Source organism: Pleurodeles waltl, chromosome 8, assembly GCF_031143425.1.
Source record: "Pleurodeles waltl isolate 20211129_DDA chromosome 8, aPleWal1.hap1.20221129, whole genome shotgun sequence".
NCBI lineage: Eukaryota > Metazoa > Chordata > Amphibia > Caudata > Salamandridae > Pleurodeles > Pleurodeles waltl.
Window position 1 is genome coordinate 558,967,822 of NC_090447.1, and position 144,179 is coordinate 559,112,000.

Sequence of the window (144,179 nt, forward strand, 5' to 3'; positions counted from 1 at the left end):
GAGAAGAGCTGATAGCTGAGGAAGAAGTGCTGCCCTGCCTGTGACTGTGCTTTGTGGAGCTTTCCTGCAGTGCTGCTTCTGCCAGAGTAAGAGGGCAAAGACTGGACTTTGTGTGCCTTCCATCTTGTGAAGAAATCTCCAAGGGCTTGATTTAGAGCTTGCCTCCTGTTGTTTGAAGTCTCAGGGACAGCACAGACTTCTGTCTGCCAGCACCTGGAGTCTCTGGAGAGACTCCTGCTCTGACAAGTGGTGCCCTATCCAGTCCCTGGGCCCTTGAAAGGAAAGCTGGTGGAAACCCAAGGAAATCGACTTCGGACGACTCCGGACCGCCGCCGCTGCTGAATCCGGAAACGCCACCTGCACCCGACGCCGTGACCTTCGCTGGAACGTGACACTCTTCACAGGCCCGATGCCGCTGCAGCCCCGCTGAAGTCCGCGACTCCGTGGAAGTCACCGCACCACGTCGTGACCGACACCGCTCGAAGTACGTGGACTCAACGTTTCGCACAGATGCCGCGATCCCCGACTTCGCGCCTCGGCTTGTTTTCACTCTTCACCAAAGGTACTGTACTTGTGGTCTACACTGTGCTTGTGGTCTCCGTGTCCGGCGCCGCTGGTGTCGGCTTGTTGGGAACGTCTCCGTCATGACGCTGTGCTAACATCTCATCGAAGCATTTTTGTTTCTAAGCGCTATTTTTTAGTTTAATCTCTAAAAATTCATATCTTGACTTGTGTATGTCGGATTTTTGTTGTTTTGGTCTTGTTTTGTTTAGATAAATATTTCCTATGTTTCTAAACGGGTGTTGTGTCATTTTGTAGTGTTTTCATTAAGTTACTGTGTGTGTTGGTACAAATACTTTACACCTTGCGCTCTGAAGTTAAGCCTACTGCTCTGCCAAGCTACCAAGGGGGTAAGCAGGGGTTAGCTGAGGGTGATTCTCTTTTACCCTGACTAGAGTGAGGGTCCTTGCTTGAACAGAGGGTAACCTGACTGTCAACCAAAGACCCCATTTCTAACAGCTGTAATCAGGTGTCGAAGCATACCCGATGACAAAGCATGCCACCAACTTGGTTGGTGGGTGAGGGGTCTTTTTAACATACCCTAAGTGTGTTTCTGTTCACAGTTTTAGTGTTTGGAACATCACAGAAGGATGTGGACACATCAAAATGATCTATAACAAAACTACCTGCTTCTCCGGGGGGGGCACCTGCATTTTTGGTTACAGGTGCAGTGGTCATCTGGGGGAAACCTACCAAACCCAGATTTTTTTTTTAACTAGACATCCAGAGGAGTTCAGGGAGGTGTGGCTTGAGTGGATCCCCTAACATTTTCTTACCCAGAATCTTTTGCAAACCTCAAAATTTGGCAAAAAAACACATTATCTTGTACCTAATTTGGAAAATACAAAGGTTTCCTTGATACCTATTTTTCACTCATTATATTTCACCAATGAATTGCTGTATACCCGGTATACAATGAAAACCCATTGCAACGTGCATCTCCTTTATTGGCTCTGGGTAGCTAGACTTCTTAGTGGACCTACAAGTCCTATAGATCCTCGCAACCAGAAGAGTCTAACAAACCTAACAAATACTGCTTTTGAAAATCTGAAATCGCAGGAAAAAGTTACAGCGTAAAATGTGGAGAGAAATGGCTGTTTTTTTTACCTCCATTTCAATATTTCTTTTTATTTTAGCTGTTATTTTCTATAGGAAAACCTTGCAGGATCTACACAAATGAGCCCTTGCTGAATCCAGCATTGGTTTCACACCCATTTCTGTCACTAACTGGAAGGAAGCTGAAAGCACAACAAATAGTAAAAATGGGGTTTGTCCCAGTAAAAGGCCAAAATTGTGTTGAAAAATGTGGTGCTCTGATTCAAGTCTGTCTGTTCCTGAAAGCTAGGAAGATGGTGATTTTAGCACCACAACCCCTTTGTTCATGTGATTTCCAGGGGAAAAAGGTACCAAGCTTTCTTCTGCAGCCCTTTTCCCCCATTTTTTTAAAGAAACTTTAGCTGTACTTTGGTCTCCTCCAGGGAAACGCACAAACTCTGGGCACCTCTAGAATCCCTAGGATGTTGAAAATAAGGACACAAATTTGGCATGGGTAGCCTATGTGGACAAAACGTTATGACAACCTAAGCGCGAACTGCCCCAAATGGCCAGAAAAAAGGCTCGGCACAGGAGGGGAAAAGGCCTGGCAGCGAAGGGGTTAAGGGATTTCCTAGTCTTAAAAAAACTAAACACACTCTGTGTGTAAAACGAAAGATAAATTACCTCTCATTAATGAGTAAGGAATTGTGCACTATGCAGCACAAGTATTTCTGTTGTGCTAAATTAATGGAAACATGCAAGAGTGTTGTTCACTTTGCTACTCTCTGTAGTCTGAAGCTGGGGCAGTTGTAATTGGCAATGTATTATCTTACTTTAATTCCAATGGCCCTGCTCTTCTCTGGCTGCCTTTCAACTCTACCCTGACTGCAAAGAGGCAGTGAATAAAAATAATACTGCGTCACACATGTCATGTATAAAATGCAAATATCCGGTCTGCCATAAGTAGATAGTGGGAAAAACTATGCACTGTTGTACAGGGAAAGGAACAGGATATAGTTTATATTTGGTAAGTTCATCACTGAGTATCCCATTTGCCAAACTCTAAATCACTCACTTAGTACCAATTAACTCCCTGGCTTCCCCCTCCACCACAAAATATTTTCAATAAATCATTTGGCAGTAAGGAAACATACTGTACTGCAGGGTAAGTTATAGGATTAAGGGTAGGTAGATGTTTCACTATAGAATAGTGGTGGGGTGTCACTGATCATCACGTGCTAAACTTTGACTTAGTCAGCCACTGTAGTTGACAAATGGCAAAAAGGAACAATTTGAACAAGTGGAAATCCATTATGGAAGCTATGAAATGTATGAGCATAAATCACCTAGCCAGAAAAATATGGCACATGCCAAGAATAAATTTTTCAATTTGTTTTTGGTAGGCTGAGATGGAATTTAGGATTTGGTTTGTAATGCATTAATAACTTTGTAAATGATGCATTAACGAAAGAGGACACACATTGCACAACCAACGCTGCAGTGCCAAATTGAACCATGCTGAGTTTGTGTCTCAGGTGGCTAAATTCCACGGGAAGGGAGATGATGATGCTGGGTGGGATATCTGCCTCACTTAACAAATAAAGTATAGCTAATTTGTCAATAAGCAAGCAATGGCATTTACCACCACTTGTCCCTGCTACCACTGGGACTCTCCAGATCCACAAAGCATAATCTCAGGAAACCATCTGATCAAGAAAATCTGAAACCACAAGTCAAAGTGGAAAACATATCTCTAACAGAACAGACAAAACCTTTGTAACAGAAAAGGTATTTACTATTTGAAAAAAAGAAACTAAAAGGCACTTCTCTTTAATTTTCAGTAAACTTTTTCCATCATATAATTGCTGATATTCTAATCCAAACAGGTTACTGAAACTAATAAATAATATTTTTGAAAATCCTAGGTGCAGCAAATGTTCCAGGAAGCCACCATAGAAAATCCATAGCAAAATATTTTACTAAAACATTTTTTTTTCAGAGATTAGAAAATCCACAAACTGCCTATGTGCTGTCACGATAAGGAAACTGACTTCTGAAATACAATGGTATCTTTATTGTAAGGAAAGATGAACTGAACTCAAGAGTCACTGGAGGTGTTTTGAGTATTTCTCATCCTTTTGCAAGTAGTTATTCTTTGTGTTATGTTTGTAAAAACACTGAACATTGTGGTGAGCCACTCACCTGAACTCCAGGTGGGTCTAATAGGGCAACAATAATCCCCGAATCGCAATGAGAACTGACAGGGCAGCAATGAAGGACACACCACACCCTTAGGAGTTTCCAAGGGGAATGGGGGCTTGTATGGGAGAGAAAGAGAGAAATACCAGGACTTCCACATATTTGGATTTCTCTACTCCGAATACTGCTGGGCTCAAGTATACCTGGATTCTGGTTCTGGATTCAGGATACTGGCAATCAGGATTATTCAGATACAAAGCTCTGGACTCGGATTTTCCTATAATGAAACCACACTTTAAAACAGGAAAAACTGAACAGATATTTGGCATTAATTAACGTCAAATCAACATACCAAAAATTCATACTAGAAACATTCTCCGGTATTATTCAAGAATTATCCAGTAATTATCATAAAATGGAATGATCATGTATAAGGATTTCACTAGAGAAAATAACTAGGTTAATAACAACAAAACTTTTTCAAATTCTTCAGTAGTTCAAGAGTCTCAAGAGTTCAAAGTTCATATGCAGATATGCAATAACAATCAGATTATAGTTCTCAATTGTCCCAAAAATCTTTAGAAGACTAACATCAGATTCTGATTGAGAAAATACTGATTCAAAACCAACTATGAGCACAAGATCCAGGAATTACAAGAAATATGACTTTTTGCTAATGTCTTTTCAGTCACGAGATTGATCCAAATATTATTGCTGGATTTCAATAAGTTTGATTAAACATCACTGATCAAGATCCCAAATTAGACAGAAAAACTTGTGTCACCTTATTGTGGATGACTCGTTTTTTTTTGCCAGCGCAAGAAAGCACAATGTGAGAAATGAATTGCAAGCTTCTTGCCTTTTACAGGTACTGTAGTAACTGCAAAGAAGATAAAAAATGCTAGTCGGAACTACTGAAGCACATCGCTGCGAGGAGAAGTATGTCTCTGTGAAGGTATGGATGCCACTGTGAAGAGAAGACTGCTGCTGCAAAGGGAAGGCTGCCGAAGACTGGAGACATGTAAGCATTCCTTCCAAGTTAAATGAGGGTAAGCACAATTTAGCCTCTGACTATGGTCTTAGATCCCCAGGCACCTGGACTATGGGGAGGTGACTTTAATTGTATGCATGACACATACATTGACAGATCACTGCCCTCACTCCCAGGAACATTGACCATTCAGGTGACAAAACACTTTCAGCAATGGTCCAGACAATCTGATTTGGATTGATGCTTGGCACTTGGGACACCCTGGAGAGATGGCATACTCTTCATATGACCCAGGACATCAGGTACATAGTCACTTAAATTACTTTTTTTTATAATGCAGACTGTTGGCCCCTCATACGGACCTCTGAATACCTGGGCAAGAGTCTTTCAGATCACAGTCTGTTTCAGATAACATTCCAGAGGGGGGAAGAGGGGTGCCCATCCTAGTATGGTCACCTCACAGAAGCGCTCCAAGATACAGCGTACAAAGAGACAGTGGTCACACACATCAATAGATATTTTGAGGGCAGAGAGGGGATGGTGGGGGTCAAGAGGACTTGAGTGGGAAGCCATGAAAGCTGTTTTCATGGCTGTCATTGCCACGACCTGGGGCTCAAAGGCAACTCATACCTGCTCTGTGTTGGAACTAGACAAGCACATAGAGACAGAAAGAGGTGGTTATGATACCAGAGACGCACCCTCACTTAGCAGGCCTGAGTCACCAATACCGCGAAGAGATACAAAGACTTTGAGCCCTGGACTATAAATCCCACATAGCCCGACAACACACTGATGACGACAAGCCACGGCGAACACTGGCCTGGCTGTTGCCCACTGAGACCCCTGGAACACTGGTGGGCACCATACATATTAAAGATGGACACCTGAAAAATACACAAGCAGGCATTAATGAAGTATTTGCCCAATACTATGAACATTTATATTCCACCCTTCTGGTACCCATTCTGGTACAATTACTGGACTATTTGAACTTGATCACGCTGCCCGACTGCCCCCATTGCAACTATAAGAACTACAGCAAACCCTCCAGACAGAGGCGATCAATCTGGCGATACACAAAACGGAATTCAGTAAACCCTAGGTACGGATGGATTCCCCATGGAATATTATGACACTTTTTGGCCTTTCCTAGCTCCATGGTTACTTGAGATCTACCAGGAGGCACACCACCTGGGGACTTTACTGGGTACTGTGCAGGAGGGACTGATAGTGGTGCTCCTAAAACCGGGACGAGACCCCCTACCTGTGAGTTCATACAGACTCTCGCAAAAACATCTGTCACAGCAATACACGCCGATGCTTCTGCACGGCGGTATGTTCTGAGTGGAACCTCCGCGGTACGTCTAGAACAATACTAAGGCACCGACCATCCAGCGCCGGGGGACAGACGCTGTAAACACGCCGACATCCTCACCATTTAATTGAAGAGAGGCTGAAGAAACACATCGTGGCTCATACAGAGTATTACCAATACAATTAAGTTGTCCCTTGATAAGTCCTGATGAGGCCTAAACTTGGAGGCCGAAACGCGTCGACACATGTTTTTGCGAGATTGAGTCCTTGAAAAGGTTCAAATTTTGTAAATATTCTGGCCTCACCACACTAGATACCTTCGGGAAGAAATTTAGAAGGACTTTAAGAGAGGTCGCGACATGGACCATAAATCATCGCTACATAGTGGATTACAATTCTAAAAAATATCAGTAACCACTTTTCCAAACACTCAACATTAGGGGACAACCCCTACTGAAAGTTTGCTTTCCACAGAGGCTGCAACAGTAATACAGCAGTTACCTATGGGACTAAGTGGGTTATTACAACTTTGGAGGAGGTGTTAATCCGTCCCAAAAGTGACGGTAAAGTGACGGATATACCACCAGCCGTATTACGAGTCCATTATATCCTATGGAACTCGTAATATGGCTGGTGGTATATCCGTCACTTTTGGGACGGATTAACACTTCCTCCAAAGTTGTAATAACCCCCCAAATGTTGTACAGTTAAATTCTGTACAGTTATCTTGTGTTTATGTATATTTTTTGTTTAGTTGGTATACTAACGCCATATATGTTTAATGGCTAATGAGACATTCTCGGCTTTACTTTCATTGATAAATCAAATTTGGGAAGTAATCTAACCACAAAAAATTTATTGATCACATTTTTTGATAACGAATTACATAATCTATCCCGGCTTGGTTGAACCCCCATTGGTTTTGTCAGTTTTGTGCCCAAACCAAGGACGGGTTATTGGTTCACCCTCTACTTTTGACACAATTCCTAGGAAATGAGTGGCATTCAGCCTGCTCCAAAGCCCTACTTTAAAAGGGGAACTGGTGGTCCCAGAACTCAAACTGTACTTCGCAGCAGCTCAGTTATGATGGCCTATGTGGTGTTTCACCTGGGATGAGGTAATGGAGGGTGATATAGTCAGGACAGATCTGAGAGACATAAACGTACTAGACTGGGTGTTTTTATCTGGAAACCTAGCTAAAAGCCTGGAGAGACTCACTTGAGGGGCCAAGTTGATTTGGAACTGCTACATTCAACCAAAACGTTCACCAACCCCCTATGCCCCTCAGTTACCTCTGTGGTGCTTACCAACTCTGAGGAATCTACTGAGAGCCGATGATCCAGCTTCATGGCAAGACGCCAGGCTCATTCATCTAGGAGACTTTTAGAGCGAAAGGACCCTGGCTTCCAGTAAGGGACTTCAAGAACTTTATGGAATAGGTGCTGGCCTCCTTTTGACATATATCACATTTAAGACAGTGACAGGGTGGTAGGGGGCCTACGGCAGATTGAACCACTGGTACACCTGGGCCTGCAGAGCTTCCTGACCCATGGGACAGGTTGGCAAAGGATTTCAGTTTTATACACAGCATTACAGGGAGATGGCCAAAGCAAAAGAAAATAGGACACAACCCTAAACATGGAATTGACCAGTAAACAGTGATCCATGGCATTAGAATGAGTAAAAAAGATCTTGTGAAATGCTAGCCTAAAATTCACCTGGTTAAATTTTTTCACCAAACCAACCTTACACCACATCGCCTGCATAAGGTGTTCCCAATGACCTCATCGATGTGCTCTAGATGAGGACACACTGACACCACATTCCTCTATATGGTCTGGGAGTGCCCACCTTTAACGCGCCCCTGGACTCGGGTACTAGAGCATTTATCAGCGATAATAGATGTTCAACTACTCTATGACCCTCTCCTCTGTCTCCTGGGATCCACAAAACAAATGAAGCACACTAAGCACTATCTGAAGCTAGTTGACCTGGCATTTTGCCCTATTTAAGAAGTTAACAGACATGTATTGGGAAGGCCCCTCAACCACAAACTGTGGAATGCTGGCTCATGGTGACGCATAAGTCGGCCCTCACAGAGACAGAGGGCACAGTTCAGGACTGTAGAACATGAGGGAGTGCTGTTATAAACACTGTGTGGGACATGTATACACTTAAAATATTTGACAGAGTAAACCAACTCTGCTGGATAACAATGCCACGTGCGAGGATTCAGGTGACTGATTAGGTTGGACCACAGTTATCCTACACTCCCTGCATACCTGCTGCAACTTGACAACTTCATTAGGTCTGGGATCCCTATTCTCTCTCCCCCCGCTGCTGCATATGGTATCTCTCCATTCGCTCTCCTCCCCCTCAGGTAACACGCTGTTAGATTATGTGCTACACATTCATGGTATTTGATTATAATCACTCTTGCCTGCATGGTCAGTGTGTCTTCGACTCAATTAGCCAGCCAAAATGTTAAAGAAGTTACCATTTCAGTTTGGATGCATTCATCACCATCACTATTTGAGATATGTATTGGACAGGGCAGATTGTGATAAATTGTTCAAGACAATCATCCTGTTGTTGATCATCATTACTCTCTCTAGACACCAACTCTATTTCACAGTGAATTTTTCCTTTTTATATAGCACATAAATATGCCATAGTTGATTGAAATGTGGAACTCAGCTTCTGTATATGTTGAATACTGTAATCTTGTTTGGTGTAATGGTGACTGATGCAAATTTAAATGAAGATTTTTTTTTTTTTTAAATGTTTATTTTAAAAGTCAGGTCTTTAAAAGATATCTGCATCTAACATAGGAGGGATCATCCTAGTTTCTAATGGTAAGGAGTTCTAAATACGGGGAAGGGTGAGTACAGAAAATCTGGATCCACCAAGGGAATGGTAAGGAGATTCAGGTGAGTAGATCTTAAATTGCAGGTAAGTGTATATTTATGGATGTGGGCTGAGGTAAAAGCTGGGCTGCTGTCATACAGAGATTTATAAATGATGCAGCCTGTCCTGAATCCTGTGCTCTGTTTTACTGGCAGCAAGTGTAGTTTACTCAACAGGGGAGTGATGTGGCACTTTCTAGGCCTTTGGTAGATCAGACTGGCTGCCTGAATTTGTGCCAGTTGTAACCTGCAGTTGATTCTCTCTGTTGCAGCCAGGTAATGAGAGTTTGCATAGTCTAGCCTTGAGATGACCAATGTGTTAATGGCCTGAATGGTAGCTCCAACGTTAAGGAAAATCCCTATCTGTATGATTTTGTGCAGCTGCAAAAAAGCTCCCACTTGGGGTATCGTGGACAGATTTTTGCCAATACAAACTCAGGCTGTTTACTCACTTCTTATGCTGGGGGGGTGCACATCACCACTGGCCAGAATGTGTGGTTCCTCAAGTCAAGTTTTCTGCTGGTTATGATGATTTCTGTCTTGTTAGATTTTAGTTTGAGCTGGATACTATTCATCCAGTCACTGATGGACAGCAGTGTTTTTTAGAAGGCTACTTTTGCTTCAGGTGAGTTGTCGATAGCAAAAAGCAATTGCATAACATCTGCTTAATTGTAGATTTTATACTTCATCTTTTTCAAGGAATTTATAAGTGGGCAAATGTACAGATTGAAAAGGTGGGAGGACAAAGATGACCCCTAAGGTACTCCACAGATAAGTTGGGCCTTGGGAGAGTTAAATCAAGATAAGCGGGCCGAATGACAACGGTTCTTCAGGAAGGAGATGATCCAATCAGGTGCTGCACCCTGTGGGCCTTCAGTTCAAACACGTTCAAGTAAGAGTTCATTTATGACTGTGTTTAAAGCAGTCGAAAGCTCGAGAAGAACCAACTTCAGAGTGTTGTCCTTATCAGCGTCTTCATACGTTATCCACAACTCTAAGGATAACCACTTCAATAGAATGGGCTCGTTGAAACCCTGCTTGTGAGATTTGAGAACATGAGTTTCCTCTAAAAAGAACATAGGCAATTGGCAATGTATGCCTCTAAAATCTTTGCTAAGAAAGGTATCAAAGATATGGGGCAATACTTTTTCAATATGTGACGGTCATCACTATCTTTTTCTAATAACTGGATCAATAATGCCTCCTTAAGGAAGCTGGTAACCATGCTTTTGCTCAAGGACTTATTGAGGATGGATAGAGCTGAATCGAGAAAGAGGGAGAAGACTTCTCTTGGAACCTTCGGAGGACAGGTGTCATTGGGGGAACCTAATTTCACTTTAGTCAGCAGGGCCATGAAGTGCCCTTTGCTGACAACAGGACACTATGACATTATGGTTGGGCTCCTGTCATTAATTGGGGTTGTTGTCGGGGAGGTGGAATACTGTCTTTAACTATTTTAATCTTATCACTAAAGATGGAATTGAGAATGTTGCATAGTCTAGGTGGACAAGATCGTTGTGGTCACCCTATCGGGATTAAATAGTTCAGCTATGATTCCAAAGATTTCCTTGGGCTGATTTATTGAGTTTATGATTTTATCTGAAAAAAGGCAGATTTAGCATGTAGAATTGTTTTTTTCTATTCTTTAATGAGTGATAGGTAAGCTTTATTTTTTTCCTGGTGAGAAATCCAACTGCCAATTCCATTCGACACAACAGATTTCATGTTTTACTGATTTTAGCTCTTCTGAGAACCATCTTGATGCATCATGTCACCTGGTTGGTCTGGCTTTGCGGAGAGGTTCATGTATATCACTGGCTTCAGTTAACCAAACAGTGATTCTTTCCTTCTGTTATGTAATATTGGGATTTATGTCAGGTAGAGTGGTTGCAACAAATTGCAGAACGAGGCATTATTAACTCTAGCCAAATCTCTAGATTGTATTCCTGTGCTAGTGGGAGGCTTCGAAATGACCAGATCAGTGAGTACAAATTTGATTAGATAATGATCAGTCCATGCGCACGACATGACCGTGAGGTCAGATATAGAAAAATTGATAGACCACGCCTGATCTAATGTACAGCCTTTGTTATGGGTGGGAAGGAACACATGTTCAAAGTTCAAACTACTTAGCATGTTGGTTAGATCCATGGATGATTGCCAGCCTGTTTCCTCATTTGCCTAGTAGTTGAAATTCCCAATTATCAATATTTTTGCATACTGAAGTACTAAAGGGGAGATGACTTCTGCCAGTGCATGTGAAAAGTGTGGCATATGACCTGGGGCTCTGTACGCCAGAGCACAATTTAGAGAGGAGGTTGTGGAGTTGAGTTTAAATAAGAGACTGGACTGCTGGAATGTCAAAAGACTCAAGACTAGTGAATCTCAGGTTTTTCTCAATTATTGCACCTTCACCTATTTTGTCTACAGGTTGATTAGCATAGAGTAAAAAATAATTTCCTGGAATAGCAGCTAACCTGGCTAATAGATTCAACTGTTAGCCAGGTTTCTGATAGAAGTAATATATCTGGCTTTTCATAATCCAAGAACTGATATATTTGTACTTGTTCTGTGACCATGGATCTGGTATTAAGAGAGAAAACCGTGACCTGGTTAGATGTATTACCAATCCCTGTGCATGCACTAGTAAGGGGAGCGATAGGTTTGATCAGTTCAATGGTTGGGCTGTTCTTATTAAATAACCCTAGGTTGGATAGATAAAGTGAAATGAAGGGGTCAAGTTGTTTTTTACCAAATGTAAATACCTAAGTTCATTAGAAGTATAAGTAAGTAATGGGGCATAGCGAATAGCCCCTTTGTCACATCTGGCCATTCCAGAATGGGTTTTCACTTTCCTCAGGCATATTAGAGAATAATTTAAAAATACAAAACATCTTTAGTTGAGGAACACATAACAAATAGTAACCTGCAATATGAACTCAAAAAACTAACTGTGTTGTGTTTTGTAACTCATAAATGTGTGGATGAATTATATACCTCAATTATTACATTAGAACTTTTCACCCAAAGTGAGGTCAAATTTGCACGATTTCTAAATTAGTTTGAAGATACATGGATTGGCCACCGAAGCAGGTCGGATCAAAGAAGGAAACCACATTTTTCCAATTTAGTGGTAGAACTGTTACTCAACCTGGTTAGAGGGAGGTTCCAAGGGCAACAATTCAATAGAAGAATGGCATAATTATTTTAACAGATGTATTGAATAAAACCACTGTAACCTATACCATTTCTGGGAAATTTGGAAAAGAGAGCAACGTTTGAGAAATGAGAACGGCACAATCATTGTCCGGTAATCTGAATCATTGAGTTTCCAAAAAAAAAAAAAAAAGAAATGTCAGGGAGACTATCAGTCAGAATTCAACAATTTTGGTTCATGGGTTCTTCAGAGTACCTACAATCTTGTGTACATTCCACACCATTAAAATTAAATAAAGTTAAAATTAAAACTTTATTTTGATAGATTTAAATTAATTTGTGATTCTTTAAAAAAATATTTAAATTATTATAAAATGGAATACAAGTTAATTATCAGCTATCACAGGTGAAACCTAAGTATTAATTCCCTCTTCTACTTATTACCCTCATATCCCTCAAATGCATTCAGCTTCTAAAACTATATTATGATATTTCTAAAATTAATCTGTATTGTTTAAAACAATCTTAAATTATTTTTCAGTGGATTACAAATGTATTACTCAGATATCACAGTTGATAACTGAGCATAAGTACACTTCCCCACCCATTACTCCATTACATCCTCCTCATTAAGCTATAACATATTTTTAAAACAATTTTCATGACCACTATATCGCTTGCATGCCATTCCAGAACTTTATTATGATATTTTTAATAATTACCTTAAAATATTTAAATTGTTAATAAATGTGTTACAAATCTAAATAAGTAAGTATCACAGTTGGTACCTGAGTAATAATATACTTCCTCACCCATTGCCCCATATCTCTTGCATCCTGCTCCTAAACCTGTATTATGATATTTATAAATTAATTCTCCTAGAATTATTTTTAAGCATTTATATTATTATTAAATGAATTACAAATGTAATCCTCAGGTATCACAGTTGATATCCGAGTATTAATACAGTTTCCAACCCATTGCCAGTGTATCCCTTGCATCCCACTCCTAAAATTAAATTACGATATCTTTCCCTTAATTGGCACAATTAGATAGATAGATAGATAGATAGATAGATAGATAGATAGATAGATAGATAGATAGATAGATAGATAGATAGATAGCAATATAAATATAGATATATAGGTTAATATATACACATTAAATTGAAATTAAAAAACACTTACACATACTTATATATACTTCCCAATATACTTACCAACACCGCAAGGTCAAGGAATATGCATCGCGAAGGCATGTATTATGAAGGCATATGCAGGGTAAAAACTAGGATGGTAATTGCACTGCATGGTAAACGTTGTTTCTCCTGCCACATGAATGCAGGGTCACAATGATGGTTGCCCCAAACTACTTAGGGTGGGGTCGCTGTGAATGGGATCAACCTATAATGAACTCACAGAACGACAAGATATAAGACTTTAACGTATATGATCTACCATAGTACTTGGTACAGATTGCACATGAAAGCTATGGTTTAGGAGCCAAATTAGCCTTCTCAGTCAGATTCATGATGCTAAAAAGGTGATTTGTCTTTAAGTAGTACTTCTCCTTTGTGTGGACAACACAGCCTACATGCTACATTCAATTGGTCCAAGGCTCAGAGATGTCTTAGGTGATTGGTTGGCATGGGAATACCCATCATTCTCCTGTAAGGTCAGCACACCCGTCTACCAACAATACCAGCTTTTCACATATGTGTATACTATGCTGTGCACAGTCAAACAATTGGCATAACGGTTTTCATCCCTGGTCTCATCCTCAAATTCACAATCTGACAATTTGGTACCTGCAACCTGTCTTTATTGCAAAAGCCTAAAAAGATGTTTATGATGAACCATTTGGCTGAAGTGCATGCAATTTCAAAACTTGGAGAGACCTTGGACTTTGGTTATCGATGACATTCCACCAATGCCACAAAAACTGATAAAAGCTGGCCTTCGTCATCAAGTATTTTTATGGACATCCATGAACAGAACGCCTTCTGGCAGCAGCGCAGGAGAATATTTCTGTTTCCCCCTCAAGCGTAGCACATGACTAGAAACTGGAGAAATCTTTCTGCTGTGATGTTTCTGAGAAGAAAATAAGTAGAACTGCCAAGTTTTTGAAAAGTAGATGGTCTCTCACCGAGGAGACAGGAAGCTAGGCTTTGTGGATTGCAGCCTGCATGGATGCTATTTGAAAGACATTACGAGTCTGGCGGTCCTAGAACTGCTGGACTCATGGTGGCGGTCTGACTGTTGCCAAAGCGGTGGTCCAACCGTTTTGGTGGCAGTCAGACCTCCACGTTACGACCGTGGCGGTTCGGCCACAGTCGGACCGCCAGCACCGACAGTTTACCTATACTGGAGGGACTGGTGGTGCTGGCAGTCCTAATCAGCTAAGGCAGTGCTACATGCAGCACCGCCCTGGGGATTACGAACACCCTCTCTGTCAGCTTTTACATGGCAGCTGCACCACCATTTAAAAACTGGCAGAGATGGGGTCTAAGGGCCCCATGGACAGCCGAGTCGCTCTTTTCACTGTCTGCTTAACAGACATTGAAAACCATGATAGGTGTTGTTGCTCCCTATGCACTGCAACATTGCTGCTGGCTCGATAAAAATTTAGCATCAATGTTGAAGGCTGTTTCCCCGCTGGGCCAGCAGGAAACTCATAATAGGGGCCGCAAATAAGTCACTGCACTGGTGGTGACCTGATGGCGGGAGTTTGGCAGGTGGCCTTATCTGCCCACCAAACTCGTAATGAGGGCCTAAGTGCCTAGACTCTATGAAGCCAAGTGGCGATTACCTAATCAACAGGCCTCATTTACAAGAATCTGATGCATCGGCATCGATGCATCAGATTTCTTGCACCTGCCGCAAATACCATAACAGCATTATGGATGTGCAGTATTTACTATTCAGAGCTCCATGGTACAAGTTTTTAAGTGTGAATCAGAAATTCTGACGCATCTGTTGGCGCTAAAGTGACTCATCATTGGAGTTGCATTGTAAAACTGATGCAACTTCAGCAATGCATCAGAACACAGAATAGAGTCCTACATTAAAAGCCCTGTATCAATCCTTATGCCTGATCTGAGCAGGCATAAGAATTTTGATGCCACCAAATCACTGAGTAACGCAGTGAAAAGTCACTGCATCAGTTCTGCGTGGCTTTTAACATGGAAATGCCTACCCTGGGTACATTATACCTGATGCAGGAATTGTGCAACACAATGGAAAAAAACTGTTTAATCAGTTGCAACTCCTGATAACAGGTAAGAAAAAGTATATACTGATTCATTTCTTAACAACATAATCCAAAGCAGCAGTGGAAAAAATAAAATAAGGCACTTTGTGGCACTCCCCCCACACTTCCGTGGTAATTTCAAGAAACTAAAAGTTGTAGGGAACACAGTACTTTGACATGCGGTTGGATTGCATTACTTCTCGCTGTTTGTCTTTCCAGAAGTGGATGTTAATAAGCTATTAGTTCTAAAATGACCTGACTGTCCAGAGATTTCCTCTGCAGTCTATTCAGAAGGGTTATTCTAACCCTGAAAATCTGATGCTGTTTCCTCCTCCCCCTCCGCATACAAGACAAACTCCCCACACTACAAAGCCGCCATTGTGAAAAGGCCTGATGCATTTTGGGCATGTTTATATAGGTTGCACCTGATTAGCACCTCATTCAATTTGGTGGTAGCCTGCACGGGCAAATACACAATTGTTTGTCACAATTTGAAAGAGCTTCAGACATACAAATACTGAATGGCTATTATGAAATCCCAAACAAACGAATCGGTATTCAAAGTTGCAAAAGCGGTGATTCTGACTTCGGTTGTATAGCAAAAAATACCAACTTAACGTTTGTACGTGCGAAAAACTTGTTTTAGCGGCCAGTAACCCGTTTGCAACTGGTTACCAATGCGTTAAATGTTCATACATCTGGCCCTTAGGTCTCTAACCGGTAGCGAGATGCGTTTTAGGGTAAACAGTGCACTCTACAAATAGACTAAAACATGCACACCGATTATCGGTATTTTACTTTAAGCAAAAGCTAATACTACTGTAATCGTTATGGAGGTATGTCGGCTACGAAATACTATATTTAAATGAAAACAAATGCCATTCTTCTAAGAATAAAACGCGGGTATGGAGCCAATTCGGTTTTCTAATTCACTAGCAATTCTATATTTAATAATGGTGCAACGATGGTAACTTGCTAATGCTGACAAAATTCACAGGAAGACTTTTTAGAACGCTAGATCCTTGAGAAATAGATTTAAAAAAAAATGCTACTACATTTTAAAAATCCGCAAAGCTATATACAATGCTTCTTGAGATAAAGTAATTAATGTTGCCTGGAAACTCCATTGCAATGACATACCTTTCCACTTCCAGTTTGTGGAAGCTTGAGAGTGGCATGGGTTTTTGTGACGCCTACTTTCAAAAACTTGCAGATTGCAATTGTGTAAATATACAAGTTCATCTTAATACCTGACAATGGATTTGTGATTTAAATAGATAATTCACAAATGTAGTATTTTTGCATTGAATCAACACAATTTTGTGTCCCCCGCCTGACACATTTTTAGACGGTGGCAGTATTCATTTTAGTCCCAGTTGATAATACGCCGGGGGCTGCTAATAACATTGTTTTGTGCCGTGGCATCAGTCATGGCACATAAACGCATTTGTCTGGTCAGTATTAGCCACTTGTAAAAGCTGTCAGCCGTGTTTTAATTTGTCAAGAGTAAATGTCACTGTGCTTGATGTTTGAAGCATATTGCACAACTTAATGGGGGTCATTACAACATTGGCGGTAAGAGCCGCTTACCGCCGTGCAGAAGACCGCCAACACACCGCCGCGGCCGCAGAAATCCGCCACAGCTATTACGACCCACATATCGAAATCCGACAAAATTCAGACACCCACACAAGTCCACCACACCAAAGGTCAGTGATAAACTGGCGATAACAAAACCTCCACCGTCACGCCAATACGCCCATGCTATCATGACCCACAAATCCATGTGGCGGTCTTTCAACTGTGGTATTCCATTGGCGGTACACACCGCCGCGCTCAAAATACACACACACATACAAAACACCGCCACATTGGACAATTCGAAATACACACACCTGATACACATACACACACCACTCCCATACACCCAATACAATACACACACCCACATCACCCACAAACCCCAACGAAAAAAAATATTCCGAAAGAAGGCCAGAGACAGACACCACCATCCACAAACTAGCAGCCACAGGCACTCAGCACCATCACCCACACAACTTCCACACACAAAACACCACACACCACTACATATCACTACACTTATCACCAAACACACCACCCCACACATCACCTACACCACCCCATGGCACGGCAAAGACACCCCAGGTTCTCGGAGGAGGAGCTCAGGGTCATGGTGGAGGAAATCGTCCGGGTAGAGCCACAGCTATTTGGATCACAGGTGCAGCACACCTCAGTTGCAAGGAAGATGGAGCTATGGCGAAGAATAGTCGACAGGGTCAACGCGGTGGGACAGCACCCAAGAAATAGGGACGACATCAGGAAAAGGTGGAACGACCTACGGGGGAAGGTGCATTCCGTGGTGTCAAGACAGCACATCGCGGTTCAGCAGACTGGCGGCGGACCCCAACCTCCTCACCCACAACTAACAACATGGGAGGAGCAGGTCTTGCCGATTCTGCATCCGGAGGGCCTCGCAGGAGTCAGTGGAGAAAAGGACTCTGGTAAGTCAAACCTTTAACTATTATATCCCCCACCCTACCTGCATGCTATCACACACCCCCACCCTCGCCCCCTCCCCTATCACTCCAATTCCTTACAAATGTACTAATAACACAAACCACACATCCCAACACCAAGCCCTGCATGCAACATCAAAGCATGGACACCGATCACTAAAGCATGCCCACTGCACATACCCATAACACCCCCCTCAACCATCATCACACAAGCCCCCACACAGGAATGCTAGCACTGGGGTACACGGTCACCCACCCATTTCACACCATGACACACACAGATGCAATAATCATGTTTTTACACCCCTGCAGGACCCCTAACCAACGTCATCAGACAGGAGGGTCCAGGCATCTCCACCCAACCCACAGAAGAGGCCCACAGTGATGACAGCAGCTCTGTCCAACTGGATCCAGATGACCAGCCCAGACCATCGTGGGCCTCGGGACAGTCGGTTCCCCTCACACAGGCACAGCCCACCACAGACCTTCCACCCTCTGGTAACACCAGCACAGCACCCACCCAGCGGGCCCATACCTCCGTCCCCAGGACACGTCAATCAGCTGTGTGTCCACCACTACAGGGAACCCAGGATAACCCACCATCCCAACAACAACAGGGACTTGGGGGCAGTGGCAGTGGGCACACGGTCCAGGGGACGGAGGCACAGGAACACAGGGGAACTGGGAGGGCTGCCGTGCGACAGGGGGCGGACAGGCCAAGGGAACCCACTCTCCACGAGGTCCTCTCCTCCATCATGGGAGCATACCACCACTCCCAGGAGACGATGGCAACGGTCCTGGCCAAGTTTCGGGAGACCCAGCGCATGCAGGAGGAACAGTATTAAGGGTTCAGGGAGGAACTCAGAACTATCAACTCCGCCACTGATGGAAATACTTAACACCAGGAGGGACACTGTGGCACTCCAAGGGGCCCCTGACACTAGCATGGACGATGAACTGCCCACCACCTCCGCCGGCGCTAGTGGACAGGAGGCACCGCCACAGGACCACCACACCAGCACCCCACCCCCTGCAGACGGAGAACCACCCCGCAAGCGGTCCCTGAGATCCAGGAACAAGACAGAGCATGATGCCAGGACCCCCGCCAAGAAATTAGATCACCCTGATTGTCAAACCACTGTCCCACTTTGTAACCTTGTCCATATTGGAACTGACCCAGCTCCACTTCCTAGCCCATATGGGCAATGCACCTGTGAGACGAATAGACTGGACTCTGCCATGGACATTCCTCCACCATCACCCCTCACCATTTTACAACCCCCTCCAATATTGAGCACTTCAATAAACACCCTTGAAGCACAAAACAATCTGGAGTCAGTCTGTGATTTCAAAAATGTGTATTAGCAATGACAGTGACAAAATGCTGTTTCAAATGTAATGTCAACATACCTATGTCACACATCTCATCTGAGGAATCTAAGCAGATGACACACGTTGGAAACCACACCTGTGAAACCGTAAGGGAAATGTACAACTCAGTGACCATATACTGGTTGAAATCGACAGAAAGGATAGAGGTAGAAGTGTGAAAGTACTTGTAGTAGGCAGGAATGTTTTCTCACCTCTGTGTCACTGGAAATATTGCTGGATAACTGAGTCCCTATTGTCAATGTCTTTTTCCTCTGCTTCCTCCTCATCACTGTCCACAGGCTCCACAGCTGCCACAACACCACCATCTGGACCATCCTCCTGCAGAAAAGGCACCTGTCGTCGCAAAGCCAAGTTGTGAAGCATACAGCAGGCCACGATGATCTGGCACACCTTCTTTGGTGAGTAGAATAGGGAACCAACTGTCATATGGAGGCACCTGAACCTGGCCTTCAGGAGGCCGAAGGTGCATTCGATCACCCTCCTAGCCCGCCCATGGGCCTCATTGTAGCGTTCCTCTGCCCTGGTCCTGGGATTCCTCACTGGGGTCAGTAGCCATGACAGGTTGGGGTAACCAGTGTTCCCTTATAGCCACACCCGGTGCCTCTGGAGTTGTCCCATCACATAAGGGATGCTGCCATTCTGCAGGATGTAGGCGTCATGCACAGAGCCAGGGAACATAGCATTTACCTGTGAGATGTACTGGTCTGCCAAACACACCATCTGTACATTCATGGAATGATAACTCTTCCGGTTCCTGTACACCTGTTCACTCCTGTGGGGGGGGGGACCATAGCTACATGGGTCCCATCAATGGCACCTAAAATGTTGGGGATATGTCCAAGGGCATAGAAGTCACCTTTAACTGTAGGCAAGTCCTCCACCTGAGGGAAAACGATGTAGCTCCGCATGTGTTTCAGAAGGGCAGACAACACTCTGGACAACACGTTGGAAAACATAGGCTGGGACATCCCTGATGCCATGGCCACTGTTGTTTGAAACAACCCACTTGCCAGGAAATGGAGCACTGATAGCACCTCCACTTGAGGGGGGATTCCTGTGGGATGGCGGATTGCTGACATCAGGTCAGGCTCCAACTGGGCACACAGTTCCTGGATTGTGGCACGGTCAAACCTGAGGGTGATGATCAAACTTCTTTCCTCCATTGTCGACAGGTCCACCAGCGGTCAGTACACCGGAGGATTCTGCCATCTCCTCACATGTCCCAGCGGACAGTGCCTAGGAAGGACAACAGCGACCACAGAGTCAAACAACTCGGTGGTATGTACCCACAGTCTACACAGAACACCATTCATACACAAAATGTGGCCTGTAATTGTGTTGTGAGACTAGGCCTAGGTATGTGTGACGCAGTTGGTAATCAGGCCATGTGGGCCCCTGAAATGGCAGCTGCCTGATGTTTAAACTGGGACAATGGGATGTGAGGTAACTGTGCTGGCGTTGTACACCGTCGTGGTAGGCGGTTGAAGACCGCGGCGCAATGCTGCTTTTGGTTAACATTGGACCCTATGGGTCCCAGGAGCCAATTATGATGTACGCCTGCTGTGATGGTACGCACCGCCGCGAATGTGACCGCCGCGGACGTGACCGCCATTTTCTAGCTGTTTATTCACTCGATACCTGATCTTCGACAGGAGAGGACCTACACTGCAAGTGCTGCTGTGACCTCGGTCTGGAAGAGACAATGGCTCGTGCGTCTGGGGAAAGGGCCCCGGCCTTCACTGCAGAGGAGTTGGAGAAGCTCATGGATGGGGTCCTCCCCCAGTACACGCTACTCTACGGTCCTCCAGACCAACAGGTAAGTACACAGGGAGCACGTTGCATGGGCTATGCCTGTCTGGAGAGGGCTGGTTGTAAGAATGAAGGGGGCACAGTTCTGCGTGCATGAAGGACTGTGAATGCATGTGCTACATAGCAAGGGTAGGGATGTGGGCCACTCACTTAGATGGTGCAGTTGGTAATTGTAGGAGGCTGGCCTGGCTTGTAGTGGGTACCAGAGGTACTTACACCTTGTGCCAGGTCCAGTTATCCCTTATTAGTGTAGAAGAGGTGTTTCTAGCAGCTTAGGCTGATAGAAGGTAGCTATAGCAGAGCAGCTTAGGCTGAACTAGGAGACATGCAAAGCTCCTACCATACCACTGGTGTCCTATGCACAATATCATAAGAAAACACAATACACAGATATACAAAAAATAAAGGTTCTTTATTTTTATGACAATATGCCAAAAGTATCTCAGTGAGTACCCTCAGTATGAGGATGCCAAATATACACAAGATATATGTACACAATACCAAAAATATGCAGTAATAGCAAGAGGAAGTAATGCAAGCAATGTAAAGTTACAGTAGATTGCAATAGGAGCACATACGTATAGGGGCAACACAAACCATATACTCCAAAAGTGGAATGCGAACCACGAATGGACCCCAAATTCTAAAGAATTCCCCAAAACAGAGACCCTAAATAGCCAGAAAAGGAGGTTTGGCTACCTAGGAAGGAGGATAGGCTAGCAACACAGGTAAGAGCCTATCAGAAGGAGTCTCTGACGTCACCTGCTGGCAGTGGCCACTCAGAGCAGTCCAGTGTGCCAGCAGCACCTCTGTTTCCAAGATGGCAGAGGTCTGGAGCACACTGGAGGAGCTCTGGGCACCTCCCCTGGGAGGTGCAGGTCAGGGGAGTGGTCACTCCCCTTTCCTTTGTCCAGTTTCAAACCAGAGGAGGGCTGGGAGATCCCTGAACCGGTGTAGACTGGCTTATGCGGAGATGGGCACCATCTGTTCCCATCAAAGCATTTCCAGAGGCTGGGGGAGGCTACTCCTCCCCAGCCCTGACACCTTTTTCCAAAGGGACAGGGTGTAACACCCTCTCTCTGAGGAAGTCCTTTGTTCTGCCTTCCTGGGCCAAGCCTGGCTGGACCCCAGGAGGGCAGAAACCTGCCTGAGGGGTTGGCAGCAACTGCAGTGAAACACCGGGAAAGGCAGTTTGGCAGTACGTGGGTCTGTGCTAGAGACTCGGGGGATCATGGAATTGTCTCCCCAATGCCATTCTGGCATTGGGGTGACAATTCCATGATCTTAGACATGTTACATGGCCATGTTCGGAGTTACCATTGTGACGCTATACATAGGTTGTGACCTATGTATAGTGCACGCGTGAAATGGTGTCCCCGCACTCACAAAGTCCGGGGAATTTGCCCTGAATGATGTGGGGGCACCTTGGCTAGTGCCAGGGTGCCCACACACTAAGTAACTTAGCACCCAACCTTTACCAGGTAAAGGTTAGACATATAGGTGACTTATAAGTTACTTAAGTGCAGTGGTAAATGGCTGTGAAATAACGTGGACGTTATTTCACTCAGGCTGCAGTGGCAGGCCTGTGTAAGAACTGTCAGAGCTCCCTTTGGGTGGCAAAAGAAATGCTGCAGCCCATAGGGATCTCCTGGAACCCCAATACCCTGGGTACCTCAGTACCATATACTAGGGAATTATAAGGGTGTTCCAGTATGCCAATGTGAATTGGTGAAATTGGTCACTCCCAGTGTGTCTGTGACGCCCCCTCCCAAGATACACAAACGCAGGCACACACCCACCCAACAGCCATCCACCTCACAACAGCCTCCAGCCCATGCACCTGCACCCAAATCCACAAAAGTTACACCTCCTACAACTACCACCTCTTCCTCCACTCCCAAACCCCCTCCAGCTACCCATCCAAGTGTGTCCAAACAACTTTTCCTGTCCCCCCTTAACCTATTTCCCACCACCCCCTCTCCAACTCATAGGTCCCGTACTAGCACCTCAGCCAAAAAATCTACGTGACCAGTGGTGCCTGTTGTTACAGGTATGTGGAGTGCACCGGCCACCAGGCCAGCCAGTGTGGCACGGAGCCAGAGCACAGCCAGTCCCCCCCGTGAAGCACCAGAAGTTGGACAGTGCCCGGCGGGAGAGGGGGAAGACTCCCGCCAGCAAAGCCGCTCACAAGGGTCCCGGGGGGAGTGTCAACTCAGCTGTGACTCCTCCCAAGGTGGGGAAGGGCCAGAAGAAATCTCCAAAGTCTGGGAGGAGCAGCACGGCGGAGAAGACCGCCATCATCCCCGCTGCCCAGGAGGCCACCGCCAGCCCCATCGTCACTGGCCAGGAGGCCACCGCCGGAGTCACTGCCCAGGAGGCGAGCCCCACTGTCACTGGCCAGGAGGCCACCGCCAGAGTCACTGCCCAGGAGGCCAGCCCCATCGTCACTGGCCAGGAGGCCACCACCAGAGTCACTGCCGAGGAGGCCAGCCCCATCGTCACTGGGCAGGAGGCCACGGCAAGCCACAGCCCAACTGGCCAGGAGGGCCCGCAAGCCACAGCCCAGCTGACCCATGAAGGACTGCCAGCCACAGCCCTGCTGGGCAATGAAGGACCACCCTGGCAAGGACCGCTTAACAGGCCAAGGATGCTGAACAGGGCAAAGACCGCCATGGAGTGCACCGCTGAACAGGTCTGACGCTGACAACTCAAGCACCGCTGAACAGGCCAGGGACCGCTGAACAGGGCAAAGACCGCCATGGAATGCACCGCTGAACAGGTCTGACACTGGCAACTGAAGCACCGCTGAACAGGCCAGGGACCGCTGAACAGGGCAAAGACCGCCATGGAATGCACCGCTGAACAGGTCTGACACTGGCAACTCAAGCACCGCTGAACAAGCCAGGGACCGCTGAACAGGGCAAAGACCGCCATGGAATGCACCGCTAGCCCATTTGCGGCAGGGGCAGTGACGCAACTGGGACCGTCACGGGGTGTGTGCTGCACTCTGGGCACCAGTTCCCCTCCAGAACCAGTGGAGAAAGGCATCCATTCCGTCTGTCCTGCACAGGATGAAGCACTCTGGGCACCAGTCCCCCTCCAGAACCACTGGAGAAAGGCATCCACTCCGTCTGTCCTGCACAGGATGAAGGACTCTGGGCACAGAGCCCCCTCCAGAACCAGTGGAGAAAGGCATCCACTACCTCAGTCCTTGGCAGGATGAAGCACTCTGGGCACAAAGCCCCCTCCAGAACCAGTGGAGAGATACATCCACTACCTCAGTCCTTGGCAGGATGAAGCACTCTGGGCACAAAGCTTCCTCCAGAAAGCCCCCTCCAGAACCAGTGGAGAGATACATCCACTACCTCAGTCCTTGGCAGGATGAAGCACTCTGGGCACCACGGCCCCTCCAGAACCAGTGGAGACTTGCATCCACTCCATCTGTCCTGCACAGGATGAAGCACTCTGGGCACCATGCCCCCTCCAGAACCAGTGGAGACTGTTATCCACTTGAGAAACTGTGGCTTTGCACTCCCCAGGATGGTACAGTGGACAAGCCACCCACTGTAGAGACTTGAGAGACTGTGGCTTTGCACTCCCCAGGATGGTACAGTGGGCAAGCCACCCACTGTAGAGGCTTGAGAGACTGTGGCTTTGCACTCCCCAGGATGGGACAGTGGGCAAGCCACCCACTGTAGAGTCTTGAGAGACTGTGGCTTTGCACTCCCCAGGATGGTACAGTGGGCAACCACCCACTGTAGAGACTTGAGAGACTGTGGCTTTGCACTCCCCTGGATGGTACAGTGGGCAAGCCACCCACTGTAGAGACTTGAGAGACTGTGGCTTTGCACTCCCCAGGATGGTACAGTTGGCAACCCACCCACTGTAGAGACTTGAGAGACTGTGGCTTTGCACTCCCCAGGATGGTACAGTGGGCAAACCCACCCACTATAGAGACTTGAGAGACTGTAGCTTTGCACTCCCCAGGATACATCAATGTGCATGGAGCCCCCTCGTGGATCTGGCGTGGTGCACTCATCCGGCTGAGGTGCCCCCCCTTCCCTTCCCCATGAGGGGCCTGTTGTATTTTGATCTGATGCCCCTGCAGTGTTCTCTCCGTTTTGATCGGGTATCTTGTGTGGGCCTCGCCCATGCATTTTGGGCCCAGTGGTCCACGGACTATGAATGGTGCAATACCTGCACTACTAATCGTGGTGTATATTTTGTTTATTGTGTGTATATATATATGTATATATTTGCTTACTGTATTTTGATATATTACAATGGTTCCACCCATTTCCTTTTGTCTTTGCATTCTTCCGGGGGGGTTGGGGGTGTTACTGTAATGTATAGATATGCATTGGTGTGTGTGTTGTAGTGGGTGAGGGTCGGGGTGGGGGTTGGGATGTTGGTTGTGTTTGTCCCTGTGTTTTTGCCTCCCCCCTCCCCTATGTCGTAGGTGCAGTACTCACCGTGGTCTTCGCCGCCGGCGTTGATGATCCTCGTATACGAGCAGGAAGACTATCGCAGGAAGAATATGGAGTTCCGGGTCCATGGTGCCCTCCTTCCTCGTGGAGTGTGTAGAGGTGAGCGTTTTCCCTTCGAAATTCCTGTTTCCACCGTGTTTTTATCCGCAGTGAATCCGGCACGGAAAAGGTGGCGGATTGGTAGGTTGTGATACTGTGGGCGGTACATTGTCCTCCGCCTGTCTGTTGGCGGTGACCGCCGCGCTGTTTGTCTGTACCGCCGTGGCGGGCTGAGTGTTAAAGTGGCTGTCTTTGTTGGCGGTTTCCGCCACGGTCATAGTTCCAATTTTTTAACCGCCGGCCTGTTGGCGGTCTTACCGCCCGTTTAACACCGTCCGCCAGGGTTGTAATGACCACCTATGTATTTTTATGTTGTGAGTGGAACTGTATGAATTACATCTTGCACAACACAATCACAGAATCAAATTTATTACAAATAGAACCAACAAGGCGCATTTATGTTTAAAAGAAATACAATTCAACGGCAAATCACAGCTCTAAAGCTTTGCTTCCAAAGATAAACTTCTAAAAGCAGACACTAGGCATATACTTTGAGCCAACGGTGAGCCAGGTGAGCAAAACATGTGAGCACAAGTTTAACCTACTGAAGAATATTACACCATACCTTTCAATCCACTATCAGAGCCACTGGTCAAGACTCGGGGCCTTTTTACAAGCGGCCAGTGATGTTCTCAGTAACTCTGTCACCTAGTTACCAAATCTGGGAGCATTAGTAACTCTGGGGACGAAGTCACTGGGGAATACATGTGAGACCCTGAGAAGCATATTTATACTATGTTTGCACCGAATTAGCATATTTTTTTAATTCTAATTCAGTGCAAAACTAACTCCATATTTATACTTTGGCACTAGACCCGTCTAGCACCAAATTTATGGAGTTAAAGTCATTTTTTAGACGTGGAAACCTACCTTGCCTTAATGAGATGCAAGGTAGGGGTTCCTGTGCAAAAAATGACTCTATGGCCTTAACGTCATATTTATACTCCTGTGCAAAAATGATGCACAGGAGGGTTAAAAAAATGGTGCAAAGTTTGATTTGCCCCATTTTTTAACGCCTGGGTCAGGGCAGGCGTTAGGGGACCTGTGGGCGTATTTCCATGGTGGAACACCAGGAAATAAGCCCACAGGTGCCCTCCCAGGCCCCAGGGGCACCCCCACCCACACCAGAGGGACAGCGGAGGATGGCGGACCCCATCCCAGTTAAGTGTTGGTAAGTATTTGTTTTTTTCAAAATGCCATTGGAAGCCCTTTAATGTGCCCCCTACATGGCACTGGGTGCAATGGCCATGCCCAGGGGACCCTGGTCCCCTGTGCTAGCCATTGGAGTGGTGGGCATGACTTCTGTCTTTTCTAAGACAGGAGTCATGTGGTATAGATGGTTTTGCGTCAGAAAATGACTCTAGGCAGGTTAACGTATTTTTTTTTTACTCTAACCTGCCTAACTTCATTTTTTGGTGCAAAACCCCCTTCTTCCATACCGCCAGCCCCACCCGACTAAATTCATCTTTTTATACACTAGCCTACCCTTTGTACCGACTTGCACCATTCCATAAATAAGTGCCCCACTGGTGCACAGAAATGGTGCAAGCCAGTGCTAAACGTTTTGGTGCAAAACTGCGTTAGTGAGGTTTTGCCCCAAAAAGTATAAATCAGGGCCTGAGTGTCCTAGTGGCGTAACGAAAAATGATGGGGCCCCTCTGCAGAATGTGAGGAGGAGCTACTGAGTGTCACATATATCTGTTGGCCTTAAGCGCAATGGGGTCCCCTTAGAAGGGATGGCCCCTCCTTCGCTCTGTAATGCTACTGGAAGGTCCCCTTACAAATGTGAAATTAGCAGGTAAATCTGTAATTACAGCTCTGGTTACCTCTGGAATTACACATTTTTATCCTGTATTTTTCCCAAAGAATCCGTCTGCTTTTACCAAGTGGAGTCTTTGGGTGAACCACCACAGATCCGTGTAGTCACTGCAGATCCTGCTATTCTGATTAAGCTGGTAACTCCTATTACTTACATTTGTGATTACTCAGAACCTCCTGATGGGGCTTTCAGCCACTTAGCAAGATTTAAAGAAATGAAAATGGGGATCTCAACTCCTCTTTATTTAAGAGAAGAAAGTTATTTTGGGGGGTGTAGGAAGCCCCTAACTCACCATGCCAAGGTAACACTGCACCTGCTGCACTAAATGATTGCTTTGCCCTGTCAAGACGTTAATGCTACCATTCTCTATGGCACTTCTGTGCATAGGGGGCACAGCCTGAAAAACAAACACCATGGGCCAGATTTACAAGGCCCTAGCGCCTCCTTGCGCCACACAAGCGTAATTTATTTTACATTATTGTGGCTGACGGAGGCAATTTTCGCTATGCCATATTTACAAAGTGGTGCAATGAACGCATTGCGCCTTAGAGCAACCGCTTGTGTCACATTATGCCTGTGTCAGGCATAATGTATGCAAGGGGGGCATTCCGGTGTTAGTAGGCTGGCAAAAATGGCACAGTGAAATCTACAAGATTTCACTGCACCATTTTTGGCATCATTTTTAACACTTGCCAAAGCAGACGTTAAAGTGATGCAAAGCACCACAATGGCATCAAAAATGTTGACGCCATTGGCGTAGCATGCACCATGGTGCACTATATTGTAAATACGGCGTAACCATGGTTTTGATAGGCGAGGCAGGGGCGACACAGGAAAACTGGCGCATCAGCACTGAAATGCAAGTTTCTTGTAAATATGCCCCCATGTGTTTTGCAAAAAGCAAAGACTAAGGCTAGCATAAGGGTGTTCCTAACCCCACATTTTAGCAGTTTTAATGTAGAGAGCCTCAGACAATCCTGAGTAACATAAAGCATTTAAATCGTTGTTCAGTCCTCCTTTGACGTTAATTGATGATGCTAGTCCCCAAACAAATGCTAAAGATTGCCACTACAAGAGACTAGTACGATGTTACAGCTGGATGGTGGATTGATGGATGGATAAAGACAGAAAGAAGGATTAATAGAGTAAAGGATGGAAAGCACGGAACAAAAGATGAAGAGAAGAAAGGAAGAGCTGGAAAAAGCAACATAGGAAAGGGACGAGAAGGAAAGCAAGACAGAAAGCTGAAACATGGAAATAAAGGACAAAGGTGGAAACAAAAGCGGATAAAAAGGATGAAAAAAAAGGATGAATAAAAGAAGCAAAGAAGGAAATAAACAAGAGATGAAGTAATGAACAAAGATAAAAGAGAAACAGAGGGAAACAAATATATAAAAGAATACATGAAAAAGGGAAACAAATTGAAATGTGTAAATAATATCAGAAAAATAAAAGTTAGATGGAAAGGAAGCTAGAAATAAAGAAGAGAAAAAATGGACAGAGGTTACAATTGAAATGAGGAAACAACAACAGAAATATGGGAAGAAACAAAGATAAAAGGAAAGAAAGATAGAAATAAAGTCATAAAAAGAGAGATGGAAAAAGGCAAGAAAATAACAATAAAAATGAAGGCTAGAAGAAGGAAAGATAATTAAAAGAAGGAAAAGCAAATGGAAATACCGCAGCTGGAATTTTTTTACTATGAAACAATAATAAACTATGTTTGTTATTGTTTTATAGTAAAAGGGCAGGGCAATGGGGCTGTGACGAGCACAAAGAGGGAGTGCACAGCACTTCCCCTCAGTGCACATGTGTGTTTGGCCAGCTATCTTGGGCCAGCCAAACACACATGCGCGCTGGGCTCTCTCTCTTAAAGACAGTAGGCAGGAACTTTCACTCTGCCTCGGAGCACCCTGGCTGGGCCTTCCGTCCAGTTCTAATGTTGCTTTCATGCTGCCAGCAGTATGAAAGCAACGTTAGGTTTGGACGCAGGGCAGGCTGGAAGCCTGTACCTGCAGTAGAAGGAAGAAGCTGAACGGAGCAGATCCTGGTGAACTGCGGAAGGTAAGTTATTTTTTAAATTATTATATATTTTTTGTTGTTTCCCCCACCACATGCTGCGCTGGCCCGCCCCTTTTCCCTCCTGTGAGCCACCATTGATGTGAAAGGCAGAACAGAGAAAAAGGTAAATGAGGTAAGATACACTGGGAATCCTCCCACCCGCAAAACCTCTAAGGGAAATGAGCATTGTCTTGTTCACCTAAAGGATCAGCCTTCACAACTGCCTATAAAATCCACAGCTTGTTTAGACACATTTATTTAAAAATTGGGTAAATGGGAAACAACGAAAAAATATTGTGGCACTGAAAACTATTCTCATAATATCGACAAAAAATGTCCACTTTACATACATGTAATGTAAAGTGCATTTATAGCCACTACCAAAATAATGTGATTTGAAATATTAATAGCATTACAGGTAAAGACACGTATTTAATTATAATTAACACCACTGTAATCAAAACCTATTTTCAGAGAGAAAACATTGTTTGCCTTCAAGAGAGGCACCAATCTGAAAGATCTTTTAGTTAAAGCATATACCAAGCCACCTGCGTTGTTTATTCATCACATTACGACTGATACCTATCATTGGTCACTGTAAATGTACAAAATGTGAGGCATGTCACACCACCAAAACTATAAAGGATTTCCAAATTAATGGCCTGCACTTTGTCATCAAGCATTTTTCTAACTGTAATACCCCCAATGTCATCTATTGTATACAATGCCCTTGTGAGCTTTCCTACATAGGTAAAACTACAATCATAAAGCACATTATGCAATATCAATCACAAATAACATGCAGGGTAGAACGTGATCCAACGGTTGAGCATGTCATAAAATCAAAGCACACAGAGAAAGACTTTATATAGTAGGTTATGGTTGTTTGACACAACCATGTATGCAGGAACCACTCATGTCTTAACAATGAGGTCAGAACCACAACCGTGTCTTTAATACACTTGCCTTTACAATGCTTGCCCTTACAACTAATTTTGTTGTAAAAGCATGATTATTAAAGGAATCATTGGAAAGGGCATGCATGGTTGTGTCATACAACCCCTCCTCAACCTACAAAAACTACACCATCCCCCACCTGACTTGAGGCCTAAAACTGCCTCCACTCCTAAATCCCTCCTTAGTACCCTGGCCCCTGTGTACAATGAAAAACGACATGGACCCCCTCACCTGCCCTGAGCCGTAAAACCTCCCCCACCCTATAAAACAAAACTACCATGACATCTCCCACCCTCCCTGAGCCCTAAAACCTTCCACACCCTTAAAAAACTCCTCCCCCAAAAACCTGGCCCAAGACCCTATCTGCCCTGAGGCCTAAAACTGCCTCCACCCCTAAACCACCCCAAAACATGACTCCAGCCCGCCATGCCCTTAGCCCTTAAACCCTGCCCCTGTAAAAAAAAACTACCCCAACACCACCCAAAACACTGGACCCCATTTTTAAAAAACTACCGTGACCCCTGCAAACCATCCTCAGCCCTAAAACCTTCCACACCCCTGAAAATGAAACCACCCCACCAACCCTAAGCCTTAAATCCACCCCTCCCCGAAAAAACTATTCCAAAACCATGCCGCACTTACCTCACTGCGTCCTCTACTGATCCTTCCTGCTCTCCTCTCCGCCCTTACTCCACCCTTCCTAAAACCTTACCATACACCTAAAAAATCACCTACACCAACACCTCACCCACCCTAAGCCCTAAATCCACCCCACTCCTAAAAGCTGCCCCCAAACCCTGCCCCAGCCCCACTGACCTCACCGCGTCCTCTCCCAATCCTTCCTGCTCTTCTCTCCACCCTTTTGCACCACTAGACCGCTCTCTGCCTTAACCATACATATGCATGGTTTAGGCACATGCGTGGTTAAGGCAGAGAAAAAGACAGTCATGGTTAAGGCAAGTGTTTTTCAGCTTGCATTGTAAACATCCTTGTGGCTCAGGCCGCATTGTTTAGGATGTTTCCCGTGGATAATTGTTATTGATAAACCCTCAATACGCATATCCAACATAGACCAGATGTTAACAACCAAGGAGAATCATTGGATATGGAGACCGGACAGCTTTAAAAGAGGGCTCAGCAGCTCAACAGAATGGCAGTCTTTTTGCCAACTTATGATGAGGCATTATTTTACCAATCTGTTACCATTAAGTATTCCTATGGGAATGGCTGAATGTACCATTTCAATACATGTTATAATTAAGTGTTCCTATGGGTAAGGTTGAACACACTATTTTAATGCATGTTCTTGATGAAAACTATGTAGACACAATTTCATATTTACTATGTCCTTAGATCTCAACACCTAGGGGGTTATTCTAACTTTGGAGGAGGTGTTAATCCGTCCCAAAAGTGACGGAAAAGTGACGGATTTACCACCAGCCGTATTACGAGTCCATTATATCCTATGGAACTCGTAATACGGCTGGTGGTATATCCGTCACTTTACCGTCACTTTTGGGACGGATTAACACTCCTCCAAAGTTAGAATAACCCCCCCAGTCTGTTGCAAAATCTTTTCACCAAGTTCTATGTATGTGACATCATATTACCGGCACTTTACATTGAAGTGCTCATATCCTTAAAGTTGAAAGCACATATTTGTTGTATGATAGTAGAGGAAACTTGGTAATCAATGATTTTCATATCCATTGTATATGTGTATCAAATATACCTGACTTTTCCTTCTATAAGATTGATTCTATGATACACAATAAGATTAAAGTATTATGTTTAATGTGTGAAGCTCTGGTATATCATCATTAGGTGTTTGTAACCAAGTCATCAATAAATTATGCCAATGGTAAGAGGGTAGCATAAAAGATGTAATGTTGCTTGGAAACACAGGTGATGTTGCTGAAATCTTAGTACTGTCCCTTGTGTCACAATGATCACCTATATGTGACAGTTCATAAAATGTTGTTAACTGTAGCACTAATGGTTTGCTTGCAAAGTGATGCACTGAGAGGTCATTTTAAATGTGCATTCCTTCAGACTAATGTTAGAAAGCCTGGTAGTACCGAGGCAAAACTACGGCCCTCATTATGACATTGGCGGTAAATGCCACTTACCACCATGCTGACTGCCACCAACATACCACCGCTGCTGCAAATATCTGTTCACCATATTATGACACACACACACCAATCGTCACTATTCAGACACAGACACAAGTCCGCCACACCAAAGGTCAGTGGTAAACTGGCGGTATCAAAACCCACACCGTTACACCAACAGAACAATGCCCACCACATTATGACCCACGAATCACCACAGCGGACATTCAACCGCAGTAAACCATTGGCGGTACATACTGCCGCGCTCAAAATACACACACACAAACAAACCAGCATTACATTAGTCAATTTAAATAACACACACCTGACACCCATACACACACCACACCCACACCACTATAAAACATACTCCCACATTACCCACAATCCTTTACCAATACAAATAATTGCCACCAGAGAGAGACAGCAAGACCACTCACACAACTAGAGCCACATACCACTCACACCTATACACCACTCACGCACCCCACATCACACACCCCAACACATTACACTACAACCATGGCACCACAAAGACACCCCCGATTCTCAGAGGAGGAGGTAAGGGTCATGCTGGAGGAAATCATCAGGGTAGAGCCTCAGCTATTTGGAGTACAGGTGCAGCCGATATCTATAGCTAGGAAGATGGAGCTATGGCAGAGGATCATGGATAGGGTCAATGCCGTAGGGCAGCACCCAAGAACCAAGGATGACATCAGTAAGAGGTGGAACAACCTACAGGAGAAGTTACGTTCCATAGCAGCAAGACACCAAATCGCTGTACAGAGGACTGGCGGTGGAACCCCACCCCCTCCCCCACAACTAACAACATGGGAGGAGCAAGTCTTTGCAATCATGCATCCTGAGAGCCTGTCCGGAGTCAGAGGAGGACTGGACTCTGGTAATTCAACTCTATACTACTACTACTACCCCCTACCTGCATGCCATCACATACCCTCACCCTCACTTCCATCACTCCAACACCTCCCACACACCCCACGATCACATCCCACTCATTTCAATGCCAAGCCCTCATGCACTACCAATGCATGGACTTCACTCATAGCCCTGCATGGACACCTATCACCAAAGCATGCACACTAGAGAGAATCAGCTAGCCCACCATACAGCAACTTGCACAAATGAAAGCTGCCAGGGAAAATACAACCACATAGGGCAACCCACCGATGCACAATATGTCACATCCAGAAACGATAACACCTCATTTACATCCCCACAGGTATCCCAGCCAATGTCACAAGAGAAAAGGTGCCAGCACTATCCAGTCCCCCAACTGAAGAGGCCCACAGTGATGCCAGCAACTCTGGTCGCCTGGATGACCAACCTGACACATCAGGGACCTCTAGCCTCCCCCATCTGGAAACCCCACCACAGCACCCACCCAGCGTACCCACACCTCTGTCCCCAGGACACGTCATTCAGCAGTGTGTCCAACTCTACAGGGACCTCAGGACACACCTCATATCCAAGACAATCAGAAACCTGGGGTAAATGGCAGTGGGCACACTGTTCAGGGAACAGACGCACAGGACAACAGGGAAACTGGGAGGAGTGCTGTGCGCCAAGGGGAGGACAGACCCAGGGAACCGACTCTCCAGGAGGCACTCACTGAGATCCTGGGAGCATATCAACATTCCCAGGATACGATGGGCCAGATCCTGGACAACGTGCAGGAGAACAGGCGGCTGCAGGAGGGACAGTACCAGGGGATAAGGGAGGACTTGAAGGCCATTAACACCACCCTGGTCTCCACTGCAGGGTTGCTGGCCGACATGGTCAACATTATGAGGGAGGCAGTCTCACAACAGCAGGCCCCTGCCACTACCCAGACATCTGAACTGCCTTCCACCTCCATTGCTGCTAGTGGACAGGAGGCCCCGCCACAGGACTCACAAGCCACTAGCACCCCTCCCCCTGCAGAAGGAGAACCACCCCGCAAACGTTCCCTGTGATCCAGAGAGAAACCAAAGACTACTGCCAAGACCCCTGCCAGGAAATGAGACTCTCCTGATTGCCACCCTTTTGTCCCACTCATTCACCCTGTCCACCTTGAACTGCCATTGCTCCCCTTCCTATGTCCCCTTGGACAATGCACCTGTGCTCCAATTAGACTGGAACAATACCCTGGACTTTCCTCCATCATCACCCCATTCCCTTGCCCCTCTTCTTCTTAGCACTTCAATAAACACCCTTGGAAAAAAACAAGTATGGAGTATGTTACATTTTTAAAATATGCATTCGCTTAACCAGGTTCAAACATCCCAATTCAACTGTACAGTAATTGTGCAGATAGGGAAGACCTGTATTTGGCTGCAGTGATCACACCAGGAGCGATAGTGGGGTACCAACATCTGTAAAATGAATTGTCAAAGGGTACAGTAAGTGGGCATAGAAGTGGGAAATAACAGCATGCCATTGCCAAAGATATACAAAATATTGACAATGAAATGTGAAGTAACACTGTCTTACCTGTGTGTCATTGGAAGTATTGTCGTATCACTACTGTTCTGTTGTCCTCATCCTCTGCTTCCTCATCCTCACTGTCCACAGGGTCCACTGCTGCCACGTGGGCATCTCAAGCCTCCTCTTCGTGCAGAAAAGGCACATGGCGTCTCAACGCAAGGTTGAGCAACATGCAGCATGCCACGATTATCTGGCAGACCTTCTTGGGTGAGTAGCACAGGGATCCACCTGTTAGATGGAGGCACCTGAACCTGGCCTTCAGGAGGCCAAAGGTTCTTTTGATTATCCTTCTTGTTCGCCCATGTGCCTCATTGTAACGTTCTTCTGCCCCTGTCCTGGCATTCCTCACAGGGGTCAGTAGCCAACCCATACACCAACACCTACTGGGTGGGAACCAGGGCTCACCTATTAGCCACACCTTGTGCCTCCGTAGTTGGCCCATCACATTTGGGATGCTGCTATTCCTCAGGATAAAGGCATCATGCACCGACCCAGGATACTAACCATTGACATGGGAGATGTACTGGTCCGCCAAGCACACCATCTGTACATTCATGGAGTAGAAACTCTTATGATTTCTGTACACATGTTCATTGTGATGGGGGTTGACAAATGCAATATGAGTTCCATGAATCGCCCAAATTATGCTGGGGATATGTCCCATTGCATAGAAGTCAGCCTTCACTGTGGCCATATCCTCCACCTGGGGAAAAACAATGTAGCTGCACATGTGTTTAAACAGGGCAGACAACACTCTTGTCAGCACTACTGAGAACATTTGATGTGACATTCCTGCTGCCAAGCCCACTGTCACTTGGAAAGAACCAGTTGCCAGGAAATGGAGAAATGATAGAACTTGCACAAGAGGGGGATCCGACTGGGGTGATGGATAGCAGATATCAGGTCAGGCCCCAATTGGGCACACACCTCAGTGATTGTGGCCCTGTCAAGGCTATAGGTGAGGATGATGTGCCTGTCCTCCAGTGTTGCCAAGTCCACCAGGGGTCTGTACACGGGGGTATGTCTCCATCTCCTATTCATCCACAGTGGTAGCAATCTAGGGGATAATAGAGTGAAGAGCTGGTCCCAAACTGAACATTGGACCCACAACAGTACACTGTATGATGTCAATTTGTAGTGGGTAAATGGGATTTGTCCTGTATGTCTAAATTTTTACTTTTAACTGTGACACAGTTATTTTCCAGGGCCTGCCCCCCCCCCCTGAAATGATGTCCACCTGCCCTGTGTGGAGGGACAGGTAGAAGTGAGGTAATTCCGCTGACGTGCGCCGTTACGGGAGGCGGTCGGGAACCGCCATGCAACTCATCATTGGTTAACATTGGGCCCTACGGCTTACAGTGCCTAATGGTAATCTACGCCGGCGGTAAAGGTATGCACGCCGGGACGTGATCGCCATTTTCTATCTGATTCCTCACTTGCTACCTGACATTCAACAGGAGAGGACCTATACTGCATGTGCTGCTGTGACCTGTGTCTAGAACCTACCATGTCCCGTGTGACTGGGGAAAGGGCCCTTGCCTTCATCTTGGCGGAGTTGGAGCGACTTGTGGATGGGGTCCTACCCCAGTACGGACTGCAGTATGGGCCTCTAGACCAACAGGTGAGTACACTTTGAGCACGATGCATGTGGCATGAATGCATGGAGTGGTTTGTGTGAAGGCCTCGTGTAAGGGGGGTGGGTGGATGTCCTCTGAGCGGCGTATTGGTTGTGTGCTGGGCCATGTGTGTGCAAATGGTGATGTGAAGGGGTATGGTGGGCCATAAGTGTAACATGCAGGACTGTCTGACTGATACTATTTTCCTGTATGTATTACCTCTCCGGGTCAGTGCCCATCAAAAGAAGTGTATATGGCATGCCATCGCCAAGGACATGTGGACCCTAGTGGTCTACGGCAGGCGGAGCCACCCACTGTCGAAATGCTGAGCACGGAAGATGGCAGAGGCCCAGCTGGGGATGGCCTCCCAATGAGGAAGGGGTGCCTGTCGAACCCTGACCCCCCTCATGGCCTGCATACTGGCAGTGGCCTATCTAGAACTGGATGGGTGCTTCAGGGCATCATAGCAGCCACAAGGGGGTGAGTACAGTGCCCATCATTACAACCTACGCATGGTAGGGTGGTATCCATGTGGGGGATGTGTGTTAGTGGGTCCCCCTAGCCCAGGCCTGACATTGCAGAGTAGGTCCCCTGGTGGCAAGGGTCATGAAGGGATAATCATGCTACCTAGCTCGTAGGCATCAACAACTGGTCAGGGCTGCGTGGGTTCCAGGTGTGCTGAATTTGGTGGTGTGTGCCCCACCCCATGCCTTGGTGGCTAGCAAAATAACTGGTAGTGCAATGCATAGTGCGTAGGCCTGTTCCCTGTGTGTGAGAGTGGTGTGTATGCCAATGGTGGTGTTGGTGCAGTCATTGACCGGATGTATCCTTTGTCTCTTCCCCACCCTTGTTTTGTCACCCTGTCCTTATGTGCATTAGCATCATCTGGCGGAGGAGTAGAGGCACCGGCGATGGAGGGATCTGCATCCCACAGGACCCAGGAGGCAGAGTCCACTGACACTGAGGGCACTAATGGGATGGAGGGCGAGGGGAGCACCACGGCGGAGACTGGAGGGGACAGTTCAGACACAGATACCTCCTCAGATGGAAGCTCCCTGGTGGTGGCGGCACCTCTGTGACCACCCCAGCTACAGGTACATCCGCCACCCCCTGTACCAGCACCGCCCTCCCAGCAGCCCCTCATTGAGTTGCCCGTGCCCGCTCACCCAGGATGGTGGGCATCTCCTTCGTCCTAGGCACCTCAGGCCCTGCCCCAGTGAGCCCTGCTGCACTGAGTGAGGAGGCTATTGACCTCCTGAGATCTCTGTAGGGCAGTCAACCATTGTAAATGCCATCCAGGGGCTGGCAGCCCAAATGCAACAAACGAATGCATTTCTGGAGGGCATTCACACTATCTTGGTGGGCCAACAGAGATCGATCCAGGCTCTGGCCTCCTCTCTGATGGCAGCCATTGTCCCTGTTTCCACCCTCTCCCCTCCAACTTCCCCTTCCCAGTCCCATTCCCCTCAAACCCAACCTATCCCAAGCACACAGGCAGACAAGCATGCACACAAGACAGCACACTAGAGTGGCACAGACAAACACAAGCAGCACACATCATCCCACAGGCACTCACACAAACACCATCCAAATGCAGAGATACCAACATCCACAACTTCCACTGTTTCCCCCTCCTCCTCCTCCACCTCCATCCCAGTTGCGTCTACACTCACACCTGCATGCAATACATCCTCATCAACTACCAGCATCACCACCAGACCTAGCAGAACACACACCTCACTGGCAGACACCTCCACAACAGCAATGCACACATCCCCTGTGTCCTCTCCCACTGTGTCTGCCCTCCTCCTAAAATACACAAACGCAATCACTCAGACACCCAACAGCCATCCACCTCACAACAACATCCAGCCCATGCAACTTCCCCCAAAATCAGCAGACAGACACCTCCTACAATCACTCCCTCTTCCTCCACTCCCATTACTTCTCCCTCTTCCCGCCCCAATGTCCGTAAAAAGCTTTTCCTTGCCCAACTTGGCCTCTTCCTTACCCATTCCCCCGTCCTTCACGTCTGGCCAGGGTGGTAAAAACCCAGGCAAGCACCTCAGCCACCTAGTCCACGTGCCCAGTAGTCTCCACACCGACTTGTGGTGGAAAAGGATCCAGGGCACTTGTGCAGAGGGGGAAGGAGCCTGCACCAGGCAACCTCAAGGAAAGGGTGCCTGCCCCAGCTGCTCCCCAGAGGGGCAAGGAGCCAGCCCCAGCTGCTGCCTGGAAGGGCAAGGAACCAGCTCCAGCTGCTTCCCGGAAGGGCAAGTAGCCAGCACCAGCTGTAGCCAGGAAGGACAAGGGGCCTGGGGCAGGCACTCAGACGGAGCCCCCACCACCAACCATGGTTGTGCAGCCGTCCAAGGCTGCAGGGGATGGGCAGGAGCTTCCCCTCACCAGCAGCAGCAGCACCACCACCACTACCACCAGTGGGCTGCTGTCCGAGGCTGCAGGGGATGAACTGGAGCCTACCCCCATCATCAGCAGCAGCACCACTACCACCACTGAGCAGCCGTCACCGCCAGCGAACGGTATGTGGTCCTGCCTCCCTGGGCTGCTGTGTGGCCGGCCCCCTGCAAATCCTGTGGGTATGACACCCACCTGATAGACTGTGACCTGTCACTCCCCAGGATCAAGAGCACAGGGCACGATGCCCCCTCCAGAACTAGTGGGTAAGACACCCACCAACCCCAGCCTCTCCAGGATCAAGAGCACAGGGCATGATGCCCCCTCCAGAAAATGTGGGCAAGTCACCCACTTGAGAGACTGTGGCCTTGCACTCCCCAGGACCAAGCACAGGGCATGTTGCCCCCTCCAGAGCATATGGGCAAGTCACCTACTTGAGAGACTGTGGCCTTGTACTCCCCAGGACCAAGCACAGGGCATGTTGCCCCACCTCCAGAGCATGTGGGCAAGTCAGCCATTTGAGAGACTGTGGCCTTGCACTCCCCAGGACAAAGCACAGGACATGTTGTCCCCTCCAGAACCAGTGGTCTTGTTCCATCTGCCGGCTGAGGTGACCCCCTGTTCCCCGTCCCCCTGAGGTGCATGCCTATTTTCCAACTGATGCCCCTGCAGTGTTCTCTCCGTGTTGGTGCAGGTGACAAGTGGGGCCCTGGACTTTGGCCTGTGGCCCACGCACACTGAGGACATGGCAGTGTCCCTTGAACCGTACATTTGTATATACCAGTTACATTGCATATTTCTTATTTCTACTGCATTGATCTTATTACACTCACTTTGGTAAATTCATGTTGTCCTTGCATTATTCATCTGAGGTATACGGGGTATATATGGTTTATTACTGCAGCTCATTGTGTGTATGGTGTTGGGGGTGGGGTTGTTGCGTGTGTATGTCACTCTCTTTTTCCTCCCCCTCCTTTGTGTGCTAGGCGGTTGTACTCACCATTGTTGTCTTCGCCATCGTTGGTGTTCATGGTGGAGCAGCACGTAGAAGAGCATGGGGAAGACATGCACCTCGGGCTCCATGGCGGCGTGGTTGTTCCCTGTGTCTTCAATGGTGAGTCTTTTCACTTCTGAGCTTTCCACCAGGCTTTTGATGTTGTTGGTACCACCCCGGAAAAAGTGGTAGATTGCAGGGTTTTAATGCGGTGGTCAGGACATTGACTTCCGCCTGGCTGTAGGTGGCTACCACCGTGGTGGCTGTTGTTTCCACCCTGGCAGTCGGTGTGGTAAACTGACTGTCTATCTGAGTTCTCACCGCCATGGTCATAATTTGGCAGTATTTACCGCCAGCCTGTTGGCGGCATTATCGCAACTTTATCATCGACCACCAGGGTTGTAATGAGGACCTAAATGTTTAAGATTAAACCGATATTATGTTATAATTTAGACTCCAAACAAATAGCATGTATAGAAACGATATTGATAAAGTTTAATGATTTAAATTCATGTACAAAAATAGTGAAGTGCAGTTCCACTTTATACTGACTGCAATGCATTGATTGAGTTATTTTGTTTTAAATGTATTGTAATTTGAATAGTAAAGAAGAATTATTGATGCAGAGTTCATAGTTTGGATATTAAAATGTTTTTTATTTGATGTATTAATGTGCTTTATCAACTGACTTGCAATAGCCTAAGCGAGGTCTGCTAGGCCTGAATTTTATGCCTGTGCAGAAAATGTTGTTCATTCAGAGAATGTGCATCTTTCTTTCAGACTTTGATCCCATGAGAAGACTAACTTTGGTAATAGGTCCCTATTTCTTTACATATAGTTAGTTCGTAAATTTGACCTTGAATGTGGAACATCCTGGACTATGCCTAGCAATTTGAACATGTGTTTCAACATCATGGTAAGCTATATGGATGGATGCTGTTCCCATGACAGAACTGAAAAATATTGAACTGTTGCAGCTTGGTGTCGAATGATCGATTGCTATTGGATGATGCCCTGTCAACGTCTAACAAACTATTATCCTGACTAATTAGAGTCATATCGAGTTAGAATCTTGGAGCCCTAGAAGAACGCCAAATGCTGATCCCCTTTGGAGAGGTATCTTTCTCTCTATCCTGTCTCATTAAAATGCCTTGTTGAGACTTATAGATTTTGGGACAGATGTACAAAGCCTTTTAGGAGTCGCAAACAGCCCATCAGGCCGTTTGCCACTAGTAAAATGCTTTTTGACATGGACCAACCCTATTTTGCTAGTCAACAACCTATTACTGACTTGCAAAATATAGTTTGTGAGTTGCTATGAGGAAGGGACGTGCTAAGGATGTCCCTTCCTAAAAGCAAGTCGCACTAGTATATAGGAATGTCTTGCAACCAGGAATGTGGTTGCAAAACATTGGCAGATTACCACAAATTTCAAGTGAGTAGTAAACCATTTGCAATCAAGGAGTTCACAAGCGACCACTTCCCCCTTGTGAATGTGGGTGACAACATTTTTTAAGAGCAGGTAGTGGTCCCACAGACCACTGCCTACTCTTAAAGAACAGAAAGAAAACTTAGCAGTTTTCTTTTTGTAATGCATCCTGTTTTTTCTTTAAGGAAAATAGGCTGCATTACAAAACAAATATTGCTTTATTAAAAAAGCAATCACAGACTTTGTGGTGTTCTTACCCCAGCAGGCTGCCACCTGTGTGGTTGTGGCCAGTCCCAAAATGGGTCACAAATTGACACCTACCTCATGAATATTAATGAGGTAAGTCTCTTGCAACTTATTTGGGAATGGCAAACAGTGTTAAACACACTGTTGTACATTGCTGTTTGTAATTGCCTAATAGCGAATTTCACAAATTCGCTATTAGGAAATCGCAAATGTCGAGCTATGTACGACGTTTGCGATTTCATACATAACTCGATTTGTCTGGTCCTTTCTCACTAGTCCAAAGAAGAAGGCTCTTGAAAGAGCTTCTGACCTGCTGACAATTTCCCTTTGTTTATCTGTCTTTTTGCCTACTTTAGTTAGTGTTCTAATGTCTGAGATTATCTTTTTCTGAGTCTTTTTGTCCGTGTTCCCGTCTGTCTTTTTCCCACACGTGTTCTGCTCCACACATTTTCCATTGTTTCACTGAACATTTGGCTTTCCTTGTGCCCAATAGAAATGAACTGTGATGATTTGAACTGCCTAGATGCTTTTTTAATTTGAGCGACTCTTGATTTCTGTTTCTCAGATACTCTTACTGATGTTCTGCGTTCTCTTTATTGGATGCCTAATTTTCTTAATCTTAGTCCATCTTAACCTGTCTCATCGCTTTGGTCAACCCTTGGTAATATTGTCTCTCTACAAATAATGTTCTGAGAATTGTCTACATGACTCTCTGTTTGAGCTTGTAATAAAACTTCTCAGCTTTATTTCTGGCTGGAGTTTTCCTTGTATAGGCAAAGGGGTCTTACTGTGTCAAGTATTTGGTTTATATTGACATTTGGTGCATGATTCTACCACATTCTTATCAGGGTCCAAAGATCAATTGACCTTGTCTGCGCATTAACTCCTGTGAATGCTGAAAATGCTCCAGCGGATCTGGCAGCAGAGTTATGGTTTTTCCCACAAGAGGGGAGAACTCTTCAAGTATAGTGTTAGGAAGATAGGATTGTCCCATTCAAATGCCCATTCCAAACTTTGCCCACCCGAATTCTGTCCCATGTTTAGTTCCGAAGACTGATGAAGTTCCAGCATTGTGCGTGTAAGTGACAGATGTGTGAGTATTAATAGGGTTTTGTGCTTGCATTGCTTTGGCAGTAAAGTGTGATGTTGTGAAGTGTTTTGCAGAGTCATCATACTCGTTTGATTGCGGCACTTGTTACTAAAAAAATGCCCGATGTTGTTGTTGATGGGTCTATCATGGCCTAAGATCCCAGGATACCCATCACGCATAGAAGACACTTGATTAATTTATTGTCTGCAGCAAGGTACTTGTCATAAGAAGTCCTTGACAGTGCCAAGAGTTTTCCTAGAGTGACTGTGAGTTATTTGTTGGTATTAAGTGAATCCTGAGTGCATTTTGAGGATCTGTATCAACCAGAGTGAGAATTGCTGGTCAAGTTTAACTCATTGTGCAAATGTAAAAGCTACAGCTGGAAAGTGTATCCCTGTGCAGCTTTGAAGTGTTTGAGTTCCTACCCTATAGTGTGTAGACAAGTTTTGCTCACAATATTTTGAATTAGGTGTGTGTTAACGATTGTGTGAGAGACAATTGTGAATCAACTACATTGCTGAAAGAAGCTAGTGTGACGTCATTTTGTGCCTCGGTGGTATAAGACGGTTGGTGTGAAGCTGCATTGGTATTGGTGGACAGTGCCGCACTGCTATTGGTTGAGAACATCAAGAGAAAAGAATTGTGGGATTGAAGTTATTTCCTGATTTGATGGAAAAGTTACTGTGACTTATTGAATTTGAATATAAATGAAGTTCTTTGTAGCGTTGAAAAGTGTGCGACCAGGAGATGTGTTTATTCCAGTTAGAGAGGGTACAGACACCGCACCCAAAGGAACACCAGGTCATTGTTTAATCGTTCACCTCCACATCACTCAGTTGATATAGGAGTAAGAAGTGAAGCAGCTCAAAATGTAATCCAAATGTGCCAACTGCCCCAGTTTCACAAACCCCAGATCAGATGCTGCCAGGTACACTGATTCCTGAGGGATTTCAACCAATTCAGATTTAAATACAGTTCAGCCTGTATCTAGCCTCCTTGTTAACCATGTTGTGCAAAACCCTAATGTGAATCAGACGTCGCAGTCACCTTATGTGAATCCACCTGTACAAACTTGTGTTCAGAATCAGTCTTTGCCAATGTTTACTCCAGTTCTGTCAATGCCAAATGTTACATTGAGCCAACAGGACAAAGTTTCAGTACTGTCGTACCAGGAAAGAGTGCAGGAATGACAATTCCTCAGAATCAGTCAAATCATATGGGTCCTGCTGCATTAACAGTTCTTGTAACTATAAGTCCGGTTGTTCCTTTGTATGCTCCAGGTACATCTGGGAGTAATGCCTATGTGATAAATGTTCCTTCTGTTCCTGATACACCAATTACATCTGCTGGAATATCACAAGTTGGCATTCAGAGATCAGTATATTAGAACAACTCAGAGATAGAAAGAAGAGCTCCTCTTGTTAAACCATTACCCCCTACATGAATTGTAGATCCAAACTTGATGACAGGGTATACTCCTGATGTAAGATTTCCTCAAGGATCCTCACCTTATTTTGTGCCCATACATTATCAGTTCTTATATGTAAATTTTAGCACTCCATAAGGAGGAGTATCCTTTAAGACACCAGACAACATGACAAACTTTAACACTCAAATTCAGCAAAATGTAGGACCATCAAGAGCAGAAGTACCACAGAATAATATGTTTGTGAGGTTTCACTGCAGAGCAGCTGACTGATTGGTTAGGTAATTTGGCGCTTTCAACAGCCCAATTAGAAATGCACACTGAAGATGAACTACAATTCATGTGCAAAGATGCTACTCAACGTGCAGGCCAGACTAATTAAATAATTTTTGAAGTTGCTGAGAAATATTATCCCTTAAAGAGAAGTTACAGATTAGAGTTTAGCACCCAAGACATAGTTAACATGAGATCCACTGGAATGAAATTGTACCTTAAGGAACTGAAAACATATATTCAGACATGAGGAGCTACAGACAAGTGGGAAGGTAAATGGAAAAAGAAAAGAGGCAAGAAGAAAGCAAAGCCAAATGTGCCTCCAGCAGGAGCAAGCCAAGCTGAGGCAAATATAAAAATGTAGCCCATGAGAGAAATACCAGGTGGAGATTATGTCCATGTTCCTTAAAGTAGAAGTACTATTCTGTCATTCACAAATTATTACCCCAGATTGAGAGAGAAGCCTGTGGAAAGGTACAAGCAAACAGAGAGATTTGTGAAACTTTCAAAGTGCCTCTGGGAAGATTTGAATACATTGTTTGACACTGAGGTTCTGAGAGATTTGTGGACTGAATGCCAGTTAAATGTTGATTGGCCTGATGGCGAACCTCAAAGAGATCCAGTAACGGGTGCACAATCAAAATGAAGTAATAAAACAGTACTAAAAGGTGATTGAATTTTCGAAAAACAAGGTGCCCCCAAAAATATTGATTGGCAGAAGACTCATAGGACAGCTCAGGAGACAAAGGAATTAATTTATGCATACTATGAAAGATTATTGCAGGCTTTCAAACAGCATAGTCATACAGAGACCATAGAAACTAAAGATATGGGTAATTTTGTGTTTAGATATGTGCAAGGATTGGAGCCAGGTACAAGAGAAATGATTCAGCAGTATTAGACTTGTTTGCAGAACAAACCGATTGATGAGATCCTGTGGTATGCAAAATACTGCAGCGATGAATTGGAGTTGAAGCAGAAAAAGTTGAAAGAGAAGGTAATGGTCATGAAATTGAAAGCTGCACAGAAGGCAAGTCAGCGTCCGCTGATAATGGTGAACACTGATACTATGCAAAGAGTACCACAGCAGGTAACAAGTGCTATGCATCCGAGAGATAGAGGGCATGTTGTTCAGTTAGATCAAAGTGGAGGTGTTCTTGACATTCTGGTTTTGAAAAGAACTAATCTGTGTCATGCATACGGAAATCTTGGTTATTGGCGATGGGATTGTCCATTAAGTAATGTGAATGATTAAGTACAGAATGCCAGTGTTGCTCAGGTGCAAGGCATTAATCAGGTTCAGATTCAAAGAGTTCAAAGACTCCAAGTGCAAAATGTAAAATGAGTCCCCGGGACAGCAGATGCAGGTACCAAAAGCCCCAATGACTTAACAGCAAGTTATTGTTCCCCAACAGAATTTAAATCAAATTGCAAATGCAAATTTCGAATCAGATAGCAGCACAGTTTCCCTTATTGAACCTGAGTGATGAGGAATTTTCAGAAATTCTTCAAGCTGATAGCTCTGATGATGAACATTTTTTGCTAGGTGCATCCTTAGAAGCAGATCAACACGGTACCTATGTAAATGCTAACGCTGTGTGTCATAATGTGTCATTCTTGGTTGACACAGTAGCTACACGTTTCATTGTCAGAACAGCTGAAGTTCCAAACTTGCCTCTTTCAGGAAAAAGTAAAAAAAGCTGTAAGTGTTGCAAATAAACAGTTGACTAATCCTGTAACAGAAAGTGTCCCTGTAAAAATAGGCTCATTTGAAGATGACCACCAATTTGTGGTCTGCGATTTAAGTAAGTTTGCTTGGACGTGACCTATGGTGTAAGCTAAACTTACATTAGTTGCACACCTTGAGGAATAGCAATCTAGATAAATGAGGAAGATGTGCCCTGTAAAACTGTGAAGCAGTACCTGAGTGCCACATTTTACCCAATGCTCACATGCAATGATTTGCCCAAAGATTTAAAAGGCACAGCGACATTTGAGGTTTGGGATTTTTCAGGAAGGGAAATAGCACTTATCAAAGGGGTTGAGCCTAAAAATTAATAGTTAAGAGCAGTGTTTCCAAAAACGTCCCCGTATTACATGACACCTGAGACAATTGCTGGAAGTACTCCCCTGATAATTAGCTTAAATGGACAAGGTATCCTAGAAGAGATAATGGGAAGTCCATGTAACTCACTCATTCTAGGACTGTGGACATCCAATGGAAAGTACTGCATAGTTCAAGACCTGAGAAAAGTAAACAAATGTGTTGTTCCATGTTGTCCCATAGTACCGAATCCAGTAGTGATTTTATTCCAAAATCCATGAGAAGTAGAATAGTTTATAGTGATTGATCTTTGTCAGGCTTTCTTTTCCATATCATTGCATGAGGAAAGTCAATTCCTCTTTGGGTTCTAATCCAGCAGTTGTGTTTTCACATGGTGCCAAGCTCCCCATGGGTATAGAGTGTCACTGTCTCTTCTCAATCAGATATTGAAAAAGAATCGGAAGTCCCTTAAAATACACTGTTGTGAGGTTATTTTAGCATTTTTACATGAGCATATTATTTAGCTCTGGTCCTCAGGCCTGTGCCCTTTTACCAAATTACATTTCACTTGTATTCCTTTTAATATTTTAGTGGCATTTCATGTTAATGGAGATGTTTTTATTCCTTTTAACAGTTGTCCTTCCTTAGAGAAACTGTTATTCATTTCTTTGAACAACATTTCTCATCTTTTGCTGAACCCAAGGCTGCCCATGATGACTACCGGGAAGTGCAGATCCAAAGGGAACACGGTCTACCTTACACAGAAAATACGTATTTTCACATCAGGGCAAGTTCTTAGAATAACAGATATGATACTATAATACATCACACTACCCACAACATCTTAGAGAGGATGTTCCAGCCAGTTTGCCTTCCTGTGATGCAGGTCATTGCAGTTTCTGCCAAAACCTTTTGGTTCCTCTCCATCTATGTGGGAGGACTCCCAGAAGATTGGGCTTCCTTCCCGGGAACAGGAGGGCAGATTAGGGCTAACACTGCTTCTTGCTCTCATTTAGGAACTCAGTATGGTATATAGGAATATCAAATGCACTAATATGACATCATTGTGTTTCACTCATGTGGTTACCGCTGTCATAACATTGTGTTTCATTATCCTTATAATTGCCATTCACGTCATCCTACACAGAATGTAGTTGCTTCAATAAAAACTATTGGTGCTGCTGTCAAAAAGCCAGCAGTCTCATTACAAAAGCAGGAGTCTATGACATGGTGTCATCAACATTGTTTAGGCACTGACTTTGCGGACCGGCCAGGTATCTCTGTCTCATTACATTCAAAAGACACCCTAATTACCTTACACAGAGATGTCCAGGGTATTAGGAAATATTTTCCTCAGCTAGACAGAAAGTACCCATTTGATGCTGACGGTTGTTCAAGTTTGAACATTTAAACGGGTTCCCCAATTAGTGTTCCTATCTCTGAACAATTTGATTCCTTTTTAGAATGTCGGACCAATATAGGGTTGTAATTGCAGCAAACATGATACTCCCTCTCATATACACTGAAGAAACAATGGCCTCAAAGATGAGAGAGGAGAAGTTATGTTTGTCACTGAGGCATGTACAGCATACAGAACAGTAATTGTTTACTGATGGGCCACTTTTCCAGCAGCAGATGGGAACACACACATATTTCATCATTACACTGCAGCAAATGCATCCGCACAATATAGACCAAACGTGTATTTATAAATACCACTATCTTATCAAGAACACTAAAATTGGCTTAATGACGCCCTACCACACATTCCACAGAATCTTCGATGAGGTCTCTTAAGTGATGATGGACCTATGGCCAGAATTGGCCACCTGCACACCGAACCTGATTGCAGGTGCAATGACAGTTGCGGAACTATGCCATCGGTACACCAATTTAGTGGAACTATATAGATGCTTAATACAATTTGTAATGCAGACTTTAAATATTGCTCCTGCGAGGGCTGCTCTGGCGCAACCACATGTGGTCACTGCAGGAAAAAATCCTGCTACTGTGCATGCAATTATAGGTAAAGTACCCACCGAATACAAAGAGATTCCGTTTTAGTTAGCACAAAAAAATTAAAGCATTGGAAGCAGTCTTTCCGCATATTGGACCCCAAAAAGAACATAGAATGCTCATAATGTGTTTGCCATTTGGACTGGTTCCCTCAGTGGACAACAGTGTCACTTGGGGTGCAGTGTTTGCTGCACTCTACGCTACACCCCACAGTACACTGACACTTGCAAATCTTCCAGAATTTATAAATTAAAATAAATTCAAGATGAATACGGGGCTGCCCCAGCAGTATATCCGGGGATGCAATTAATGGTCAATTTTGCCACAGTATCCTCAATTATATTAAGCAATCTTAAAGGGAAATTAGTAGCATTAGTACTGTGCCAATGGTTTCTGGGATATTACTGTACAGGATCAAGAGTGCTAGCTGCTGAAGATTATTGCTGAAACCTATTCAAGTATAGGTTGTGATAGTCTGGGGGTCTGACCAAGTAAACCACAACTACCAGGTAAATCCAATAAGGGCGCTACCAAGCAAGCAGCAGAGGGTTCTAGATAATGCTGGAACAAGCACAAACAAAATAAAGATAATACAAAACAGAGAGGAGAATCTTCGCAACATGAGACCTCCTAAAAATGCTACAATTTGAGAAATACACATAGTTTAAAAAACGTCAAATAGCTACCAATATATTGATACATGCCAATCTTGTTCATTTCAGGACTCAGTAGATAAACACAGTGAGAGAGGCAGGCATTCCGAACAATGAAACAAGCATATGAAACCAGGAAAAGATTCACAACGCTCATCTGAACCTTCCATAACAGTGAAGAGAAATCTCATCAACAGAAAGCACAATTCAAAAAGAAAAAAAGTGGCAGCAAATTCAGCTAGAAATTTCTCACATAATGAGAAAAACAGGAAGTAGGCACTGGCTCTGCTACACAGTGTGGCAGAGGTCACAATAGTTCACCAGAATCTTCAAGAGCTCCTAGATGTGACAGCATCTAATGACTATTTAGAAGTTAAAACAGCGTACATGCATGTTCCCCCACTCCCCAGACAGAGTTTACAAATTAAAATGGCAAATTGAGGGAGACATAGAGCACACAGTTAAAGTTACATTCTGGGAAAAACTAATATTGTGTTATAACATCGTATTGGCTGAATGAGATTGGCCACCAGAATTGGTACGTAATCTCCCACTAGGGGAATATGTCATTATACCATCTTTCTCGGTCTTTGTTCCTGAAGAATTATGCTAGAAATGGGGCACTGTCACAAGCCCCTGCGCTGTATCTCAACCATGTAGGCTGCGATAAAGACTCCCTCTATCACATAATACCTATAAGGTCAACACCCCCTCCACAACCACAATATCCCATTAAATATGAGACTTAAGCGCTAGTGAGGGATATTCTCACCCAACGTGAACACCAGGGTATAAATAGAACCCTGTATATCACCAATGTACAAACCTTTGTTCCCCAAGGCTTAAGCTGTCATTCATATAGAATAGTCTTAGACTATAGACACTTAAACTGTCCGGCACGTACATTTGCTGTACAAAATTCATGCAGCACTTATCAACAATTTAGTGTGCAAAGAATACAAAACAACCTTGGATATTTCCAATGGGTTTTCTACCAAAATATAGCAACTGAAAGCTTTGATTTGTCTGTCTTCAGTGCATTAGGCTCACAAAGGAAATGTTCTCATCCCCCCAAGGCTATAGGAGCAGTCGTGGTCTGTTCTCAGCACATGTAACATTCATAATACACAACATTGACCCTGAGGCATTGTCCTATGTAGATTACATCTACCTGACAGATAACGACTTGGTCACATATCTAAGGCTGGTGGACTGCATTGTGGTGGATTTTGGTGAAAGAGGCTGCAAATTTAATTTTAAGAAAGTGAATATTGCCTTTCTCAGTGTCCTGTTTTTGGGATACGAATTATCAGATGAAGGAAAGAGCCTGGTGTCCCACTTTTTAGAGAAGTGTGCACAATTACAACTACCAAACACCATCTAAAAGCTACAATGATTATTGGGCTTCTTTAACTTTGACAGAACTTACATTCCAGATTATGCACAGAGCAAAAAACCACTCTATGATCTGATACTTTCAGACTTTTCTAATAAGTATTAGACGATTGAACACACCCGCATTCTGAGAGCACTGCAACAGGACATGCTTGAAGCAAAACACTTCCACACATGTGACAACAAAACAAATTTGGTCATCAGAATAATTGCTGGTGCAATTGGTTCACCTATGTAACATTCAATGAAGATGACAAAGTCCCCACAGCATAAAAATTCACATTTGTACTACGGCTGAACAACACTTTGCTCCCACTGAAAATATTCAGACTGCTATTCAGGTGGCTGTCTTAAAAGAGGGACCTCTGGCCCAGGAGAAAAAGCATTGTTGTTGTGACCCCCATACCAGCCTTAGAGGCTACTACAAAAAATAGCGTTCCAAACGCAAAAAGCATTACATCTACGCTGGATCCAGTGGGCAATGACTCTGACGGCCACTGATGTTGCTTATATTTTTGATCCAAAATTTCAGACACAAGAGTTCCTCAATATGAAATTGAATACCCAACATCTACAAACATTTTACCTGTTGAGCAATGCCAAATGATTATATACCCTGACCTGACGGTACAGCGCAGAGAGCAGTAGGCGTAAAACGTCAATACTCCATCGCTTGAGCGGCTTTGAGTTGATTCATAAGGAGGGACAATTTCCACCCTCAGAACACATACAGACAGACTTTAGGGGACTGTACTACACAATTGGCTGAGGTTAAGGGTATGTTATTTGCACTGGAACATACAGATCCCGACCTTCTGACACTAATTGTGCGTGATTCATACTATTGTGTCCAGTCCTTCAATGAATACCTGCATTACTGGTGACAGAATGGATTCAGAGACCCAAAAGGGAACACCATCAAACACAGACTTCTGTGGGGTAACATAGCAGACCTAAAAGAGACACTACCAAATAACCACGTAGTACATACAATGGGCCTTCAATGGGTAGGAATGAATGTTGCAGGAAACATCTTGGCTGATGAGGCAGCCAAGTTAACAGTTGCTACAGCTTCAGTTGCTGTGATTACTCATTCTAGGATGAGGTTGAATGATGAAACACAGGCTGTTGTGAAAGCTTCAGCTGACTACAAGTGCCTACTAAAGGCATATCCCGCTAAATATTCCTACCATCGAAGCACCCAAAATGTTGCATTTGCAACTATACCAGGTCTGGGTAATTGTGTGATCCCCAACCAAGACCAAAGATTAGATCTAACAAAGGCAGTGCATGAGGGGGTTGCCTCTGCCTATGCAGGTGTTGTGGCTACTATTACAATGTAGCAAAAATGTTATTGGTGGCCAGGTCTATACAAACAGGCCAAACAGTATATCCATCTTTCAATAAATAAAATATTCCACTATCAAACGCTCACTGCAGACATCCCTCCTAATTTCAATCTAACCATTGCAATGTAAGTATCTGGACCACTGTGGCCCACTTACGCCTAATGGGGGCATGCAAATACATTCTAGTCACTGTTGACTCTTGCTCCAGATTTCTTGGGGTATGACCACAAAGATTGGCTGATGCTCAAACTGTTATTAAAGATTTGCATGTCTTTATCAGGACATGTGCAGTTGTGGCTTTCCATTCGGGCCAGGGCCTTGCCTTTGCCTCCAGGACATTCAGGGACACCATGGCGACAATGGGGGTTCCACCTCATTTCTCGTCTCCATATCATCCAAAGGAACACGCTGTTGTGGAGTGGAACAACTGAGACTTAAAGCAATCCTTAACAGAAAGAGTATTAGGTTCAGATTGTAGTTGGCTTAACCACCTGTATGGAGTTCAGACACCACTCAACAATATGCCCAGAAGATCCTTGGGAGGGTGCACCCCATATGAGGTTCTGTTCGCCATACGCATGTATGTCCCAGATCTCGATGGCTCTGGCACAGTGGTGGCAGACATATTTTTGACATAAATGAATGTGTCACTGTGTTGCAGGAATTACAATAGTTCAGTGCTGATAACTCATGTGCATGTGCCTCCACTTGGGAATGAGGGATACACCAACAGCGTCTACCAGTCAGATTCCAAAAGTTGGAGATCTAGTGTGTGAAAAGATTGTTGTGCACCTGTTCCAGTCCTGGGATATACTGCACCAGAACAGTCATGCTACCCTACCATTGCCTGGTTCCAAAGAAAACTGCTTTGTTTCAATCGACAATGCAAAGTGACATCTTCTGTTCCTTCTGACACAGTAGACCCTGAGGAATCTTGAGCAATTCCCACCCCTCTCACTGCCAGTCAGGATGTGTCACTCCAAAATTTGACCATCAATGATGAAACATCCCCGAGCATGGGGAGGGTGGAAAATTAGTTTCCATTAGTATCTGTCAAAAAAGAGAAGTCCAAAGCTCTAAGCTGTTACACTCAAATTCAATACAAACGGATGGAATAGTTTACTAGAAACCACGAGGGAAAACATCTACTTGTTCCCCTCCTCCTATATCAGCTCCAGTTTCTGCACAAACTGCTTCTGGTTATTCATCATATGCATTTTTACTTAGGTTGAAGCTTACTTAACCAGAAGGATTGACAGTCTCACAGTAACAAAGCTATTCCTTGAGGAGCAGATAGCAAGGTTTAAAATCCTGACTTCTCTACAGTCAGACCGAGGAACTCATTTCAACAGTAAGGTCCTGAAATTGTGTGGTCTTACAAGTTGAGCAAAGATCACATTGCAGCCACAGGCCAGAAGTTTCTGGACTTGTAGAACAGATTAATACATCCATACACACACACACACATCCACACACACTTACATACATACACGCAGACGCGCAACACAACATACAGGCACTCACACCTCCAGACATGCACCACATACAACAAGTATCGCGCACCCAGCATACTCGCACGCACAGACATACACACACACCCCCACACACACACACGACACCACCTTCCCTGTCGGGGCACCCACTTACTTTTGTGTGGAGGGTCCTCCGGCAGCAGAAGGGATGGGGCGCTGCTGCCAGCAGCAGCATCCACTAGCAGAACACCGCCAGGCCGTATTATTTCTCATAATACGGCTGGTGGCGGTCTATTGTCAGCAGCACCACCTTACCACCATCCACCGACATGGCTATAGCTGGATTTCTGCCATGCTTCTGGTGGAAATCCGGCTGTGGTCATAATAGGGAGGATGACTGGTAGCCACGGCAACGGTCTTTTGGCCGCCGTCGCCATGGTGGTTTTTACCGCCAGTTTCATAATGAGGGCCATTATGTTTTAGAAGTGATTATCGAAAATTCTGAGCTGTGCTTTTGTTAGAGGCATTTGAAACTTTTATTAGAAAACTGTTAAATATTTACAAATAGAGAAACTTTTGATGAACTTTCTAGAAGATACAGTACCTTTCTGAGAATAATTTTTTAAAAGACTATTTTTGATTTTGCTTTGCTCACCAAAAAAAGACCAAAATGAGACAGTTATACATTGAAGTCACTTAGCGTTTTTTATCTTGATTCTGGATTTCTGAGTTTTGATTTTTTGGTCTGAAATTAGAGAACTCATGGAGTTGTGTAGAAATAGAGGTAGTGAAGGTAAATACATATGCATAGGTTTAGAAGTAGTAACAGTTATTATGATTCTATTAATAATTATTAGTTTGAGTTTGCCCACAGCAATTGATTCAGAGATGGTTAGAGCTACAAGTGTCCCGAACTAGGCAAATCACAAAGCAGAGCAAGATCATTTTTACAATGATGAGAAATATTTACACACTGATGGTTCCAGAGGTGATCCATTAGCAGATGTGTATTACAAATTATTGTATGAGTATATAAATACCATGGAGGTTAGAGTGTTATGTTTGCAAGTTTCCTACATCAGCGAAAGAGATAATCATATATCATAGCTCACCCCTAACCTAATTTACTGTAGCTTGTTACTAAAAGTGTTGTATCAGCAGGAGTATTATCAATACTTCCCTTCCAATCATGACCTAGTCCTTTCAATTGTCCTAAAAATGAAACATTTGAACAGCTTTGCTAATGTGGAAAACATTGACACTGTTAGAGGGTTCTTTTAGCCTACATTGACATTTGGGCCCATATTTATACTTTTTTGCACCACATTTGCGTCACTTTTTGACGCAAAAGAGGCACAAACTTGAAAAATACAATTATATTTTATAAGTTTGCGCCGCTTTTGCACCAAAAAGTGATGGAAATGCGGCGCAAAAAAAAGTATAAATATTGGCCTTGGTACAGTTTACTCCCACATGAACAATTTAACCTGCATTCTTACCCCTGTAGAGAAAAAAATAATTGGACAAGTTAAAAAGAAGAGAAGAGCAATGAAAGCTAAACTAGAAAAGGGAATAGTTTTACAACATTGGGGTAAAGATGAAGCACACACAGTTGCTGGAAATCAAGGTTTCCTACCCTTGGATTGGAATCATGTAGGGAAGTTTTGTATATATAGAACTAGATCAAAGACGGATACTCTTTTTGTAGGAGTTAGTGAGTGTACACATGTATTCTTGTTTCAAAGTGTTTGGACTATTATGTTACCAGAACAAGACTTCACCATACCCGGTGTGTATTTTATTTGTGGGAAAAATGCCTATTACAAGCCTGTCAAAAGGCTGGTATGGTACATGTTACCTGGGCGTTTTTCCAAGGATATATCATCTGGACCATTTTATTGATCCTGTTTGGAGTGAGGAATCAAACACCAGAGTTAAAAGAGGAGCCAGAGCTTCAGACAATGTAAAATACATTTGTGGTGCCATGATACCATCAGTGGGTGATATCTTTAATAATCTCAAAGTAAGAAAGTTGCCAATTATAGTGGATGAGCTATCTACAGCCACTGCAGGTGCCATGTTGTTAATTGACACAGAAATGACTTATGTTAGATCAATGGTTTTGCAAAATCATCCTATGTTAGACATTCTCCTTGCACAGGAAGGCGGAGTTTTAAAATGTTACATGCCAAACAATGTTGCACTTATACACCCGACAATAGTAAGGAAATAAGAATGTACATTGGAAACATGACTGACTTCAAACAGGACCTGAAAGAGCTAACAGAGAAAGGTACCTGGGAAGCAATAGGTAGTGTATTTTCTGCTATTGTAAGGTGGTTTGGAAAGCTAGGAAGAGGAATTGTGGGAACCATTGTCCCCTGTGAATAATGGTTTTATGTACCCTAGATGCGGTTCGGTTTTACAATTCATTAAAGAAAATGAAGGCAAAACAGCCAAGAGTAAACAGAGAAAGGAAAAATTGAGATGGAGACTAGAAGCAGCATATATTATAGAAACATCAAGCAGTTAGAGGATTTCAAAAGACCTTATCTGAATAAACCTCTGAACTTTTGAGCTCTCTCATTAAAAAACAGAGTTGGAGAACTTTGTGATGGCTTGATTCGCCATCAAAGAAGGGGGGGCACATGTAGCTGAAATTTTAGTATTGCCCCTTGTGTCAGAATGATCACATATATGTGAGAGTTTATGCATTATGTTAACTGTAACACTAATGGTTTGCCTGCAAAGTGATGCACTGAGAGGTCATTTTAAATGTGCATTAATTTAGACTAATGTTAGAAACCCTGGTGGTATCTGTAGGAAAGTACCATCTTGCCTGGCATGTTACCCCCATTTTTCACTGTATATATGTTGTTTTAGTTGTATGTGTCACTGGGACCCTGGTAACCCAGGGCCCCAGTGCTCATAAGTGTGCCTGTATGTGTTACCTGTGTAGTGACTAACTGTCTCACTGAGGCTCTGCTAATCAGAACCTCAGTGGTTATGCTCTCTCATTTCTTTCCAAATTGTCACTGACAGGCTAGTGACCATTTTTACCAATTTACATTGGCTTACTGGAACACCCTTATAATCCCCTAGTATATGGTACTGAGGTACCCAGGGTATTGGGGTTCCAGGAGATCCCTATGGGCTGCAGCATTTCTTTTGCCACCCATAGGGAGCTCTGACAATTCTTACACAGGCCTGCCACTGCAGCCTGAGTGAAATAACGTCCACGTTATTTCACAGCCATTTTACACTGCACTTAAGTAACTTATAAGTCACCTATATGCCTAACCTTTACCTGGTAAAGGTTAGGTGCAAAGTTACTTAGTGTGAGGGCACCCTGGCACTAGCCAAGGTGCCCCCACATTGTTCAGAGCCAATTCACTGAACTTTGTGAGTACGGGGACACCATTACACGCGTGCACTACATATAGGTCACTACCTATATGTAGCTTCACCATGGTAACTCCGAATATGGCCATGTAACATGTCTATGATCATGGAATTGCCCCCTCTATGCCATCCTGGCATTGTTGGTACAATTCCATAATCCCAGTGGTCTGTAGCACAGACCCTGGTACTGCCAGACTGCCCTTCCTGGGGTTTCTCTGCAGCTGCTGCTGCTGCCAACCCCTCAGACAGGCATCTGCCCTCCTGGGGTCCAGCCAGGCCTGGCCCAGGATGGCAGAACAAAGAACTTCCTCTGAGAGAGGGTGTGACACCCTCTCCCTTTGGAAAATGGTGTGAAGGCAGGGGAGGAGTAGCCTCCCCCAGCCTCTGGAAATGCTTTGTTGGGCACAGAGGTGCCCAATTCTGCATAAGCCAGTCTACACCGGTTCAGGGACCCCTTAGCCCCTGCTCTGGCGCGAAACTGGACAAAGGAAAGGGGAGTGACCACTCCCCTGACCTGCACCTCCCCTGGGAGGTGTCCAGAGCTCCTCCAGTGTGCTCCAGACCTCTGCCATCTTGGAAACAGAGGTGCTGCTGGCACACTGGACTGCTCTGAGTGGCCAGTGCCACCAGGTGACGTCAGAGACTCCTTGTGATAGGCTCCTTCAGGTGTTAGTAGCCTTTCCTCTCTCCTAGGTAGCCAAACCCTCTTTTCTGGCTATTTAGGGTCTCTGTCTCTGGGGAAACTTTAGATAACGAATGCATGAGCTCAGCCGAGTTCCTCTGCATCTCCCTCTTCACCTTCTGATAAGGAATCGACCGCTGACCGCGCTGGAAGCCTGCAAACCTGCAACATAGTAGCAAAGACGACTACTGCAACTCTGTAACGCTGATCCTGCCGCCTTCTCGACTGTTTTCCTGCTTGTGCATGCTGTGGGGGTAGTCTGCCTCCTCTCTGCACCAGAAGCTCCGAAGAAATCTCCCGTGGGTCGACGGAATCTTCCCCCTGCAACCGCAGGCACCAAAAAGCTGCATCTCCGGTCCCTTGGGTCTCCTCTCAGCACGACGAGCGAGGTCCCTCGAATCCAGCAACACCGTCCAAGTGACCCCCACAGTCCAGTGACTCTTCAGCCCAAGTTTGGTGGAGGTAAGTCCTTGCCTCACCTCGCTGGGCTGCATTGCTGGGAACCGCGACTTTGCAAGCTTCTCCGGCCCCTGTGCACTTCCGGCGGAAATCCTGTGTGCACAGCCAAGCCTGGGTCCACGGCACTCTAACCTGCATTGCACGACTTTCTAAGTTGGTCTCCGGCGACGTGGGACTCCTTTGTGCAACTTCGGCGAGCACCGTTTCACGCATCCTCGTAGTGCCTGTTTCTGGCACTTCTCCGGGTGCTACCTGCTTCAGTGAGGGCTCCTTGTCTTGCTCGACGTCCCCTCTCTCTACAGGTCCAATTTGCGACCTCCTGGTCCCTCCTGGGCCCCAGCAGCGTCCAAAAACGCCAAACGCACGATTTGCGTGTAGCAAGGCTTGTTGGCGTCCATCCGGCGGGAAAACACTTCTGCACGACTCTCCAAGGCGTGGGGGATCCATCCTCCAAAGGGGAAGTCTCTAGCCCTTGTCGTTCCTGCAGTATTCACAGTTCTTCAGCCTAGTAAGAGCTTCTTTGCACCAACCGCTGGCATTTCTTGGGCATCTGCCCATCTCCGAGCTGCTTGTGACTTTTGGACTTGGTCCCCTTGTTCCACAGGTACCTTCAGACAGGAATCCATCGTTGTTGCATTGCTGATTTGTGTTTTCCTTGCATTCTCCCTCTAACACGACTATTTTGTCCTTAGGGGAACTTTGGTGCACTTTGCACTCACTTTTCAGGGTCTTGGGGTGGGTTATTTTGCTAACTCTCACTATTTTCTAATAGTCCCAGCGACCCTCTACAAGGTCACATAGGTTTGGGGTCCATTCGTGGTTCGCATTCCACTTCTGGAGTATATGGTTTGTGTTGCCCCTATCCCTATGTTTCCCCATTGCATCCTATTGTAACTATACATTGTTTGCACTGTTTTCTAAGACTATACTGCATGTTTTTGCTATTGTGTATATATATCTTGTGTATATTTCCTATCCTCTCACTGAGGGTACACTCTAAGATACTTTGGCATATTGTCATAAAAATAAAGTACCTTTATTTTTAGTATAACTGTGTATTGTGTTTTCTTATGATATTGTGCATATGACACTAGGTGGTACTGTAGTAGCTTCACACGTCTCCTAGTTCAGCCTAAGCTGCTCTGCTAAGCTACCATTATCTATCAGCCTAAGCTGCTAGACACCCTATACACTAATAAGGGATAACTGGGCCTGGTGCAAGGTGCAAGTACCCCTTGGTACTCACTACAAGCCAGTCCAGCCTCCTACATTGGTTGTGCAGTGGTGGGATAAGTGCTTTGAGACTACTTACCACTCTTGTCATTGTACTTTTCATAAGAGAAAAATATACAAAACAAGGTCAGTGTATATACACATAGCCAAAAAGTTTTGCATTTCCTCTTTTCACTCTTTTCTAAGTGCTGAAAAGTACTTCTAAACTCTCAAAAAGTTCTTAAAAGTTTAAAAAGTTTTTTTCTGTCTTTCCAAAAAGTTCTGAAAACTTTTTTCTCTTTGTCTATCACTTTAACTCTCTCTAAAAAATGTCTGGCACAGGCCAAAAAGTTGAACTGTCCAAACTTGCATATGATCACCTTAGCTGGAAAGGAGCAAGGAGTCTCTGCATAGAGAGAGGTTTGAGTGTAGGGAAGAATCCTTCTTTAGAACTGTTAATTAATATGCTTAGAGTACAGGATAAGGCCATAAGTGCCCAATCTGTAGAAAAAGTAGCTAATGGTTCTCAATCTGATCCAGGGACTCCCCCAGGAAAAGGTTCAGGAAAGAAACTTCTCAGCCTGCCCATTACTAGACAGTCTAGCATAGTTGGTACAGAGGTTGAATCACATCATACTGATGATGTGCTCTCACATTATACTGGTAGCCAAGCTGTTAGGGTGCCCTCTGTAAGGGACAGGTCTCCTTCTGTTCATTCCCATCATACCTCTGTATCTAGAAATGTCCCTCCCACCCACCCTGATGACAGATTGTTGGAAAGGGAGCTCAATAGATTGAGAGTGGAGCAAACCAGACTGAAGCTCAAGAAGCAACAGCTGGATTTGGATAGACAGTCTTTAGAAATAGAGAGGGAAAGACAGAAAATGGGTTTAGATACCCATGGTGGCAGCAGCAGTATTCCCCATAGTCATCCTGCAAAAGAGCATGATTCCAGGAATCTGCATAAGATAGTTCCCCCTTACAAGGAGGGGGATGACATTAACAAGTGGTTTGCTGCACTTGAGAGGGCCTGTGCTGTACAGGATGTCCCTCAAAGGCAGTGGGCTGCTATCCTATGGCTATCATTTACTGGAAAAGGTAGGGATAGGCTCCTTACTGTAAAAGAAAATGATGCTAACAATTTCCAAGTTCTTAAGAATGCACTCCTGGATGGTTATGGCTTAACCACTGAACAGTACAGGATCAAGTTCAGAGATACCAAAAAGGAGTCTTCACAAGACTGGGTTGATTTCATTGACCAGGCAGTGAAGGCCTTGGAGGGGTGGTTACATGGCAGTAAAGTTACTGATTATGACAGCCTGTATAACTTAATCCTGAGAGAGCATATTCTTAATAATTGTGTGTCTGATTTGTTGCACCAGTACTTGGTGGACTCTGATCTGACCTCTCCCCAAGAATTGGGAAAGAAGGCAGACAAATGGGTCAGAACAAGAGTGAACAGAAAAGTTCATACAGGGGGTGACAAAGATGGCAACAAAAAGAAGGATGGTAAGTCTTCTGACAAGGGTGGGGACAAATCTAAAAATGAGTCTTCATCAGGCCCACAAAAACACTCTGGTGGGGGTGGTGGGCCCAAACCCTCCTCTAATCAGAACAAGGAAAAGAAACCATGGTGCTATTTATGTAAGATAAAAGGCCATTGGACAACAGATCCCAGTTGTCCAAAGAAAGGCACCACAGCTCCTACCACTACAACCCCTACTGCTACACCTAGTGTCCCTACTAATAGCAGTGGTGGTGGGAGCAAACCTACTAATAGCCAATCCAAGGGAGTAGCTGGGCTCACTTTTGGTAATTTAGTTGGGGTTGGTCTGATTAGGGAGACCACAGAGGCTACTTTAGTCTCTGAAGGGGCTATTGACTTAGCCACTTTGGTTGCTTGCCCCCATAACTTGGAGAAGTACAAGCAACTAACCCTAATAAATGGTGTTGAGGTCCAGGCCTACAGGGACACAGGTGCCAGTGTCACAATGGTGATTGAGAAACTGGTGCACCCTGAACAACACATACTTGGACACCAGTACCAAGTAACCGATGCTCACAACATAACACAAAGCCACCCCATGGCTGTTGTAAATCTCAACTGGGGGGGGGTATCTGGTCCAAAGAAAGTTGTGGTAGCTTCAGATTTACCTGTAGACTGTCTATTAGGGAACGATTTGGAGACATCAGCTTGGTCAGATGTGGAGTTGGAGGCCCATGCAGCAATGCTGGGCATCCCAGGGCATATTTTTGCTTTGACAAGGGCTCAGGCCAAAAAGCAAAAAGGACAGGGAAGCTTGGATCCTGGAACAATGGACCAAGTGCTCCCTAAAGCTAGGGCTAGTAGAAGCAAACCACTTCCTACTATCCCTCCCTCTACAGTGGATTCTAATTCTGAGGAAGAAGAATTCCCTCCCTGTGCAGAACCTACACCAGAGGAGCTGGAAGCAGACACTGCTGAGCTTTTGGGTGAAGGGGGGCCTGCCAGAGAGGAGCTGAGTGTGGCACAGCAAACCTGTCCCACATTAGAGGGTCTCAGACAGCAAGCTGTCAAACAGGCTAATGGGGATGTCAGTGACTCACACAGAGTTTACTGGGAGGACAACCTCTTGTACACTGAGCATAGGGATCCTAAACCTGGAGCTGCCAGGAGATTAGTGATTCCTCAGGAGTACAGAAAGTTCCTCCTAACACTGGCACATGACATTCCCTTAGCTGGGCACCTGGGTCAAATGAAAACTTGGGACAGATTGGTACCACTGTTTCATTGGCCTAGGATGTCTGAGGACACAAAAGAATTTTGTAAGTCCTGTGAAACCTGTCAAGCCAGTGGCAAGACAGGTGGCACTCCAAAGGCACCCCTTATCCCACTGCCTGTGGTTGGGGTTCCCTTTGAAAGGGTAGGGGTTGACATAGTTGGCCCCCTTGACCCTCCTACTGCTTCAGGCAATAGGTTTATCTTAGTGGTAGTGGACCATGCCACAAGGTATCCTGAAGCAATTCCTTTAAGGACCACTACAGCTCCTGCAGTGGCAAAGGCCCTCCTGGGAATATTTTCCAGGGTGGGCTTCCCAAAGGAAGTAGTATCAGACAGAGGAAGCAATTTCATGTCTGCATACTTAAAGGCCATGTGGAAGGAGTGTGGTGTAACTTACAAGTTCACAACACCCTATCATCCACAAACAAATGGACTGGTGGAGAGATTTAATAAAACTCTCAAAGGCATGATTATGGGACTCCCTGAAAAACTCCGCAGGAGATGGGATATCCTTCTACCATGCCTCCTTTTTGCCTACAGGGAGGTACCCCAGAAAGGAGTGGGCTTCAGCCCCTTTGAACTTCTTTTTGGACACCCTGTTAGGGGGCCACTCACACTTGTAAAGGAGGGTTGGGAACAACCTTTAAAAGCTCCTAAGCAGGATATTGTGGACTATGTACTTGGCCTCAGATCAAGGATGGCTGAGTACATGAAAAAGGCCAGTAAAAACCTTCAGGCCAGCCAAGAGCTCCAGAAGCAATGGCATGATCAGAAGGCTGTTTTGGTTCAGTATCAACCAGGGCAGAAAGTGTGGGTCTTGGAGCCTGTGGCCCCAAGAGCACTCCAAGATAAATGGAGTGGTCCACACACAATTGTTGAAAAGAAGGGTGAAGTCACCTACTTGGTTGACTTAGGCACTGCCAGGAGTCCCCTTAGGGTGCTCCATGTCAACCGCCTGAAACCCTACTATGACAGGGCTGATCTCACCCTGCTCATGGCAACAGATGAGGGACAGGAAGAAGACAGTGATCCTCTACCTGATCTCTTCTCTTCCACAGAACAAGATGCTCTTGTGGAAGGGGTAGTGTTGGCTGATTGTCTTACTGCTGAGCAGAAAGATAATTGCATAAATCTCCTAGGACAATTTTCAGAACTCTTCTCCATTGTGCCAGGCACCACTTCTTGGTGTGAGCACACTATAGATACTGGAGACAGTTTACCTGTCAAAAGTAAGATCTATAGGCAGCCTGACCATGTCAGAGACTGCATAAAGCAAGAAGTTCAGAAGATGTTGGAACTAGGAGTGGTTGAGCACTCTGACAGTCCATGGGCTTCTCCTGTGGTACTGGTACCAAAACCCAATTCTAAAGATGGAAAGAAGGAAATGAGGTTTTGTGTAGACTATAGAGGTCTCAACTTGGTAACCAAAACAGATGCTCACCCTATACCCAGGGCAGATGAGCTAATAGATACACTGGCATCTGCCAAGTATCTAAGCACTTTTGATTTGACTGCAGGGTATTGGCAGATCAAAATGTCAGAAGATGCTAAACCTAAGACTGCATTTTCTACCATTGGAGGACATTACCAGTTTACTGTAATGCCTTTTGGTTTGAAAAATGCACCTGCCACTTTTCAGAGGTTGGTGAACACAGTCCTGCAAGGGCTGGAAGCTTTCAGTGCAGCATATTTGGATGATATAGCTGTCTTTAGCTCCAGCTGGGATGATCACCTGGTCCACCTTTGGAAAGTTTTGGAGGCCCTGCAAAAGGCAGGCCTCACTATCAAGGCTTCAAAGTGCCAGATAGGGCAGGGTAAGGTGGTTTATCTGGGACACCTTGTTGGTGGGGAACAGATTGCACCACTTCAGGGGAAAATCCAAACTATTATTGATTGGATTCCCCCTACCACTCAGACTCAGGTGAGAGCCTTCCTAGGCCTCACTGGGTATTACAGGAGGTTCATTAAGAACTATGGCTCCATTGCAGCCCCTCTTAATGACCTCACATCCAAGAAAATGCCTAAAAAGGTATTATGGACAGCAAACTGTCAGAAAGCTTTTGAGGAGCTGAAGCAGGCCATGTGCTCTGCACCTGTCCTGAAAAGCCCTTGTTACTCTAAAAAATTCTATGTCCAGACTGATGCATCTGAATTAGGAGTAGGGGCAGTCCTATCACAACTTAATTCTGAGGGCCAGGATCAACCTGTTGCTTTTATTAGTAGAAGGTTGACCCCTAGAGAAAAGCGTTGGTCTGCCATTGAGAGGGAGGCCTTTGCTGTGGTCTGGGCTCTGAAGAAGTTGAGGCCATACCTGTTTGGCACTCACTTCATTGTTCAGACAGACCACAAACCTCTACTTTGGCTAAAACAAATGAAAGGTGAAAATCCTAAATTGTTGAGGTGGTCCATATCCCTACAGGGAATGGACTATACAGTGGAACATAGACCTGGGAGTAGCCACTCCAATGCAGATGGACTCTCCAGATATTTCCACTTAGACAATGAAGACTCATCAGGTAATGGCTAGTCTTATTGTCCTTCGTTTGGGGGGGGGTTGTGTAGGAAAGTACCATCTTGCCTGGCATGTTACCCCCATTTTTCACTGTATATATGTTGTTTTAGTTGTATGTGTCACTGGGACCCTGGTAACCCAGGGCCCCAGTGCTCATAAGTGTGCCTGTATGTGTTACCTGTGTAGTGACTAACTGTCTCACTGAGGCTCTGCTAATCAGAACCTCAGTGGTTATGCTCTCTCATTTCTTTCCAAATTGTCACTGACAGGCTAGTGACCATTTTTACCAATTTACATTGGCTTACTGGAACACCCTTATAATCCCCTAGTATATGGTACTGAGGTACCCAGGGTATTGGGGTTCCAGGAGATCCCTATGGGCTGCAGCATTTCTTTTGCCACCCATAGGGAGCTCTGACAATTCTTACACAGGCCTGCCACTGCAGCCTGAGTGAAATAACGTCCACGTTATTTCACAGCCATTTTACACTGCACTTAAGTAACTTATAAGTCACCTATATGCCTAACCTTTACCTGGTAAAGGTTAGGTGCAAAGTTACTTAGTGTGAGGGCACCCTGGCACTAGCCAAGGTGCCCCCACATTGTTCAGAGCCAATTCACTGAACTTTGTGAGTACGGGGACACCATTACACGCGTGCACTACATATAGGTCACTACCTATATGTAGCTTCACCATGGTAACTCCGAATATGGCCATGTAACATGTCTATGATCATGGAATTGCCCCCTCTATGCCATCCTGGCATTGTTGGTACAATTCCATAATCCCAGTGGTCTGTAGCACAGACCCTGGTACTGCCAGACTGCCCTTCCTGGGGTTTCTCTGCAGCTGCTGCTGCTGCCAACCCCTCAGACAGGCATCTGCCCTCCTGGGGTCCAGCCAGGCCTGGCCCAGGATGGCAGAACAAAGAACTTCCTCTGAGAGAGGGTGTGACACCCTCTCCCTTTGGAAAATGGTGTGAAGGCAGGGGAGGAGTAGCCTCCCCCAGCCTCTGGAAATGCTTTGTTGGGCACAGAGGTGCCCAATTCTGCATAAGCCAGTCTACACCGGTTCAGGGACCCCTTAGCCCCTGCTCTGGCGCGAAACTGGACAAAGGAAAGGGGAGTGACCACTCCCCTGACCTGCACCTCCCCTGGGAGGTGTCCAGAGCTCCTCCAGTGTGCTCCAGACCTCTGCCATCTTGGAAACAGAGGTGCTGCTGGCACACTGGACTGCTCTGAGTGGCCAGTGCCACCAGGTGACGTCAGAGACTCCTTGTGATAGGCTCCTTCAGGTGTTAGTAGCCTTTCCTCTCTCCTAGGTAGCCAAACCCTCTTTTCTGGCTATTTAGGGTCTCTGTCTCTGGGGAAACTTTAGATAACGAATGCATGAGCTCAGCCGAGTTCCTCTGCATCTCCCTCTTCACCTTCTGATAAGGAATCGACCGCTGACCGCGCTGGAAGCCTGCAAACCTGCAACATAGTAGCAAAGACGACTACTGCAACTCTGTAACGCTGATCCTGCCGCCTTCTCGACTGTTTTCCTGCTTGTGCATGCTGTGGGGGTAGTCTGCCTCCTCTCTGCACCAGAAGCTCCGAAGAAATCTCCCGTGGGTCGACGGAATCTTCCCCCTGCAACCGCAGGCACCAAAAAGCTGCATCTCCGGTCCCTTGGGTCTCCTCTCAGCACGACGAGCGAGGTCCCTCGAATCCAGCAACACCGTCCAAGTGACCCCCACAGTCCAGTGACTCTTCAGCCCAAGTTTGGTGGAGGTAAGTCCTTGCCTCACCTCGCTGGGCTGCATTGCTGGGAACCGCGACTTTGCAAGCTTCTCCGGCCCCTGTGCACTTCCGGCGGAAATCCTGTGTGCACAGCCAAGCCTGGGTCCACGGCACTCTAACCTGCATTGCACGACTTTCTAAGTTGGTCTCCGGCGACGTGGGACTCCTTTGTGCAACTTCGGCGAGCACCGTTTCACGCATCCTCGTAGTGCCTGTTTCTGGCACTTCTCCGGGTGCTACCTGCTTCAGTGAGGGCTCCTTGTCTTGCTCGACGTCCCCTCTCTCTACAGGTCCAATTTGCGACCTCCTGGTCCCTCCTGGGCCCCAGCAGCGTCCAAAAACGCCAAACGCACGATTTGCGTGTAGCAAGGCTTGTTGGCGTCCATCCGGCGGGAAAACACTTCTGCACGACTCTCCAAGGCGTGGGGGATCCATCCTCCAAAGGGGAAGTCTCTAGCCCTTGTCGTTCCTGCAGTATTCACAGTTCTTCAGCCTAGTAAGAGCTTCTTTGCACCAACCGCTGGCATTTCTTGGGCATCTGCCCATCTCCGAGCTGCTTGTGACTTTTGGACTTGGTCCCCTTGTTCCACAGGTACCTTCAGACAGGAATCCATCGTTGTTGCATTGCTGATTTGTGTTTTCCTTGCATTCTCCCTCTAACACGACTATTTTGTCCTTAGGGGAACTTTGGTGCACTTTGCACTCACTTTTCAGGGTCTTGGGGTGGGTTATTTTGCTAACTCTCACTATTTTCTAATAGTCCCAGCGACCCTCTACAAGGTCACATAGGTTTGGGGTCCATTCGTGGTTCGCATTCCACTTCTGGAGTATATGGTTTGTGTTGCCCCTATCCCTATGTTTCCCCATTGCATCCTATTGTAACTATACATTGTTTGCACTGTTTTCTAAGACTATACTGCATGTTTTTGCTATTGTGTATATATATCTTGTGTATATTTCCTATCCTCTCACTGAGGGTACACTCTAAGATACTTTGGCATATTGTCATAAAAATAAAGTACCTTTATTTTTAGTATAACTGTGTATTGTGTTTTCTTATGATATTGTGCATATGACACTAGGTGGTACTGTAGTAGCTTCACACGTCTCCTAGTTCAGCCTAAGCTGCTCTGCTAAGCTACCATTATCTATCAGCCTAAGCTGCTAGACACCCTATACACTAATAAGGGATAACTGGGCCTGGTGCAAGGTGCAAGTACCCCTTGGTACTCACTACAAGCCAGTCCAGCCTCCTACAGTATCAAAGCCACATTAAATGTTAGAAGGATTATACCAATACTATGTTATATTTTAGACTCTAAAGTAATAGCATGCATGGAAAAGATATTGACTTTCTAATGAATAATGATTTGAATATGTGTGAAAAAATAGTGAAATGCAGTTCCACATTATACTGACTGCAATGCATTTATGGAGTTATTTTATTTTGAAAGTATTGTAACATGAATACTAATGAAGACTTATTAATGGAGAGTTCATAGTTTGGATATTAAAGTGAGTTGCATTTGATCTATTAATGCGCTTTATTAATTGACTTTCCTTAGATTAAGTAATGTCCGCTACACCTGAGTTTCATGACTGTGCTGAAAATGTTGTTCATTCAGTGAACGTGTATCTTTCTTTCAGTCTATGTTCCTTTGAGAAGATTAGCTTTAGTAATAGATCACTATTGTTTTACACATAGCTCGATTGGAAATTTTACCTTGAATGTGGAACATCCTGGACTGTGGACTAGCAGTTTAAACATTTGTTTCAAGCTCGTGTGAAGCTAAAAGAATGAATGCTGTTCCCATGACAGACTTGGGTAAATATTGAACTGTTGCAGCTTGGAGTCATATGATTGATTGCTATTGGATGATGCCTTGTCAGGGTCAAACAAATTATTACCCTGAGGAATCAGATTGCTGTATGAACTTTAAAATATTGATGACCAGTTGAACTTTGGTTAGAGTCAGAATCCTAAAGCCCCAGCGGAATTCTCAATGTTCAGCCTCTTAGAGAGGTATCTTTCTCTTTGCCCTGCCCCGTTGAAAATGCCTTGTTGAGATTTAGAGATTTTCTCCTTAGCACAAAGAAGAAGACTCTTGACAGAGCGTCTGACCTGCTGACGCTTTCCCTTCTTTATCTATCTTTTTGCCTACTTTAGCTAGTGTTCTACCGCCAAGACTATCTTTTCCAAATTCTTTGTGTCCCCTTTTGTTCCTTTAGTCTTTTTCCCACATATGTTCTGCCCCACAATGCTTTCCTTGATTGGCTAAATGGTAGCACTCACTTGTGCCATACAGAACTGAGGTTGACGATTTGAATTACCTAGATGCTTTTTATATTTGAGCAATTGTCTTAACCTGTTTTGCTGCTTTGGTCAACCTTTGGTGATATTGTATCTGACAAATTTTGTTCTGATAATTTTCTACATGACTCTGAGGCCCATATTTATACTATCTTTGCGTTGAATTAGCTAATTCAGCACAAACCTAACTCCATATTAATTCTTTGGCGCTTGACACGTCTAGCGCCAAAATTATGGAGTTACAGTAATTTTGTTGCTAGCAGGAAACTACCTTGCGTCAATGAGATGCAAGGTAGACGTTCCTGGGCAAAAAATGTCTCAAAGGCCCACGCCCCTTATTTATCCTACCGTGCAAAAATAGTTCACGGGAGGGAGGCAGGCCTAAATAATGGTGCTAAGCTTGCTTAGCGCCATTAATTAACGCCTGGGTCAGGGCAGGCGTTAGGGGACCCGTGGGCCCATTTCCATGGTGGAATACCATGGAATGAGTCCACAGGTGCCCTCCCCGGGTCCCAGGGACACCCAAACCCACACCAGATGGACAGCGGAGGACAGGGGACCCCATCCCAGGTAAGTAGAGGTAAGTAGAGGTAAGTATTTAGCTTTTTTTTTAAATGCCATTGGGGGCCCTGAAATGGGGCCCTCACATGGCAATGGGTACAATAGTCATGCCAAGGGGACCATTGTCCTCTGTGCGGGCCATTGGGGTGGTGGGCATGACTCCTTTCTTTTATAAGACAGGAGTCTTGTGGTATGGTAGGTTTTGCATCAAGAACTGACGCTGGGCTGGTTAAAGTCATCATTTTTTACTCTAACCTGCCTAACATCATTTTTTGGTGCAAACTCCCCTTCTCCCATACCACCACCCTCACCCAGCTAGCATAATTTTCCTTGACATTAGCCTATCCTTTGCACCAGATTTCACCATTCCATAAATAAGACGCCCAGCCAGCATCTTGGCATGGCACTAGCCGCCCGTAACCTTTTTTACGCAAAACTGCATAGGATACGTTTCTAGAGAATTCTATTTGAAGTACTTGAAATTCCTGCCTTCTCTGCCCTCGGTCCAGGCTGGCTGTCCTTTCTGTGAAGGCAGGGTGCAGCCTATTCATTTGCAAGTAAGGCAAAACCCAGCTCCAACCCCCTCCTTCCAGTGATGGCCCATCCAGGCACACTAAATCCCTCTGTTGTGTGGCTGTCTGAAAGGAATAAATAAAGTTCAACTACCAACTAGATCCAGTCATGTGACCCAGGAACAAGATGCAGGAACCATATAGTTAGGGCTGAAAATGGCAACCGTCAAAAAGGGGCATTTTCAAAATTGTAACTTAAAATCCAACTTCACAATTAAGTACAATTTCTCAGACACCAAACATGAAATGTTCAACTGTGCCCAATCAAAAGTTAGCACTTATTAAATGTAATAAGGTGTCCCAATGTTATCGTAAGGGAACGGTAGAAGTTTTTAATTGGAGAGGTGGGCATGACTTCCGTCTTTCCCAAGACAGGAGTCATGTTTTTGGTGGTTGTGCACCAGGAAATGGCAGTAGTCTGGTTAGAGGCATTTTTTTTGCCTCTAACCAGGCTAGTGACATTTTCGGACACATAACCCCCTCCTTCTCTACTGCCACCCGCACCCGGCTAGCGTCTTTAATATGGTAGCCCAAGTTTAGCACTGGCTTGCGCCATATTATTACTATGGGGCCTGGCTTGCATTATTAAATGATGGAAGCCCGCACTATACTTTTTGGCACAAAACTGAGTTCCCGCAGTTTTGCACCAAAAAGTATAAATTCGGGCCTATGTTGGTTGCCACTGGCTGATCCTTTGGAGTTCACATATGAATATCTAGGACAAATTCACAACAGACTTTCTATGGATAAATTTGTCTTACTTGAGCCTGTAGTGTGAAGTACACATGAATTTCCATAAGTGAACAAGTCTTACCACTGTATGCTTTGTTAATCACGTCTGGGTAATGATGTGTATTTTGCACCAAAGAAAAAACTAAGACACAATTACTCACAGAAAAAAAACTATAGGAATTCACCCCTGGGGAAAGCTATTTGATTTTTAAAGACTTATATTTCTGTTCATTGGTTAAGAGCACCATCTGTTCTGCATCTTACACTCCAAAAAACACAAGAAAGAAAATAATAGAGTCCCAATGCGCAAAGTACAAAAATAGCAATTTCTGATATGAGAAAATTATCAGACTGCTAATTCTGAATCACTTAACCCCACAAATTAAAGAAAGTCATAACCAAATAGCAATTTCATGTGATACTCACAAATTACTGAATCACAAATTGCAAATCAGACACATCTGCAAATTGTGATTGCTGCTCTGGCAGTGTCTGATGATATCATATCATGGAAATTCTCACCATAAGTTCACAGCAGCCCAAGAGAGAATGCTGAGCAGAAGCAGAACTGTTGCAGAAACCAAACCAGTCATCAATTATCGTGGGAATCTAAAATCCAGAGAGGGAAAAATTAGGGAGTAAAAAGAAACCCATTCACTGAGAGAGAATGGGCAATATGAGTGGAGGACTGTGTTTCCCATAATCATCAATTATTTGACAAGTCATCTTTCTCTGTTCCTAAGGTTCAAAAAAGAAAAATATGTCTGAGTATTTGAGAATTCATAAATGATGATAGAATGACTCATTGTAGCACTGTTGGAATCAAATAGGATGGTATGCCTTGCATACTTAAAAAAAGGAGAAGCTGGCAAGTCAGAGAGAAGAAGCAAGTGGCAAGCAACATGACCCCTTTTTGGAGCAACCATCTATTCCTATGGAGTAATTAACAGAATACAGAGGCATCCACCATTGACACATCTGCTCAACCACCAAGATCCACAGGCAAGAGTAATTTTATAAAAACATACATTCCATATCAATTGTCACAAGTAAACTTAAATTACCTATTAAGTTTTCATTTGGTACAGCTGTAAGGACATTTTAACGTAATGAGCCCTATAGCACCATTAGTATTAACAGAAGAAATGCATTATTTTTTAAATGTTGTAATGAATCGATATAGACTTGAGGACATTATCCAAGTATTTGTGGGTTCCTATTGCAGCTTATATGCAGTGCAGATCCCGATTTTTCCTGAGGACTATATTGCCTATCTTGAATGTATGACATTAGCCTGGCTAAAGGGGCCAGGTATCTTGTTTCTAAATGAACCAATCATATATCTTATATACCCACAGGAAAGGCTCCAGGAGGCAATGGGTTCACCTCATCATTTTATCAAATGTATACACCCCTACTGGCACCTCAGCTGCAATTTCTATTTGCAGACGCATGGGACAAAAGCTCCCTGCCTCCCTCTTTACAAGAGGCTCTTCTTATCATATCAATAAAACCCATTGAAGCACCCAAAATACCCGTATTCTTATCATCCATTATCGCTTATTAATGTGGATTCTAAAAAATTTGTGAACAGTCTCCTCCTCTTGTTACTTAACCTGGTTCTTCCCAACCAGGTGGGTTTTGTACCTGGGTGTTTTATGTCACATAATGTACATACATTATTTGTGTTGTTCCATCAGTTAGACCCACAGCAGGATGCAGTGACAGTGCTATTGGATGCTACCAAAGCATTTGACACTATTGAATGGGGTTAATCATTTGCTGCAATGGGTTACATGGGTTTTCCAGTCCACTTCATATGCTTTGTACGTCTCCCAAAGTGCAAGTGAAGGTCAATGGCTTGATTTCTGACCAATTTGAGATTTATGCAGGGCACCAGTCAGGGATTCCCCTTAACTCTCCTATTATTTGTGTTGGCAACTGAGCTCTTGGCTTGTGCCATCAGGCACCAACACAGTGAGAGATGTGCTGCCTTTGCACAGTGTAGTTTAATATCTATGTAAGCTTAAAACATCACTTTAAATCTCTGTAAAGGTGGCCGCAAACTTACTCCCATAATAGAAGAATTTATGTTATTCCAGATACTATCTGCCATTGCAATAAATTGGAATAAATCAATGGGGCTTCAGTTTACCCCTGCAACTGGACAACAACCACTTGATTATCCTCTTCCTTGGTGCAATATAAACATTAAGGGGCTTATTTAAGAGCCCTTTTAGTGACGCTCCGGTAGTGCTATGCACTGCACCGTATTTACTAATTGGATTTAAGCCACTTTTTGTGGCTTACCACCTCCTTGATAATATGGGCCGTTCACATGCAGCACTAGGCGTGAAAAGGACGTGCAATGGGTGTTGCTGTGGGCGTGCCACAGCAACACCCATTCCATGTTGACGCTGCCCCAGGTTTACAAGTTTTCATAAACCTAGGGCAGCGCCAAAATCTAACGCCACCCCAGGGGTGACATTAGAAGGGCGCAGCGAGGAGAAATGGTTTTACTTCTCTTTATTTGTTGCTCTTTCTATGTGTGCTGCGTATTGCATAAATATCTAGGCATTTGGGTGAGCTGAGATAGAGACACTGTGCTTACTTAAAATGATGGTACCACCAAATCCAAATTGGAGGATCAGATAGTCCACTGAAGCATGCTCCCACTATATACACATGGCTGTTTCACCTTGATGAAAATGCCGTATTACTGAAATGCCTCTTTGTATTTATTAACATTCTCATCCCTCTTAATAGGCATTTTTTACTATGCTGAAAACAGTGATGGTCAAATTGGCTTGGGCCCACAAACAACCACAGGTCAACTGGCATACCCTTACACTGCCCTAAAAACAGACGGGGCTGGCAGCACCTAATTTCGAGTTATTTTATTTATGTGTGCAGGCATAGTATGCCTACTACTGGCTACATCCTCTCTCATACCATATATGGCACATCTTGTCATTGACCATGATTAAGCATTCCAAGCTCCACTCCAGACCCTAATTGGAAGGGTGCTGTGGTGCAAACTGGGGGAGATTCACACTGTGCATACTGTACATTTGGCACGGGTTGCTATATGTAAGCGCTACGTAGGGAGAGAATTCTATTCATATCATCAGGCCTTTAAACACTACCCTTTGCTACTGAGTACTTTTGGATCTCGCACGTTAGCTAGAGTGGTGTGGGAAAGTCATCCTTTTGCCCTGATCACCTCCATTTTTGACTGACACTGGTGGTTTTTGATTATGGCCTTGCCCTCTGCTCTGCTAACCAAAAGGTTTATGCAAATTAGGCATAATTATAATTGGCATGACAACCTACCTGTAAGTCCGTAGTATATGGTCGGGCATGTAGGTTTAGAAGCCCAGCAGATTTAATGCACTTAAGTGCGCACTGCTGAGTGGCCTGCTGTCACTTTAGGAGCCAGCCCTGCTTTTAAATTAAAAGTATATGCAAGTTCGACTTTTGAATTAAAGGTACTTCAAAAGTCCCAAATTACCTTATTTGTACATATAAGTCACCCTAGAGTCTCCCCTAAGCGCCCCAGGAGCAGGGTGCCTGCAACTATAAGCAGGGACACTATAAGAGATGTTTTAAATGTCCCAGTGAGGGAAAAACTGCAAATTTCATTTCCCCCATTGTAGTACATTAGCTCCACAGGCTAACATGGGAATACTTTATTAAAGTATAACTTTTGCGGAAAAGAGCTAAACATATAATTTTTTAACAAAAAATAATAGAATATGTCCACCAACCTGCCACTGTTAGATTTATTATAACTATAACTGAAGAGCCAAAATCCAGCCTTTCAGCAGATCTTCTCTGATTGGCCAGCCTATGCCAGCCTGAGCCAAGCTACCTTAATGAGGTGTGAGGTGGCCTGCACTGACACAAAAGGACATCTAGTTGGTGGAGATCTGCAAGCTACAGAGCAAAAGGCAGGAAGGGAGCTGGGTAGCCAAACTGGTCTTCAAAGGGGCAATGGCAGTTAGGACCAGATACAAGCTCACCCTCACTTCCTGCCACCCCAGCCAGATGGGACCTCCAGTAATTAGATTAGCAGGCGGGATGGAAGGGGAGTGTCAAAGAAACTTGACCTCACCAATGGGAGGGATTAGCCAGATCTTAACCCCCAGGAGAATGTTCCTTCATTTTGGATATTTAAAGAATAGTGCTTTCTGGGATTGATTTTTGCCACACTTAGCAGGAAGTGGTCACCTGAAAGTGTGGTACCCTTCACCCAATTGTTTAAGGGTGCCCCCTGCTTGCCAGCCCAGGAATACTGAATAAATATGGGAGAGTTGCCCAGGAACCCAGATCCGGGCCTGAAATAACAAGGAGACAGAGGACTGCCCTGTTGTAACCCTGGTCTGCACCCAAAAGGACTGCACTCTGGATGACTGCACCTGCTGCACACTGAGGAAGTACAGCCCTAAGAACTTTGCCTGGCTTCCAGAAGTAAAGGAGTGGACTCCCTGAATGCAAAAGATTAAAAGAGCTTCACCTGCATTATGTCCACCAAGAAGAACCCAGCTAACCACTTTCAACTGGACTTCAAAGGATTTAACAGGTGCACTCTGGGAAACATAGTTCCAGAATCTCAAGGACCATCTCAGAGCTTCAAGACCCTTGCATTGGTGTTGTGAACTACTGGAGACCCAAGGGGAGGACTTCTGGAAGAAGATTCAGAAGTTTGGAGAAGTTTGGAGCAACTTTTGAGAAAAGCTCCATGAGGTGAACGAACCATGGACAAGACAAGCTGCCAACGTTGAACTATGACCCAGTCTGAATTTCACATTTACCCCAGTGAAGCTCCGGAGCTTTTCCCCTTTGACAAGACTGCAGGGAGTTGACCGGGACCTCGCGCTGAGCCAAGCTGCTGGTGTTGCATTGAAAGACGGCCTGACGAGGAGCCTCACCCAACGGCGAGAGAAAAATCTCCAAGAAGTGACTAAGTTATAAGGTAAAATTTTGACTGGGCCCTACGGCTAAGTGTTTCCGACCCGTGCACCATTTCAGTTGGCCTGAAACTTTGACTTTGTCCCAGTTATACGCGACCAGATGTCCCCTATTGACGCTATTGGTTTTAAAGCACTAGAAGGCACATTTTTTTTTATTTAATCTCTAAAACTTCTTATCTCTGGCTCCCTACATTGGATTTTTGTCATTTGGTGTCATTTTAAAGATAAAAATATGTCCTATTTTATAAATAGGTGTTGGATTTATATCGTGTGTTGTGTCTTACTTATTTAATGTACTTGTGTTTTTAAATGCTTTACACAACTGCCTCTTAAATTAAGCCTGCTTGCTCGTTGCCAACCACCAAGGGTTGAGCAAGGGATTCAGTTATTGAGATCTTGACTGGACCTTATATGGTAATTGTGGCTTAAATGGGAGATCTCTTCCCTGGCTGTGTTTTTCTGCCAGCAACGGCGGTAATAGATACAGAGGGAGTCACAGCTCTCGATAAAGCTCTCTATATGCAGATTCATGAACAGTGTAAGGGCTACTACTCAACCTTCCTGGAGGTGTCTCCAGTATGCCAAGCACTGACTGTCCTTCTTACTGCCCCATCTCACAGACATTTGGTGACTCATTTATACTAGACAACACAGAGGACAGCACCTTTACTCTTGTCACGGGTGAAGACTGCATGGGAGGTGGAACTGGGATACTCTCTTACTCCTAATAATGGGTTTTCAGTTGTTCATAAACAGATAAATTGAGTCCAAATGGCCAACTTCGACTCATTCATTTTAAGTTGCTGCATCTGGTATATAGAAGCTTCCACCAGCTACATGCCTGTGGACTGCTAGTGAACACCGACTGAATTAGATGTGGGACTGAAGAGGCTAACTTTCTTCATTGTGCTTTGCACTGTCCATCCATAGCCACCAACTTGGTAGGGGTTTTTCAGGCCATTTCAGAGATGGTAGGGAAATAATTGCCTCTATCACCAAAGCTGGCATTGTTAGGCTGTACACTTGTGATTGAGTGTGAGGACAGCCGATATGTATCTATTGTCTTATTGATAGCACAAATTCAGGTAGAGTACCATTGGGGAAAAGATGCATGCTTTTCTCTTGTCGGTAATGGGAATCTTTCCTAAAGCTTCAAAAGCTTGTCATGCAATGGACTTTAATTCAACAGAGTAGTTCTCTGATTGATGTTATGCAGCTGATGGATGAATCAGCCCTGATATGTTGTAGTTCAGCACATGCCAAATTGTAGAGTTTTCTTTTTTCCATAGCTAGCTAATTTAGAATAAATTGTATTCATGTATAAAAGAACCGGACTGGGCTTGTTTTCAAATCATCAGATCATTCTGTTGATGTTTTGTATTGCTATTTTTGAGTGTTTAGCCCTTTTGATTTTACTTTGTCTAAACTTCTTTAGACACCCTGGACAACCCATGGTGATCCTGTATCTTTAAAGTCTTGTTTTGAGAATAATTTACATAAATTTGAGTATGAGTCTACAATAAAATCCTTAACTATATATCGACTGGAGTTTTCTTGTGTGGCCACATGGGTCATTTTGTCATTTCAAATGGCCATTTAATTATTTATGCCTCACCTTTCTACACCTTTATGGTGGGTGAAAAGACTCATTTATCTTGTTAAAAGCATAATTAGAAAAAGATTTGCCAAATCTCTTAGCATTATGATGGTTTCGCCCAAGAGGAGGGAAAAATAATGAGGCACAGTATTAGGGAGTGTTGGATTTTTGTCATGCGAAATGCCCACCCCAAAAATATGTCCAATGGTTCATTCTGAAGATTAATGGAGTTCCAGAGTCTTTTCTTTGCAGTAGATGTTGGAGTATTAATAGAGTTTGTGCTTATGTTTTTTTGGCTAAAGATTCTGTTATAGTGTGATCTTGTGAAGTATTTTGTGGACTTTTCGAAGTTTTGTGTGATTGTGGTGCTTTCTGCTAAGAAGTTGTGTTCGTTCATAAGTCTGTCATGGCCTAAGATCCCTGGATAGTGCATGTGTAGAAGACACTTGGTTAATTTATTATTTGCTCTGTGAGGTGCATGTCGTGAGACATCATCGACAATGCCAAAAGTTTTCCTTTTAGGTGGTTGTTATTGGTGAATCCTGAGTGCACATGGAGGAACTGTATCAATCAGAGTGAGATCCGATGGTCGAGTCTCATTCTTTGTGTCATTGGAAAAGCATAGTTGGAAAGTATAGCTCTGTACGGCTTTGAATTGTTTGGTTACTTTATCCTGTAGTAAGCAGACAGTTGTTTTGGGGTTTTACTCACTATATTTTGCATTAGGTTGCGTGAAGAGTGATTGTGAGAGAAATTGTAAAGTAGGGTGAGCTGCTGCAAAGAGTATGACTGATGGCATCATGTGTCACACTGGTATAGGTCTGTTACTGTGTTACTGTGAAACCGCTCTGGTATTGGTAGACTACATCACAAAGTGATGCGCTGCTATTGGTTGAGAACATCGAAAAGGGAATTGTGGGTACAGAATTACTTCCTGATTTGAACAAAGAATTAATTGTGAATTAATTAAACTGATTGAAAATGAAGTCCTTTCAAACATTGAAAAGTCTGTTAAAAGGAAATGTATTTATCCTGGTTTGAAAGGTAATAGAAAACCCACCCAAAGGTACTCCAGGTCATCATGTTTTGCCCAAAAATGGCCTTCATGCAATTTTGTGGCTTGAACAATGGGATAAAATTACAGCGAAAGAAGATGCATTAGCGTTTCCTCGCTATGGAACATTTCACTCAAGAAAATGTGGAACCTGAGGCCAGTTCTTTATGAGATGAATTCACCTCCAAGACCGACATACTTTGAAGCACTTGGGGCCATATTTATACTTTTTGACGCAAAACTGCGCTAACGCAGTTTTGCGTCAAAAAAATTAGCGCCGGCTAACGCCATTCTGAAGCGCCATGCGGGCGCCGTATTTATTGAATGGCGTTAGCCGGCGCTAGCCGACCGGCTCTGCCTGGTGTGCGTGAAAAAAAACCACGTACACCAGGGAGCGCCGGCGTAGGGGAAAATGGCGTTTGGGCGTCCCAAAATGGGGCAAGTCAGGTTGAGGCAAAAAAATCGTCTTAACCCGATTTGCGCCATTTTTTTCAGGCGCCCAGACCCCATTAACATGACTCCTGTCTTAGCAAAGACAGGAGTCATGCCCCCTTGCCCAATGGCCATGCCCAGGGGACTTCTGTCCCCTGGGCATGGTCATTGGGCATAGTGGCATGTAGGGGGGCACAAATCAGGCCCCCCTATGCCACAAAAAAAAGAAAAATAAAACTTACCACAACTTACCTTTTCTTCCCTGGGATGGGTCCCTCCATCCTTGGGTGTCCTCCTGGGGTGGGCAAGGGTGGCAGGGGGTGTCCCTGGGGGCTTGGGAGGGCACCTCTGGGCTCATTCTGAGCCCACAGGTCCCTTAACGCCTGCCCTGACCCAGGCGTTAAAATCCGGCGCTAATGCAGGTTTTTTAGTCCCGCCCACTCCCGGGCGTCATTTTTGCCCGGGAGTATAAATACGACGCAATAGCATTGCAGTCATTTTTTTAGACGGGAACGCCTACCTTGCATCTCATTAACGCAAGGAAGGTGTTCACGCAAAAAAATGACGCTAACTCCATAAACTTTGGCGCTAGACGCGTCTAACGCCAAAGTATAAATATGGCGTTAGTTTTGCGTCAAATTTGCGTTGAATAAAACGACGCAAATTCGGCGCAAACGGAGTATAAATATGCCCCTTAATACTTAGGGAACACATGGCTCATCAGAAACAGTGAGATACGTATGAGAATAAATAAGGAAGCAATAACGACAGTTGCAAAGGCAAGATGGGATGATCAGCAAAATGTTGGAAAGCACACATCATTTAGGGAATTAGGTTGTATCCAGCCATTACCACTAAAGAACGAGAAAACACTTAACCAAAGAGTAAGGAGAAGACAGAAAAAGCAGAACAGACACTGAGAAAAAAGCTGAAACTTATAAGAGTGATTCGGAAGATGATTTTATAAATCAGCTATTGTTAAATCATCCACCTCCATACAATTCTGAGCAGATAGGAGTGACAGTTAAAGCAGCGAAAAAGTGACCTTTTATGTGCCTACTCTGCCAGCTGAACAGATTCCTAATCAGAAATTACCAAATCCAAATGTGAGTTCAGTATGACAGACTCCCAGTGCGAATACACCAGTTCAAAATTTTATCACAAATCAGTGTGAGTTCTAACATGGATCAGCCAGCACAGAATTTTAATTCAAATCAGTCAGTGCAAAACCCCAGTCCAAATCAGCCTGTGCAGAATTTTACCCTGAATCTGACAATGCAAGGTTTAAATACTACTTTTACTGGACAATGTTGAGGAATGGCAGTTCTACAGAACCTGATGAATTACATAAACCTAGATGCATTGACAGCTTCAGTGACAATTGGTGCAGTTGTGCCTTTGTATGCTCTAGGTGTGACTGGGAAGAATCTATACACATTAAATGTCCAAAATGTTTCAAGTGTTCAAAATGTCCTGAATACCTTAGTGGTCCCAATGGGGAGAGTGTGTGTCTGACCTTGGAAGCGGAGAAGGTGGAAAGCGGAAGAGGATCGTTGCTGCCTGAGCCATGTGAGCCATTCGGCAGCGGCTGGTCTTTCTGGGCTCTCTAGGTTCCCTCTGGGTCCTCGCTGGATCCGGCAACCCGGGGGGCCAAGGGTTGAGTGCTAGGTACTCGAGCGGCTTGTGGTTCAAGCCGAGACATGTCAGAGCAAAATAGAAGCTCTGAAGCAGCAGCGGCAGGCGGCAGTGGCCCACTTGGTCTGCCCGGAGCTCTGAGAGCAGACATTCAGAGCGCGACGGTCTGGTGGCTTGGCAGCTGTGGCATGGGGGCTCCACCAGGCAGTATCCTGGGAGCCCCAAGGGGCTATAAGGGTGGTGCAGTGCAGGCTGGAAAAAAAAGTGACCTGTAACCCCGTCCTCCCCCATGGTGTAGGGCATCCCGCCGTGGTTTGGAGACAAGCAGCCTGTTAACATCAGAGGTGGTAGTGCTGGGGAGGGCCTGGCTGGGCCTGGCTTGGGGGCATGAGGAGGGAGTGAGGAGGGAGCATGAGGAGTACAAACTGAAGCCCAGGCCTATTGTCCAGAAGCCTATTGCCTAAGCCTACAGTCTAAAGCCCAAAGTGCTCAGGAAAAGTGCTGTCCTGAGCTTAAGTTGCATGTTGCACGGTCTGTAAAGATTGTGAAATCTGCAAAGTGGCCAGGAAACCAGCAAAACCTGTGGAAGGCCAAAGCATGACTGTAACTGAATTGGAGTCGAACTGGTGTAGAGGTCCAGTAGTGGCAGTTACAGTGGCAACTACAGTGGCAGCTATAGTGTCCTAAGACTCAATTTTGAAGAGCCAGATCAAGTTTAAGGAGATTAATTAACTTGAGCCATGGTCAGCCCTGGTGAAAGGGAGTAGGTGAAGTAAAGTGATTTGAAAAGAGTGGTGAAAAGAGTAGTGGTGACTTTTTTTTTAACTGAGTGATAAGGCATGTCACAACAGCCATAATAGTTGCAACAGCCGCAACAGCCATACAGGGTAAAGGGAGCAGTGAAAGCGGTTCCAAAAGTTGACTGTTCATAGCTGGGCATCTGGCTCTTATAGCTTGTCTTCTAGGTGTATGAATATTTGGTGACACCTATACATTCATACATTACCCAGGTGTTATTTCAGTGCTTTTGGTCTCATAATGCTGTTTAGTGACGCTTGGTGGCATTTTTGGCATTCACCATGGCTCTTATCCTAAAGCTCTGATGTCCACCTCCACCAGGTCTAAAATATCAGTGTTCTGATTTGTAGTCTCTGAGTGGGCTCCTTGTCCTCGGTGCTCCTTGTACTCGGTGCTCCTTGTTCTTTGAGAGACCTTTTGAGAGACTCTTTAAGATTGTTAACTCGGTTCTAACCCAGATTGTGTGGCATAACTATGACCATGGAGAAGCTACGCTCAGGGCTCCTGCTCCAAGGAAGATCATGTATAAAAACTAAATCTAATCCCCTTTGGAGTAAAGCAAATCTGGCTGTTCAACTTAAGGGTCAGAAACAAATATTTACTTTATGGGAAAAATAAAAAATCGGTCATGAGGAACCAAATGGAGCACCCACGCTGAGCATGTCACTTTGTACGGAGTTAAAGGACCCCCCACAAGGGAGTCTTATGACATGGATGGCTTGGATAACTTGGATGACTTGGATACAATTCAGGAAAGGGGAGTTGAGGGTTTGGAGCAGATTGTCCCAGAGTCTTTCTCTGAAAGCACAGAGAACAAGCAGAACAGCCAGAACTTTCAGGATGTTCAACGCACTCAGAACTCTCTGAATTACTTGAACCGGTCCAGGCTACAGCCCCATTCCACTCTTTCTTTCCTATCCACCTCGCTAGTTAGTTCCCCCCCACAACTGAGCCCAAAGGAAATCTTTCTATGGTAGTTAACAGCCTCCAAGAAGTCGGTGCCTTTCCGTTATCTACAGCATCCTCGGCTGCTGGGCCCCAAAATGTTACCTTGCCTGATCTGGAAGTTGACCTATGTCAGAGGTAAGGTTTTCATTCAAAAAATCTTTCACCTCCTCCTGGGGACTCAATGCCCACGCTTATACCTTCAACTACATGTCTGCACTTGTTTAACAGTACCCCCTCCTTACAAGGCTCTGTGTATTCTCATATGTCTGTGTCCTCTACCCACAAAGTAAGTGGTATTCTACCCAATCAACCCCCTGACCTGGAGGTCAGGCTCTTGACGTCTCTGAACAGCTTAGAAACTACTTTCATAAATACTAAAGCTCATGGAGAAATTCGTAGGAGGATCAGACTGCATCCTTGATTTCGTGACTGCAATCCTAAAGGAATTGACTAAAATTAATATAAAGTGGGACTCAAGTGCAAACTCATTAAGGATAGGGGCTGCCCCTCCATTGGTATCAATAGATCAGATGGCCTCTATGTCATCTCCAAGAGTAATTCCTGGGGTATGCTAGAGAGTGGATGTAAGCACCCAGGCTGGTGGACCTTAATGTAGTAGGCCCAGTGACAGAAAGGTATTGTTGGACAGTCCAGTAGACTTTACTCAATTTATTTTTGATCCCTTGGAGGTTTAGTGTAAACAACCATCACAGTCAAAACAGCCTGAATTATTTCCAATTTTTAAATCTCTGCCTAGACAAATGAGTGGTCTCCCTCCTCATCTTCCATAGGAGTAGAAAAAAGTAAGCGAGATGGAGATAAAGCTAAAGGTGGAAAAAGACAAACAAAAATATAAAAGAACTCTCTGGTGGATTATGAAGAAAGGCAGAAGGAAAGTACACTTTCCTGAGTTGTTAGTTACTCCAGAAACATGCCTAATGTCACTGTCTCCGTCATTACATTCTCTTTTGGAGACACAGCCTATTATTCCCATTGGGGAGCCCAGAAGAGGACATGAGTCTGAACTTTTTCTCACCCATCCCTTGGGATTGCCTTCAGCCTTGAACTCAGCCGCTATGCCTTTCCTGCCACCTGGGCCTAAGGGTGATTCTAATAACTTGAATATTGTGGATGCCTATATAGTAGACTTTATCCCAATCTTTGACGTAGATTTAACTCTGAATAGATCCACTCTATTAAGATGCTTCTCAGAGTTGAGTGCACTGAACCTAATTTCAAGCCACAACATTGATTTGGTTTCCTTATTGGACTCTAATGTAGGCTTTAAGTCTAGGGTCAAATTCTGCTCTATGTGCTTGGCGAACCTGGTCCTTCAAAATGCCGATTTTATGCAATGTCATGGGATTGATGTAGTTTATTTCTTGGGTTGTGTTGTTGTTCCAGGGGACAACGGAGTAGCTCAGGTTAATGATGGTTACTTTTTGCCTGAGCTGTTTAAATCAATTAATCCCACTGAATATTCGGTGCTTAAATCTAGAACAGATCAGGAGGCCCTTAAAGTCTCCCTCATAGGGGATGATAGGAAGGTGCAACTGCGTGAACTACGATCTGCAACAGAGCAAAAAAAATCAATGTACGGAATGAATGGGGCTGGCTCCCGGGCGCCCTAAATCAGACTTGGGGGTCCAGGTCCTCGTCTCGATCATTTAACTAGCATTGGTTAAATATCATCTCATGGAATGTAGCAGGGGTAAAGTTTTATAGGGAAAAACTATCCTATCTTAATTCGCTTAATCCCGATTTGATTTGCCTTCAGGAGACTTGGGGGCATATTTATACTCTGTTTGCACCGAATTAGTGTCATTTTTTTTTACTCTAATTCGGTGCAAAACTAACTCCATATTTATACTTTGGTGCTAGACCCCTCTAGCACCAAATTTATGGAGTTAAAGTCATTTTTTGAAAGTGGAGACCTACTTTGCCTTAATGAGATGCAAGGTAGGCGTTCCTGTGCAAAAAATGACTCTATGGCCTTAACGCCATATTTAGGGGCATATTTATACTCTGCGGCATATTTATACTCTGTTTGCACCGAATTAGTGTCATTTCTTTTACTCTAATTCGGTGCAAATCTAACTCCATATTTATACTTTGGTGCTAGACCCATCTAGCACCAAGGCCCTGATTTAAACTTTTTTTGCGCCGCATTAACGTCATTTTATGACACAAAAGTGGCGCAAACTTACAAAATATTGGCCCTTATTTATACTTTTTGCTGCAAAACTGCACTAACTCAGTTTTGCACCAAAAGGTTTAGCACCGGCTTGCACCATTTCTGTGCACCAGCCGGGCACCATATTTATGGAATGGTGCAAGCCGGTGCAAAGGGTAGGCTAGAATTTTAAAAAATGACTTTAGTCGGGTGGAGCTGGCAGTATAGAAGAAGAGGGTTTAGCACCAAAAAATGGCTTTAGGCAGGTTAGAGTAAAAAAAAATGACTCTAACCAGATTAACGTAATTTTATGGTGCTAAACCTACCATGCCACATGACTCCTGCCTTAGAAAAGGCAGGAGTCATGCCCACCACCCCAGTGGCCAGCACAGATGACAGGGGTCCCCTGGGCATGGTCATTGCACCGGGTGCCATGTATGGGGGTTCATTTCAGGGCCCCCTATGGCACTTTCAAAAATAAAATGCACTTACCTGTACTTACCTGGGATGGGGTCCCCCATCCTCGCAGTCCCTCTAGTGTGGGTGGGGGTGCCCCTAGGGCCTAGGGAGGGCACCTCTGGGCTTATTCCATAGTGTTCCACCATGGAAATAGGGCCACAGGTCCCCTAACACCTGCCCTGACCCAGGTCTTAAAAAATGGGGCAAAGCAAGCTTTGCCCCATTTTTTGACCCCTCCTCCCTCCCTTGCACCATTTTTACATGGGCGTATAAATATGGTGTTAAGGCCATAGAGTCATTTATTTGCACGGGAACGCCTACCTTGCATCTCATTAAGGCAAGGTAGGTTTCCACTTCCAAAAAATGACTTTAACTCCATAAATTTGGTGCTAGACCGGTCTAGCACCAAAGTATAAATATGGAGTTAGTTTTGCACTGAATTAGAGTAAAAAACAAAATGATGCTAATTCAGTGCAAACAGAGTATAAATATGCCCCTTAGCGTCAAAAAATGATGCTAATCTGGTCAGAATCATTTATTTTGACTCAAAACTGCCTAACGTCATTTTTTTTAAAGCTAGCCTACCCTTTGCACCGGCTTGCACCATTCCATAAATATGGTGCCCAGCTGGTGCTAAAAAATGGTGCAAGCCGGTGCAAAACATTTTGGGGCAAAACTGCCTTAGTGCAGTTTTGCACCAAAAAGTATAAATAAGGCCCTTGGTCTGACATAAATCTACTCTGGGATGAATTTTTTTTATCAATTGTAAGGCCACTACATCTCAAAGGGGACACGCTAAACGGGGTGATGCTTGCCTGTTGTCAAACACACTAAATGGGATTTTGCTTGTTATTATGACCCCAGCAATCTTTTTATGGCCTTAACCCTTCAACTGCGTAATACGTTCCTGGGCTCTACCCCATTGTTACTAATTAATACTTATATCCCACCTGAAGCTTCTTATGATGACTTGCTACAGAAGGTGTTTGCCTTTGTAGAGAACAAATTAGATAGTGAGTTTCCCCCATTTATAGTATTAGTAGGAGATTTAAATTGAAAGTTATCCAACCATGCCTATTGTCATGTGCGTGATGCTGAGAGAGAGACTGCACTGCAAATCCCCCAGTGTGTCTTCTCCCTATCGATAAGAACAAACAAAAGTGTGAAACTCCTCCTTAGCCTCCTTAGGAAAAATGATTGTATCATAGCTAATGGAAGATCTCCCTCGGATTCTCCCGCTTCCTTTACTCACATTTCTTTGGGGGAAAGGCAATTTTAGATTATCTGGTGCTTGGGTATTCAACTTATTGCCTATTGAATGATTTGAAGATTCTAAACACCCCTCTCAGTGACCACAATCTGCTTCTTTTTTCCTTGGAAATGAATCTACCAGGGTTGCAGTCTTGGGAGATGGTTGGTTAACCCCAATCTCTGATAAAAGAACAGGGAGGTCTTAATGGGACCCCAAAAGGATTGAAGGTGTCTCAGAGAAGTTGGGAACCGTGGTCGCTGAGTTGGTTAACTGGGAAGGGAATGAACTGTACAATTTTTCTATTCTTCTGAAGCAATTGTTAACAAACTCCGGTTCTGGACTTTAAAAAATAAACAGCAAATGATCCCTCACCCATTGCTTGATTTAATCCGGGAAAAAACAGCTTAATCAGGTCACTGTATTCAGCTTAATCAGCTGAAGGGAATTCTAGTGTGGTTTTGTTAAAGAGGAGAAAGAGATGTCTGAAGGCCCGCCTCACAAGGAAATCTGGGGATAGGCTTTGGATCCATCTACGGGAAGCAGCAGTAAAGGGTTAGGCCAGGTGTTTTTGGTCATTGGTGGGTGAAGGCTGCGGTTCCAGAGATCAGTCATCCTCCGTTGCCATAACAGAAGCCCGCTGGTCCGAAATTTATTGCCTCCTTTATGTTCCAATGGGGTAGAACAGTTTTGGCCTCTTTAAAGCAAGGGGTCATACTTTTGCACCGTTCCCTCAGTAAAGGAGATAGAGCTGGCTATACGCACTATGCGTATCTCTGCTGCAATGGGTCCAGACGAAATGTATTTCTATAATAAAACAAGATATATGCTTGTGGAGTAAGATCTTATTTGTGGTTTTCAGAAGGTGCTTCCTCTCTAGAAGTGTTCCCCCCTCCTGGGTTGGTAGTATTATTGTACCCTTATACCAAAAGGGCAATCAAAATTGTCCCACCAACTATTGGCTGATCGTCCTTCAGGACACAGTCAGAAAAATCTTCACTAAATGCCTGGGCAGAGGAGAACAACATTATTCCCTTGGAGCAGTCGGGTTTAGGCAAAATCATGGTACTCTGGATGACATCGCTGCCCTACAAGTAATCACTGTAAAATAGGTGAAACGTTTTTTGCCGCTTTTATTGACTTTTCAACCGCATTCGACAAAGTGGACAGAGATTTATTATGGAGAAAGCTGTCCAGCATTGGGTTGCCCTTGTTCCTTCTAGAATTAGTAATAGCTCCCCACTCTACTACTTGGTGCAGAATTCTTTTAGGGGGGTGATAGTGGTCTTTCGATGAAATACCTACTATAAATTGACTAAAGCAAGGATGCCTTTTGGGGCCCTTGCTTTTTTCCTTCTATATTTCAGATTTCTGCTCCCTCCTGTCTCAGAGCAAGGGCTTTCCCCCGTAAATAGGTGGGTACTCTGTTTGTTGTCTGCTATACGCTGATGAAATTATAATTTTGTATTTTAAACCCATAGATCTTCAGAATCCTCTCCAGTTTCTGTCAAAATACTCTGAGTCCCACTTTTTAAAGATTAAGGGGTTCATTATGAATATGGCGGTAAACACCGTTCCCCGCTGCGGCGACGATGAACAGAAACCTGCTATTGGTGGTGAACAGAAACCCGCCATATAAAGATGCAAAAATCAGAATCCGTCAAAAATTTCCCTGCCACCAGTCACCACCAGGACCATGTCAACGAAAATGTAGGACATCCCACCCGCCACCGCCGAGCACACAAACTCTCTGCCATCCAAATAATGATGCACAAATCACCGCAGTGGTCAGTGGAAGTCGACCGCTTTGGCCAGCAATGGAACCCAACAGTAAGAATTGCACACATTGGCAAGTTTGAAACCCACATTCCTGACACACATCCACAACACTATAAAACACTCACAGACACACCCCACAATCCTTTGCTTCACCAATAGGACAACTGAGATTGAGAAATTCACAAGCAGACACTGAATGCCACAACAGACAAATCACACACCCAACCACACAACAGCACCTTCACCTAGATCCACACAACACACCACTCACAACACACACCATGGCACCCCCAAGCACCCACGCTTCACAGAAAGGGAGCTAAGGACCCTGGTGGACGAGATACTGAAGGTCGAGCCACAATTATTCGAGGCACAGGTTCAGCACACACCCATCGCCAGGAAGATGGAGTTATGGCGACCATTGTCAACAAGGTCAATGTAGTGGGACATCATCCATGCACGAGGGCCGACCTCCGCAAGAGATGGAATGACCGGCGTGGAAAGGTGAAGTCCATGGCATCCCGGCACAACATTGCAGTCCAGAAGACTGGGGGAGGACCTCCACCAACACCACCCAACTAGACTGACTGGGAGGAAAAGGTACGGGCCATCCTGCACCCTGAGGGCCTCACTGGACTCACTGGAGGAATGGACTTGGGTAAGTCGTCTACAATTACCCCATATCCATCACACCTGTAATGCCAATGTTATCTAACGTGTTGTCCAGAGTGTTGTCTGCCCTGCTGAAACACATGCACAGCTACATCGTTTTCCCTCAGGTAGAGAATTTGCCCACAGTGAAAGGTGACTTTTATGCCCTGGGACATATCCCCAACATCATTGGTGCCATTGATACAAAAAAGCCCAGCCCTGTGCACCCCATCCGATTATGCAATTGTAACAGACATGTCCATTCCCCCCAACAGGCACTACCACCCATGCTACCCTGACAGACAGGACAAGGAGTGGCAGTGCCCCACATGGAGACAGAGGCACCACCCAGGACACTTAGGAATACCCTGGCCCCTCACACAGTCCTGGACTGTCAATATCCAGCAGCCCCACCCAGGACACCATGGACACCCCTACCACAAACCCACCAACATCAGGCCAGGGCAACCGGACCCACACCTGTGTATCCAGGCCACATACTGGTTAAACACAAGGACAGAGGCCACAGTCACCACCTACCAACAGGCAGGAAGACGATGGCCCCAGTACAAGTGGTACCGCCAGCCCTGAGCAGGGGACACAGACACATGGGGCTAGGCCCAGTGGGAGGGCATCAGTGGCCCAGGGGGGAGGCCACAGGATGGATGCTGCAGCCCAGGATGTGATCTCGGAGGTCCTGGGAGCATACCTAGGACAGATTGGCCTAGATTGTGGCCACCCTGGAGCAGAGTCAAAGGCTGCAGAGAGCCCAACACCAAGAGACCATGGAGCAGTGGAAACTGCAGAATACCACAATGGCCACCATAGCAGGTGCACTGCTGCACCTTGTCCCAGCTGATACCCCCACAGACCAGGAAGCCCCTACTACAGGCCAAAATACAGCCCAGCCAACAACAGCAGCAGCAGCAACTGGACTTGTGCCACCATCTGAGGACACACGGGAGGCCTGCACCTCAGCCCATACAGGCCAACACCAGGCACTTAAACGGTCCCTCAGGTCCAGATATGGCATTGGAACACCTGCCAAGACCAACGCCCCCTCTAAGAAGTGACTCTGACAATTACTGTCCTCCAAGTATGCCACTGAACCACTGTCCACACCGTGCAATAACAACCCCAAAAACTGTAAATAACAGATGGACATATCACCACTGCCAACAATCGCTGAGACCATGTAGCCAATATGGACATCCATTAGTAGCCCACTCTCATCACTGTAAAGAGCACCATGGCATCCCTGACACCAAATAAAACACCTGTTCACCAATGTTAATGTCCCCTGTCATTATGTTGAATCAAATGAAAGTGTGCATGTAATTGTCATTGAAATCATTTATTCATTTCTTAATTGCAGGAATGGCATCCCACGCATAACATGGGGTTGTGCCAACACAAATGTCAAACAAGTTGTCCATAATGTAACATGTCCCATGCAAACCTGGTCACAGTGACAATGTCTATAGACCCAACACCCCCATTGAGGATAAGGCATACCGACAGTATGCTGGACAGACAGCAACAGCATCAGATAGTACCACTTACTTAATGGAAGTACAGTTAGATCAGTTGGTTCCTGGAGTGTACATCTTCCCCCTCCTCATAATCACGATCACTCTCATCCCCTCTCTGAGGCAGCTGGTTTGGATATACAGCCCCCTCCTCCTCCAAGAGAGGAATAGAAATCCTCACAGCCACGTTGTGCAGCATGCAGCAGGCCACCACTAATCTACACACCTTTTCAGGCTCATAGGCCAGGGACTCCCCAGAGATCTGGAGGCAACAGAATCCAGCCTTCAGGAGACCTATTGTGTGCTCTATCACCCTCCTAGTACATCCATGGGCCTCACTGTAATTCCTCTCTGCATCTGTCCTAGGATTCCTCACTGGTGTCAGGAGCCAACGCATGTTGGGGAAGCCAGAATCACCTGAAAAAGGGGGCAAAACAGGACTGTCACTGATAACCCTCAGTTGCAGACAGCCTGGCTGTCTGCTATGTGCCAAAAGGTGTCAGACACACTTACCTATGATCCATCCTCTGTCCCCTTGTAATTGTTCCATCATGCGTGGCACACTCCTGTTCCTCAGCACAAAGGAACCATGGACTGATCCAGAGAATATGGCATTCACATGTGAGATGTACTGGTTTGCAGTACACACCAAATGAATGTTCATGGAGTGAAAGTTCTTCCTTGTTCTGTACACCTGTTCACTTACTCTTGGGGGGATGAGAGCTATGTGGGTTCCATCGATGGCACCTATCACATGGAGAATGTTGGCAAAGGCATAGAAGTCTAACTTAATGGCCGGGAGGTCAGCACTTTGAGGAAACCTCACATAGGACTGCAGGTGTCGTACAAATGCATTCAGGAATCTGGACAGTACAATACAAAACATTGGCTGTGAAAAACCTGCACCTGTGCCCACTGTTACTTGAAATGAGCCCCTGGCCAGGAAATGGAGTGCAGAGAGCACTTGCACTTCAGTAGGGATGGCCTGCTGATTCCAATTAGCCGGTCTCAGTGCTGGATCCACAAAGTTCATGAATAGTAGCACAGTTGAGGCTGTAATTGATAATGATGTGACGCTCCACCATGGTCCCCAATTCAACAAGTGGTCTGTACACCGATGTGGCTCTCCCTTGCAACATGGGTCTGTACCTAGAAGGAGTTGAGAACACATGTGAGGAACACACATACATCTGCCCAACATGTTAAATATGCAGCACTGCTGACATACAAGTCGATGACACATATGCATAGTAGGATGTTAAACTGGAGTGACGTGTCCTCAGTGATACATCAGACTGTTGTGGAGAGTAAATGTATATTTGTTCATGACTATGGGGATTGGACAATAGGGCCTTCATGGGGCAAATGAGAAATTAATAACTGCATAGTAATGGCCAAAATGCCTGCCCCCTGTAATCCAGAAATGTTGTTGTGGTAGTGACCTCATACCGCTAGCGGTTGGCGCAATAGCGTAAGGCGGTGTTCACCGCAATGTGACCATTCATTGGTTAACATGGTTGTCAATGGGGAATATTAGCGTATCATGATCGCCGCCGTCGTGGAGCATACGCCATCTCATCACCCCAACTTCACCTGACTGGATTACGTGCATGCAGGTACTCCACTGAGTGTGCTGCTGTGTCCTGACTCTGGTCCTGGAAATGGCATGAGTGGCTGGGAAAAGAGCCCCAGCCTTCACCACCGAGGTACTGGATAAGCTTGTGGACGGGGTCCAACCCCTATATGCCAAGCTCTATGGTCGACCAGAGGTAGAGGTGAGTAGGTGGATTGGGGGCATGGATGTGTGTAATGGTGGTAGATGGCTGTAAACATGTGTGCACGTGACACTGTACAGTCGTGGGATTCATGACATGCTGTGTGTGTGAGGTCCTGTTCTGCTGTTGTGAGTGTCCTTCCCATAGGGGATGTATAGCCAGCTGTATCTGATGGGCATTGTCTGACCTCTGTGTTACTTTTTCTATGTGTCCCATATAGGTCAGCGCCCATCAGAAGAGGAGACCCTGGAGGTCTACAACCGTCAGAGCACCCGGTGGGAGCGGTGGGAGGACCTGTGATGCTGGGCGAGGAAGACCTGCGAGCCCCAGCTGGGGAAGTCCTCCCAACAAGGAAGGGTGCCCGACGGGCCCTGATCCCCCTAATGCACCGCATTCTGGCAGTGGCGTATCTGGACCTGGATGGGCGCTTGAAGGCTGCACAGCAGACACAAGGGGGTGAGTACAGAAACCATTGTATGCCTCCTTGATGAATGTGTGAATGTGCTGTAGTATTTATGCTGTCTATTGGCAGGGACTCTGACTGATGTCATTTTACATAATGTCCCCCATGGGAAGTAAGGTTGTAAGGGACAGGTCTGCAGTACTTCAAGTCCCTCTGTGCTGTAGGAAACAGCTCTAGAGCAGGGTTGTGGCCACTAATCAGGGGCATAGCCATGTGTATAGTGGTAGGTGCTGCATGGTGGAATATTTGCTGGGTGGGTGTATGTGTGAACCAGTTATGTACCTCCATTCAACTATTTACAAGTGTCTCTCCTGTTTTGTCTCCCCATCCCTGTTCTCTTGTGTTGTCTGTGTACATCAGCAACATCTGGCAAGGGAGCTGTGACACCTGCGAGTGGGGATGCAGCGACCCACGGTTCCACGGAGGCAGAGTCAAGCGATGTCAATGGGACCAGTGGGCTGGAGGGTAAGGGGAGTACCACGGGGGAGGCAACTACCACTGGAGGTTGTGACTCTGATACCTCCTCCAATGGAAGCTCCCGGGCGGTGGCGGACCCTAGTGGGCCCACCCATTTTGTGTCATCTTCCGCCACCACCCATACCATCACAGCCCTCCCATTTGCTCACCACCGAGTTTCCCGTGCCCGCTCACCCAGAAGGGTGGGCATCTCCTTCACCCCAGGCACCCCATCCCCTGCCCTAGTCAGCCCTGCTGCCCTCACGGAGGAGGCTATTGACCTCCTGAGGACCATCTCTGTAGGGCAGACAACCATTGTCAATGCCATCCAGGGGCTAGCATCAGAGGTGCAGCAGACCAATGCCTACCTGGATGGCAGTTTGGTGCCATGTCTGACCTACAGAGATCTTTTCAGGCTCTGGCCTCCTCTTTGATGGCAGCCAGTGTCCCTGGTCATTCCGTCACCCCTCCAACTACCTCTACCCCTTCCATCACCCCACTTCCTTCACCCGTCCCAAGCACACATTCTGATAGCCATACATACACCTCAACACACAAGAAGCACACTGAAAAACACAAGCACCACACTTCCCACCAGGCATATACACAGCCAACTTACAAAGGCACACACACCAACATCCACTTCCCCCAGTGTGTTCACCTCTTCCGTCTCCTTGCCTGTCACCTCTACATGCACACTCACAGGCACTGCACCCTCATTCACTGTTGCTGACCCCAGTCTGGCAGTAACCACAAAATCAGACATCCATTCATGCACCCCAGACACCACACCTGCACTCACCACAACAACTTTGGTTGACACATACAGCACACTCACCAAACTTACAGACACACATAAAACATACATTTGCACTGGCAGCCTTGTCCCACTGTGTCCACTCCCCCTCATCCAAGGCACTCAAACGTTCCAAAACACCCACCCAACACACATCCACCACATCTCAGCATACTGTACAGTTACCTGCATCCACGTCACACACAACTACCCTGTCACGACCACTCCCTCTACCTCCACTCCCACGCCTTCCTCCAGGTCCACCCCGATTGCCCCTAAAAATCTTTTCCTATCCCGTGTTGACCTATTCAAACTCACTGGCCCACCCCGTCTCGTCCCTAAACGTGCCCACCTCCTTGCCCTGTCCACTCCTCCCATGTCACATCCCGCCCCTGTCCGCCCTTCCCATTCCCATGTTATCTCCCCTGTGAGCAAGATACCCCTTGCTGGCCCAGGTACATCTGCCGCACCCCAGTCCAAGGCTGTTCCACCAGCTTCAAAGACCAGACCTAAGCCCCCTCCACCTCTCAAATGTAAAGCCAAGCACCCCCCTCCCAGTCATAAGTCCCCACCCCAAGCACCCCCTGCCCCTGTTCCTTGGGGTGCCTGGATGCCCCATTGTTGCCCCTTTAAGATAGAGTACCATTTGCACTTGTGGGAGTCAAGTTGGGGCCATTTGGGCCCATCAGACTTTGAACTATGGACTGGCCATTGGCCTTCTGTTGGACTTCTGTTGCTCCTGGAGCTTAATAAAAAGTTTGTGTGGCCAGTGTTGGTTTTGGCACACTCTGGATCTGTGGATCATTGTTTTGTTGTGGGGGGGTATTGTGCACATGTGTGTGCTTTGGGCAGGTTGTCTTTGCCCTGTGTCGGGTAAGTACCTCGTGCTCTGGGGGGGATGGCTTGTGCTCTTGTGAGAGGTTGTGGTTGCTTTGCAGAGTGGGTGGAGTGGGTGGGTATGTAAATGTGCCCTTTCTTCCCTTGTTTAGTATGTTGCAGTACTTACCATCGTCGTCTTCGTCAGCGGTCTCTGTCGTGAGGGTATATGGCAAGGAGCAGGACTGACATGATTTGCAACTCTCTCTCCATGTCTGCTTCGGTGTGTTGTGGGAGCCCCCGGGGAGTGTTTCCTTATATTTGGTTCGTTTCTGCCTGGCTTTGCGTGGCAGTGGTTCCCCCCGTAACTGACAGCTGTTTAGTGCTTCATTATTTGATGGGCAGGTAGGGCCTTTCCGTCGTCCTGTGGGTGGCCTCTGCCGTCGTTGTCGGCACTCCTCTGCTGGCGGTGAGTGGTTTTCAGGCTGCCTGTTTTTCAGGTGGTTCATAATTTGGCGGGCCAGACTGCCTGACTATTGGCGGTAGTTACCGCCATCGCCGGCGGAACAGTCTTTCTGACCGTGTTCATAATGAGGGCCTAAGGCCTCAAAAGTGAGGTTCTTTGGTTTCATGGGAATAGAATGGTGAAATTCCCTAACTTCCAATGGTCATTAGGATACAAGGACTGGAAGTTGTTGAATCATATTCCTTTCTAGGGAAAATTGTTTGTGGGAATCTTAGCGATATAGCCCATATTTCATCTAATAAACCCAAAGCTGAGGGTCAAGCAAAAGGTCTTGGGCTTTATACACAGCTACAGGAAGAAGGCATTTTGCACATCTGTTATCAGTAAATCGAGCCAAAATCCCTGCATCGCTCCTTTACGGCCTGGAACTTATTGATATTTTAAAATGGGGGGTTTTGAACCAGTTAGAAGGTAAAATTCTTAGGAAACTTCTCTCTGTTAATACAGCAGCTTCTGTGGCGTCCTTAAGGCTGGAAACAGGTTTAAGAAGTGTTTATGTCCAGTGACCAGCAGGGGTTATACATTGGGTTGTGGTGCTTCTAAGGAGCAAGGAAAATGTTAAGTACACTCTCTGTAAGAACTTTTCCTACGCTCATGAAAGGTTGTGATTAGATCATAACCAGTGGCTGGCATTTTCTCTCTTGCAACTGAAACTTGAACTGAAGCAGGCTGCTTGGTCTTTCAAATTCGGCTGGACTTGGAGAGTTGTACAAAAAAGAGTTTCTTTCAAAATCTTGCTAACTCTCTAATAGTGAAAAAGCGAAACCCTATATTTCATGGAATATTCCTCATAGGGTTAGGCATTTCTGGCTGCTACTTAGCCATGGTTTACTTCCTTTGAACACCCTTCTGGCGAAATGGCATGGCACAGCTAAAGAATGTAATTTTTGTCTTGCCGAAACTCAAGAGTTAAAACACTTATTATTTGTATGTCCATCCCTTGTTTCATTTCGACATAAATGATTAAAGCCTATTTGTCTGCAGATTTCCATGCTGTCTGCACCTGAGTTTCACCGAGCCTTAGATGATCCTCCTAATGAATTAGTCTGTTTCAGAATTTTAAATTTTTTCAAACGTTTTTTGCATCTGTTTTAACAACATACATAAAAAAAGAGGCTCATTGTTTTTCTTGGAAACCGAGTTAAGGACGCTGTGTGACATAATATAACTGGGCGGTTCCTTAATAACAATGCACTTTATTACTCCTATAGGATATAGGTGGTTTGGCAAAGTATCTATGTGTTTTCTCCATATTTTTTATCCATGGGTTCGTTAAGCTTATATTTTACTTCTAATCTATAGAGTTTCTGCCCTGAAGCACTAAAGTATTTTTATGAACCGCTGGGTTACAAATCATGATTATGTATAGTTGTTTCTGTCTCAAGGGAGTAATGTGTCATTCTAATACTTTATTTGCCTATTTGCACGTAACTATTTAATGCTAATATGGAATAATTGCACTTTAATTGGAGTACTGTATTTTCTGAAGGTATATTGAGAAAATCTAATGTTGAGCTTTTTGTAGACTTTTTATGAATTTTTAAATATGTGCAAGCTGTTTACGTATGCAAATTGTGAGAGGGATAAATGTATGATTTTATGTCGTTTTTATGTGGACCTAAGCCGAGTTTCAAAACATAAATAAATTGAATTGAACTGAATTGAATTGAATTGTCCCACATGGTTTTGCATCAAACAGTGCACAAGGATGCGTGAGCCCAAGTGGCTCAGAGATAGAGAGAATTCATTCTCTTCCAAGACAACACAATTTACTCCTGATGCAAGGTTTCCTCAGAGATCCCCACTGTATTGTGTTCCCAGACCAGTATGGACACCAAATGTTGGATGCAGTACCCTGCACAGTAAGTCGCCCTTTAGCACTCCAGAAGATATGTCTATTGCTCATTCACAATATCTAGCAATTGTAGCTCCTTCAAGAACAGAAGCATTGCCCACTACTCCAATATGTTTGTGAGGTCTTACTGCTCAGCAATTAAATGATTGGCTGAATAATTTGAGTCCCAAAGGTGCAACAAGAGGAATAAAATGCAGTGCAAGAGCAGAACACATCCCATAGAGGGAGGAATAGACCATTAGATATACACTTTTAGACTTAATTACATGATATTGGGAAATGTAGATACAGTCCAATTAGATGTTTACACTGAAGACAAAGTGCAATTTATGTCCAAAGACATTGCAAAATGTGCTGGACAAGCCTATGACAGGCTGCCTGAACTACCCCAACGATATGATGTTGATTTGAAAAAATCAAAACACTTGAAGAGAAATATTAGACTAAACTTCAGTGACAAAGATATGTTGAACACAAGACCTCCTTGAATGAAATTAGTGAGTTCCTTTGTTACATTCAGAAATGGGGAGCTTTAGACAACTGGGAAGGAAGATGGGCAAAGAAAAAAGATCAAAAGGAAGCAAAACCATATTTTCCCCTGACAGGAGCAAGTCAAGATGAGGGAGATGTGAAGATGTTTCCCATGAGAGAAAGTCCTGGTGGTGGATATGTTCATGTACCTTGGAGTATAAATGGAGTAGCAGTGATATTAAGGCCCTCATAATGACTGTGGTGGTCTTTTCCTAAGACCGGCGCGGCCGTCAGAAGACCGCCAGTGCTGGCAGTCTTCCCACCACTGTATTCTGACTGCCACTGGATAGCTGCACCGCCGGTGGTCAGATATCCAGTGGCATTCACTACAGCGGTCGGCGGCACTTAGGCGGTTCCACTGCCAGCATTGCCACGCCAGAAAAAGACTCCCCACAGAATTACAACAAGTAATTCTGTGTGGCTGTCTTTTTGTGGCGTGGCGGTGCTGGTGGTGGGAGTGCTAGGTCCCATCCCCTCAAGGTGGAGCACCTCGTCGAAAGAGGTAAGTGTTGTCCACAAGGGGAGGCAGGTGAGGTGGCGTGAATGGGTGTATGAGCGTGTGTATGCGTGTCATGAACGTGGGTGGAGGGAGGGGTAGTGATTGTGTGTGTGTGCGTTTCTGTGTGTAAATGTGGTGATGCGTGTTTGTATGCATGTGGACGGGGTGGGGGTGTGTGCATGAATGAGTAAGGTGTACGGTCGGGGTGTGAGTGAGCGCGAGCGTGCAGATGCATGTATGTTTGCATGTGTTCATGGTGTGTGTGTTCGCGTGCGTGTGGTGCGGTACGATTGGGGTGGGGTTGTGGTTGTGTGAGGATGAGTGTGGGGGTGGAGGTTTTGTATGTATGTATGTAGTTGAAGGGAGGGGGTGGGGGAGTGGAGAGTGTATGCGTGGGTGTGTGATGTGTATGGGTATGTATGCGTGTCTATGGAGGTGAATGTTATGAGTGCATTTGTGAGTGGGGATGCGTCTGTGTGTGATTGTGTGTCTGTGGGCGCATGCATATGTGTGCGCAAAGGTGTTTGGGGGTTATCCCGGTGACAGGAATGCAAGTTCCTGTAATCAGGATACCTTTCTGCCAACATTTTACGTGGCGGTGAGACTGCCAGGAAAATGCTGGTGGTGTCCCTAGTTGGAATAACCTCAGCAGTTATCCGACTCCTGCCGGGCAGCAGGTGGAAACCTCCAGCCCAGCTGGCCGCAGTAAAGCGGTTGGACGGGCAGGGACGCAGCAGTTTTTCAGTGGCCAAACCGCTTCAGTCATAATTTGACGGTCCCACATCAGTGAGGCTGCCACAGCAGCTCTGGCGGTCAATGGACCACCAGGGATATAATGAGGGCCTTTGACTTTCACCAATTATTACCCAAAAATGAGAGAGAAACCAGTGGCATTGTATAAGCAGACAGAACAGTTTGTGAAACTTTCAAAATGCCTGAGGGAAGATTTGAGTGCATTGTTTGACATTGTGGTTCCAAGTGATTTGTGGACTGAGTGTAAGGTTTCTGTTGATTGGCCTGACAGTGAACCTCCAGGAGATCCATTGACAAATGCTCCGTCTGAAGAGGTAATGAAAAAGTATCAAAAAGTGATTGGCTTTCGAAAACAAAGGTGTTCCCCTAAAGGTATTGATTGACTGAGGAATCTAAGGAGTTGATGCATTCTTATTATGAGAGGTTGTTGCAGGCTTTCAAGCGGTACTGAGACCACAAAGGCAAAAGACATGGATCATTTTGTGTTTAAATTTGTACAGGTATTGAAGCCAGGCATAAATAACATGATTCAGCAGCATTTGATTGGTTGGCAGAACAAACCAATTGATGAGATCCTGTGGCATGCCAAATACTCCAGTGATGAACTGGAATTAAAGCAGAAAAAGTAGAACGGGAAGCTGATGGTGATACACTTGAAAGCTGCACAGAAAGCTAGTCAGAATCAATAGTTTGTATGGAATATTGGTGGTATGCAAGGATTTCAACAACAGGGAGTTAATCATTTCCAGCGGCAAGGTAGCTGATGTGGTGTTCCTTCAGATCAGAGTGCAGCTTTGGATGTGCAGACTTTGAAAAGAACTAACCTGTGTCACATGTCCGGCAAGTTGGGCCATTGGATGAGGCAGCGTCCCCTGAAGGAAAATATTAATTAGATGCAGAATGATAGAATGATACAAGTGCAAGGCAATAATCAAGTTCAAATGCAGAGATCTGAGAGATCCCGAACTCCAAAACTCAAATGTATTCCAGAGACAGCAGATGCAAGTTCCACAAGCCCTGATGTCCCAACAACAGACAAATGTTTCCAGACAAAATTCAAATCAGGTTAAAATGTAGATGTGAATGAGTTGACATCACAGTTTCATTTAATTGATCTAAGTGATGACGAGTTTTCAGACATTTTTCAGTTGGGATGCCAGGAAGACAAAGAGGAGAGCATGTTTGGTGCATCCTTAGAGGTTGATCAGTGTGGTCTATACGCTGTAGTGATGTAAATGGTCACCATGTGTCCGTTCTAGTAGACACAGGCACCACACATTTTACTGTAAAAACAGCAGAAGTACCAAACTTGCCCCTTCCAGGAAAGAGAATTCAGGTTGTAGGATTTGCAAATAAACACATGTCAAACCAGTAACAAACAAATCGATTCCTTTGAAGATGAGCATCAATTCCTAGTATGTGACTCAAGCCTTGTAAGTCTGCCTAGATGCGACTTGCTATGCAAGTTGAATTGTTCCATCTGTTTTATCCCACATGTTATTGAGATACACACAAATGATGAAGATGCAGTATTTAAAATAGTGAATCAAACCTGAGTGTCACATTATACACAATCTTGACTTGTAATGACTTACCCGAGGATTTGAAAGAATACTGTGTGCCCTGATGTTTGGGACTTTCCATGAAAAGATATGACTCAATAGAGCAGTTGAGCCTATCAAAATAACTGTGAAACTGACTACTGTGTACCCAAGAGTTCCTTCCTATAACATGACACCTGAAACAATTGCAGGAATTACCCCATTGATCGAGTCATTGATAGAAAAGGGAATTCTAAGAGAGATAACAGGAAGTCCATGCAACTCTCCCATTATGGGGCTACAGAAGCTCAGTGGAAAATACCACATAGTCCAGGACTATAGAAAGGTGAATGAAATTGTTATCCCATGTTGACCTGTGGTACAGAATCCAGCAGTGACTTTATTTCAAACTCCTTGTGAAGCAGAGTGGTTCATTGAGATTGACTTGTACCCATGGTTCTTCACCATACCGTTGCTTAAGGAGAGCCAGTTTCTATTCAGGTTTTGGTTTGGCAGTCATGTTTTGGCATGGTGCCAAAGGGTATACTGAGGGCCCTTCCATTTTTAACCACACCCTGAAAAATAATCTGGAGTCGCTTAAAATGCCTTACCATTTAGTTTTCAGTTCAGTATATTGATGACCTACAAGTTGCATCAAATTCTCAAGAAGCCTGTAAGAGAGATACAATTGCCCTGTTGAACCACTTAGCTGAGAATGGACATACAGTTTGACTGACAAAATTGCAGTACTGTAAGATAAAAGTCATGTACTTCAGTCACCATATTGAAAAAGGTGCAAGGAAAGTCTCACAAGACAGAACCTCAGCAATTCTGAAAATGAATCCCCTAAAGATGCAGGAAGAAGTCACAATTTTCTGAGAATGGTTGACTGCCATTGCCAGTAGATTCCAAACATTTTCCTATTGGCTAAGCCATTATGGAGGCTGACACACAAACATGTTTCTGATCTGGTACCATTGGATGACAACTGCAAACATGCCTTCTTAGAGCTGAGAGAAGATCTCAGTTGAGCCTCTGTTCTGGAAATGCCTCATTACAATGAATTTGTTACTTTGTACTGCTATGAGAGGGCGGGATGCACTCTCTCAATTTTGACACAAATGCATGGAAATGCCAACAGAGCTGTGGCATATTGTTCTGATCCTGTGGCCTTAGCTTTGCCTACTTGCCGTAAAGCCATTGCAGCTGTAAGTGTCAGATTGAACAGTTTATTTAACTGTGCAAAAACAGTGTTATGGGTCATCCTTTGAATGTTTTTGTGCCCTACTGTGTGGAAATTTTGTGAACTCACACCGAAACGCAGCATTTGACTAGTGCTCATCTTGCACACTATGAGCAGGTCATACTGGATGCACAGGACATCTTTCCTAAATGCTGTAATACTTTGAACACAGCAAAACTGTTGCTGTTGCCTGTGAATGATAAAGATGAAAATCATGTTGATGAAATTGAGCATGACTGTCTATATATCACTTAGCTATTTACCAAGCCAAGACCTGATTTTCAAGATAATCTACTTCTGAATCTGTTTATGTGATGATTGTAATGGCTCCTGTTTAAGAGAGAATAAAAGGTGCCTTGAGAGCTGCTCATGCAGTTTTGTACAGTTTCAGGTTTAGTCAAAGCCCCCTGGATTCAAGGAGTGTTTCTGCCCAAGTACAGAATTAGTTGTGACTTATAAGAGCATCCTGTGTTTCTGAACAGCTGAAGGTGACTATTTTCACCAATAGTCAATTTGGCTTTGGTGTTGTTCATGACTTTAGCCAGTTCTGGTCCAAGAGAGATTTATGACCTCTTCTTGTTCACCCATTTGTAATGGAGAAAAAGTATATAATCTTTTGAATGCATTACTATTGCCTGTCTAAATTGCAGTTGTGAAGTGCTCTGCACACCACAAAGCAACTGATTATATAACTCTCGTCAACAACTATTCAGTTGAGGTGGCAAGATACTGTGCACTCAATTGTACTGCTTTAATAGTGAGTACTCCATTGAGTCAAATGACAAGACATATCACAATTTCCTGTTAACTGATACAGATACCTGGGAAGAAATTAAGAGATTGCAACAGGGGGTGTTAGAGGAAGGACAGCAAAGTTGGGTTAGAGCAGGTTGTGTCAAAAGAGATGACAAGAATGTTTGGGTTTTAAATCATGGAAGAGTTGTGATGCCTAATAGTTTGTTACCACCCATGGCTATGCATTACCATGGTCCAACTCATGTTGGTCGTGATGCTATGGCTAGGACATTCAAGCAAACTTGGTTTAACCCCAGATTCAGATCAATGGCACAGGCTCTTTGTTATAGGTGTGTCACATGTAAGCAGATGAATTTAGGTAGCTTCCCGTGTGCAATGGACTGAGATATGTCTTGGTCATTGTTTGCATTTTTTCTTGTTGGACTGAGGCTTACCTGACTAGGAAATTTGACAGTTTGATAGTTGCCAGATTGTTACTTAGAGAGCCGATTCCATGGTCTGGCTTCCCAACTTCTCTAGAGTCAGACCGAGGGCTACACTGCAACAATGAGGTCCTGTAATTATTATGTGTGACAGTACAAGTGGAGCAAAGACTCCATTGCAGTTACAGGCCTGAGGCTTCTGGACCGGTGGAACAAGTTAATGGAACTTTGAAATCTAGATTGGCAAAAGTATGTGTCCCCACCTCTCTGAAATGGTCTGATGTGTTGCTTCTTGTTTTTATGAGTTTGTGCAGTACCCCAGACAGAAAAACTTGCCTGTCCACACATGAGATTATCGTGGGTTGCTAAGAGATTGCCTGCTATCTCTGTAAATGTAGTTATGAACATCATAGTTGACTTGGTACTGGATTATTGCAAATGACTAGCTGATGTGGTTCATTCTGTGTCTCATCAGGTTGGAGAAGCTACAGTCCAGCAACAGCAGGAGCTCTGCCATGACTTATGTCCAAGTGGCTATGTCATGGTGACAAAACGTGCATGAAGTCCTTCTTAGAACCACGGTGGAAGGGGACTCACCAGGTCGTGCTGGTGACAGCAACAACTGTGAAGTGTGCTGGTCTACCCAGTAGGGAACACCTGACTACTACCTGCAGGTTCCCTTAAAGATACAGCACTTGTACCTGAAGGGCCAGTTACACTGAAATGGAGGGAACAGGTTAGTCAAGTTGTTGGTGGATGAACAAGAAACCAGTGCAGCTCAATTGCAGTCTGAAGGGGGTCTGAGTGAGTCAACAGCAGTGGTTGGGAGAGAAGTTATGAGACAAAAACAGTGAGCTCTGCAATGCTCAGATGCTGACAAAGGACCCAGTGCTGTAGCTAAAAGACGTGTACTAGGAGGCAAGTGGTCAACTGAGTAAACCATGCTCTTAGTGCAAGTGCCCCCAACAATTCCAAAGGAAACTGAAGATTGTGGTCAGAGCAACAGTGATACAGATCGATCAGGAACTTAAAGATCAAAGAGAGAGAGAGTTCCTTGTCAGAAGTACACCTAAATGGACATATTTTGCAGTGAATTATTGGGAGAAGGAATTTGCAAACTTTTTGTTTTAACAATACGTGTTTAGTTGAACATTCTTGAATCTGATCTTGTGGCAGAACTGAACTTTTAAATTTCATTGCCACTTGACAGACAGACACCCTATCCTAGATGTGATTATTGGTGACGTTTTTTGAGCACTGATTAGAGGCTTTTTGGACATTTGGTAGAAAACTTGATGAACTTTTTTAGAAGATGAAGAAGATTTTCACTCCTAATATTGAACTTTATTGAAGAGACAATTTTGCTATTTGTTTTGCTAACAAATAAAAGGACTGAAAGAGACAGTTGATATTTTTGTTGCCGTATTTTTAATTTTTAATTTTTGATTTTTGGTCGGAAATTAGAAAACTCATGGAGTCAAATAGAAACAAGCATAGTAAGCGTAAGTTCTTATGTGTAGGAGTGTTAGTTGTGACAGTAATAATGATTATTTTGTTGCTTATTGGATTGAGTTTACCCACCCCTATTAAATCAGAAAAAGTGAAATCTACAAGTGCCCTGAGTTCTACAAGCATTATACAAATAAAAAGTCCTAATTCAACTAGAAATATTTACATGCAGATGGTTATAGTGTTGATCTTTCTACAAATGTATATTTTAAAATATTGTATAAATGAGTTAATACCATGGAAGCTAACAATTGCTGCATCTGCACCCAATTGCCTTCATCAGTTAGTGAGAGAATTACTTATCATACAATCCCTTTGATTTATGGAATTTCCTGTACGTTTGTTATCAGCAAGAATATTTAGAGTATTATTATTCTAATTATGAGTTGTTTTCCTCAATTGAGCAGCATTGCCAAAGCTAAAAACATTGACACCGTGGGAGTTTCTTTGAGCCTACAATGACATTTGATACGGTCTACACCCATAGAAACAAGCTGACTTGTATTCTCATCCCGGTAGAAAATAAGTTTTTGGGGACAATTTGAAGACAGAAGAAGATCAATGAAAGCTAAGGTAAAAGAGGAAGCGGGAATACAAAGCTGGGGTAGAAAAGAAGATGCTCATTTTCTAGCAGGATTTGAGGATCCCTTGCACTAGACTGGCAACATGTAGATAATCTCTGTTTTTATAGACCTTAATCAAAACTAACACAAAATGTGTAGGGACTGGTGTTTTTGTTTAAGAGTATTTGGACATTCATGTTAGCTGGAAAAGACCCCACCATACCAGGAGTTTACTTAATCTGTGGGAGAAATGCTTATTGTAAACTAACTAAAGGATAGTATAAAACATGTTATCTAGAAATAGTCTTTCCAAAGATTTATCATGTTGAACCTTCCAATGAGCTCGTTTGGGATAAGAAGTCAAATGCTCTAGTCAACAGAGGTGCCAGTGCTTCAGAAGTAGTAGGAGATTTTTTTGGTACCATAATTCCAACAGTGGGAGTGCTCCTGAATAATCACACAATAAGGATGTTGTCAACAATTGTAGATAAGCTATCTACAGATGCAGCAGGATAATTATTGTTAGTAGACACAGAAATGGTTACCAGAAGATGAATGGTTTTGCAAAATCAACTTGCATTAGACATCCTTCTTGCGAAAGAGTGTGGAGTCTGCAAGATACTGCAGGTTCTGCAAAGTTGTACCAACACACCGGACAATAGTAGGGAGCTGAGAAGGTACATTGCGATTATGACAAACTTGGAATATGACCTGAAGGAGTTACAGATGACAGGTGCCTGGGAATCAATATGGATTGGTTTTTCAGCAGTTGGAAAATGGTTTGGAAGTTTAGGGAGAGGAATGCTTGGCAATATCCTGCAACATATATTGGCAATAACTTTGCATGCCTCATTTGCATTTGGTGTGTACATGTTATGTGAGAAGCTGAAAGAGTTGAGAGAAAAGAGGACAACACAAGGAAGAAATTGAGCTGGAATCTAGATGGAGTATCTATTACAGTGACATTAAGTAGCTAGAGGAGTCTAGAAGATCTTTCCTGGAACTACCAAAAAGACTTTGATCTGTCTCATTGACATGAGTGATTGTAATCTGATGTGATGGCTTGATTCAGCATCAGAGGGGGGACTGATGTAGCGGAAATCTTATTATTATCTTTGATGTGACAGTGATCATCTATATTTGTCAGAGTCTGCATTTGTCATTTGAAGACAGCATATTAACTATAAACTGGTGCACTGAAAGCCTATATTACCGTGCATTCAGTGTAGAATACTGATTTTAAGTGATGTGGTATAGCCCTAAAACTTTAAGTACAATCATTTGTTTTAATTTCATGTGCTTTTTAACATGTTCATTCATAGTTTTCACTAAAGCAATAATGAATTTCTAAAAATAAATGTTTATAATGTTACATGTTAATGTCGGAAAAAGTAGTTCTGTGCTATAGCTACAGAAATGTATTAACACAGTTATTTTGTTTTAAATCTACTGTAGCATGAACAATGACAAAGCTTATTAATGATGAATTTATAATTTGTAATGTTATATGTACATTATTGTGCATAAATGAATGTGCTATGTTAAATTTAATTTCTTTAGCTCAGTCATATTGATTTTATTGATTTGCTAGGCCTCTGACTTTAAAAGAAATGTTATGTTAGCAAAAGAAAATTACCTTTGTCATTCTTTTAGGTTCCGAACCGGTGCAATGCTACTGTTGTTTTATCCATAGTGAGTCTGAGAAAGTAACCTTGAACCGAGTACATTGAGCCACTGTGGAAATGAACTATATAAAATTGTTTCAACCTGTACAGATGAGTTAAAATGGATGCTTTTCTCATGTCAGTAATGAGAATCTTTTCAGACGTTTCAAGTGTATGTCACGCGATGAACTTTGATTGGACAGTGAAGTCTTCTGATTGATGTCATGCAGCTGATGGACGAATCTTCAGTTGCTTTAGACTTTAATACATAGTTTCACAATTAGATCACCAGCATTCTTTTCTGGATCCCCTTGGACTCTGAGAGATAGAGACCTCTCTGCCCTCCCCTTCATTTTGAATGCTTTGCTGAGACTTAGAAAATGTTCCCTGACCCAAGAAGGAGACTCTTGACTGAGCATCTGAAATGTTGATGGTTTCTCTTCCTTGCTAACTTAGATGACTCTTAAATTGTCTTCATGCTTAAAAGAAGTGTACAGCGCTTGTTATCAAATCAGCAGATAATTCTGTGGAGGTTTTGTATTGCTATTGTTGAGTGTTTAGTCCTTTTGATATTAGTTTGTCTAAACTTCTTTAGATGTCTTGGACTACCCATGGTGATTGTGCATCTGTATATTCTTGTTTTGAGAAACATTTACATACATTTAAACATGAGTCTGTAATAAAATCCTTATCTATATTCTGAGTGGACCTTTTTTTGTTTGGCCACATGGGCCATACTGTCATTTTGAATTGTCATTTGAGTATTGATGCCTAACCTTTCTACTGGGTGCAAAGACTCATTGGCCTTGCTACAAGCATAATTGAAAAATGCTTTCCCACAAGCATTTATAAAGTTGACAACAACCTTCATGTTGGCCAATAAATTCTATGTCTCACTGTTTGAATTTTTTCCTTTGGTGTTCGCTTTAACTTAAAAGAGATCAAGCTTTGTAGCTCCCTCAGCACCCTTTAACATCACACGTGTTATAGGTCTTGGCAATGTCACTTCACATGTGCAACATTCATTGTCCCTAGTCTTGATACTTCTCACAATCAAACAGTCCACCAGTAACCCCCTGTGGTTAGTTCTACTTTTTGTGTCGTTAATTTCTAGTTTTGGTAAAAATGCTTTTGAGTATCTTTAGTTCACCTATTGACATTAGATGACACGTCAGCATCATACAATTTACTTTTGTTTCTCGTCTTTTCAGTTTGATTTGACAAGGAAAACATATGAAGTTCAGCAGCTCCCTAGAATCGGAGCCTCCAGCCAGTAAATACTGGAGTTCTAAGGCAAAGCACTAGTTCCTCAAGGGTGTGACTTAAATAGCAGCCACGTAGAAGATGGCAGCTGAGATTTAGGGAAATCTCACAAGACCTAGCAAGAAAAGTGTTCCTCCCCAAGATGGCTGCTAAGATTTGAGTAAATCTTGCTAGACCTCCCAAGAAACATATTCCCTGGAGACCTCTTTTATTTCTTGCAATGCTCTAATTAAGTCTGCTTCTATTAATGAGCTAAGGAGCAGACTAAACAAGGGATGGAGTCTAAGGGCATGGACAAGTGGGTAGAGGACAGCAAATGTTGAGGGTCACTAAGGAACTAAAGGGAATGGGCCAGAATGTATATGAAACATAACATGCATGTTTTTTAATTGGTTATCTGTATTACAAACTGTTGCAAAACTAATGAATTGGTCTTTATTTTGGTTGATATGCAGTTTCTGTGAATATTGCTATACTTTACTAGTTATTTTTGCAGTTGCAAACCGGGTTGTGACTGGTTTGCAGTTAGCAACATTTTCACACATTTGGCCCCAGGATCGTGTACTTTATTTTTGTGGAAGGTTCTGGCTTTGAAAATTTGTCATTAATGGCCACCAATTGTTTAAGAATTCTTACAAAATCTGTTTCCCTGATAAAAAGAATGTTGAACGATGCTCTAAAAAACACAATAACAAAATTTTACCTGATCCCTTTTTTGTCCCTTTAATGCCGAAATTTAGAATACAGTTCAAATCTATCAAGTGGTCAACGATATTTAAATGGCTAACCAAATACTTTCACAGATCATCTTTAACTTGTTTGTTATCTGATGCATCCTTTCAGTAGGTATGCATCGCAAAATGAAACACACCCCTAAACCCATAGCTTAAGCCTCACATTATGAAGCACTATAGATCACTCAAAGGGAAACATCGGTATCAAGTGACTTATTTCGATTTTGGTGGATGGGGTACTCCATCAAAACATGGCGGATATTGCATATGCTGTATTACAACTACCATCGGCCATAATGCACATCTAATAAATGAGAGTGTTCCATAAGCAAAAACACCAAAATAAGGCTCTATGGCCCATATTTATAGCTTTTTAGCACAACATTTGCGTCATTTTTTTACGCAAATGGGCGCAAACTTGCAAAATACAATTGTATTTTGTAAGTTTGCGCGGTTTTTGCATAAAAAAGCGCGGCAAATGCGGTACTAAAAAGTATAAATATGGGCCTATGTTTTTAATAGTAGATATGAAGGCGAAGGTGAATCAGTTAAAATCCGAATATGTAATCTCATTAAACTCCTTCAAGTTGACCTTGAGCGCATGAATTGGCCTGTTGAAAACTGTGAATGAGGCAGGTAAATTGAATTATTGAAAAGAAATGGGGTGATTCATAGGCATGTGCCGACCACCTTATAGGTGAGTTCTAAAGAGAAAACGATATTATTAAAATCAGGGAAGGACTGGCTTTACGTAGTGTGATTAGTAGATGCTTAAATTGTAGTCCTTTACTACGGTATACATTTTATTCTCGTAGTTTGTATCCATAGCAACTAAACTGGCCTGCACTGAAATTAACTGACGTAAACCCACTATGGGAAAACATTTGTCTTTGAATAGGCTTATTAGTCAGTTACAGGCAATGGTTTTCGGGTCATCCCACCCACAAAGGGGCAGGCACGCATTTCATTGATTGTTTTTTGTAATTAGTACATTGTTAAATCTTAACCCATCCATGCAAACAGTCATGGGAAGGCAGCTGGGTCAAACTGCTCAATATGATTGCGCAGCATCTGTGAAATGTTAATAAGGTGTCAAAGCAATGTAACTGTACTGTGCAAATTTAAAACGAACTGCTACTGTTGCTGTACTCCGGAACCTAGTTTACATGTTTAGTTTTTAATAAAAAAACAGATTTCTGTCCATTACTCCATTCATTAGACCGCAAGGAGTTCTGTGAATACAGTCATTCAGAAAGCATTCAAACTATCAATTAAATTGGGGCTAGTGGCTCAATGCTTGTTGGGCAAGCACACAATTACAAGGTTTACTAACCTTGTAGCTGATGAAAAGTGCTCCTATGAATATTGCTGCATTAACTATATTAGACAATAGAGTTGTCAATTGTTAAATAGAAAGTACCTATTATTTGGATTTTCCTCGTTTTACATTAATTTGGTTATTTTAGAAAAGTCTATTTGTATTTATATTTGCATTCTGTATTTGTTGAGGGAGTGGTAACCTGAAGATGTTCTGGCACTAAAGGTGAAGAGCAGCCAACTGCAGTGAAACAGAGACACTTACTGAATGAACTGTCAACTTTCTATTTCCGAAGGAAAAGAGGATTGGATTGACTTCTCATGAAAAGTGAAGAGAAAATCCATTTAGCTGCCACCAGGGCCCGAATTACAGATAAGGGGCACTTTTGATGCTTGTGCCACAGAGCACCCTAAAGCTGGTGCACCGAGTGCAAATAGGAAAAGTGCACCCTATTAGCAAGAATGCACTGCCCTCAGGCCAGCCATGTACTCGCACTGCCCCCAGGGCAGCGCATTCAAGAGAAATATGGAGCAACTGTTCAAAAGCTGCTCCGAGTTTCTCTGTGAAGGCGACAACCTGTCTGCACTTTTCAGAGGGATTAGAGAACCCCTTGCAGGCAGGTTGTAAGGAAATGTCTGGGGGGCAGTCATTTGGGACTCCTTTTTATTCCTTTAAAGGGCTGCCTTTAGAAGGTGCGCTGATAGTGTGCCACGTTTTTGTGGCACACTTTCACTGCGCCTTCAAAAGGCATATTTGCCTCTGCATCCACGTCAGTAATAAGGCGCAGGCGCGAAGGGAAAGAGCTTCCCTTATTTGTATGGAGCCATGCCCTCACGCAAACGAGGGAACACCCTCTAATTATAGAGCCGGAGCTGAATGTGCATCAGCGCTATTTGAATTACAGAATGGGAAACACAAGCGCCTGCAGGCTGTTCAGTAATATCCAAGTGCCCCAGAGCATGCAAAGGGTGCGCAAACACCTGTTGCACTCCCAGGGCACTTTGCATAATATGGCCCCAGGTAAGCAACCTCCCACCTAGATGTACTTTCTGAATCTTAGTGATTTTGAAATGGTAGGCAGAAGGTACTGGCAGGGACATACAAAAAGAATAACTGCTTGATGAAGGCTGGATGGATGCCATGGAAGGCCTTAAAATTGACACAGAGACTTTTAAAGTGTATGAATTTATTCACTGGAAGCCAGTGGTGGGCTCTAAGATGGTTGAAAATGTGGGCATTCCTTGGTAGGATAAGTAAAAGTTGAGGTGCACAGCTCTGAATTAGTTGAAGATGGCAAATTTGATATGCCGGCAAACCAAGATAGATGGTGTTGGCATAACCCAGAATTCATCCTGGTGAGTTTAGGAGAGTTAGACAAACGTGCTTCAGACAACAATGTATCACCATCAGAAGCCTGAAGTGTGTACAGAAATATCTTTCTTGTACTTCTCCAAGTCCAAAATGTTGTCAGATCAATGAGAAAAATACATAAATATGGTTATGTCTGAGCAAGTGACAAAGGGCTTCTGACATAGGCATAGATGCCAAGCTCATCTAAAACCTAGGGATACTCCCCAAGGGTATGATTTTCTTGGCCTTTCACAATCTCTATTTCCATGATCAATTACTCCAATGAAATAGACAGAATATGGCCTTAAAATCCTCCACAAATCTACCACTTGCATACTAATAACAGAGAAATCAAGCTCTGTGGAATGTCCTAAGCTTGTCTGCTAAATCCTCTCCAACAAAAAATGAAGGGCATATATGATAAGATGCCAATAAGCCATAACGCAGGGTATGTTAGAAATTAGGTTTCTGGTTGGCTAGGGTAGGCACCTCAGCCAGGCAGAAACCACCACTCAAGACAGGGCGCTTAAGTTACACACCAAAAGATAACCTGCACTCACCCCCAGGTAGCTTGGCACAGAGCAGTCAGGCTTATCCTTAGAGGTCATGTGTAAAGCGTTTGTGCAACACACTCACAACAGTGACACAATAAATACACCTCAAAAGGGACTCTACTCAGACATATAAAAATATATTGGGTATTATGCATCAAACACACACATGGAATATTATAGTTCATGAGTATTGTCAGATGTGACATCTATTGCAATGGAACAAAGTATCCTCATAATGCAGGAATACCCATGACAGCCACTATAAGATCAAGATATACTTTGGTCATAAAATGTACTCCGTTATAGAGAAGAAGGCACATGGTCACAATACAGCAGGAATTACACACTCAGTAAAAGTAATGCAAGTGAACAGTTCCTAAAGCATAACCCTTTCTATACTATGCCTAAAGCATGGGTACTTTACATAAATATGTGGATTATTAGTCATGAATCACAAGCATTTCCCACATGGTGTGAGTTAGGTTAGGAGAACATCACAAAAACCCAACCAATGGCAATGAAAGCACTGAGGCTCCGATGGATTTGATTACACTAGTTTCTGTGGAATCATGCCTAATACATAGGGCGCAAACACAGATACATAGCTCACGCCGCAAATCCTTGCCTCACCCTATGTCACCATAATCACTGAGTCACTACACAATATGGTTAAGTCACACACCATCCTCCCATATGTGGACCAGTGTTGATAAGACCGCAAAGGCCCAGGGAGCCCAGCGCTCCTATTAGGCTTATTACAGTAATGAGTGTAGTTGCCTCGGGGCTGGATGCGGGGTCTCTGTCTGAATCACGCTGAACTACCCTCTGCCGTGGGGAAGAGCTCAGCGATCATGCACTGGCGGTCAGCCTTCGGCAGCTAAAATAGCAGGCAGGTGGGTGGTCAGTACTTGGTTGTCCTCACTCTGTACACATCAACCGAGGAGAGTGGGGAGATGTCACAGGGACCTTGGTGGTCCATCTCCCACTTTCAGCTCCCTCCCGCCAACTCAGTGACACTCTCTCTCCCCGGCCCCACTCTCCCTCAATGTGTGTGGGGGGAGGGGTAAGAGTTGTGAAAGCTGCAGTGTTCCCCTTGGCACTGCGGTCGCTTTAAGGCCTTTGTGTACATCCTTGATTGGGTCAGGGGGTGGGGCTGGCCTAGGCAACCTGTGAATGGCTCTTTACCTTCCTTTTTGTAATACGGTTGTCAGTGCCACAGGGAGAGCCTCAAACAAGGTTCTCATTCACTCGGCTCCACTCAGGCCCGCGTAGGTGTCCGTTACGACATGGAGACTTCCCCGCAGCAGGGGCTCCAGTAGGGTATCTCAGAAGGCCCACAATGGGAGATGATGCTCCTGGATGCTATTTCTCCCTCAGGCAATGCATGTCACGGATCCCTTTTCAAAGAGGGGGGCTTTGGTCGAACTAGTGTTCCAGCTGAAAGGAGTTGCCCATTTCCCAGTGATAAACAGTGCTCCCTCCCATGCTAAGGAAAAGAAAAGCACTACTCATATGCAAAGTAGGAGTGAACCGTCCTCACCATGTCCTTCTTGTTGCACCAGTAAAGCTTACAAAATACCGTGTTCACCAGATGCTATAGTTAGACGGCTAAGGGCAGAAGCACATTCACCATGCACTGCGCCCCTGCGACTGCACTCGGGGGACATAAGACAGGCAGCGACAGTCAGGCAGACCAGCACTCACAGACCTGCAGTCTAAAGCACAATCTCTCTTTACAGTGCCTCAGAATCCTGGCAGAACAGAGTCAGGGGCCAGCTGGCAGCACCGCAACATACAGAAAAGCAAGCAAGAAGAGTCCTTTATGTCACCCAGCAGACAGCAGGCAGCAGGGCAACAGCAGAAGAGCTGTCCAGATAAATCCTTTATGCAGTCCAGCAGTCCTTCTGAGAGAGGTTCAGTTCCAGTTCCAGTTCCAAAAGTGCTCTAAAAATCATGGAGTCAGAGCCCCTGTTCTCATACTTCAAAAATGCCTTTGTCTAGGGGTTACTTCAAAACTACCCTTTCAAGTGAAGCACCACTTCCTTTCACCCCATCCCTGTCTCCAGAAATCAGTAGGAGGTAATCAGTTCATTGTGCAAGGGCAGGACACAGTCTATTTACATGTAAGCTGTGAACAACCCTCCCTCTTCCCCGCCCAGGAAAACTACCAGTATACAAATGCCTTTTCGTTCACACACAGCCCCTCCTGTATGATGGATGTGTGGAAGGTATGGACCAAGTGGAGCTGTCACTCTGCCCCAGTTGTGGATTGGAGTCAGGCTACAAAGCACTAGAGTTACCAGCACTGAGAAATGTCCACTTTCTAAAAGTTGCATTTCTAAAATAGTAATGCAAAATCTACAGACACTAATAAGCAGGATTTCTCACTACCATTCCAAACATACCAAACATGCCCACGCTACCCCCCACAGATCAGAAATTACCACATAGACATATATAAGGGAATTTCCAATGCAAACCTAAGACAGGAGCAGCGCTCACAGCAGTGAAAAATGAAATAGGCTGTTTGTGCTGGTCATTGGGGGTGGTGGGCATGACGTCTGTATTTTCTAAGATAGGCATCATCTGTTATGGATGGTTTTGCATCACAAAATGACTCTAGGCAGGTTAGAGTCATTTTTTTCACTCTAACCTGCCTAACGTCATTTTTTGGTGGAAAACCCCCTTCTTCCATAGCGCCAGCCCCAACCGACTAGCGTCATTTTTTTTACGCTAGCCCACCCTTTGCACCAGCTTGCACCATTCCATAAGTATGGTGCCTGGCTGGTGCACAGAAATGGTGCAAGCCAGTGCTAAATGTTTTTGTGCAAAACTGCATTAGTGCAGTTTTGCACCAAAAAGTATAAATCAGCGCCTAAATTTATTGAAGTCTGTGGCTTCTAGATTCTTTCACAGGACCTTCGTTTTTTTTTAACCATGGCTGCTTAGCATTTGTCGTTTTTACTAATATAAAGGGGTGAGTTTTTTTTTTTAAAGTCTGCTTTCAGACTTTAACAACGTTGTATCTGCATCAGATGTGATTCACCTAAAAACAAGACTTTTTTTCTAAAGTCAACTTTTATTCGGTTTTAAAAAACAATTTAGCTATTAGTACCAGTTCAGACTGAATAGTATAAAGTAGCTAGTGTGATTTAAACTTTTTTCCTGCACACTTTGTAATTACTGCCTGGGGTGTCTGCAGGTAGAAGGAAACGTTCTTCAGAGGTAGCCTAAAAAGAGAAAGCCTGCTTTTGTACAGCCATGGATATAACTTACTCACGTACAATGTAATTTTAGATAATTTCATTGTATGTCATTTATCTGGTTCCTGAAATGTTTACTTATTCTGATCCTTAGGAAGTACGAAAGCCAATCTGTTGGCTTTTAGATAAATCATGAGACCTCATCTAGTCCGTATTGCAATTATATGAATTAGTTAGTGGGTTACATTTAATACATTTCGATATTTTCACGATGTTGGTGATCTATGGGTGTGAGGAAGAAGTCATAATGGATGAGTAATGGTGACTTATAGTATTTCACAAAATAAACTATATCGAACTATATCAAATGGTGTATATTGAACTCATTCCTGTGTGAATTTAAAATGTCATACAAGGTTTACATGGTTATGCTCGTATACAGCGAATTTTAGGTACCTAGGAAGAGTGGTAGCAACACATCTGAATGCCAATTAATTATGTGCTTTGTATATTGAAACAAGAAAACAGTCAAAGCCAAAACATAATTTGCAGCGGATAGTAGCTAGAATTGTCACACCTTAACAGAGGTTGTATAATTCTCACACAAGGCAATATAATACATTACAGTGCAACACAATACAATCAATGAAGGGTCATTATGGTAAGTGTGAGACTCATGCCGATTGTCTGCATTTTATTATCAATCTATTAGCAAGTCATGCAGAACAAAACATATTTTCTTCCTTGCATAGCGGACAAACATCCCAAAACCTGCTTAGCAATGGCAAAATCCTTATTTTTTATAAATCTGCATAGATCAAACAACTATGTACATACTCCAAGTTAAATAGAATCCACTATGTTTTGCGTCCTGATAAAAAACGACCACCAGGAGGACAACATATGAACAAAATGTACTGGGGCGTCTACTAAACTTACTGTTTTCATTTTTCACAAACTGATCAGCCAGATGTATTCATTGTCTGGCAAATGCCTGCACCATATGTGTAGGTAACCTAATACTTCAGCTGCGATAACACCTGGGACATATGATTATATGTTGCCAAAACTGTATAATACAAATGTGTTAATTACATAACACTTTTCGTCTAAGTCTTTACAAAGAATATTTGTATGTACAATTATTATGACCCGATCAACATTGGTACGAACTTTTCCAACCTCAGACGCATGAAAGGCTCAAGGTCAACCTTGACAGGATTCAAAATTGTAACTTCACCTTCGCAGATAGACCTCATCAGTGTGCACTCAACTCACTGTGCTATGTTAGTGGCCTAACATGATGCATGGCCCTTAGCGCAGGAGTATGATAAACAAAGACGTTTTAAGGCATGGGCAAAGTGGACAATTTTCCCAGGGTACCACCTATGATGGGGCCCACTGGGAAAGTGAACCTTCTCTCGATTTGATCTTCATCTATTCGATTTTTTTAATCTAAATCGCCTCCAGTCTTTGCCTACCTCTGGCTATTACTCTTTCTGCCTACACAGAGACATCGTAAAGATTTCTGAGCTCCTATGCAAGGCGCCGCCTATTTTTGTGAGACACTTAAAGATTAACATCATTTGGTGCTGTTTGGCACCATGCAGGTGTTAGTGCATCAGGCCTTAATAAGTAAAATTGTAAGGAGGCACGAATAGGACGATCGACTTTTGACTGTGCTTCGAGTAGTTCGCACCATGTAACCCCCGTACCCATACAAATCAATAACAACAACAATCAATGACATCAATAATCAATAGGAGTCATATATCTCCACACGTCATGACCTCTCAGCCATGAACAACTATACCTTTATGTAGAAGTTAAAATGTTTATTTCCCCTATTTTAACAATGCTAATGTAATGTAACTTAGTCTCAAAATCAAATGATACGCATACAGAAACAACACTGGCTGACCAAAGCGGCGAAAGAATCGCAATCTAATCAAAGCTTGAGCAACTATACATTCTAAGGTTACAATACAAATGAATGGCAAGAATAACTGTGCAATGAAATAAAATACATTTAGATTCAGCAAAGAAAAGACATCAACTATTATTACATGTTGTGAACCATCATCAGTGAGAACCCTATCTAACATCAGATAAGAATAGCATGTTTGGACTTCATGCAAAACAAATTAGTCAACACAAATTGGGAAACATATCTAGCTATGGCTCTATCAAAATGTAGCAGTTGGTACCTAGAAACAAAAGCAAACAGACATAACAATCAGTACAATCGTCTTTATTCCTGGCCTCAGTATGGTTCAGCAAGCTGTGACAGTCTTTGTCAATAGGACATCAGTTTGGTCAGCTAGGCTTCAGGATTCAGCATCAAAGCTCAGAAAAAGCAAAGTCTCTTTAAGCAATGAAGTTAAGTAAATCTCTGTTCTCGGGACGGTCAAGAAAATAATGACTGTATCTCCTCTCGGTGTAGTCCGGCTAAGTTGGATTTCCTAAAACTACTTCTGATGTCCCTACTGGTTAAAGAATCGCATGGTTGCATTTAGTCCAATGAAATTGAAAACCTAAATTTACACTTCTACTAGTACATGGTTCACATGTCTATGATTGGCTCCTCTTGTCCTATTCCCATTGCTTGGCTTGTCAGGTCTCAATATTGCAGCAGCTTATACTCCAGTCAGTGCATCCATTGTCTTCTCCTGAGAAGGTCAGTCTTACACTTATTACAACAAACATTGTATGCTAGCTAGTACATCATCTTCTAGAAAGCAGTTCTCATGAGAAAGACTTTCAGGGCATTCGGCCAACACAGTGGAAAATCACAATTTAATTCTTTAGCCAGTCTTTTTATAAGTCAATTAAGAAATACAGCTTGACCTGAGGCTGTGCAACTAGGCCAAGACCTCGCTAAGGTAAGGCCTAAAATTAATAAAGCTAATACAAAACCCTTAATATGACATATTACTAAGTTAATCAAATATAAGCTCAACATTTCATATTAATAAGCTATTGATAAGTACACTTTGTGAACATTGGCGGCCACCCAGGAGGGCGCACCTTCAAATGTGTGCTTTAATTTTCTCTATGTTAATCCATTTTCAATGCAAATTCAACACTCAGAATAAATGAATATTCTTTAATAAATTAAACGTTAACAATCCCTCCTCTGATGACTAAATGTATCATCACACTAAATCTTCCTACACAAAATTTCTGCTTCAGCTTAAAATTCTGTCATCTCTATCCCTTCAAATCTTTGTTCCTTTTTCAAATTTCACCTAAACAAATTTTCCCTTTTCATTTCTTCCCTCCTCTGATTATTTTTCATTTTCTTCAGTTTGATCCTCCTACACAATTTATATATTCACCATGTTCGAATTATGCAAACCACAATAATCAATAACCCTTGTATTATTTTCAATAGTATCCTTTTCCCAATGTTGCTGAGCCAATTTCCCACTGAAGCAAATCCTTTGTCAACTTTCTCTCAAACACATGGTTCTTTCAATTCTTTCAAATCATCACTTTCATTAGTCAGATTGGCAAGTACGCTTCTAATTTCTTTACTGTTATCAGGAAAAAATGAGCAGCAATGCCTAGAATTAAGCATTTTACAAACTCTGCCATCTTTTGCTAACAGAATGTCTAACGCAAGGGGGTTGTGAAGAGCCATAGCTCTCAGCGAATTCCGTATCTACCAGGATCATGGCTCTCAAAAAATTTGACAGCATGTTATCCACAATAGTAGACAACTTTCAAATCTTCATTGAATTCAGAACAACTCATACTGAAGAAATTATTACTCCAAATATATCTCCCACTATTTTAGAAAGTGACTCTCTCGTTTCTCTAATGTGATATAATCCTGTCACTTTTGGAAACCTTTTCAGGTCATCAAGTTGAAATATCTTTGGGAAAACTAATCCTAAATAGCATGTATTATAGCATCCTCTTGGAAGACGGTAATAAGCATTAGGTCCACAAATATAATATATGCCAGAAATCGCTGTATCCTATCCATTCAACATAAATGTCCATTTACTCTGAAACAAAAACACATGTCTACATTCACTCGTTCCCACATATAAAGTGTCAGTGTGAGATTTAGGTCTGTATACACAAAGTTTTCAAATGTGTTGCGCCTCTAAAGCTAATTTCCCTTGAGATTTTAATTCACTAAAAGCATAATCATTTCTAAAAGTCCTTTGCTCTAAACCCTTTTCTAACTTCTCCTTTAATGCCTTTTTCCTGTCATCTGTGTGGTCTAAGAAGCTCTTTTCTAATGGTGTCAAGTTGGTTCTGTGCGCATATGCTGTGCCAAAAGTTAATGTAGGCTCAAAGAAACCTCTCACTAACACTATGACATTGTCCTTAGCTACTCTACTCCGTTATCTAATTATGGGGACAAACAAAAATACTACATCGTGGTTGGAATAGAAAAATTGAATATACTCCTGGTTATAGAATCTTGTTAGTAAGAGACCACAACTTATCCCATAAGTAAGGGGCAAACTATGACAGGTAACTCCTTCTTCAACTGATGAAGAAATCTGCATACACAAAGCTATTCTTCGCATCCATCGTCTCAACATACTCACTCAATAAGCGATAGAAGACATTAGAAGAAAGTTCCCATTGTGCATTACCTAGGTGCAAATACTTCTCATCTAACCTAAACTTCTCTATCACTGTTAGTGCAGTAGTTGTCTCTAAAGCCGAAGTATGGTTGACTTTGCTCTTGTCAAGAACAGTCATACCGAAAATCAATATCACGCACAATATCACACATACAATTGCCAAACCAATACTCATGTATTTACAGCACCTGTTCTTTCCATCCTGCTGGCTAATGCTACTCATCTGTAAAGAATCAGAAACTAGAAGAGAAAAAAATTAGAAGTCTTCAATCTTCTTTCAGCAGTTATTTACAGCTTTCAGTCTCACTTTCAGTATCGTTTGTCAAAAAGCTTTTTCTGATTACTTTAAAAAGTCTCTCTTTTCTTGTACATTTTCTCAAATTTGTCTCAACAATTTAGTTAATTGATTTCCTTCAAGTGCCAAAATATTGACCTGGAATGTCCTGATCAAAAAAAAAAAAAAAAAATCTCTTTGCCATTCACTTGTTGTTGCATATGCCCATTCAGAACCTGCGTACCGTCGACTTGCTATTCTCTTTCTTTTCAACTTTCGATCTCCAATCAGTTCTCCTTCACTCAGGTCTTCTCTCCTTGTCGTACCCACTTCTTCCTCGATTGTTGTCTCAACAACCGCTTCCTTTCTCTTTTCTAGTGACTCCAACCACTCTCCTTGCAGTGGACCTTTGGTCAATGTTCTTTTCAGTGTTGGACTTGAAACTTTTTCTTGCTCTGCAGGATTGTCACTTGACTGACCTGCAACTGGTTCAGGAAGAGTTAGATCACATTGGCTTTGATCCACCTCAACTGCTTCCCACTCAGGGTCTGGAATTTGCTCTGTTTGTCTCTCAAAATAATCTACTTCTGGGAGAGCCCTCCTCTGACTAGCCTCTCCTGCTGCCTCAATATAGATTGGCTCACTGTCACTCTCCTGGAGGTCTTCTCCTTCGCCTCTCACAGGATTGACTGAACTGTTCTCAACGTGCTCGGATCTGGTTTCGGTTCCTCTTTCTTCTCCTTCCAGCTCTGAGGCTTGTCTGGTCGTTGTTGGAACTCTCAACAACTCCTCTTCATTGTCCAAAGGACATGCCATCTTTTTTGTGTGGCTGCGTGTATCCAGTTCGGAACTCCAGTGCACTTCACAGCTGTGGTATTTGTCAGAAGTACCTATTACTGGCCTTTCCACCGAGGCACTAAACACATCATCCTGAAGTGTTTCCGGACCACCATCCGGTCACCTGCTCTCAGGGTGTGTCCTTGATCTTGGATTGGTGGTGGTGTGGTGGCTTCCACCTGCTGAGATAAAGAGCGAACCACATCAGCTGGACCTTTGCAGTAGTCCAACACCACATCATCTGTTATGTTCACAAGAGCATTTGCAGGGACCGCTGGCAACATCATTGCTCTGCCCATGAGAATTTTGCGCGGTGACAGTCCTGTCTTCCTGTCGGGTGTGTTTCTCATTGTCATCAAAACTAAAAGCAGTGTGTCAGGCCATTTCAGATTCGTGGATGCACACATTTTCACCATCCTTGATTTCAAGGTACTCTTCATCTGCTCCACTAGTCCTGATGCTTCAGAGCAGAAACTACAATGCAACTTCTGCTCAATATTCAGTGCTGCACATAGCGATTTAATTACTTCATTGTTGAAATGAATTTCCCTATCTGATTCTAAAGAGATCGGGAACCCAAAACATGGTATCAGTTCCCTAAGCAGGAGTTTTGCTACTGTGAGGCTGTCAATTCTTTGTGTAGGGTATGCTTCAATCCAATGACTAAAGATGTAAACAATCACCAACACATATCTCAACCTCCACACACAGGCATCTCAATAAAATCCATTTGCATTCTGCTGAATGGACCTCCTGCTCTTCCAATGTGGCTCATATTAACTACTGTCCCTTTTTCAACGTTCATTTGTTGAAAAATAATGCAATAATGGCAAACTGCTTCAGCAAGTTGTCTAAACCCTGGGTTGAACCTATTATGTTTGAAAAGACGAATCATGGCATCCCTCTCAACATGTGCTTAACCATGATAAAAGTTAGCCATTTGAGACAACAGACTGTTTGGCAAAGCCAATTGACCCTCTTTTGAAACCCACAATTCATCCTGTTGCTGTACATATTTTATTTTCCTCCGTGTTCGTTTTTCCTCTCTGTCAACATTATTCTGCAATGTTCTCAATTCTTCCAATGTATCTATTACATGCAATGCAAAACTTGGACACGTTTCATCTTCTTCAGGTAACAGTTCCCACTTACCTTTCAACGATGTACAGTTGAATGTGCAAAACCTTGTGACTTCATCCGCATATCCATTTCCCATTGACACAAAATCTTGCAATTTCAAATGTGCACTGCATTTCACCACTGCATTCTTTTCAGGCATTTGGATAGCTGGCAAAAATTCTTAAATTCTCTCACCATTTCTCACCGGTGAACCAGAAGAGGTCATGAAACCTCTCTGTGACCACAACTGGCCAAAGTCATGGACTATTTAAAATCCATACTGGCTATCCATGTAAATGGTAACTTTAAGCTGAGCAGAAACATGGCATGCTCTAGAAAGGGCTACCGGTTCTGCTACTTGTGCAGAGTATACTCCTCGAAGCCAAGACTCTACCAGTATACCAGAAATTGTGCACACATCATATCCTGCTCTCAGTACTCCTGTATTGTCTCTTAGACAAGAACCATCAACAAAGATAATTTGGTAATTTTCTTCTAATCGGGTGTCTCTTATGTCAGGTCTTGGTTTTGTGCACAAATCAGATACTTCAAGAAATCATGCTCAATGTCTTCCACTTTCTCAATTTCAACATTTTCATTTGGAAGTAAGGTTGCCAAGTTAAGAACTGTAGATCTTTTCAAAGACTCATTGGGTGACCATAAAATACTCATCTCATAACGGTTCAATCTGGTACCTGTCAGGTACTGGGTTTTAATTTTTGTGAGTAGGATCTCAATGGAGTGAGGGACCATAACAAACAAAGGATGTCCCATCACAATGTCTTCACACTGTGTGAGGCTCTGTCCAACTGCTGCAACTGAACGCAAACAGCCTGGTAAAGCTGCTGCAAATGGGTCCAAAGTAGCTGAAAAATATGCTACTGGGTGGTTTACACCTCAATGGACCTGCTCCAAGACAGACAAAGAACATGCATCACGGTCATGACAAAACAATTAAAAAGACTTTGGGGGTCATTCTGACCCTGGCGGTAATTACCGCCATGGCGGAGGTCGGCGGTAGCACCGCCAACAGGCTGGCGGTGCACCGCTGGGCATTCTGACCGCGGCGGTTCAGCCGCGGCCAGAAACAGAAAGTCGGCGGTGTCCCGCCGACTTTCCGCTGCCCTTGAGAATCCTCCATGGCGGCGAAGCGCGCTCCGCCGCCATGGGGATTCTGACACCCCCTACCGCCATCCAGTTCCTGGCGGTTCTCCCGCCGGGAACAGGATGGCGGTAGGGGGTGCCGCGGGGCCCCCGTAAGAGGGCCCCAAAAAGAATTTCAGTGTCTGCCTAGCAGACACTGAAATTCGCGACGGGTGCAACTGCACCCGTCGCACCTTCCCACACCGCCGGCTCAATTCTGAGCCGGCGTCCTCGTGGGAAGGGTGTTTCCCGCTGGGCTGGCGGACGGACTTTCGGCGGTCGCCCGCCAGCCCAGTGGGAAAGCCAGAATGACCGCTGCGGTCTTTTGACCGCGGAGTGGTCTTTCGGCGGGAACCGCATGGCGGGCGGCGACCGCCGTCCGCCGCGGTCAGAATGACCCCCTTTGTGTAGTCATGCATACCCAAAGCCGGAGCTTTGCACAGACTCTCTCAAATCAGAAAATGATTTAATGCAAGCCTGATCTAACACTAGGAGATTGGTAACCTCCTTGTGGGTCAACTTCTGCACGGGCTTGGAAATGACTGAAAAATTGGGAATCCATTGGCGACAGTAGCCTACCCTCCCTAAAAACATCCTGACATCTCTCTGTGTGGCTGGGGGACTCATCTGCAGCATGGCTGTGGCCCTTTCTCTGGATATTTTCCTGGATCCCTTCTCAATCTGGTGACCCAAGTATTTCACCTCCTTCTGACAGTATTGTAATTTAAGTGATGACATTTTATGACCATTCTTTCCCAAATGGTTCAGTAAGGCAATCGGGTCATACTTGCATTCTTCCTTCATTTTGGATGCAAGCAATAAGTCATCAATGTACTGTACCAATGTTCATTGGAAAGGCAATTCCAACGACTCCAAATTCTTTTTCAAGATCTGATTAAATATGTAAGGTGACTCAGAAAACCCTTGAGAAATTCTACACCAACAATAAACTTGGTCCAAACATTTGAAACAAAAGAGAAATTGACTATCCTCATGAAGAGGCACAGAAAAGAAGGCTTGTGACAAGTCTATGACAGTGAACCATTCAGCATCACATGGAATTGGAAACGTAATCACAGCTGGATTTGGCACTACGGGGCAACATTTGATCTCAATGTCATTTATTTTTCTCACGTCCTGAACAATTCCCACTTTCCCACAGGGCTTTTTCAATCCTATTATCGGTAAATTACATGGGCTGCTCAACACTTCTTTCAAGACCCCTTGGTTTTCAAATTCCGCAATTATATAAGCAATCTTTATAAGGACATCCTGTGGCATATGATACTGGGGAATCGGAGGGAAAATTGTGTTTGCCTTAACAGGAACTTTAACTGTCTCAACTCCCTTTACCAGACCAATCTCTTTCCCTGTCAAATCCTACACCTTTTCTTCAAACATTCCCTGTAATTCAGGAGCTCCTTCACTGTGAACACTGGAAAGAAATTATGCAGGGGTACTTCTCATTTACAGTCTCACACTCGTTCTCTGGAGCTGGGTCTTCCTCATCATCACTATTCATCGGTATCTCGATTCCGAAATTTGAGCAGGTAATCGAGCACCTGGTTTTACACAGCAAGTCTCTTCCCAGTAGGAATGCCAGACATGAATCACAGACTACAAATTTTTGCAATCCTTGAAAGTTACTAATTTTAACCTGAACTGATTCTGTAATTGGGTTGGTCAAATACTGATTCACTACTCCTACAATCTGGACTGTCTTGCCTGAAAGGGGCAAATTTGGAACTTCTGCAGTTCGCACTGTAGAGCGTGTAGCTCCAGTGCCAACCAAGAATGAAAATCTGTGGTCCATGACTTTTCCGTTCCCATAGGGGCCTTTCGGATCTACTTCTAATGCAGCTGTAAGCACACATTGGTCTTCATCTGAACTCTCGTTCACCCAATCATCATTTCTTCCATTCTCACTGTGTTACGGGAATTGGTTTAATGTGTTATTACTTTGGTTAGACCTCTGACCTGTGACCTGTTGAGGAAGCATCACCTGCTGCTGTTCCATTGGGGCTTGAAGTATTTGAATTTGCTGTCTAGGTACAATTGGAACCTGCTGTTGCTTTGGCTGCAAAGGTGTCATTTAGACACGTGGCCTTTGCACCTGCTGCATGGGTTGTAAATTTTGCATTTGATTCACATTGTTATGAAACTTTGGATTATGACCTCTCATTCTCGGTTCTCTCATGTTTTGGAACGACTTGATGTCACTTGTTTTCTGAACAACACCTTCCTACACCATCATCGGACACTCCCACTTCCAACGTCCGACCGCCCCGCAAGCGTGACAAGGCATCAGTTTCTTCATTCCCTGCACATCATTCTGAACCACTACAGTACCCAAGTTGGAACCACGGTTTACATTACTTCCCTCTCACCTGATTTTGAAATAGCACATTTCCCTGCTGCTGCTGCTGCTGCTGTTGCTGTAGTGGAAAAATTCCCTGCATCCCTGTTTGTGCCTCTTTAATCTGCAATATCGCCTTCTCATTCAGCTTTCTCTGCTTCAACTCAATCTTGTCACTACAGTACTTTGCATACTGCAATACCTCATCAATCGGCTTTGCCTGCCAGCAAATCAAATGACTTTTAATCATCTGACTAATTTCAGGTCTCAATCCTTCCACAAATCTGAACACAAAATGAATCATGTCTTTCGGCTCAATTGTCTCTGTACAACTGTAATGCTTGAACGCCTGCAACAATCTCTCATAATACCCATGTGTTGACTCCTTTGTTTCCTGAGCTGTCCTGTTGATTCTCTGCCAGTCAATGATTTGGGGCGAAATTCTTGTTTTAAGAAAATGGATCATTTAGTAATAGTATTTCATTACCTCAGGAGATGGCGCACCTGTAGCCTGATCTCTCTCTGGTTCTTTTGTCGGCCAATCTATTCTCATCTTGCACTCCATCCACAAATCAGCTGGAACTACAATCTCTAAAAGAGTTTAAAAGTCTTCACACAGGCACTTTGCAAGTTTCACAAAACTGTCTGTCTGCTGGTACCATTCTAATGGCTTCTCTCTCAACCTAGGAAAGTCATTTGTAAAAGACAGGATGTCACCTCTGCTCCAAGGGACATGAACAAAATTCCCTCATGGAATCTCTCTCATTAGTAAAGTTTTCACTGGATCCTTACTTTGCTGCACATTTGCAGTAAGCTCCACAGAATCCCTTTTACTCTTATCTCTTCAGGCACTTTGAAGTATCCCTCTAAGGTGTGCCTTCATTCCGACAGATCTCATGTGTTCAAAGTCTTTGGTGTCAAAATCTAATCTGTAACTCCTTTTCAAATGTTTTTTTTTCTCTATTTCTATGCCACACTTCTCTGCCTGGTCTGTTAGCGTGTGATGCACATTGATCACTTCCCTCATAATTTGCGGGCACTGATATCTCAACTCTACTTCAATGTAAGACTGTAGTCTGTTCACACCAATAATCCCTTCAATGAGCTTAGCTGATTCCATTCCTACTCTTGTACAGTTCACGTACTCTACTCCCTTAGGAGCACTATGCGGGGTATTCAGCTTGTCTAACCATTCAGTTAATTGCTGGGCAGATAAACCTTGCAACACATTTTTTCTGGCCTGGGCATGTGGTGTCTGTTGCACAACTGTATATGGGGTCTGCGGTGTCAGTAATGTCAGGCTCTGACTAAAATTCGACCCTATGACAGTATCCAGGGGAACTCCAAATGGACTAAGGTCTAGCAATTATCTTGATCTGTCTGTCACACAGGAGAGACTACTCGGATATTCTCAATATGTCCTCCCATCTTTGCATTCTGACTCAGGACTCCCTGTCCACTTGCAGTTAGTCTTTTGTGCAAACAAAGGTACAATTGGAGCAATGGTGACAGGTACAGATACAGCATCTGGGCTGGGTTTGACACTCAAATTCTGTGGATGCATAATTCCCGTATTCTGGCTCATCAATGCAGGCATATCTGCCTGTGTCCCTACTACTGGAGTGTACTTTGGCATTGCTTGTGTCTGCACTTGAGGCAGTAAAAGTGGGGTTGGTTCTGTCTGAACCAATATCGGTTTCAGGAAAACTTGTCCTGTTGGCACTATGAGGTTTGTGGAAGTTTCCACAAAAGGTATATCGGGGGGCGTGTCCAAGATGGTGACCAGAGCTGCAGCATAAACTGCAGCTCTGCTCCCAGCCACCCAGTTATCCTGTTCCCAGGCTTTCCCCCGCTTGCCTGGCGGATTGCCATATGCCCTACCGCTTCGGGAGGCCCCTAGGGAGAGACAAGACAACTGTCCCATGCGTTCAGCACCTTCGCCGCAAGGAGGGTGATGCCTGACCTGCGCGGCCTGCCCGAGGCCCCGCGCTCTACTTTGTGTGAGGGGTGAGCGTGCTGCAAAATCCCAGGTGCCCCCCCCCACCGTGCACTGCAGAGGCACGTCTGCAGAGACCTCCGCAAAGGGAGGATCCAGTGATTGCAGCAGGATCGAACTGACAAGAGAGCGAGATCACCATCAAGGTGAGGTGGTGTGTCAGCGGCGCTCTACGGACCTCGGATGGTGCTGCATACGGCCTGTGAGGCCCCTACCGACCTCGTTACTACACATGAGGCCCAGCACACGGAGGTGAGGACATTACTCTTTCACCTATCGGGGGCCCTGCATCCTGATCACCACGAGGGGTGAGCGCGCTGCCGGACCCCAAGCGCCCCCTCCTTCTCATAAGCAGTGAGGCACGTCTGCAGCATCTCCCGCAGCGGGGAGCACCGCGATTGCAGCGAGATCTTGCAGATGGGAGATCGGGGGCTTTGATGGGGTAATGAAGTGATTCCATGGCACTCTTCGGGCCACAACTCTTACCGCGTGCGGCCTGTGGGACCCCTACTAACATCGCAGCCACAAGTGCACCCCTGCCTTGTGTGAGTGTGGTCACTACTCTCTCTCCTGCTGCTCCTGCCCTCCACAATGACAGTTGTGCATCAGGCCTGGTGACCTCTGTTCTGAAACCATCGCCCAGCGGCCCCGGCTCTCCACCCATACTGTGCTACCCCACACCTGGGCCGTCTTCTTGGTACCACTGGAGTCTACCTGGTCTGTGGCAACACCGGTCCTGTGCCCTTCGGTTTGTGATAAACTGTCAACAAGCTACTTGGACCTATTGTATCAGCACTTAATCTGAGGGCCACTCTCTCCCTCCAGTGTCGCCTTGCTTTACCTCTGCACCGCACCACACTGCAGTGGGCTTCGTCTGCTCGGCACCCAACCTCCCATCCCGCTACTCTGCAGAGGCATTATATCACTCATACCAATGCCCTGGCACCACCCTGGGGGCTCACTCGCTAGAGTCCTTTGGCTGCCCGATATAGCGCCAACCTCCTTCTTTCTAGACGAACACCACGGGGGCGAGTCGGGCAGGTGTGAGCCTGGATGGGTGCTTCTACCTGGGGCCTACCCGTGACCTGGGCAACCGGATGGGTAAGCCGAGATTCGTCAGGGTGCCTGCGACGACCATGGAGGTGGTGGGGACGCCGTCTGGGGGCCCGGATTCGACCTCCCAGGTGTTGCGCCAGATGAGGCCATCCTACATAATCACACATCACAGTTCGAGAAGGTGTTACAGGCCATACTAGACACCAAAACCACTCTTGAGACGAAGATTGATGCTGTTACGCTGGACGTCAACCTCCTACGGACCGACCGTCGGGCATTAGTGGAAACAGTGGCGGAAACGGAGGGCGGCATAGCGAAGCTGTCCCCCAATGTGATGGCCCTCTAGGAGAAGATGACCCATTTAACCACGGAGGTGGACGAACTTAGACGTAGAGCGGAAGATGCGGAGGGGAGATCGAGGCGAATTAACATATGCCTAGTGGGTTTCCCGGAGAGGGCCCCAGCGTGGAATTATTCTTGGAGGGTTGACTGACTGACACCATTCTACGGAACAATGTGCCGAAATTCTTCTCGATTGAACGTGCTCATAGAGTACGGGGCAGGCCTCCACCGCCGGGTACTCATCCCCGGCCACTGATTGCCCGCTTCCTCAACTACTGTGACAGAGACTTGGTACTTCATCTGTTCCGTAAGGGGGTCAGCAAAAGTTCGAGACTGCATCAATACCTGCCTACCCGGACTTCACTGCTGAGGTCCAAAAAAGACGTAGTTCCTTCTACACAATGAAACAATGCCTCCGTGAGCATAACATTAAACACGCCCTTCTCTTCCCTTCAAAACTACGGAGACAGGATGGATCAGTGGTTCACGTTTTCTCTTCGGATGACGCTTGGACCTGGCTTCAGGCTAAGGGGTTCGCCCAACCTGTAAAACAGAGGGACACGGAGGAGTCCTGGACGCCCCCCAAGGGGAGATGCGGACGTCGGGCTCGCTCTGAGAACAAACCTACCAAGGCGCAGTCAGTGGGGGAGCGCACCCGCCTACTGCGTGAGGCCACGCAATTTGTATCCAACCCTTACTCGGCCTTGAATGAACTGGCGGATGCCGAAGCCAACCAGGTTGACTCTTCTGATGCTGGAGACTCCCATCGGGGCCCGTTGCTCACCCCGCGCTCTGCAGATGATATTTGACCTACATGTTCTATACCACTACTCTCTCCATGGGAAATGCCCCAATATACTCTTTTACCGTTTGGTCTCACCTGCTTAATGTGTTACATGGCGTACCGGTGAGTTTGTGGGACCCGGACAGGGTGGCACAGCCGGAATGCCCAGTATGGGCTCTGAAGTGGTTGTGGCCTGTGCTGCTGCTTGGGTGGCTGGGGGGCGAGACTCCTGCAGTCTGAATTCTATCACCGCACCCGCACCATATGGACCAGTTTTGTATCATGCCGGTTAGCAGGCCTTGTTCTATGTTTGCGTGTTGTTTATACATGACATGTGTTGTTGTTTCCATCCCCATTCCATCGGGGACTTTTTCTCTTGTGTCCCCATTGTTTAATTATTGCCATGGCTTGTAGTCAAGGGAGAGGGGTGAAGTTCTGCTGGCGTTCTCGTGCCAAGGCTCTTGTTCAGGGGTGAGAGCCTATTGTGACTCTACGAACAATGGGGGGTTGGTGCTTGGGAGCTCCCCCACTCCCCCACTCTCATCCATTATAATATAGTAATGGTTATACAACTCCAGGCACACATCCCTCCCTATAACGTGGTCACATGGAACGTTAAGGGCGACAGCGCATATACGATTTCTTGAGGCAACACCTAGTCCATATTGCAATGCTGCAGGAAACGCACTTATCCTCAACTATGATAGAGAAAATGCGCGCTATCTGGAGGGGACAATTGTTTGGTACTACCGCCTCATCCTTCGCTCGAGGCGTTGCAATTTGGATTGCACCGTGTGTACTGTACACGATTTCCCACACACAATTAGATCCTGATGGTCGATATGTGTTGATAGAGGGCTCCCTGGATTTTGCGCCTTTGGCCCTTATATCACTCTACGCACCCAAATCCTCCTAAAAAATCTTTTTACATGCAATGTCTGCTGGATTATTCAGAGATCCTTCTGTGGACAGTATCTGGGGTGGAGATTTCAATTGTGTTCTTGATGTCCATTTTGATCGCTCTTTCCCCCCACGCCCTCCACTCCTAGCAGGCAGATCTCGCATGAGTTTGAAGAATGAAGAGTGAAGAATGGCTTGAGTGATGTTTGATTCTTGCGGCAGCCGACAGACCGTGAATACTCATTTTACTCTCCTGTGCATGACTTACACACAAGGATACACCTGTTCTTTGTTTCTCCTTCGGTGATACACAGGGTCTGCGCCTCCGATTACCTGGCACGTACTGAGTCAGACCACTGCCCCTTACGGGTAGTCCTGGATTGGGGCAGTCTGAGAGCTCGGATACCCACGTGGCGTTTGCAACCAGAAGCCTTGACGAATCCCCCTTTTTGGGCGGAACTAGCTCAATGCCTTGCCACTTACTTCTCACAAAAGCACAACACAACTCCACATAGAGCAACGGAGTGGGATGCTCACAAAGTGGTGATGTGAGGCCATTGCATGGCTACTTCCTTCGGGGTCCGTCGTGTCTTGGTCAGGGAGTTATCGGAACTGCAAGCTAAGCTATGCACTGTAGAAGTAACGGTGGCTAGAGGTGAGGAATCGGCGAGTGCGCTTACATCCTTGCGTGCAGACCTCAGAGAAGCTGACGATAGACTGAGCAAACATGACTACCGGCATTATACTACATGACAATACGCAGAGGGTGACAGGGCAGGCCACTTGTTGGCTTGGTTAGCACTCGATAACCTCCAATCTTCGCCCATTGGAGCGATCCGATTGGACACCGATGAGACAGTAAATACTCAAAAGGCGATTAACAAAGCTTTTTATGCCTACTATCGTGAATTATACGTGCCTCCCCCACCCCACCTCGAGGGAACGTGTGACTGGCTTCCTGAGCTCTCTACAGCTAAGCCGCCTGCTCCGGAGCAGGCGGCTGCATTGGATGGCCATATTGATGCGGAAGAGATATGCCTTGCGCTATCCCAAATATCCCGTAACAAGGCTCCTGGCTTAGACGGCCTCCCAGTTGAGTATTTCGTATCGCTAGCACCCCATCTCCTGCAACCCATGCTCCAGGTGTTTAATGAGGCGCAGACCTGTGGGCTGCAATCAGCCTCAAAGCAGGAGGCCCTCAAAGCGGTACTCCTGAAACCTGGCCGCGACCCCCTAGATGTTCGCTCGTACCGCCCTCTTTCATTGTTAAATACAGATTGTACAGTGCTTGGGAAAATATTGGCCAATGGGCTTATCCTGTATATTCCTCATTTGATCCACGAGGATCAATCAGGCTTTATACCTGGCAGGAATACTTTCCTAAACATCAGGAGATTGATCCGCATATTACATAATATCGATTCTACTCCCAACCGCAATGGAGTTGCCGTGTCATTGGATATAGAAAAAGCGTTTGATGCACTGAGTTGGGACTTTCTTTTTCTATCACTTGCTGTGATGGGGCTTGGTGAAGGATTCATAACATGGATCAAGACACTTTACTCTAGCCCATCGGCCCTCGTCAAGATGGGGCAAATTATCTCAGACCCATTCCCCATCTCCAGGGCCACCAGACAGGGATGCCCGCTATCTCCTTTGCTGTTTGCCATAGTTATGGAGCCCTTAGCCACCCACCTCAGACAACATGCACAATGTTGGGGTATTCCAGAATTACACACACATCACATAATCTCCTTGTATGCAGATGACGCTCTGATCTATCTGCATGATCACACAACGTCTATGTGTCAAGTTTTGGAGTCATTGGACTCCTATGCGGACATCTCCGGCCTGCGGGTAAATAGATCTAAATCTTATATTTTACCGCTGTTTCCAGTGCACTTGGAACTTCAGTTGGCACTGCCGGAAAACTATCTGCCATGGTGTCATATCACCTTTAAATACCTGGGTGTACAGATATACCTCTGGAGGACCTTAGGGAGGGCAATCTGGGCAGAGTTCTTCACTCCATTATGGGTTCTCTGCCCTTCTAGGGAGCACTCCCCTTGTCCCCTATGGGTAGGGTCTCCATCGCTAAGATGCTCATCCTGCCGCGCCTACTCTACTACTTGGCACCGCTCCTGATTGCTTTACCATGCACATTCTTTAAGACACTACAGGGCTTGGTGACAGATTTCATATGGGGTAAAGATGGACACCGCCTGGCCTCGTCTACGACTCAATACCCGCAGATTGAGGGAGGATTGGGTGTCCCCAACTTTGAAATGTATTATGTAGCTGCCCAGTTACAATGGCCAGCGGATTGTCTGGGCGAACATTGCTCAGCGGAAAAAACTGTCTTACTCAATGCCTTGGCACCGTTGCCACTGTTGACTTGGTTGACAGACAAATCTCTACCTTCACTACGTATACTATATTAGCTACTGGGAAAACATGCTGGTTGCGCTATGTTCACGGCAGGAGCCCTCACACACCATACTCCCCTTTATACCCTCTGATGCTTCTGCCTGAGGCCCGGACCTTGCTAGCCCATCACAATATATCCCCATGGAAGGCTGTGGGCTTTGTCACGGCTGGGGACTTTTACATGTATGATACATTATTGACCTTCGACAAACTATTGGTTAGCATGAAGATGCCGGCCGGTAACTTCTTAGCATATTGCACTACACAACACCTCCTTCATATCACATGAGGCATGGGAGACGTTGAGCCTTCAACATCGCAGATTCTCACTCTGGTCCTTTCAATGGGTGGATCTAGGAGGGCAGTGTCACAATTGTACTTCATGTTGCTGCCGGAAGCACTCCAGGGCCTGGATCAAGCAAAATCTCGCTGGGATGAAGCGTTACCCACTCCCCTGTCCTTGTTGGTGTGGTCATCTGCGCTCTCTTCTGTTAAAAATGTCTCTCAAAATGCTAGACTCCGTTACACCCAATTTAATTATAAACATCACTCTTACCTGTCCCCCTCCGCATAAAACGCATGTTTCCTGCGTCAGACCCTGTTTGCCCCCGCTGCGCGGACCCTTTGGCAGATTTTTACCATATGGTGGGGAGTTGTCTCTCGTTATCCGTGGCTTGGCAGCGTATTTCTGCTGTGGTGTCTGACATCACTGCCCATGCTCTGCAGCCGACACCTGAGTCTTGTCTGCTGGGACTGCGGCTATGCTCCAGTAAAGATAAGCACTTCCATAGGTTCATTGACTTGGCATTCATTGTTTTCAAACGACAAATAGCCACCCATTGGAAGGCACCACACGCCCCCAATCACGAAGGGTGGTTGCGGGTCTTGCTATAGCAATCCCATGCTGAGGCTCAGACACTGCACAGTTTACAGTATAGGGGTCTAGTGCAGGGCAGCTCCGACATATGGGACGCCTTTATTGTCACAATGGAAGCAAGGGACGACACTCATACACTTTAGATTTCCCGAAGACATTGATACAGGTGAATGGCTTGCGTTCCCCCAGATTTATACCCTCTCTGTGGTTGATTGTTGTGGATGTTGCAGCTCTCACATGGGAGATGGTGCTAAAAGCGGGACGGTGCACAGGAACTCTTGGCACCCCTGTTGTTCTATCTACCATGACCTAGCTCACTCTACTCTTCAGAGCGTACTACTTATGCCTGACGCCTTTGTACCAGCATACTAGCATAACATATCCCTAAAATGCACTTGGACACCTCACTCCCCTGCTCTCTCTTGGATTCCATCACTTGCGCCTCCCCCGTTTTGCTAGGGGTAGGAGAGATGCTTGACTAATGGCATAGTTTACTGTTGATGTTGTAATTGTATCTCTGCTTATATGATATATGGAATGCTCTCACTCCCTTGTACCTGAATTGTTGATTCAGGAGTGCTTCACTTTGTGTGTCACTATTGAAACAATGAAGAGATTTAAAAAAAAAAAAAAGGTACATCAGGGTAAATTCTCGGGACATCAGACTGTGCACCTTATTTTGTGCTACTGGCGTAGTAGGTGCATTAACACTGCTTTGCAGTGGGCTCTGTGTTGGGCTAGGATTAAACTGCACTGGACTCATTGTCACATTAACCTGTGTTGGAGCTGAACGATTTACACTAGTGATCGGACCACTCTCTTGTACTGCAAATGGTGGGGGACGATTTCTCAATAACTGCAAAATAAACTCATCATCGTCTGACTCTTCCTCCAATGTCAAAGGTCTTCTAGCCTCCCCACTCTCGGAAGAACTTCTATTAGTCTTTCTAGTAGCCTTCCTTCCTTCTCTTTTATTATCCTGTGAAATTGCTGGAAACAATTTAATCCCCTGTCTCAGTTCTCCAAAATCTTTGATCACGGTCCTGTGTAGCCTCTGCTAGTGTCTTTTCTGCCTTTCTCATCCTCCTCTCAAACTTCTGTAGTTGTTGCTGTCTGACTACTAATTCCCAGATCGCTAATGCCTCGAACTGTGCTGGTGTCCGAGGGGGTTTCAGATCATGAGGCACCCTACTCAGATTCTCTAACTCCTCAGTTTAAATGTTCCGTTAACAGGAAACGCTAAACTCCCATCTTTCTTTGTCACTTTGCACCATTGCTTTAGCCAAAGACATGACTCAGCACCCGTTTCTTTGATTACAATGTAAGCTGGTGCACCTCCTGGCAGTGCAATAATCCCTATCCCCGTTGTAATGTATGTATCTTTAAAGCTTTGAACAAGTTCATTTCTGCAACCTTTATGTTATTCTAAATCTAATTAGGAAGTGACTTTTAATGCCAGTATTCTCTTCACCCACCTTCTCAACCAATTGTGCTTCACGAACGGCTGACAATCTGTGCGCAACCCTTCTTACTAACCAACCTATCCCAGTGCGGCTCCTATGACGTTGCAATCAGAAGCAGTGCAGCTGACAAAGTCTTACGGCTCGTCCTCCCAAACTCAGATTCACACTAAACTAATGCAATTTATTGCGAGCACTAAACAAAATCAAAACCCAATATGTCAGTTTACTACAGATAAGGGAAGGTAAGGTAAAACAATCACCTCAGAAACTTTACGGATTTTTCACTGACAGCGTTTTGCTCTAGCAGCTACTCCTTCTTCCTCAGTTTCCCTGATTCACAAGCAAAATTTGACCTGCAAATTTCACTCTCAACTGATCAGTGGGTCTGTCCTGGTGCACATAGGACTTGCCATATCTCAGTCGAAAAAGTATTTCGCTCACTTTGACTCACTCTCTGTCTTGTCGACCATGCCCAATCGACCTATTAAACCAGACAAATTACAACAAAAGCATCTTATAAACTTTTTCAATATACTCTAAAGTCTTAGATCACGCAGGGTCTGTATACCAACAACGATGTGGACAATTTTTTAGCACAAAGCACCAAATACCTGTGAAGTTCAATGACTTCCCTACTCTCACACTTTGGAGTATGCACACTCCTTCTACAACTTCATTTGGAGCACGCAAACTCCCTAAACCCTCACAAACATCACAATTCACCTGTGATTTGCATAAGCTGTGCAAGCTCAAAACCTACTTCATTCACACGGACACTAGAACACTGAGAACATCCTCACTGGCAAGCTCCAAGATTCTGGGAAAGTCATTTTAGGTACTTAGGGGCACATTTTCTTCCCACTTTGTATCATCGAAAAAAAATCCTCAAATTTCACCTATGACACCCAATCTACTAAATACTTTGCAGGAGGCTAACCCTTACCCTACTACCATCTCTGGGAACACCTGTTATTTCTCGCTTACAATCTCTGGGGACCAAATACTCTACGACCTCTAGACTATATGAAGGACTCTTGAAGAGCCAAACCATGTACCTGGCCTTAATGATGGGTTCTTAAGGAGACAAACAAGCCATCCTCTGCTACCATCTCTGTTAGCACGTTAGACCTTAATAAGTAAACTAACAAGGAGACGCAAATAGGCCAATGGACCGTTTGACTGCGCTTCGGGTAGTTCCCACCATGTAAACCCATACCAATACAAACCAAAAGCAATACCAATCAATGACATCAATAATCTATGAGTCAGTAATCTCCACACACCATGACCTCTCTGCCATGAACAACCACACCTTTATATAAAAGTTAAAATGTTTGTTTCCCCTTTATTAACAATGCTAATGTCACATAACTTAGCCTCAAAATCAAATGATAAGCATACAGAAACAATACTGGCTGACCAAAGCAGCAAAGGAATCGCAATCTATTCAAAGCTTGAGCATCTATATATTCTAAGGTTACAGTACAAATGAATAGCAAGAATAACTGTGCAAACAAAATAACATACATTTAGGCCCATATTTATACTTTTTGACGCTAAACTGCGCTAACGCAGTTTAGCGTCAAAAAGTTTTGCGCCGTCTAACGCCATTCTGAAGCGCCATGCGGGCGCCGTATTTATGGAATGGCGTTAGACGGCGCAATCAGACCGGCGCTGCCTGGTTTGCGTGGGAAAAAACCACGTAGACCAGACAGCGCCGGCGTAGGGGGAAAATGGCGTATGGGCGTCTTAAAATGGGGCAAGTCAGGTTACGTCGAAAAAATCGTCTTAACCCGACTTGCGCCATTTTTTAACGACGCCCATCCCCCATCAACATGACTCCTATCATTGTAAAGATAGGAGTCATGCCCCCTTGCCCAATGGCCATGCCCAGGGGACTTCTGTCCCCTGGGCATGGTCATTGGGCATAGTGGCATGTAGGGGGGCACAAATCAGGCCCCCCTATGCCAAAAAAAATTATTAAAAAAAAATAAAAAAAAACTTACCTGAACTTACCTGAATGTCCCTGGGGTGGGTCCCTCCAGCCTTGGGTGTCCTCCTGGGGTGGGCAAGGGTGGCAGGGGGGGTCCCTGGGGGCAGGGGAGGGCACTCTGGGCTCATTTTGAGCCCACTTGTCCCTTAACGCCATGCCTGACCCAGGCGTTAAAAAGCGGCGCAAATGCGCCGTTTTTAGCCACGCCCACTCCCGGGCGTCTCTTTTGCCCGGGAGTATAAATACCACGTAAAGGCCTGGGAGTCATTTTTTAGACGGGAACGCCTCCCTTGCATATCATTAACGCAAGGAAGGGGTTCACGCTAAAAAATGACGCACATTCCGGGAACTTTGGCGCTATTCGCCTCTAACGCCATAGTATAAATATGGCGTTAGTTGGCGTTAGTTTAGCGTCGAATTTGCGTCGAAAAAAACGACGCAAATTCGGCGCAAACGGAGTATAAATACGGCCCTTAGATTTAGAAAAGAGAAGACATCAACAGTTATTACATGTAGTGAATCATCATCAGTGAGAACCCTAATTAACATCAGATTAGAATAGCATGTTAGGACTTCATGCAAAACAATTTAGTCAACACAAATTTGGAAAAGCATCTAGCTATGGCTCTATCAAAATGTAGCGATTGGTACCTAGAAACAAAAGTAAACAGACATAACAATCAGTGCCATCGTCTTTATACCTGGCCTCATTATGGTTCAGCAAGCTGTGACAGTCTTTGTCAATAGGACATCAGTTCGGTCAGCAAGGCTTCAGGATTCAGCATCAAAGTTCAAGTCTCTTTAAGCAATAAAGTTAAGCATGTCTCTTCTCTGGACGGTCAAAAAAATAATGGCGATATCTCCTCTTGGTGCAGTCCAGCTAAGTTAGATTTCCTAAAACTACTTCCCATGTCCCTATTAGTTAAAGAATCGTATGGTTGCATTAAGTCCAATGAAATTAAAACCCAAAATCTACACTGCTACTAGTACATGGTTCACATGTCTATGATTGGCTCCTCTTCTCCTATGCCCATCGCTTGGCTTCTCAGGTATCAATATTGTTGCAGCTTATACTCTAGTCAGTGCAACTATTGTCTTCTCCTGGGAAGGTCAGACTTACACACATTACATCAAACATTGTATCCTAGCTAGTACATAATCTTCTAGCAAGCAGTTCTCATGAGAAAGACTTTCAGCTAGGAGCACTTGGTCAGCACAGTGGAAAATCACAATTTAATTCTTTAGCCAGCCATTTTATAAGTCGATTAAGAAATGCAGCTTGACATGAAGCCGTGCAACTAGGCCAAGACCTCGCTAAGTTAAGGCCTTCAATTAATAAAGCTAATACATAATACATAACCCTTAATATGACATATTACTATATTAATCAAACATAAGCTCAACATTTCATATTGATAAGCTATTGATAAGTACACTTCGGGAACATTGGTGGCCACCCAGGTAGGCGCCCCTTCATATGCGTGCATTAATTTTCTCTAAGTTTATTCATTTTCTACGCAAATTCAACACTCAGAATACATGAATATTCAGTAATAAATTCAGCATTAGCACAGGCTTGAAATAGCAGGAAATAGATAATAATATTCAAAGTTGTTTCTTGCAGGGTCCCCTAAAATATGATTTGCCTGGGGCCCCAAAATCCTTAAGATGACATTGCTGATGAAAGCCTTTAGCAGTGAGTGTGAGCTCTGGCAAAAAGCCAAAACTGTTTCTTGCCAGACTAATAACCAAGTGGGATGATATAAAATGTGCATAACACTGTATTGAAGAACTGACTGAACAGGACTGACCAGATGCCACTCTCTGTTTAGGTGCTGCTCACATAATTTCTCCAAGTAGTACCTATAGCTAAATCAGTGGCTCTGCAGTACAAACTGGAACACGTTATCAAGCATGAAAACTAGGTCCAACATCTTCTGCGCCGAAATAAAGATTCAGATTTAAATTAGTCAGTTGTTGTGCGAGAGCCATCATCATTTTATAAAAGCCAGAGCTGTTATTGTAGAAGACCACACAAAGTTTGGCTCGGGTGACTAGAACGCCTCCAGGCTGTATCTGCAACAGTGACGTTTGAAAGTGGCTAACGTGTTTTGTATTCCTTTTGTCTCAATATCACAGTAAGGAAGTGCAATATTGAACCAGACATGGGAATGGAGGGAATTATGGACACTGTATGCGAATCTTGCCTCTTCTTTCTTAGGCCCTGTGTCCTTAGTTGCAAAGTATTGGGTATGCTCTAAACCTGCATGCTAATGTACAGTTTCTCGTTGGAAAAACTGCACTTGTGCTGTGGTATTACGAATAAAACCCGATTGAATGGGAATTACAGGGTAGGTCCGATTTATGGGTCATGAAACTATACAGAATCCTATATTCCAAACTGTTTTATCACATAGATTTACCACCTGATCTGAGCAGGTGGCAAATGTATGTGCTATCCTTTGAGTTGAGTGAAGGGTGAAGAAAGGAGTATTGGGAGTAGGGGAGTAGGGGAGGGAAAGGAACTTTTTTCCTAGCGGGGGTATTTTATGCTCCCTATTTAGAGAAAAAAAAATGAGTGAGGCTTGGCTATTGCTGCAGCCAAAGTCTCATGCAATGTTTCTGAGTGGAATATTGCACTTGGTTCTGCCGCAACTGGTAAAATCTGGTGAAGAAAACCCAAACAAGTTGTAATAATGGGGAAATAAATTGACACTTAAAAGTTAATCAGGGCCTAAGAGACATAAACCTGAAAGAGTATACTGGTCAACTTTACAAAGTATCCAGAAAACCAGTAAAATCAGAGCATGGAGGTGTGCACGAGACACTGAATGCACACATTAAAGAGAGCACTTGGCCCTTAGTGCAGGATCCCTGCAGCAAGTCTAATTTTGTGAAATAAAGAAAGGTCAAAACATCAACGTTCAATATGTTAGTTTTTATCTCTACCACTCAGTAATAATGCAAACATTATAAGGCCCTGATTGGCCTTTTTGTTTTCTCTAATTTTATTTCTATTGCACGTATTTTGGATATCATTCCGGAGTTTGGTAAGTATAACAAAAGCAGCAGACACATACTTTATTATGCCTATGACCCATTTAGCCTATTTTTCATTGCATGGAAGTTATTTCTCGCATCCATTCTCCAATCGGGATTGAACTGACCGTATGCTAGTATTTAAGGTAACTTAAAACCAGTGCTTAATTTGGGCTTGTTGTTTCCGCGGCTGAGCACCGGCACTTATTTTTGAGGGCCGGCGCTTATTTTTCTGCGTCAAACATTTGCAGCGAGCAAAAGACACACATGGGAAAGACGGTTGTTAGAAATGGGGTCTTTGGTTGGCAGTCAGGTTACCCCCTGTCCAAGCAAGGACCCTCACTCTAGTCAGGGTAAGTCACACACAATCCAAATTATCCTGTTCCCACCCTCTGGTAGCTTGGCACTGAGCAGTCAGGCTTAACTTATAAGGCAATGTGTAAAGTGCAATAAATCATACAATAACACAATATAGCACCACAAAAATACACCACACAGTGTCGAGAAAAATATATAATATTTATCTGAATATTTTCAGGTCAAAAATGATAAAAGATGCAATAAGAAATTGTAGAGATATCACTGAAAAGTGATATGAAATGTTTTAAGTCTTTAAAAAGCAAACAAAGTCTCTTTCAAGCACAAAGTACATGGTTTGGAGTGAAAAATCTCCGCAAAGGGCCGCAGAGGAGGAGATGCGTGGAAAACTGGTGTGTGCATCGGTTTCGCCCCTTCACACACGGACTTGCGTCATTATTTTTCACGCGCGGAAGACTTTGCGTCAATTTCTGGCACGCTGACAGTCTCCTCTGTGGGTCGCGGTGTTTTCAGACACCCCGGGGTCTGTGCGTGGATTCTTGGGCTTGTTGTCCGGCTGCGCGTCGTTCCGGTGGGCTGTGCGTGGAATTTTCTCCCTCATGGCAGGCGTTTCATCGATTTCCTCTCTGGAAGTCGGGTGGCGTAGTCCAGGTGGGCCGCGCGTCGGAGTTCCAGTCGCACAAAGGCGTTGCGTCGATCTTTTCCTTGCGGGGTCGAGCGGCGTCTTTCCAGGTCGGCGTGCAGTGAATTTTTCACCGAGGAGCAAGCTGTGCATCAAATTTTTCGGCGCACAAGGAGTCCCGTTGAAAGAAAGAAGTCTTTTTGGTCCTGAGACTTCAGGAAACAGGAGGCAAGCTCTATCCAAGCCCTTGGAGAGCACTTCTGCAGCAAGGCAAGAGTTCAGCAAGGCAGCAGGCCAACAGCAAGGCAGCAGTCCTTTATAGAAAGCAGTCAGGTGAGTCCTTCGGGAAGCCAGGCAGTTCTTCTTGGCAGGATGCAGGTTCTGGTTCAGGTTTCTTCTCCAGCAAGTGTTTGAGCTGGTAGGGCAGAGGCCCTGTTTTATACCCAAATGTGCCTTTGACGTGGGGAGACTTCAAAGAGTGGCTTAGAAGTGCACGAGGTCCCCTTTCAGTTCAATCCTGTCTGCCAGGGTCCCAGTAGGGGGTGTGGCAGTCCTTTGTGTGAGGGCAGGCCCTCCACCCTCCCAGCCCAGGAAGACCCATTCAAAATGCAGATGTATGCAAGTGAGGCTGAGTACCCTGTGTTTGGGGTGTGTCTGAGTGAATGCACAAGGAGCTGTCAACTAAACCCAGCCAGACGTGGATTGTAAGGCACAGAAAGATTTAAGTGCAAAGAAATGCTCACTTTCTAAAAGTGGCATTTCTAGAATAGTAATATTAAATCCAACTTCACCAGTCAGCAGGATTTTGTATTACCATTCTGCCCATACTAAATAAGACCTTCCTACTCTTTTCAGATCAGCAGCTACCACTTCAATAATGTATGAGGGCAGCCCCAATGTTAGCCTATGAAGGGAGCAGGCCTCACAGTAGTGTAAAAACAAATTTAGGAGTTTTACACTACCAGGACATGTAAACTACACAGGTACATGCCCTTCCTTTTACCCACACAGCACCCTGCTCTAGGAGTTACCTAGGGCACACATTAGAGGTGACTTATATGTAGAGAAAGGGGAGGTTTTGGCTTGGCAAGTACTTTTAAATGCCAAGTCGAAGTGGCAGTGAAACTGCACACACAGGCCTTGCACTGGCAGGCCTGAGACAAGGTAAAGGGGCTACTTAAGTGGGTGGCACAACCAGTGCTGCAGGCCCACTAGTAGCATTCAATCTACAGGCCCTAGGCAAATATAGTGCACTCTACTAGGGACTTACAAGTAAATCAAATAGCCAATCATGGATAAACCAATCAACAGTACAATTTACACAGAGAGCATATACACTTTAGCACTGGTTAGCAGTGGTAAAGTGCCCAGAGTTCAAACGACAACAACAGCAGGTCAGAAAAAATAGGAGGAAGGAGGCAAAAAGTTTGGGGATGACCCTGTAAAAAGGCCAGGTCCAACAACGGTGAAAGATAAAAACGAAAAAGCGTCCCAAAGAGAGAAAGCAGAAAGCTGCAAAAGTGAAATAAAAGGACAGGGAGTAGTTTTATAAGGATTGAAGAGGCACGAGATGCCTTCAGGATTACGCTGCCTCAGTTTCCGTGTTCCCACAATTAATTGCAGCAGCCGCGGGTTTCGCAGGAGGGCTTTGAGCACCGGCACGTTGTTATTTACAAAACTAAGCACTGCTTAAAACCAAACAATTTTATCACACTTTTATAACAGCTTCACATGTACCAAATTTCAACAACTTTGTAGTAGTGGCACAAAGTTTTAAAATCCATTTGAAGCAATTTGCAACATGTTATGTTATATGGAACTTCTAAAGTGCATGTTCACTGACTGGTTTCATGGCGCTGAGAACACTAGTAGCATAAGGGCAGACGGATTCATCATAGGCTTATCTAAAAAGCCATGTTTTTGGCAAGGTTCTAAAATGCTCGTAAGAGGTGACAACTCATGTTGTCTGGAAAAGAGTTCCAATCACCAAGCACCACAACAGCAGGCCTGGTTCCCCTAAATCTTTTCCTCTTGAATTCGGGAACCTCTAGAAGGTTGTGATGAGCAGATCTAAGACTGCACCTGGGGGTGTAATTCCATATCAAGGAGCACAGAAAAGTATGTTTCTTGATATGAAACCAATGTTCCATGGAGGATTTTAAAGAGCATACAACCCATTTTAAAGAGGGTTCTCTTAGCCACTTGAAACCAGTGCAGTTCCTTTAACAAAGCTTTAGTGTGACAGGTTCTAGGTAATTGATGGACCTATCTAACAGATTGGTTTTGGACAAGCTGCAGTTTTTGGTTCAAGCCTTTAGAGAGACCCAAATAAAGAGCAATGGTGTAATTGATACAGGAGATTACAAGTGTGATTACTATATGAATTAATGGCCTCAACAGAGAAGAATGTCCTGTTTTTTTTATTCTGCAAAGTTGAAGGAGGCAGTCACTGTCCCAACCTGAGGCCTCATTAAAAGATCTTCATCGACAAGTATGCTGAGGCTTTTGACCGTTTGTTTTTAAATAGAAGGGAACCCAGCCCCTGAGGCCAAAAAGAAGGACTCCAACAATGCAATTTGTTTTTAATCATCACAACCTTGGTTTTATCCAAGTTAAATTTCAGTTAATGGCAATTCATCCAGTCCCGGATGAAAAGCATAGTGTTCTGGAAGAATTATGTGGAATTAGGAGTATCTTCAAGGTTAAATAGGAGCTGCAAATCATCAGCATAGGTATATATTTTTCCTTTTAGCCTTTGTAGGGAGTAGACCAGCAGGCAAATATAGAGATTAAATAGAAGAGGAGATAAAGAAGAGCCTTGGGGAACTCCACAGCTGATGCTACAATGGGATGACCAAACGGGGAAAGATGTACCAATTGAGATTGGTCTGACAGAAAGGACTTCATCCAATCTAAAGCATGAGCCCGCATACCGGCGGCCTCAACACGGTCAAGGAGGATAGCATGATCTATCTTGTTGAAGGCCTCCAATAGATTCAAAAGGACCAATGCCTGGGCATGACCTTTGTCCACCTCGGCTCGCATATTGTCAACTAAGGAAAGAATGACAGATTTCGTAGAGTGAGCAGGATGGAAGCCAGTCTGGTAAGGATCCAGGAAGGAGGAGCCTTCAAGGAAGGAGCAGAGATGTTGGGCAGTGTGATCTTCCAGAAACTTAGCTAGGTAGGGGAGAAGGGAGATAGCATGATCATTCTTTAGAATGGGGGGAGTCATCACCATTTTCTTTTAAAAGAGGGATAACTACTGCTTCCTTAACAAGGAAGAGGAACCAAGCCCTGACTTAGAGACGAGTTGAGCATTGTGATAGCCAGATCAGGAAACTCAAAAAAGATGATATTTTGAATTGAAGTGGCGGCAAATGTTACTGGATAGCCAGATTTAACCATTTTCAACAGCTTCAACAGAGTGTCTCCGGTGATTAATGAAAACACATTAAGGAGTGATGCACACCTCATTTCCAATGGAATTGGACTGAAAGGCAAGCTGGGAGGGATACTGATTTTGATTGCCTGAATTTTATCGATAAAGAAGTGGTTCAGTTCATCACACAAATCTTGTGTAGGG